The sequence below is a fragment of the Ischnura elegans genome, chromosome 12 (genome assembly GCF_921293095.1).
Source record: "Ischnura elegans chromosome 12, ioIscEleg1.1, whole genome shotgun sequence".
NCBI lineage: Eukaryota > Metazoa > Arthropoda > Insecta > Odonata > Coenagrionidae > Ischnura > Ischnura elegans.
Window position 1 is genome coordinate 16418495 of NC_060257.1, and position 144179 is coordinate 16562673.

General features: G+C 38.4%; 5 protein-coding genes across 6 annotated transcripts in view; 3 read left to right on the forward strand and 2 right to left on the reverse strand.

Annotated features, from left to right (window-relative positions):
- Positions 1 to 2046: 2046 nt before the first annotated feature.
- LOC124169158 (integrin alpha-9-like) lies at positions 2047 to 62248 on the reverse strand. The gene is made up of 24 exons (XM_046547666.1): positions 61653 to 62248; positions 34828 to 34958; positions 32724 to 32833; positions 31856 to 31985; positions 31274 to 31380; positions 30535 to 30583; positions 29838 to 29987; positions 28546 to 28634; positions 26292 to 26525; positions 25368 to 25482; positions 24361 to 24546; positions 23742 to 23915; positions 21396 to 21538; positions 21166 to 21289; positions 19537 to 19681; positions 18974 to 19202; positions 16901 to 17064; positions 15606 to 15690; positions 9252 to 9365; positions 7329 to 7674; positions 6535 to 6631; positions 4099 to 4231; positions 3001 to 3060; positions 2047 to 2297 (listed from the first exon to the last, which is right to left on the reverse strand). Exons 1-24 carry the CDS (start codon positions 61856 to 61858, stop codon positions 2265 to 2267), a joined length of 3354 nt encoding a protein of 1117 aa, XP_046403622.1. The 5' UTR covers positions 61859 to 62248; the 3' UTR covers positions 2047 to 2264.
- A 5082-nt stretch (positions 62249 to 67330) lies between these two features.
- LOC124169556 lies at positions 67331 to 69775 on the forward strand. The gene has a single exon (XM_046548196.1). The coding sequence runs from the start codon at positions 67331 to 67333 to the stop codon at positions 69773 to 69775; it is 2445 nt and encodes an 814-aa protein (XP_046404152.1).
- A 46846-nt stretch (positions 69776 to 116621) lies between these two features.
- On the reverse strand, positions 116622 to 118341 carry LOC124169231. The gene is made up of 4 exons (XM_046547773.1): positions 117945 to 118341; positions 117653 to 117859; positions 117400 to 117574; positions 116622 to 117265 (listed from the first exon to the last, which is right to left on the reverse strand). Exons 1-4 carry the CDS (start codon positions 117957 to 117959, stop codon positions 116787 to 116789), a joined length of 876 nt encoding a protein of 291 aa, XP_046403729.1. The 5' UTR covers positions 117960 to 118341; the 3' UTR covers positions 116622 to 116786.
- Positions 118342 to 121769: 3428 nt separating this feature from the next.
- On the forward strand, positions 121770 to 125342 carry LOC124169249 (ATP-dependent DNA helicase PIF1-like). 2 transcript variants are annotated; one of them, XR_006867064.1, is made up of 3 exons: positions 121770 to 123494; positions 124287 to 124449; positions 125055 to 125342. XR_006867064.1 is itself a non-coding variant. In XM_046547806.1 (3 exons), the coding sequence occupies exons 1-3, from the start codon at positions 123357 to 123359 to the stop codon at positions 125182 to 125184; spliced, it is 414 nt and encodes a 137-aa protein (XP_046403762.1). In that variant the 5' UTR covers positions 121770 to 123356; the 3' UTR covers positions 125185 to 125342. The 2 variants fall into 2 exon arrangements, 1 of the variants encoding a protein (XP_046403762.1); XM_046547806.1 differs by having other exon boundaries at positions 121770 to 123477.
- Positions 125343 to 139131: 13789 nt separating this feature from the next.
- LOC124168823 (ATP-dependent DNA helicase PIF1-like) overlaps positions 139132 to 144179 on the forward strand; it is a 20046-nt gene continuing 14998 nt past the window's right edge. Inside the window, exons 1-3 of the mRNA XM_046547150.1 lie at positions 139132 to 139337; positions 140147 to 140309; positions 140915 to 141054. Of these exons, the coding sequence (XP_046403106.1) occupies positions 139217 to 139337; positions 140147 to 140309; positions 140915 to 141054 (424 nt within the window). The 5' untranslated portion in view covers positions 139132 to 139216. The remainder of the gene's footprint in view (positions 139338 to 140146; positions 140310 to 140914; positions 141055 to 144179) is intronic.

A 144179-nucleotide genomic window follows, 5' to 3' on the forward strand; every position in this document is an offset into this window, starting at 1 on the left:
TTTTTTTCAATTTGGTCAATGGCTTATGCCATTTGCACCATGGGGACAATACCTTTACCTTTTATTTGACGGATGGAGTTGTGTTGGGGACTCTCTGAAAAATGTCTGCCACTGATGCGATATGAACCCAGACCAACTGGGAGGAAAGCCAAAACTCTAGCCAACAAACCAATTTTGATGAATTATTATTATTATTATTATTACAGTATTCTACCGATTAAGATAGGTTTCCATGGAGTGTGCAAGAAGTGATCTGGAAGCCTCCATTTCCTTCCAGCACTGCCTTCTTTAATTCATTGTAAGGCCTAATCCCTTTCAATCTATCTAAAAATCCTATTCTTTTCCGTTCCCTCCCTCGTTTCCCTAACATTCTACCCTCTAACACCTTTTTCAACATCCCCTCCCCGCTAAGCACCAACTCCATCCATACCTTCTGTCTCCTCCGTATCTCATCTAAAAGCTGCCTCTCCTCGCCAACCTTATCCAGCACTTCGTCGTTCCTTTTCCTCTCCGTCCATTTCACCCTCTCCATTCTTCTCCATACCCACATCTCGAATGCCTCCAATCTTCTCTCGTCTTCTTTCCTCAGTGTCCACGTTTCCGCACCGTAGAGAGCTACACTCCAAATCAAATTCTTCACTAACCTTTTCTTTAAACTCTTACATAACGATCCTCTTAGAAGCTCCTTCCTGTTCATGAGCGCCTCAGATGATTTGATAAATAGTACCCTTAATAAAAATGTAACACCGATGTAGGAGTAAGCATATTGTATTGTGGTACAAACATGGTTATTAATTTTCACATGTATTCATTAAGGATTTGGATTATTCTAGCCCTTTTGAGACGGTGGAGTTCTCGCCTTAGCATGACTGCTGTACTGAGATCCAAGAGATTCTTCCGTCCCCTCCGTATGGAGCATTTTTCAAGACATTCATCAAGAAGGGCCTCACGGATAATCACGCACTCTTAGCACCAACCTATCTCGACCCTTCCTAGCAGGGACTCTGCATTATCTCGCACTCCGAGGGTAGTTGGGCTCAAGGGCATACCCAGGATTATAACTAGGGGGGGGGGGGTGGCATGCCATCATCTAGGGGTGGGGGCCAAACCAAGTTGTGACATTAGTTTATGAGATTATTTCCTTGAAAAAATGGTTTTATTTTAGCTACATATCTTATACTAATACATACGAATCATTTTTTGCTGGTTTAAAGAAAATTTGTTGAATGCTTTTGTTTCAATTCAGTACTGATTTTGCTTAAAGACTTTTGTTATTTTTGCTTCTAGGGGAGCAGCTGCCCCCCCCCCCCTGCCCCTTGCTGGGTACGCCCATGGTTGGGCTCCCTCCTTTCAAAGTTTATAACCCTACCATTGGCATTGGTTCGCGGTCAATCATGCTTCGTTTATATGAATTAGCTACGTGGATAATTGTTGCTTGAATGTAAATTGCAGACTTCGAATTGAATTCCTCGTTTGATTCTGAGAATTTTCAAATTTTGAATGAAGCTCTACCATCAATATTAATGAATTTAATGAGGGTAAAGCCCGAGACCCGCAGTGTTGGGTCCCAAAACAAAGACATTGCACACTCGTGACCGTCAAAAAAGGGGGGAGAGCACAGATTCGTATGTTTTCCGCATTCGTTCAGCAGCGTGGGATAGTCTCCGATGAAAATTTGTGGCTTTCATCTCCCAGGTCAAGAAATGCCCAGATGAATATTTTTGTCTTTAGTAGGGAAAAAAAGGTTATGGGGCCGATGAACCATGATGCACGCTTATATTCCTTTGACTTCCCTCCTACTTTTGGCAGGAAACAGGTACATACTTACATACATACATCACAATTAACTTAAGCCACAAAAAGTGGATAGATTTAACTTAAATTTAGTCATGGGAAGGGGATGACTCATAGCAACCACCAAATGAGCCAAGCCCTATATGATGAAATTGTACTAAGGCTACATTTATACATACTTTCTACAGGGCTATACAGCCACTATATCCCTTCCCATAACTACAGAGAAAAGGAGAGTCATCACAAACCTGGTTTAATATTTCATTCTTCTTTATTATAAATATATAAAACTCACAACATAGGCCTGATATAAATATTATATCAAGACTATCAATATAGCTTTAGTATCTGATTAAGTTCAATTTCCTGCATTAGGCTGAGGTGACTAGAAAGCAGAAAATGCTAAGTGTCTTTGGCACTGAGATCTTCATGGCACGGCACTCAATGAAATGGTAATTTTCAGGATGTCATTACCCCAGGTCATTGCTGAAATTATCCTCCAACTGTGAATGAAGAAGAAAAAAAGAGATGTTAGTCAAACCTAAATATGTATTCATGCAAAGGAAAAATGGATTTATCAGAAAATCCCTATCCAAGAAGTTGAATATTTTAGCTATACTCCAAGTATACATTATGTTAGCCTTTCTTCACACAAAAACACATGATTAAAGATTAAATAGAGTCATATTAACCACTATTCAACTTGAAAACAACAAGCTCTGCACACAATCATATTTAAAAACCAGAAAATCTATATGTAATAGTGCAACAACGCGTTGGGGCTGTAACTGTACAAGAAACACCCACTAAATTTTAAAAAATTCCTGTAAGTACAGACAAGGGATTCGAAGAGAAATTCAAGGTATTTCATTCCTCCATACTATATTTCTCTGTATACGAAATTTTACCTGATGATAACTAGTGAACTAGCAGCTAGATTTATCCAATTTTTTTTAACCCTACCCCATATTTTATCAATGTGTAATTTGATTAATTTCTGGTGCATCTCATTTTTTCAATCACAAAAATTTTCGAAAGGCTAAATGTAACAAGAAAAGACTAAAGAAACGCACACTTGCTTTTCCAACTTTTTAATTCACGAATAACTAATAATAAAAAAATAAACAACCAATTAACAAATAAATTATCATCATTATTCTTAATGGAGAAATTCCTTGCAAAGCAGCAAAAAAGAAGTTAACTCACCTCAGCTTTCTCCTTAAGTGCTTCCAGTTCCTCCTTTGTTCCACGCTTAAAGAAACCCATCTGAAATATAAGTAAGAACGTCAATATTAAAGACTGCATGAATTAGCTCCTACAAAATTACCGTATATGTCTGAATATAGTCCCCCCTTTTTTTCCAAAAATGCCTGTGGTAAAAGTAAAGGGGGGGACTATATTCAAACGCATTTTTTTAACTTTTCCTGAAACTGAAGCCTCAAAATTAGGGGGGATCTCTCTATATTCGGAGAAATACGGTAAAACCAGGTAGTAATGCCAGTACAGTTTGCATTATCCCATCACAATATGTCCCTGATGAAAATAAGTGGATTCAAAGAGGTTTCTTTAATTTTCTATTTAGAGGTCAAATGTGTGAGTAGTGATTCTCTCAAAAACCTTTATGGAAAACAAACAGTAGTACAAATGGGATTTCTAAAGGATTTTCTGAGGATTTTAAGTGGTTTTTGGAGCCACAGAGAAATCATAAAGAATCCTTTTGAAATGCTCCAATCGGCTTAATGATTATCAGGATTTCTCTAATGCTACAAAAAGGCTTTCAACATGATTTATCAAGATAACATGGACATAACAGTCGACTTGCAGATGATTTGAATTCGGATTTGCATGTATACCTCATTCAGGTTTCTAACAAATTGCTACAGGTTTTCTGTTGTGCCTTAAGAAAAGGTATTGCATGGAATTTAAAAAAATATTATGCTAAGGGCTTTTAAAAAGTTTGGAGGATTTTTTACACAGTTGATTCAGAAAGGATTTCAAAGAGGATCTCTGAAACCTCTAAAGAAATTTGTTATGGCAATGCCAGAGGTTTTCAAAGTAAGCATTGCAACAGAGTTTTCCAATGTTACACAAATTCTAAGTTAATACAGCCTTCACTAAATTTTTACATGGCCTTTGATGAAAAATCCTCTTGCAATACTCTTGAAAAACACATAAAATTCTCTCATTGGCTCGCAATATTTGTTGGGGGGCCATGAGTCCCAAGTGACAATGAAGATTAATAAAATGTCTGCATTCACTATTGGTCCAAGGGGGTTCTATAAAAGAAAAAATGGTGTATTGTACCTTCATCAGTCCCATAACAATGAGGAAGAGGAGCAGAATGCCACCTGCGATGGCCACAGCTATGATCCAGGAATCCACCGTCCCTTCTCTGAGTTTCCCAAAGAATAGAGTGTGGACATCAACAAAGTCTGGCCTGAGAAGAGAAAGAAACATTATAGAACACAAATAGTTACAGCTGCTAATTATATATGTATTATGACGGCACCCATTAAATAACAGCCAAAAGGTTTATTTCGTTGTGTGTTACATTTTCTTTATATTACTTATTATTGTATGCATTGTATTTGTGTAACTTTTTTTTTAGTGAACAAGTGAATGGTGAATGTAATTGGAAGTTGGTTCGCCTAGTTCCCACTACGTCGTCATTGTTCGTGCCGAGTGCAGACGACGTTAGTGTGGGGAATGTTGGGTAGGTGAAGTGAATAAAAAGGGAAGCAGAGAGAGAGAGATAAGGCAGATAGTGAACGCACCACGACGGAGTTAGCATGCCGAGAGGAGGAAAAGTGGGGGATGGCCTTTTTGGACTATGCTACGCAAGTTCCTTGGCATTGAGGGATCGACATCCTGGAAGAAGTACCTGCCACAATCCAGCAGACGCAATCCACCGTCTTTTTGTCAGAGTATCTTTTACAACTGATCCTCGCCGGAAAGGAAGTGTAAGCTAACCACGCCCCGATTCCCTATTTACCCTAGTGGAGCTTGTTAAAGCTTAATAAGTGTGCTCAAATGCGTGCTTCGTGCTCTCATACATGTAAGAAGAAGAAGGACCTTTTTAGTTAATTTCTCACTCTGCACTATCTACCTAAATTGCCTTGACGATTAAGTCACTTTCTTTTAAAGGCATTGTAAAAGAGTGTTGATATCTCACTGTACATTATCGACCTAAATTACCTTGACGATAAAGTCATTTTCTTTTAAAGGCATTGTTAAAGGGTGCTAAATCTCATTATTCATGATTATTGTAGTTTGTTGTATTATTCAAAGGGTATTTTGTGTTTTGAGGGTTATTTCTTGTTATCATGTTTTGATTTATTAAAAGTCATGTATGTTAAAAGGAAATAGCCCAGGCATCCTGTTATTTAAGGGGGGATTTGTCACCTCATTCGGCAATTCCTCTACAACCCCTCAATTTTATCATTTTATTCAAATCAAACGTCGCTGGTCGCTTGAAATCCAAGTTCCCTACATCTGGATCAGAGGAAAGGAGTGGTGGATGAAGGCTGTGACTCCTCCGACCCAGGAAAAATAATTACGTGTGTGTCGCCCCACTGGCTAACCTCACTCGTCCAAATATCCTCGTAGAGTTTGGAGGGGGGGTTGGGCAAAAGCTTATCCAGGAATTGGGACCGGCACAATATACCAACCACCCTTTTCTGCATTCAATGCCAATGAAAGTCTGAAATTAAATGGCAAGACATGGCTGCTAAACATCTGCAGCATTACTTTGTGGACCCATGATGTAGGAAGTGATAATCATCCTGATACATTCCAGGTTGAAACCTTATTTCTGGCCATAGTTTTGATACTGTTTTGGCACCTTGATAATGGCATAAAGACATGGTTACACAGCATATTGACCCGTAGCAGTTAGGCCTGTATTCTTAGTCGACCCTAAATATCCATCGCTACATAACAAGAGGCCCCTTTTGAGTTTCTCAGTCGACCCTACATAAGTGGTGGGGGTAATTCCATTGTCAAGTTCTCTGAGATGACGGATGATGTAGATGATGGTGCAGTGCCAATTTTCCACTCTGGTTGCATAATGGGACCTAACTATGAGACTAAGAAAAGATGTCTGATAATTTTCGGGTGTATTGTTGGGGCAATGGCTCAAGGTAAATAAACAGTCGGTGTCGTCCGCCAGATCGTGTCGGTACACAGTGTCGAGACCACGGAGGGAAGTAAGGTATCAGTCTGGAATGCTCCAAATGAATTTTCTTTTGGAATGTATGCATGAGAAAATGCTACTTCTTCATTAAGAAATTATAGTTATGCAATTAACATTACTGCAAGTTTATAACTCATTTAGAACATTATCATACACAAAATGTAAATATGTTCCATGCTTAAAAAAGCTCAAATTCAACATCATTACATATAAAGATGAAAATAATTTTGACAGTTCATTTCAAATCTCAAAAAAAAGAAAATCACTACATATTTCACGCAAGAAATTCATGCATAAACCTATTATAGCTTTTCATAAACAGAGGTTACAGTGAAATCATATGCTATATAGCATAATCTGGAAACCTAGATTTATGGATATTGATTCTAAAAATGGGATTTCATCATTTTCCTTTCTATAAATTAATTTTACAATCTAAGAAATCATACTTTAAGACACACTGCTATGACCTAAAAAAGCTATTTTCCTAATTGGGGAAAAAGAAATACTTAAGCCATTCATTACAATATGCACATAAGACAACTCACTTGTGAACACGGGGCTGTATGGAGTGCTTCATACCAAGAATCTCGACTTTCCCAGAGGAGGCAAATAGAATTACATCTTTGTCCTCAAAAACATGATCTGAAATTGAGAAAAAAATCATTGTATACCTATCAAATGGTAATTCACATAAAGATATGTAGAGATAGCTAGACTAAAAGATGAAGATCAACTACAGTAATTCAAAATAATACATGAATGAGTATAAAAACATGTAGATCGGTTTCACAAAACTGCATAATTACAAGCAGGCTAGGTAATTTGGATGTAGCAGATTAGGATAGTACCAGGTTTTTCAAGGAGTTATGTCTTTAAAAACTATGATGAAAAGTGGTTTAATATTACCACTCTGTAATACTCAGTTGTAAGTACAATTTACTTTGTTACTATCATTGTAAGTTGTTAGTGGAACTTATATACAAATACACCAAAAATATATTCCCCAAACAGTACATATTCTAATGCAGGGGCTTAGAATGTACATTGAACAACATCTAATAGGCTGGATTTTGAATCCTGAATATACAAAAAAATATCAGTATCTTGAGGTATCTTTAAAAAGAAATTGGAATCCTAGGGATAGAAACAATTAATTTACAAGAATGGTTAGTAGATAGATTACCAAATTTTATCTAAAAAAAAACAGAATCCAACGAACAAGTATTTTTAAGGCCAAATTTTATAATACTCTCAGGTATTATCTCAATCTTCACCACAGCTATAGGCCATCTCTATAAATGTAAAACAGTAATCAAGATGGTTGGGGTTCACGACTCACCTAAGTTACTAGCAATCACTTTCATTGGAAATACGATGACTCCTCCAGTTTGAGACACTTTCAGTGGGCCAGCATAGCAAGTGATCACCATGCAGCCCTCCTCAGAGTTGGAACAGTTCACGAATAACGTTTTGTTGCTTGGAAAATACGCTGGTGAATATACGTAACCCTGGTCAGTGCTTCTCTTCTCTCTCAAAGGCTGGTCATTGCTTACATTCTGCGATGATTCTGGGAAGGTTGTGGAGAGTGGAACTCCTGTAGGTTGCGTGCCAGTCGCTTTGATTGATTCGCTGTAAAACTCTCCTCCTTCAGCACTGCATGAGAAGGAATGGAGATTCAAGCTTGTCTGGAAGGAAACAAGAAAATATTGAAACAAGGGTAACTTCAGAAAAAGAATAAGACAGAGGTTCTAATCCATCATGAACACAATTCTGAGACCCAAGCAGATCCCAGATAAACGATAGAATTTAACGTATACCCGTAGATATATTGCATTCAAATTGTGGTGATGCAGAAGATTGATGTGGTGGCAATCATATGGATCGACCAAGTGAGCAATGAGGAAGTCCTAAGGTGGGTAGGATAGGAGAGGGGGCTTATGAAAACTTTATGAGGATGATGGAACCACACTGTATCAGCCAGAACCTGGATTTTGAGGCATAATGGCCTGATGAAGACAATCATCAAATGATAGGGAAACGGCAAAAACCGAACCAATCTTAGGATTAAAAATATTATGGAGGCTTCTGTGGTGTTTGCATTGATGGGAGTGTATGAATTAATATGTTCCTGTGGTCAGTAATACATCGGTCAAACATCTAGATCCCTAAAATGCAGAATAGATGAACATTGTAAGCCTGCTTAAAAGAAAAATTTTTGCCTTTCTGCAGTTGTGGAGCACACATGGCCGGAACCTGGGCACGTCATACTATTCCACGAATCAAAAATCATCGCCAAGGAAAACAAATATTTTTCCCAGCTGAAAAGGGAGGCTATAGAAATTGAGAATCACGAGAAGAACTTCAATAGGGAGGACGGCTATCTTTTATCTTCATCATTCAAACGGCTCTTTCAACAATGGAATTCAAACGAATCAAATCAGCGTGTGCCCAGCTATCCTTATAAATAAAGAATTGCAGCTCTGCAGATCATTTGGACCCAAAGATGGGAGCTGGAATGAGTTGACGCAAAATTAACCCGGAAACCATTCATCAATCTTAGGATTGCTGACCAGTGATGATGATGATGATAGCAGTACATATGATAACAAGAAGTTGATATTAATAATAAAGTTTGAAACACTCCATAATTCATTGATTGAAAACAGTACTGTAATACAGAAAATCAAGTGTACAAAAAAGGATATTTTCACCATACATAATGCCTTCATGTCACCAAGTCAACTGAAAGTTATTGATATCAAGAAAGATGGCAATTTTCAGCAATGGATGAAATAAAAGAAATTTTGGGAATGGAGAAGATGAATAATTTGAAAATGATGCTGAAGTTAGTGATGAAAGATAATAAATAGGTATTGTATTCTCACAATTTTGTCCCCCTCTGAATTTGGTCTCCTCTCCTAATTTTGGGGCTTCAGTTTCAGGAAAAAATTTGAAAAGTGTAATTGAATATAGTCCCCCCTTTACTTTTACCATGAACATTTTAGGAAAAAAAGTTACTAACACACTAGGGATTGAGCTACCGAGAATCAAAAATGATTAATGACTAATATGTCAAAACTATTTGCCTCAATAAAAAATACTAAAACTGAAAAACTGCTATTTTTTCATAAAGAAGTAACATCAAATTGATGAAAGGTAATAGTATCACAAAATTAAATCCTTATCGTGAATACAGCTTGGGATCCACTCTGAAATTACACTACACCAAATGATGGTTTAAATACAAAAAACTGAGGCCTACCTGTGGCTGGTAGAGTCTTACAAAATGGTGATTATCCTCTCCCGTTTTCAGCACTGCAGGTACTTCAAAAACCATTTTCACTTGATCAATTGAGCTGGGACCATAGTTGAGAACCTGCAATAAATGACAGCAAAAATTATTTTCTAAGTCAGCACTTTATTTTTGGGCTAAGTATCAATTACAGTATGTATTTGAATAATCCCAGCCAGCACAGTTTGTAAGCTACCCAAAAATCTCAAGATAGCATCTTGTGACACAGGATAAAGATCAGCAAACTAGTGTCATAATCTGGGGTGGTGGGGATATTACCAAAGGCACTAGGGATAGCAGTTGTCTGTTACAGCGTGGATAGCTTAGCATTAAGTCATAAAAATTGCTTAAGTTCCAATTTCTCTCCCGATATATACAATTATTACTGTTGTACAACACAAGGGTTGTCATATTTTGTACCCATCATAAGAAGGCTACCCACACAGCACACGGACACCTTTCGGACATCCGGTGATTGTCCGCCAAGTGGCCTATGGACATCCTACGGACAGCCGAATTCATACAAAATGATGTCCGCTGCAAGTCCGCATGTCAGTAAAAAAGGTGGCCTATGGACGACCTGAAATTGTCCGCTCTGGACACCTTGAGGACACGTTTAGGTTAGGATTGCATTTTGTTCGATACAAATAAATAATAGGTCCAGACAAGAATTTAAATAAATAAGGCATCAATTCCATGCACAATATTTATTTGGCTTCTTAAAATAATACAATGCAAGAAACTACATACATACATATTATTAAATTTTCTTCTTCCCCTGCAACCGCTCCTTGGCGTGCCTTAGCCAGTTTTGGATGGCAACCTCCACATCTTTTTCAGCGGTCATGCTCTCCTGCACTGCTCCTGTAATAATGAAGTATATAAACATTTCATTGTAGCAAGAAATTGTATCTTGTACGTAACAAGCAGATTACATAAGACAGGACGCTACAGTCTTATTAGTCACGTGTTTAACATTCTTAAGGTTTCAAAATTAGGAAACCTGTCCATTAAAGGCTGAATACATTTTACAAACTTTTCTTTAACTTTTTCTTGTTCTTAAATAAGAAAAGATTTTGAGTAAAAATATTAATATGTTAGTAATGTATACATTATGATTAAGAACATTTTTCATAGAACAATTGTTGAACTAGATTTTAATCCCAAATATGAGAAGACTGTTTGCCTGTTAGACCCTGGTGCACCATCTAGAAAAAAATTCTTTGATCCATCCTTGCCAGACAGCTAAGTAGAGGTCTCGAAAAAGATATTGGAAAAAGCATTCAAATGGAGGATAATATTTCTGAACAATTGGTCTCTGCTTGAAGATTATGACTACACTAGAGTGAATTGTGTTACATAAGCTGGAGCTAAGGAAGACTAATGCAGAGGAGCTGAATATGATATAGGAGTAAAGGAAACTAGAAAATTTAAAGGAGGAAGTTTAACTGGACTAGATCTCTTGGGATTAGTGTGAAAACAGCCACACTGATTTGGCACACAAACCACTTAGCTGCATTGGCCGAGATGCAACTTAAAAAAATAGAAACTTTGAAAAACTTGCTGTAGTTAAGGCCATTCCATGATTTAGATCTCCGAATTCTTCCAATCTTAATAATTAAAATAGATCTTCTAATGTAGTCTGGTATCGAGGCAAAAGTGAAAACCTAGCTCACTGGCAATATTCACATTTCGACAGAGACATAACAGGTGAATAGCAGCTAAAGCCTGCTGTGAGCTACTGAAATTTCTATAGCTCCTACAACAACACCGACTTCAAAACATCTTAGTTAGCTAGAGCTACTAGAAAATAGTAGCTTCTGTAGTACTGTGCAACTACCATCCCTGTTGAATAAGTTATCCCATTCTTAAGTTCTACAGGTGTTATACATCGAACTTTTATAGAGCATGAGATCCTTTTCAACCATGTTTTTGGTAATTATACCTCCCATATGCAGAACAAAAATTGTTTTCAAATGTTTGAATTACTTGGTAGTGGAATCTGCATCTGAAAATAATACATAACAATACTATTTTCTCTACCTTTAGCATGGAAGGGTGAACCTTGTATTACAAGATGTTCAATAATTATTTAAATTTACTTTATATGAGCTCCCTTAACAGGAGCAACTTGCGAAAAAAGTATCCAGACCAAAATTATTCCTCCTTGCCCAAACCTATATAATAATCAAACGAATACTTACACCTCTCTCTCATGCCTTGCTTTAGCATGTTCCAGCCAACTCTTCACTGTAACTTCCACACTAGAATTGGTGGCTGTATCGTCCTGGTTCAGAGCAACATCTGTAAAGAATGAAGACAAATAAGTATACAGACAATTATAAGAAGAGAGACATACAAACTTATAAATAGAAATAGGAACTAAATAAAATACAGATAAGGTATTTTTATTCAACTCCACTACATGAAAGCTATAGTCAGTAAATGCCTCCAGGTAAATATATCAGGTTCACGATACTCTACACCAAAATGTGTACCGATGGCTGTACGAAAAGATGCACAAGTTCTATTTTCTGGGTATAAGATTTCATGCAGCAGTTTGAGCAAATAAATGAACCATGTAACATAGCCGTAAGGTTTGTTTACACAATATATCACTTATAATTAGACCTTGTTTAGATTCATCCCAAGTTTCTTACAGTCGTCCTATAGTTTCCACTAAATTAAATGCATGGATGACTAATAGCACAGTTACTTAGTTTGTAGTTAAATTAGTTTATAATTTAGTAGGTTAGCAAAGTTGGGCAGAAAAAATATATTAAACGCTATAAAAGTTACGTCGGCATTGTAATTTTTTAATCCCTAAGCCTTATCTTTACTGACATAATAGATCATTTATTTATTTAGGACCTAAAATCTTTAATTATTAACCTAGTTCCATCAAACAGATAAAGAGTATAAAAACTTTTTGTAAAAAGGCTAAACATTGGTGGTTATCCTATCATAACCTTAATCGCCATATCCTATCATAACCCTTCGACCTGAAGACGCTGGCAGGATAGCCAGCGAAACTGTTGTCAACCAACAATCTGACGCGGAAGAAAACCCTGGAGAAATGCAGAGATCAAACCATCGCCGCGGAAACCTACGCTCTAACATCCTATCATAACATTAATGTTCTTTTTCGATGCGTGCGTGAATATACATATCAAAAGAAATCACACGGTGTACTCCGATTTCAAAGAATTAATAATTTACGTGAAACCTATTAATCATATATGCGTGTTGCAAAATCCCCCGGTTACACGTAAGTACAATTCCTAGTTATATTTATTGCCAAGAACCCTACTTGATTTGATTTAGGAACGGAACCAAACGGACCGTTCGGACAACAAATTCAGCCGTAGCCTACGTTATCAAAACAACAGGTTCTATTTTATACGCTAGCACTTACATTATTTCCTATACGTTCTCGCGTACAGAGACTATAGTACAAGAACTTCCACTTTAAATTATATCATGTAAACAAGGAACAAAAGCGAAAATTTCACCATGAACAACGGAAAAAGACGCTACCTTTAGTTGCCAAGTAACGGTTTTACCGAGACGGTCATGTTGTTCCAAGCAGAGCCATATTTTTCCTCGAGATGTTACAGGCTGAGTTATAAGAAATATAAGGAGCATGCGGAAACACTATACTGCCGACAGTGAACGCCAAGAAAAAATTATTTGGATGTCACATCAAACTTACTTGGAATACATGTAGCTGCATCTTTGTAACCGCCAAACCACCATGCTGTCTCCGGTGTTCCATTCCGGTTCCTCTGTTGGAAAGGAGGAACGGAGGAATGTGGAGAACCATGGGAAAATCTGTATCGCGGAGTAGCGGTAGATTCAAAATTCGTTCGCCACCAAAAAATCTAGAATTTCAATATAAAGTAAAGGTACGGCAGTACTTACCTTCTATTGCCTATCCTTAAATTGGACAATTACAATGTCTAATCTGGGAATGAGGCCATCGATGCCGTGATAATTTTAGGAGAATTCTTAGCATTAAAAATTAAAATGAATTTAAAGCATTATGTTTCATTAAAATACTTTCCAATCAATCGCCTCTGAGATTTTTTAATCCCTAGAGAGTAAATATTAATTAATCAATAAGTTGAAAGAGTTCATTTAACCTGCAGGAATGGAATGTCCCCGAGACGGCTACGCGACGTCGGCAGGACATTGGTACATAATATAAAATTTCAGTAAAAATCGATAAATTCCATTATTCCTGTTGTTAATTTTTGTAAAAGTTGCTAAATTTAAGTAATTTTTATAATCATGAAAGAGTACGGGTTTATTGTTCATCCAACGCTTCTCAACCGTACAACATGCGGAAATTTTTAATTTTTTGAAAATTGCTAAAATTGTTGCTAAATTTGTTAAAACTTTAAAAATTGTTATAAATAATGTAGAGAGTCATAAGTTCGTTCAATTGTTGTTGTTTAACCCGTAAGGCATGTAGAAATTTTTAACGCTCGTAAATGTTACTTAAATTGTTGCTAACTTTGTTTAAACTTAATTAATTGTTATAAACAATGTAAAACTTAAAAATAGCGTACATTTGTTGTTCTTAAACTATAGAAGCGGTAAAAATGTCAAATTTTTTTTTTCGTTAAATAGTTTATAATTTCCTCCCAGAGTCGACCACACTCCAACAAGAGGATTACACTTGGTTACCTAAAATAATCCTCAAAATAACTCTTCCTCCACGAAAAATTTCCTCTTCCTCGATCGGGAGGAAGTATTCTGGCTTCAGAAACGAGAGAGAGTTTTTTTTCTTTCTCCCTTCTCCTATACTCCCTACTCGGAGGAGGATCTCGAGACTTTCTCTCGGAGTTCTTCCTTGAGGAGGTGAGTGTTTTAAGGGGAAACCAAAACTCCGAAACCCTGCATAATGGGACACTAGCTGGACGTCCGCTGGACATCCAAGATAGGACAGTGTGCGGACGGATGGCCAGGACAGCCGGCGGATGTCCTCTGGCTGTCCTGAAAATCCGCGGACACTGAGAGGACGCGACGGACGCGCAGCGGACGTCCTCTGGCAACGATGTGCTGTGTGGGTATATTTTCTGTATGCACTTGATAATGGTAAAACAGCCGAAACTGGTCGGAATTAAAAAAAAATATATTGTGGAAGTATCAAAGTGTCTCTTATTAATAATACAAGGAAGGCTGATCTAAACAAGCAAATTATGTGAGAGAGAGCAAAGTAAATGTTGATTACGAGCAAGTACCTATTACAACAAAAGTAACGATTCCTCTTTCACCGCAAGGAGTAAATAATAAATTAACATCATATTACCTTAAAACCTTTCGAGATGGTGGAGTTCTCTCCTTAGCATGACTGCAGTAAAGAGACTTTTCCGTCCCCTGCGTATGGAGCATTTTTCAGGACATTCGTCAAGAAGGGTCTCACGGATAATCATGCACTCTCAGCACCAACCTTTTTCGACCCCTCCTAGCGAAGACTCTGCATTATCTCGGACTCCGAGGGTAGTTGGGCTCCCTACTTTCGGGGTTTATAACCCTACCAGCGGCATTGGCTCATGGTCAATCATGCCTTGTTTATATTAATTAGCTATATGGATAATTGTTGCTTGAACGTAAATTGCAGACTTCAAATTGAATTCCTCCTTTTATTCTGAAAATTGTCAAATTTTGAACAAAGTTCTACCATCAATATTAATGCATTTAATGCAGCAATAATTTCCATGTTGATGTTTATACTGAAATCGAGATAATATGTTAATATTTATCATAGAATTTCGTTTTAAAATTGTAAATGCTGCTCTAAAGACAAAGAATTCAATTCTTAGTTTATATTTTTTGAGAAAGTAACAAATATTTATTTTGCAAAATGACTGGATGCACAATTGCATGACCATTGCAGTCCCTTACCGCTAAGAGGGGTAATATAAGACGAGGGGTACCTGCTCCCGGATTTCGAGGGTAAAGCCTAAGCCCCACAGTGTTGTGTCCCAAAACAAAGACATCGCACCATCATAAAAGGGGGGAGAGCTAGGAAATGTATATATTCGGCATTCGTTCACCTATGTAGGAAAATCTCCGACAAAAATATAATGCTTATTTTCATCTTTAGTAGGGAAAAGGTTAAAGTAATCCTTAAAAGTAAAAATTATTCCAAAAGTATTTGTTACCAGTAATCCAATTACTTTTACTTGATTACTTACTAACACTGTCCACAAAAGACCAATATCCTAAGCTATCCCCACAAGATCCCCACTGATCCCAAAATCCCATATTCTTTGCACTGGCTGGAACTGATATCTTTAAAAAATATTATGTACTTACCTCATAAACATGAGAAAATGAGAATGTTTTATCCATCTCTTTATCATCCTCTCGGTTGAAATAAAAGTGACTTTGGCTGGATTTTCTAAAAGAAAAACAAATTCATTGAAAAATAAATAAAAATGCCTGAAACATTAAGGTATAGGCAAAGTACTAAGAGGTATGGCAAGAATAATTCTGAGTCACACTTGGGTAATATTGCGGTGCTTGGCATTTGTAACTCTTGTGTGCCCCAATGGTGACTGATTGTCAGAAGCACAGCAGTACCAAAAGTGTAATGTTCATGAGGTTAAACTAATTACGTAGATTAAGTCTGCGGTAAAGTTATGGTAATATGTATTGATGTAAACAGAGGCAATGACTATTAAGTACATAAAGGGTAAGCTGTAATCATTTTGAAACAGGTAACATAAGGATAACATGTGGTATACATACATATTTCAATTCTACCACAAGTACAACAGTGAAATTTACATTAATCCATTTAAATTTAAAGCCAGTAATTCACCTGCCTGTATCAATGTGCCATAAGCTAGTTGCGTTATCGTTACAGATGCATTTATAAAACTGTTTTAAGTATATAAAGTAAATATGTGTTATAAAAAAATTATTCCATCTCAAATAAAGACACAAATCTTTTAATGAAATTTCATGAAATAAAATAATACATACATAATTGAAAATTTTAAGGAAACTATAGTTCAGGGTTAAGGTCTAGAAATTCCGTGAAAATCAGATGCAAATGGGTTCATTGCCTTGGTAAAATATTCTCATTGACTGGGAATGGATCGCCACCTTGATTCCTTACACCCAGTGAACCTCGGGAAACAGCCATGAAAATCAAGGAACCTGGATTGAGTGGTAGTCTGCACAGTGATCTAGAAAGCTAAAGGCCTGTGGTTTGATTCCTGGTCAATGGGAATTATTTCTCATGGCAATACAATTATAGGAAAAGCATCACCTTTGTAACAAAATGGACCATTTTGCACATCACTCTATAATGTTACCCTATTTTTGCCCCACCATGCCAATTAAGTATTTAAACTTTTCTCGGGATTCCGCGAGGGTAAGATTTTTCTACTTTTTTACCCAAGTGAAAGAAAAGTTTAAATATTCTGTTCGCCAGGAAAGTGTAAATTCTTACATGTATATTAAGTTATTACACTTTTTTTTGCCAGAGAATGTTACTCATACACTAGCAATTATATAACAATTTCATGCATCGGCATTGCGAGGTACATTAATTATGCTTTTGGTCATGAGAAACTGACCCAGTTAAAACATACATAACTTACCCAGTGATGGTGATGTCAGCGACAGTTTCTAATGGCACATCAAGGATAACCTCATTGTTTTCTGTGTTGACCTCTTCTCCAATATTTGTTGCTCTAATTTTGAAGACTAGATTCTCATGCCCAATGGGTATTTGCCTTGTATCAAACTCAAAGAGAAACTGTTTCTGAAAATACAAAGAACATAATGATTTAGAAGAAATGTATTTCTTCAAGTCAGATGAATAACAATGATTTGCAGTTCTCTACTTGACTACAAATTTCTCTAATTTAAATATATACATATATTTTATCAGGTCCCAGCCTCATTTGATTCGTCTATCTATTTATTTTATAATGCTGCAGATTTTTGCAATTGTTTAAGTCACCAATACAGATTGGAGGAGGAATGTTGGTGATTGAGAATTAATAAAGAGAATAATTGAGAAATAAATTAGTCAATTTTGGCCTTATAAGTTACTTTCTCTCCATCATAGGCGGGATAGTACATATGTAGTTGCAAATACATAATAAATTCAGACAATGCATCCAAAAATAGTTTTGAGGAGAGACCAAATCAAGAGGAGGTTGGTTTACTTCATCAAAATTAAGAGCACTTCTTGAAAACAGAATTTGATTAATATAGCATACTACCGATTATCCAAATGGGCTAATGATGGGGAGAGGCAGCACGAATAATTGGAAAACACGAATAATCAAAACTTTCACCTAAATTTCATTTAATTTTCATAATTCTTATAAATCAAACGTTTAAATACTATTTATTTTTGCAGATTGTCCGTTATTTTAGATTGCTTTCATTACGAGCTTTCTTCCCCAACCATGATCTTTTTAGCCACAAAAACGTTATTGTGCTCGCATTCCTACTGCTGGCTCCGTGTCATACCTGGTTTTACCGTAAACCACTCGTGGCTGCAAGATCATGGATTCAGAAAAGTGGCATGCATGAATGCTTCAAAGCCACTGTGCGACCTTGGAAACTACACTGTCAGGCACCACGCCGCGTAGTCGCGTCTCGCCCAAGTTATCGGATATTACTGCTGAGGGATGCGGATCCGTGATCACTAAGTGCAATTGTGCACCGGGATGCTAGGAAAACAGGAACACGGAATTCCTGTGAAGGCAACAGGCGCGCAATAAAGCCATCGCACAGCAGTATCTTAATAGGAAATCAGGACTTATGGAAAATTGTCTACGCAGATGAGTGCCTGATTATGACTCATGCTATCTCTACTTCCACTTCCCTCGCTGCCTTCACTTCTACTATTCCCTTTCTCTCCAGTTTGACGTTGACCGTCGCAGCGTAAACATGCCCAAGTGCGACGAAATCTCCGGTTCACTTAGGGCTGTATTCAATTGTATGCAAGGCCACGGCAATAATTGCGAATTTGCAATATGAAATATGCAATTATAGATCATTAATAAAATTTTTCCTCATGTACAATTGGTTAAAGATTGAAGAATTTTTAAAAATTAAAATTTATTAAAATTAAAATTTTTAAATAGTTTTTTCTTGCCGCTGAACGTCGTCAGCACTGCTAGAGCAGACATCCCAGTCGATTTGAAGCATTCCTTATCAGCAAGTAAATAAAATAATCCCACCTTACGAAGGGAATTCTAATTCTGGGCATGCGAACATGCCATCGCTCAGCAGTGGATATGAATTCTAATGGACATAATAATTGTATATCATTGTATTGTATAGCATTGCATTAAAATGCAAATATCCTGGTGCTTTTGCACCCAATTTTATTTTTTATAGAAATCGTGGAAAATGTCAAAGGAGCGTGAACTCACGCACGGATAATCCACAAACCGGATAAACCACAGCTGGTTAATTGGTAGTCTGCGGTAACAGCGATTGAGACTGCTTTCCCCACCTAGAGGCCTATCTTTAATTTAAATAAAAAAAGAGGTGCCTAAGAACAGTTAACTTTTAAATAATTAAAAAAACAACTACATACGTAGTTTAGTTCCTAGAAGATGGTGGCAGGCTTAGCCACTGAAACAATGGCATTAGTAAGCCCAATGACATGAAAACTGATTCAGGTTCGACAGAAACTCTTAGCAACTCACCTCAACACCACGACGCAGAGGATTACCGGTGTCACAAGTCAACCCTCTCTCGCCACTTGATTCATTAAGCTGTGACTGACTAATCTCCTCACAAGTGTTCGGGACTCTGATGAGAGACAACAGCTTCGAGAAGGTGATGTCTGTCCGGCTGAAAAATGCTGGGTCTCCAAGATTCTTCACCGTCACATTCATTTGCAGAGATGGAGATGAACCAATAATGTATGGGGTCCTAGAGGGAGAAAAGTCAATAACAAATGTAATGGATGGAAAGTAGGGATGTATCGTTTGATTCTTTGGTTCCCTCCTCCTATATTCCTTTGGTTTTGTCCTCCTTATATAACCAGCATCTTCGAACTGAAGACACTGGCAGCAGTGCCAGTAAAACTGTTGTCATCAGAAACAACTGATGCAGTAGCACCAAAAGAATGGAGAATTTGGAACCTCGACACCGCCAAAACATATGCAGTCATATAGGTTACACTAATAAACAGATAATCCGCAACCCAGATAATCCGTGCACAGACAATCAGGAGTTATCTGTACGAACAGATGAATGTACTCACTCGATATCCATGAGGTAGCCTTCCACTTTCAAATCAGTCCGGCAGATGTTGTCCTCCCCACAGCCAGTGGCATAAGGGACCCTAAGGTCAGCTTGGGAGTTCCGAGTTGGATCGACCACTGGGCAAGTACTGCAAAAACCTTTCCCTAAGGAAACAAATATCAATTAATGTCATTTCATTTCCAATTATAATATATATCAGGCGTGCCGGCTAGGAGGATACTATAGCGGCTTAACACATTCAATGCAGGCCCGATTATCATGAACGTCGTCAGAATCTGCCGTTAAAATAAGAAAGAAAAAAGGAGAGAGGCTTTCGTGCCATAACTTCCGTTCAAATATGTACAGCTATTTTCAAACGGCGCTCACGGGTCGAAAGAGGGAAGCTTGCTGAAGGCCGTACACATGATTGGAAGACTCGGAAGTGGATATTAGTCATGTACAGAGGTGGAGAAAGGCAGTCCGATCGGCAGAGCATGTCAATTGACGTGCTCCGTATTTCGGCTTGGACAGGACCACGTCAATTGAATGTGTTAAGCACCACCTAAAATTATTCTTACTTAACCAAAAATATATCGTGGTACCAAGCAAACACAACTTAAACAAGCATATATTCCTTAAGGCTGGATGGGGATACTTGGTGGAACTTGGTGAAAGGAAACATAATAAAAAATTAACATAATAAAAACTGTTTGAAATGGCATGGTGTAATGTCGAAACCTGGGTCTGTTAAGTAAACTTCTGTGGAACATACAACAGTGTATCTTGTATTATGTTTTCAAGTGTATATTCATCAATCGCTTGAAAACTAGTTTTGTCCTGTTATTCATACTCAAACAAATTTGCGTGAATCTCTCAATAAAGTGGTCCACCCATCAATGGAAATTTGATAACTGCATTTCAAGAGAGTAGTGGCCTTCTGCTTAACTAAAACCCCAATCCCCCAAAGCAATTATTACCTGGAAACATGCTAAGAGGAGGTAAAAATTTGGACAAATTATAATTGCAGTAATTTCACCTCCATGAAAGTCGGAGAGAAATTTATCTCAAATATTTACCTTGAGATTTAACTTAAATATCTTACTTATGGCAGATGAATAGTATGAGCAATGTATTTAGTATATTCACAAATATGTACACTTTAGGAGAGTTCAACGACCAAGAAAGTCTTTGAATCACGAAAAAGTCCTGCTGTTAATGCAAGCAGTTATGCATACATAAAAACCAGCAGATGAGGAATTGATTTAAAGATTGGTTAAATCCTATGAAATCCATGGATTCAACATTCCATCACATCTATGCATTAGAGATTAAAATATCAGTGGTGTCAGTTCCTAATTATGATAATTATAATATGTGCCAAAGGTACTGATAAAGGAAATTTTCAATTATGAGAATAATTAGGAATTGATAAGGATTTTTCAAATTTAAAATATAGGATTGAATTTCAATTCAATTACAAAACCTAAAACTCAGGATTCGGGCACTAATCAAATTATCAGTTTGACCAATTACCAGAAATAAACATTCCTAAGAAAATAGTGAGATAATGTTTCTTTCATACGACAACAAGATTCAAAATTAATACTCTATATATGTATAATTTAAAGAAAAGAATTGCTTCACCTACCATTCAAATCCCTCTTCTGCAAATTCCTGTGATTGCTTGGGATATTTTCATTCTCAATCTTAGAATTTTTTATCTCTGTGTTCATTGTAATTTGAATTGGCTTCGATAAATCATGCACTGCATTCTGAAATTCATAGAAACACATGTTAAGTAACATAGATACAATAGATATACAGATGTCATCATTGGAAAAATTTCTCGGTACCTTGAATAAGCATTCAGATACTTACAACTACTGCAATTTCATATTCATCACACAGCTCAACATAATGTTTGAGTTTACGCTCAACAACTAAAGTTGCATTTCGGCCAGAGGGTCCAACTATGCTTGCTCTTCTAAAGACTGGATCTGCCTTCAATGTGATCATTACATCTACAAAAAAACAGAAGTTAATGAAAAGATAGGTACATGGAGTGCATTGGATTCCTAAAAAACCTATGTATGTATATTAAAAATTTTCATTCAAAATGTTCGTATTAGAATAACCGAATGGTGAAAAGTTTGGGTAAAACAGTAATAATAATAATTTTAGTAGCCCCATTTGTATGAATATCATTTTACGTGAACAGCCCTAATTGTAGTTTACTCCCCTGAGAAATTAGGCTGACACTGCTGTAAGCATCATGAGTGGTGACTTCTCTGTAACCATTTAAATCTGCAATGGGTGAAAACACATCTGGTGACCGACTGCATAATCCTTCATTGTGATATTAGCCAGGGTGATTATAGGTTTTAGAGAAACTTGTTATCTGCCTGCTTCAGAAATTATGCATTGCAGCAGTTGCACAGATACAGGAAGACATTGATTGGAATGCCTTTCAAACAAGAAAATGTCAATACTCAAGCCAACTACATAGAAGAGGACCCAGCTCGATATATGTTGCCACTTCAGGCACATTTGAATCTGTTCATAAAGATGTCCACACTCGGCAATGAGAGCAGAATGATTAATTTATTATCAATGTCTTCATTTTAGTACAGGCAATAGGGTAGTTTCCTTCATCAAAGAAAACGAAAGGCATTGATTGTGATTCGTTACCCACCATTATTGTATTCATAATACACAAATTATTTGGTTTTTGAAATACCGGTTTAGACAAATGGCTAGGGTCAGATTTTATCCTCATTTGAAAAAGGCCAGATTGGCGCCCATGCGATTCCACTCCACGTGACATCACAGGGACCTAGTTTCTGCACGAGAGAATAGGAGTTATACATCGTCTGAGGTTACCAATGCATGCATGAGGCGCAGAGCTCAGGGAAACATGTCTTAATAATCACCTATTAAAACTGGCTAAGGTCGGAAAGTTTTCTTCGTTTGATAAGGTGTTAATAAACCTTTTTTAAGCCAAGCGCTACCAGACAGCAAGGTACTCAGCTACCCTCTAGCACCCTGCGTCCTATCAGCGCTCAGAGCCTCGATCAAGGTCACCTCACAAGGTGGAAGGGGAACCAGAAATACGTCACACGGAGAGATTTCCTTACCCGTCACACAAATTTTCACTTTTCATTTAATCGCGAAAAATAGATATCTTCATTTAAAAATCTAAAAGCGTGAAATACGTACTGCAGGAGTAATAATCTTTCGATTTAGGCAATAAAAAAATAATAGGAAACCACCCTATTGTGATAATAGCATTGAAAATTTAAGAATTCCATGCATTATATAATCAAGAATACAATAAATATCAGCAGAGAACTGTATTTAAAGCTTACTTCGCCTAGTAAATCAGATTGCTTGACCGTCAGCATCAAGAATGGAGACTTTTAAAAACCTGCCATTTCAATGTGTGGACAACACATATCGAATCCAACTGCAGAATCCTCTACATATCAATTGTAATGCAGTACTATCCTGATTATCCGGGCTAACAATGGGGAGAGATGGCACAAATAATCGGAAAATACTGACAACCCAAACTTTCACTTTAACGTCTTGTAATGTTCATAATTTACGTAAAGCAAACAATATATTACTATTCATGCCGTTGTTCTGTAATTTTAGAGTGCTTCCCGGATTCATTGAGAGCTTTCTTTGCCAGTTCACGATCTTTTTAGCGGTGATAACATCATTGAACTTGTATAATTAATGCTCCATTGTATAATTAATGCTCCATTTTGTGTGATCACAGGTACAGAAAAGTGGTTTGCACAAATGCTTCAAAACCATTGCTCGATGTCAGACACTACACAGTCAGGCACCACGCCAGGTAGTCCCGTCTCGCACAAGTTGCCCGGGTTGCAACTGCTGCGGGATGTGTATCCGTGATCACGGAGCACGGTCGTGCACTGCGAGGCTTGGAAAACAAGGACATGGTGCTCCTGTGAATGCAGCTAGCTTCCGTTTTACGAAGGGGATTCTAACAGAAATAATAACCCTGATGTATTCTAGCATTAATGCAGTAATTGCAGTGATTTTGCGTCCGATTTTATTTTTTTTATGAAGATCGCGGAAAATATTGAGCAAGAGTGAAAATCATGCACGGATAATCCACAACACGGATATACCGCAGCCGGATGATCAGGAGTCTGCTGTATTTATGATTATTCCTAGCTTTCAGAAAAGCAATATTACCTGTGAAAGCTGGAGCATATTTTCCACTGTAGAGCACACATGCTTTCACCATGAATCCAGTTGCATTTATATTAACGCTGGAGACACTGGCTGCCAACGTGTTGTGAAACGCAATGACGGGGTGAGATCTTAGAAGTACAACATTCCCAGATGAAAAGGCCCCGACTGCAATATCTGGAAATTCAACAAAGGAAATTCAATTAGCGTTAACACTCAGATAAAAATACAAATCATTCTGAGATCAATTCCCATAGGTGGATCTAGGGGGGGCACGGGGGCACATGCCCCCCCAGACCCTTAAAAAATATGCAAGATTTTTAATATGAACATTATCATTGCGTTCATTTTGTATTACGAGGTATTCTTGTGCCCCCCCTCCAGAACAAAATCCTGGATACAGCCTTGCTTGTGCCCCCCCCAGAAAGAAAACCTGGATCCGCCCCTGTCAATTCCACCTCAATTCAACCAATATTTGTTGAAATAATAACCAGTATTTAATTATATAATTTACATCTTGTTAACAATAATTGCATTAGTAACCTTAAAAATTCCACAATGTATGTTGATTTTCAACCCCAGACTAAAGTTTTCCTCCACAAATGTTAACAACATGTCTCACCATTATATTGGTTGGCATCAATATCTGATCCTTTAGTTATGCTCATGCCAAAGCCTTTCAGGGAACTGCCAATATCTTGGGCAGTTATTCTCTGGGAAAATTTAGCATTTAATCCATTTTCTCTTCCATGGTAAATGTACACAGCACCAGAACCAGAATTTTCAAAAGGTGCTCCCACAGCAACATCTGAAAGGAACAGACATGTATGTAGTTAGAACACATATGACTGGTGACAGGATGCCACTTAAGCACTACTAGGAGTAAATTCTGCTTCAACATATCCTTTGTCGAATGAATACATTCAGATGTTAATTACTCAAGATAGATGTCCAGAGAGACACAATATTTGAACAATTTGATGGCGGCAAAATAAATCAGGGTTAAGCTTTTTTTTCAATTTAATTGAATATTTTTGATAAACAGAAATATTGATTATATGCACAAATAAATTTCACACTATTACACATGCTTCCTCACATTTGAATCATATTGGTACATTCCTACATTACTGTAGAGCCATTATTGATTAACACCAATAATCAAGTTATCTTGATTTCTGGTTCACTTGATGTTGAAGGACAATGATTTCATATTACAATTTACCAATAACCTACAATGTAAAAGGCATATAGCAGTCATATCCTAGTTAAAAAAAGGGTATTGCATTTCCTACAGTACTTGTAGTAATGAGGTAATTAATTCAGCAATGACTGCTATATTTCTCCTGTAGGAATTCATAAATCGTCTCATGATATCATTATCCTTGATCATCAAGTAAACATGGAAACATATTAACTTGATTCATTACATTGTAGCTAAATTATAAATTGCTGATTTGTTTACTTTAAGACTTCAAGAAAAATTATGCACAAAAATAATTTCCTCTAAAACCAGTTGGAACTTTGATTAAGGAAAACGGTTTCAGTTTAAGAGAAACTACAATTGAGAGAAATGAAAAAAGTTTCATGCGAGCATTTTACTTTTATTTTAGGGATTATTTCATTTACCTGGATGTCCATCACCATTCAAGTCTCCAATATTCGAGATAGCTGTTCCAAATCTCGCTCCATGAATGTGAGAGCCCATTATTTTCACATTATCACCGATTTCAGACATGATTCCCTATAGGAAATATAAAATAAGATATGTAAAAAGGAAAAAAAATATATGATTAATAAATACTTAATCACTCTTACGCAATGACTTCAAACATTAATACAAACCTTAAAAATGAATGGATAATAAAGCTAATAGAAGTAATATGTGGCCTTTATAAATTCAATTGCCTGGGATGAAATAAATATACATATGGATACTGTTAAAATGCTTTATCCAGTTCTATTTTATTTGCAGCTTTTTTAAATACATGTTTAAAAAGCTAATGTTTTGAATATAACTTTACCTGATCAAACACTATGGTATATGATTTTAACATACCACCAAACACTATGGTATATGATGATGACATACCACCATATACCTACATACAGTATGCCTTAACCCTTTTACTGCCAGTCTATTTCAGGTGCGGGGTATGAAGACTGCCAAGACTATTTTCCGGAATTAGCAACATTTCACATTTAAAAATTTTTCAGCTACTTAATTTTATTTAATACGTCTAGATTTTTTACCAATTCTTAGGATATACATAATTATATCTTATAACCATTGATAGATTATGGGGGTTTACATAAATTACAGCCGTTGAAAAGGCCACAATCACAAAAAAAAGTGAAAAAATTCAGCCCCTGGCAGTTTTCGCTCAACCAGCGAGGGCCGATATATCGGCCCGGTGGCAGTAAAAGGGTTAAAATTGTTTAAGACGATGCAACTAAATGACGACAATCTTCATCATCCGTTCAGAGCACGATAAATAAAAGAATCTTCACAATTTACTTTTCTTGGGCTGGCAGGCACCATGCATGACTCACCTGTCCCTCATTCATGAATACATAAACTCTGCCCTCATCTCCGCTCAGCTGCAGATTGCTCGTCAACTTGAGGGAGTAGAGGGGAGCCCCAACAATCAAGTCATCCAATCCATCCGAGTTGAGGTCCACCACACACAGAGATGAGCCAAAGTACTCGCCAAACTGATAGCCCTCCAGTTCCATCTTGATCAGAAACGGCTGTTCCTCAGCCGGGGGAAACTCGTAGATGAAAACCTATGGAGATACACAGGAAGAAAATCAGTCTTTCTTCTCTTCTGCAATCATTTGCATTTCATGATAACAGGGAAAGAGAAATCACCAGCAGAGAAATCACAGGTGGAGGCATTTAAAATGCACTGCTTAAGAAGAACGATGAAATGAATAGTAAAAAACTTTGTGATGCCACACTATAATATTTACTGCACCTTGACTACTGTCGGCATCAAAATGATGTGCCGCTGTACTTTGATAATTTATATCTGGACTTCAGTGCATGCCATAATAATAAATAATATGTCATTATAAAGTAAATTTTACAGTCAATTCTGATTAATTTTTTGTTTTATGAAAATTTTTAATTTTAGACACGCCAGTGCAATAATTAACTCCGCGCACCATAAAATTAGCCATTTTGTCAACTTTATGAACTTTGTAACTAAACCTAGGAAAAAATACTACGTCTACAAAACATTCATCTTCCACAATACGTTGCAAACATTGATGTAGATTAATAAAATGGCTTTGCATATTTTGTTGTAAAATAACGAAAATGTGTAAACAATATCTAATCCTACAGTTTACCCCGAAAGAAAAAACAAAATTAATGGAAAAACTTCTTAATTTATTTGCAATTTTTCTATGACCTGAAAATAAATGATTTATGTGTAGCATACATTATATATGGGCATTAAAAAAATACCCCAACGCAAAGAATGAATGCTGCGTTGCCACGTGTTGCGCACAAAACTTTGCTTCCCGGTAACCAGCACTGGCCTGGGACAGTCCCGTTGGGCAACATGGCATTAATAATTATATTTACATACACAAATATCAATATTTTTATAGATTATGGGTCATAGAAAAATAAAAAATTAATACATTAATGATGTAGCAAGCATCATCATCCAGAGGTGAGGCAGTAAACCAGTCAGGGTTCATATTGACAGAGAATCAGCCGGGATTGACATGAATTGCCATGAGAAAAAATACCCATGGACCGGGAATCTAACCGTTTGGCTTTTGGCTTACGGGGCCACAAGGCAGACCACTATGCTATCAAGAGTCATGATTTTCTTCTGCAATTTTACTAAGAAGCCAAAAGACTATTGTTCGAGATAAGGGAATTTTTTTCTTATGGCAATTCATACAATTTTTTACAGTAGTTCACGTGGCAGGATTGAAATATGTATTACACGTTACCACCATGCACAGCTTTAGCACAGCTTTGAGGCCCTCTACTAGTTGTGGCTTCATGGACGACCTATCTCCCTTGCATAGTCATGTCGGATGAACCACAAGGGCCCAACATATAGCACCAGGAGCCTCGATACAATAGGGTGGTTTCCTATTATTTTTTTTATTGCCCAAATCGAAAGATTATTACTCCTGGAGTATGCATTTCACGCTTTTAGATTTTTAAAAGACGATATCTATTTTTCAGGATTAAATGAAAAGAGAAAATTTTCAAGATCGTGAAAATGCAACGGCTAAGTATGAATGCCGGTTAAAGCCCGTGTGACATCACTTTGGTTCCAGCTGCCGCCATCTGAGGCCACCTTGGTGCAAGGCTATGAGCATTCATACCATGCAGGCTGCTAGCAGGTGCCAGAGTACTCTGCTAGCAGGTAGCGCTTGGATTAGATAAGGATAATTAATACCCTATCAAACAAAGGAAACTTTCTGACCATCTATGTCCCTGTGACGTCACATGGAGTGGCATCGCATGGGTGCCAATATCTCCGTTTTTAAATGCGGTTAAAATTGACCATTGCCATTCGTCTGAACTGGGATTTCTATAGCCAAATGATTTGCATATTATGAATACAGTAATGGTGGGTAACGAATCGCAATCAATGCCTTACGTTTTCTTTGATGAAGGAAACTACCCTGTTATTGACTACCTGCAGCAATTTCCTAAAATTTTTATTGCTGCTCTTGGACACTTTTCCTCACTGCAGGGATCCCTGAAAATTCCCTGACTCCCTGATTATCCAAAAGAGTAGCCACCTTGTCAGCAGTTCATGAATTCACTCACCTTGCCTAAGAGATGTCCAGCTCTTGGCGCTCCAGCTACATAATGAATCCTGTCCGGGCTGTAAAATCTTCCAGACCCAATGGAGTATCCTGGAAAGAGAAAAATAGAACATACGTATATTTTTTTCAGGCTTCATAATAGAGTACACCACATCCAACCACAATTATGTCTGAAGATAGGACATCCAGAAGTCAATTAAAATTGAATAAAATAAATGTGAGTGAAATCAGCTTTCTGATTGACTTAGGAGAACAGGAGTTAACAGGCCTCTTACCCTATTCCTTTGTGGGTTAATAGCTGTTCTATTTGCTATTGATGACTGTCTGAGTAAATGGAAAACTTGTATGAAAGATGTGGATTATGTATTCCAACTTTGCATGCTATTCAGATTTCCTATTTTTCAATTAGGGATGGACTGATCCAGGATTTTTTTCAGATCCAGATTCGGATAGGATCCTTGATTTTCGGAGCCGGATCTTTCGGATTGGATATGTTAGGATCCAAATGCATTTTCAAATTCCTGATGCTGAGATTCCCTCAATGATTGTTCAATCTCTTGGGAAGAGTCACACTATGTGCCAGTCGTATTTTGCCTTTTTTATTTTCCACGGCTGAAATTATCCTACGTTACCTCTGCGAGAGCTTTCAAACAAAACGGTTCATGAGTAGGACAAGAATCGTATGCGACGGCACATTCGAAGAGAAAATCAGAACTCTTTCCACCCTTATTGGGCGTTGCATTCACTGAAGCTATTATTTAAAATTTCGGATCCAGATCCGATGCCTTCCGCGACTTTGGATCCGATGTATCCGATGAAGGGCAATATCCGTGGATATTTTGATCTGAGGTATCCGATCCAACCATCCCTACTTTCAATATATATTCACTTAAATAAATTAGAATTTCAACTAAATTATTCTGCATTCTTTTTTCAGATTGGTCTGAATTCAGACAGATCTCAGATCGATTGGTAAATGTAAAGATAAACTTTACAATTAGATGGAAGGAACATAAAAAATCAATGATCTATACACAAAGAGACCTTCTGAATTGAGAATGAGATGATGTAGAGGACATTCTCAATTCAGGACTTCACCCTGCTGGCCTAGATGGCAGTGGGGTAGTCCTTGCCTTCAACACAAGAGGTCGTGGGTTTGAGTCCCACTGGGACGACTTGCCCCTATCTAAAAATGTTTGACTGTTAAGTTAAAAAACCCTGATGGCCAATGGTGTTGTTTTTGGTGGTACAGGAATAAATAATAATGAATAATGAAAAATGATTGAATCATACCAAAGAACGCTGATGGATTCAGCTGAGTGTTTCGAAATGGGTTGGGCGTGAGGACTTCGTCGTACATTACACCACGATTATTATTATTCACCAGACTTGATCCTGCATCTCCCAAAATGGAAGAAGAGACACGATACCGTACAACAGACCCTGAAATAGGAAAAAAGAACATAAATAACTTGCCGAACATCAACAACTTTTTCCTTCCAAAATGATTTTTAATCAGCATTTCTCGATCATTTCCCAACACTGCACGAACTATCATAATGCATGGAATATTGCAAACTAAACTGCCTTGAAGAGCACCGACCTCTTCATAGACTATATTCTTAAAAAAACTCAAAATAATAATCAATATGGTAGACAGTAGAGACAAATTGTGACTCTCAGAAAAATGAAAAAGTGAAAATTTCTCAGTCATGGGAATATTGATTTCAACATGGAATTGATAGAATGTGGAATAGAGCCTCTCCCTTAAGCTACTGTAGTAGCTATTGAGTCTACAGCCTATACAGCCTTGGGACCATTCAGATTCTCAGAACTGCATTATATAGACATCATTACCACTTCACTAATATACTAATCAGCTCTTAGATGAGGAGAAAATATCTGATATGAAAATTAATAATTTACTATTCAGGGAAATAGCTGGCATTGGAAAACAATGTTGAATAATAAGGAAATGAATATAATTTACCTTTCCAGTCAAAAACTCCTGGAGCACCAATGATCAATTCTGTTGCATTCTGAAAAAGAGATAAATAGTACATAATCATTGCAACTATCATGAGAATATGAACCTTAGAATCAAAGCTGAGGTGATCAGAGTTTAATTAAAGGTAAGTATATGCAAGATTCCCAAAATGAGAACAAAATTTTAAGTCAGTATAAGTCAGGATGATGCATGAAAATAGCCACGACTCACATCAGAGGACTTCATTCTGAATCATGACATAAACCTGACTACATCTGTGGTCAACTGACTCTCACTGACTTTTTCTGATGATAAAATAACATAAATTGACGAATTTAAGTATACCGGGACTAGCCACGGTGATAACTTTTACGGGAGTCACCCGCAATGCACAATTGTGCGAAAAATCCACAGAGAAAAAATCATTCGCCTTGACCGGGATCCCGGTCAAGGCGAATGATTTTTTCTTTGTGGATTTTTCGCACAACATAAATTGACATTAGCTATCTTAAGAATGTCCACAAAGGTAACATAGTTAAAAATTTGGATTGAAGAGAGCTTATATGGTGAATCACAAGCATTTCTCATTCAAGCAAAATGAATTGGTTCAGAATTTGGTGTCGACGGCTTTCCGGAGCAGATGCGTATTGCGCTTTGTCATGCAATACGTAGTTGCTCTCGAAAGCCATCGACACCAATGAATCTCGCTGCAAAAGCCTACGTTCCACAGTTCACAACTTACAGGAACGAAGTCCACAGACACTCCTGCTCCACCATAAGCATAGTAATAAGCCTGGGTTAAATTCCTGTCAGGATCATAATCAGATGGAACAACGAATCCCTGTTTTCCTGCAATACAAAGAGTCATAAATAAAAAGACAACATATACAAGTTTATAGCATCATACTATTTTTCTGTCGTTCAAAATTATTTGTGATAGCAAGGTCACACACAGATGTAAATATTCAACATGACTTGGCTGATTAGGGAGTGGAATACTTGTAAGAATTAATAACAATGACTATAAATTTAGTGCAACATGGATAAAAAATAACTTTTGAATAAAAATGAAAGGCATGGCAGGATAAGTATAGTGAATCAGCCCCCTTGTGATATTTAGCCAGTATGCATGATAATTTTAGAGTTATGCATTAAAATGTGATTTTATAGCTTTTATAAGTGCTTCCTTCATTTATTACAAACGATCCTTAGATGAAAGATTTCAACAAAGTCATTCTGGCTGAAACCTTTACAAATATGCAATAGTTTCAGTGGAACAAATCTTATTTTCGGGAATCTCATGCATGATAAAATCGATTCTTACTGTTAAGAAGTAGAGGGATCAGCTTCAGAGCTTTCCTATCGAAAAACCTTGGGTCAGAGAGCTGATAACAGACGCCATTCATAAGGTAAAAGTCTCGGTAGTATTTGTTTTTCCACCTAGGCCCGCATACCTGTTGAGAAACAGACGAGAATAAATGAAAATACATATATGTATGTATAATAATGAATTATACACACCCATTTTTATTTGAGAAGGAGACTAAAGCTTAACAATTTTAGTGAAAAATGAATCTAAACATAGCTGAAACCTAGATAATCATGTTGAGTATACTAGCACTATGACTCCTAGTACAGTTTCAAACCATTTTCACTCAACTTCAAGTCATTACAAGTCCTCAGCTGGCCAACAGCATGGAATAATTTTTATTCGCTCTTCATGACATAATTTTGTATGGATGCATGTGATTGTCAAACAAGTTAATTGTAAGAGAGGACTATCTAGTCCTATATTCGCTTGTGAAATAAAGACGACATTATTAATTTTCCCCGACACCTTCAACAAGATTTACTGCCTTTTCCCTGATTGTTCCGACCATAACAATCTTGCCTGAGATAAATTGCCATGAAAATTATTATCAGTGGATTTTTTGTCTCCTTCAATTATTAGTTAGGCCTATCCTCAACTTTAAGACACACAGTAATTGAGGCTCTAGTTAACTTAGAATACCTTTTCCCATAAAGCATAGATTGGCAATTTCTCTCATGCCAATCTCTTGAATGAGAAATCCCCAGTTTTTTCATACAATTTTTTTTCTCTCAAGAAATGAAATCATGTAAACGTTGGTTTAAATTATTGAAATGACACTGCTTTGTGCAAGCAGGGCATTGACATTCATTTGAGGGCTTACCACAATTTTTCCACCATTTTCCTGCACCGCAATGGATGCTCCAATCCAAGCATGATTCTTGTTGTCTGCATAACTCGCGAATCCACCCGGAGATGAATATCTGTCATTGCCTGAAGGAATAATGGGAATAAAGAGCCTGATTAAAATAAAAAGTACTAAATACATCCACATTATTATTATAATTATTGATTCAATGATCCTAAGACGAGATGCGACGAGACGAGACAAGACTAAGATTTGACGACTCCATGCAAATGTATTTTGCCCACGGATAATAGACCTTATTATTATTATTATTATTATAAGAGCATATTAACCCTTTCGTGCCGGACATCGGGTGGAGCCGACGGGCATTTTCAAATGCAGAACACCTGACGGTGGGTATAACTGTCGCGGATTTTTCAACGCAGACGACTGGATGTCGGCTCAGGCCGATGCGAGGGAAGGGAAGTGACCGCTGAGGTAGCAATTGTCCGATGTATTCAGGCCCGGCCTGAGACCCAGATTAGCGAGTCGTTAGGGCCACTCGTTAGGCAGTAAAGCCCGACTCTCCCACTCATTTATAACCATCCTCACCGCAGGAATCCATTGCATAGTAATTACATTTTCAATAGTTTTTTCAGTGATATGTTTTATTGCATACTACTATGTTTTTATACTTTGAAATGAATTCTTTGTTTTGTTCTGTGCCCAAGCAACTTTTAAACAGAGTTATAGCATTAATAATGACGGACTTCCGGACTTATCGTCTTATTACCTTATATTTACTAACTTTGTTGTTATTAACGCTAGAAACCCATTTAAAATTCCACAATGCTTAAAAAAACGTTATTAATTCTTTTACAAGAGTAAATCATTTAAAATAAACTACAACGTTTGGTTGAAAAATACACTGGTAACACAATAAGTGACCGTGGATTCGTGCTATGATAGGGTTAGAGGGTGAAGTCTAGTGGGCGGGATAAGGGACGGACTTGAGATGGGCCCCAAATCTGAGGGACGAAAATACCCAGGCAACTCACCCCCAAAAAAGAGCTCCGTACAGAGAGGTTTAAAATATTCTTATGCTACACGTAGCACGAAAACGTTTTTCTATTGTAGGCGCCGGCAGGAAAGGGTTAAATGGTTCCCTATGAAAGAGGATACACAGATGACAGACTAATAGTTTATACTTGGTGAAATTTTTTGCATTTTGACAGGCTGGTCCTCTACTCTCAATAGTGGAGTCTAACAACAAAAATTGATAAAATAATGATACGAGGAAAAAGAGACTCTACGATTATAAAAGACCTAAAGGCAGTATCTTTAAGCAAGAATGTGAAGGCTAATGAGGAGTCTGATCTTGAGTGTGGCACTTCATGGCATGGAAACTTAGGAATGAGGATTAGAGAAGACTGGAGGCATTCTAGATTTGAGTATGGAGGAGAGTGGAGAATGTGAAGTGGATGAAGAGGTAGGACGAAGTGTAGGACATGGTGGGTGAGGAGAGGCAGCTTCTAAATGAGGTATGAAGAAGACAAAGTATGGATCACGGTATCCAGGCAATCACACCAGAAAAATTCATGCATAATTCACGGTTTTTCAGGGAAATGTTTGCAAAATTCCAGGTTAATCTTACGTGATTACTGCGATGCATTATGAAATTCCAGGTTGGTGAAAAAATTAATGAATAATTCATGCATAATTTCAGATTTTTCCAGTTGCTGGACACCCAGCTGCTATTGTGAATGGAAAAAGGAACACCAAGTTGGGAAAGAGGGATAGGCTGGGATTATCGGGAAAGTGTTACAAGTAAACCTACCAACATAACTGAAGAGGAAGAGGAACAACAAAGTGGTAGACATGGTGGGTGAATAAATGAAACTTCTTCATGGGATATGGAGGAGAGAGGTGATTTGGATGGAGTGAGCACTAAAGTGGGGTACAAGAGATGTTAAGATCCATATTATTAAATGTTAAGTCAGCATGGAAGGGAGAGCAGAAAACAGCATTATAGATAGAATGCGACTAATTATGTAGTTATATTTAGTATTATAATTGGGAGGAAGAAACTAAATGTGGAAGGTAACACAGTTGCAAAATTACTAGAATAATAATGACTCACCTGTATCGTCCAGGATCATGTGTTTGCACTTCCCCTGACCTTCGCCAATTTCACACAGGTATGCCACACCAGGCTCAATAACGTTTGAAGGGTAGATTGTTGAGTTTCCCCTAGGGGCTCCCACTACCAACCTGCGAAGGAATAAGATGAAGGGTTAATATATATCGATTAACACCTAAGTATTAATGCACAATTAGCCTTATACATATTATTCATAAAACAGACATGAAACATGAGTCAACAGATGGCAAGAGTCTGTATGGACAGATATGGTAAGAGTCCACATATAGATATTGGCACATCAGTTCCCATAAGGTCACTTATGTCATGCAAAACTGGGCCTCAACTTGGGTAACGATTCTCACCTAATTAACGCAGCTCACGGCTTGTTGATGTTAGGTGAGTAAATCATGGAGCCGGAACAATTTAGCAAGAATAAATATATGGGTAAGGGCATCTAGGTTCAACTATCAGTTCTACGAGATCTAACACTGTATCAACTCATCTTGACAGATGCAGCCAAAAACAACTCTGCTACCATTGCACCCAGGCAATCACAAGAAAAATGGAACAGGAGAGATTTCTATTTACTGCCAGCATTACTCGTAGCCTTCCAAGACCACTTTATCTTCCGTAAAACAACGCATACGCTTCCTTTGATGCCAGTAAACAGCACTATTGGGGTGGTGTGAACTGTGCGATGAATAGTCAACGACCATCTCCATCAGCGAAAGTAGGTCTTAACCCTCTAATTAAAGAAGACAAATCACCAAGAAAATAGATAAAAATAAGAAAATTGTGCGGGGTAAATAAAACACATTCAATATTTGAACGACAGCGGCAGACCTCAATTTCCCAAGAGGTTAAAAAAAGCGCGAAAATTACTGTGATCGTCGACTCTGTGCCGGGCTTGTCGTTGTCCTTTTCCAAGCAACTCAACCTCCTTCAATTCACGGCCACGGTCTATCATTTCAGAGCGCGTTTCAAATATGTTTCGCGGCAGTACACAAGAGTGATATGCAATTTAAGAACCCTAATTGTTGTTGTGGTTTGATTCCAGATTAAGGAATTTTTTCTCATGGCGCATTCATGTATATTTCACCAACGCTTACACGGCAAGATGTAAATACAGCACAATACTTCCATGCGTGGTTGCTTTAGCGCAGGTTTGAGGCTCTCAAATGGTTGTTGGCTTCATGAAAGTCTTTTCTCACTCATGTTGACATCCTTGATCGGTGGCGCAGCGAGGGGGGGGGGAAGTTTTGGGCGATAAACCCCCCCTCATGGCTCAGAGAAATTTTTAAGTTTAATCCATTTTACTTAATTGGATCATTATTACTCATAGAATAGTGTTAGGATTAATCAAATATCCCTCATGAAACCGTAACACTCACCATTTTGAACCATTATTCTTAAAAATTTTCTGGAGGAGGGCCCCCGCAACTCCTGCTTACCCTGGCGAGTATGCAATACCCCCACACTCCTAAGTATTACTTGCGCCTAAAACCTTCCTAGCCTCAAGTCTTAGCTGTGCCCCTGTCCTTGATGGACTATGAGGACCTAACATTAGTTACATGAGCCTCGGTACAATTGCCATGTAAATATAGGAATCTGGATAGTATAGTGTGGTCTACACTGTGGCCCAGAAATTCAAAGGTCCGTGGTTCTATTCCTGGTCCAGGGGAATTTTTTCTCGTTGCAATTCATCTCTAACTCTATTGTATTATCTGTGATTTCTCCTTCATATAAATACTCTATATATAGTTTTGTGGATGTATCTACATCTACCCACTTCCCCGCAGACCTACCGCCTGAATATGCGTTTGGCGGGAGGTGTCAGGACACCAGCCGTTTACAAATAAAAATAAATGCTCTAACAAAGCTCCGCCAAAATTCTTTTTATGTTCGGGGAAAAACGTATTCTCGCACCCATCCGTTCGGAAAAATATTTCTCTTAATTTATCGCTTCTGTCGGACCTGGAAATAAAGTGTGGCTCTAATATTATGTTCTCCGTGTCGCTCTTAAAGATATCCATTCTCAATTGTTCAAGCAATCTAAGCCTAGCGCGCAGCCTCCCGAGTCTCCAGGGCTCTTATTCGCTTAACATATGGGTGACGTTGCCTGTACTCCCGTAGCAGTTTTTGAAGAATCACGCAGCTTTCCTTTAAATTTATTAAGTTTGCGGATTAAGTCTTTCTGCGACGGATCTCATACGCTCGCTACATATTCAAGGTGTGGCCAGGCGAGTACGAAATAGCAATTCTCTTTTACAATATAATTCTCTTATTTTATCGCTTACGTTAAACACGGAACTATAATTGGGTTCTAATACGGTGTTCTCCGTGTCGTTCTGAAAGATATCTTTTCTAAATTGCTCAAGGATTCTAAGACTAGCCCGCAGCCTACGAATTTCTAGCGGCTCCCAGCCTAATTCGCTTAACATCTGTGTAACGGTTTCTGTGCGCCCTTTGAAATTTTAGACGAATTCCTTAACTTCCTCCGTATATTATTAACTTCATGGATTAATTCTTTCTGCGCCAGATACCTTATGCTAGCTGTATATTCAAGATGCAGTCGGACGAGTACGAAATAGCAATTCTCTTTCACAATACATTTCTTTTAATTTATCGCTTACGTCGGATATGGACATATATTTGGGTTCTAATACGGTGTTCTCCGTGTCGTTCTGAAAGATATCTTTTCTAAAATTCTCAATGATTCTAAGACTAGCCCGCAGCCTACGAATTTCTAGCGGCTCCCAGCCTAATTCGCTTAACATCTGTGTAACGGTTTCTGTGCGCTCATTGCAATTTTAGACGAATTCCTTAACTTACTTTGCATCTTATTGAGTTCATGGATTAAGTATTACCTCTATATTACGAAAAAGTAATACCTCTATATTACTTTTTCGTCTGAGAATCTTCCCGCAACACACTGTCGACGAAAATATCGCTCGGGGCGGGTGATCATTATTATGAGGCGGTATTACTCACATTCAATGAGTCATGGGTTCGGAAAACCTTCCGGTCAAGTTCAAGCCGTTGGTGTCGCTTGCACAACTTCCGTCCATTCCGCAGCGGAGAAAATGAGTCCATATATACATCTGGGCGATCTGGGCACTCCAAGGAGTAGTCGTCTGCTGACTCATTAGAGGGCGCCTCTTCCGTGAAGGAACACTCCTTCCTCGCCCCTCACGCTCCTTGCGCATTATGCGTTTTCGCCGGTGCCGGAAAACCACACGGGGTTTTTTCAACTAGTCCACTGAAGAAGTTTACGAGACCTTACACATTGTACGGTTAACACGGTTACGGGCGTACAGACAGTGTTACCTAGATGTTAAGCGAATTAGGCTAGGAACCGTTGGAGACTCGGAGGTTGCGCGCTAGGCTTAGATTGCTTGAACAATTGAGAATGGATATCGCGACACGGAGGACATAATATTAGAGCCCCATTATATTTCCAGGTCCAACAGAAGCGATAAATTAAGAGAGATATTTTGCCGAACGGATAGATATGGGAATCCGTTTTTTCCCCGAGCCATAAAGGACTTTAACAAACGCTATTCCCAACTTCGTAAGAGCACTTCATTTTTTTAGCTGTAAACGGCTGGTGTCCTAACATTCCTTGCCACACGCCTTTAAGGCGGCTTGCGGGCTATTATGTAGATGTAGATGTAACACACGGGCACGATTTTTAGCCGCATTCATAGAGTTTAGTAGAGTACTTATGGCCGCATTGTTGCCGTCCAGTGCCACTGAGGCCACTCGGCTACCACAAATGCACACTTTCACACTAGACGGTTTCAGTCGTGCGGGAACTGTCTCCAGTACTGTTGATAGTAATCTTTTTGCGCGGTTTATTTTTACACGCTTTTTTCCCGCACGGGCGGAAACGTGTAATGTGCAAGGTGGGTCACTCCCGCTAACTTCAACATTGTGTCCACATTCTCATGAATCGGTGTTATTCCATCCATATTTGGTAGGAAAATCTGCTTTTTAAATACTATGGGGCGTTATATTTGATTTTAAAATGTAGTAAAACTCGCTTATAAAGAAGCTTTCAGCGGACCATCGTGATATTCTTTTATAAACGGGATTTCTTCATACCCATGCTGAACGAAGCTCAGCCGAAAATACCTGGGTGTGTACTGAAAGATTTTGCCACATACATCGCAGGATTTCTGGCAAATATATTGCGTAAATAGTCTTTTTTTAAGCAACAGATCCCTACACTCGATTGTTTCTGGCTTTACTCTGTTAAAATCCATTCTGAACAATAAAAAGTTATGGTACATTTTCACACGATTTATTCAATACGACCGGTTTCGTCGCAGAGGCGACATCATCAGGTACAGAAATCGTTATGTTATCGTAAAATAACTGTTAATATAACGATTTCTGTGCCTGATGATGTCGCCTCTGCGACGAAACCGGTCGTATTGAATTAATCGTGTGAAAAGGTACCATAACTTTTTATTGTTCACAGCAGATCCCTGACAATCACCCATTCTTTCCATCAAGCGGCTGTAAAGGAAAGGATTTTAAGATCAACGGTAGAACTATGTGGTTATGGCCACGTAAGAACAACTGATGATAAGCTTGGTAACGTTTAAGTAGCGAAGAAGGCCGTAAATGATTCATAAAAGAGGAAATAATTCCCCAAATGTCCGAAGAATAGTTCGTAATAGCGGGGATTTCGTAACATCCCCTCGCGAGGCCTCGTTACAGGCGGGAAAATAAACATTGGTGATCATAAGGGGCCGGTACTCACCTCGCTATAGGCGGGATTTCATTACAGCGCGATCATTATAAGCGAGGCGAACTGTATTTATTGCATTGTAAATAATTTTATTTTGTTCTTGGCCTCTTGTTTATTTTTAAATATGATCTCTCAAGGTTTAAATCAATTATTAAAAACATATTTTCCACTTTCAAGGCCTGTTATATTAAAATATAAAAGAGCTTCAATAAAGAAAAAAGTGGAGAAGTATAAAAACTCAATTTTATAAGGAAAGAAATATCCAATAAAACATTATAACAAAATTCTAACATGTGCAAAATATAAACAATGATTAATCACACCTTTTAAGTATAGGTTTAGTTTGTTTAATAGCCGTCATGTGACTATGTTTGTTTGCTAGATAAATTTAAAAAATGTAATAAAAAATCTTAAATAGATTATTTAAGAAAAATATATTATAGTCTATTTAACCAAATTGATAAAACATTTTTTTCCAATTTTTGGCAGTGCAATGGTATGGCGTAGAAAAGGTAGATCACATCATCATACATATAACCTTCGATTAATCTCCGTAATTATACCTTATTTCCCCGTGAACTGGGATCACTTTGTCCGTCAGCGACACGAGCGGCGACTTTTGTAAACCCATTTAAATGCGCGGTGGGTGGCAACACATTCACAAAAAAATAAGAGGCCGAATAGATGATCCTTTTCTTTATACTCGTGATTTCTTTCTTGCATCGTCCATTCAGGCTTCTTAGGTTGCAGAACTCTTTCATCTTTTCTTTTTCCGTTTCCCATAATGTCTACGAAGTTGGGAATATCCCTCCAACGTCTCACCCACAGCCTTAATCTTTTTTCTCTGGAGTCTTATCTTCGCGAGCGGTTCCGGAGAAAGGGAGTTTGAGTGCCTGCCTTCGTTATGTGTCAACTCGAGACGACTGCTTTCAATGTTATATTCCGAGGAAGCGAAAGTGTGTGGCCTCTACATAAGTAGGCTGACTCACTCACAATGCTACCTCAGGCATGTCGTCTTACGACTTCTTCGTCTTCCGGACTCGCGCCCAAAGCCTCGCCTTCCTATAATCATATATATTATTATTGAATTGAAATTATGTATTATTATAGAAGGGTATTTTTCTTTCAATCCGTTCCATGCTCCGTTAACACTGCACGAACAGTGATAAATGAGGTATCATTTTAAACGTCGAATCACCGGCTTCTGACGAAAAATACAACCTCAATCTCAAATTTCACTATTTACCCATTGATTTGACTTAAAAGTTTCGTGTTTTCCATATCGATTACTCGCTCGAGTTTATCGGCTACACGCATTTTTTTATTCTAAACTTAAAAAAATGGTTTAAAAACCCGTTTTCCGTGACTTTCATGCTAGTGTTAAAGAAACTCATTGCCAAAAAGTTAGAGATGACGAAATTGCTACTTCTAATACTGTCTTTAAAGAAGTTGTATAAATTGCGTGCCATTATTCCATAACCAGGGACGCCGACAAAAAAAATATTGGGGGGGGCCAAACCGGGGATCTAGCCCAGGGAAATTTTATTAGTTGTGAGTTTTAAGTTTTTTAATCATTTTAGAAGGGTCATATGATCAACATTAGAACCCTGATAACTTGAATCTCAATTTCTGGACACTCCGGGGAAAATCAACAAGCCTGACACAATTTTTCCTCACACCCATAACGAATTTTTGAGGGGGGTCGGGCCCCCTCAGGCCCCATGGAGTCGGCGCCACTGTCCATAACAGACATCATGATTGCTCCTCCTGGTACCAAACTCCCTTGCCTGTATTATATTCATATGCTACGTATGTTTTTGTTAGAAAACAATTGTAGAGAAAGTACTTCATGCTACACCATCTTAAACTATAATATGTACTTTGCGTAGGCGGTTTCCGGTGATACTTAATGGAATTTGCCGAACATTTTGAATGAATAATTTAAACTTTGATTTTCCACAGATTAAAAAAAAATTAAATCTCGACCATGGTTTCGACGGTTTAACGTCATCTCCTGGTGACGAAGATGACGTTAAATATTCGCAAGTTCAAAATATAAAATACGCAATTTCAGGCCATAATTTTTTTAATATTTTGTTATCATCATCATCAGTGGTCAACTATCCTTCATATTGGTTTGACGCAGCTCTCCACTCAATTCTCCTATCAGCTAACCTTTTCATGACTACGTATATCTTCTCTTTCACATCCATCTTTACCTGTTCCATGTATTTTATTCGAGATCGTTTTTATGTTCTTGCGATCTACTTGTCCCTCGACGATTGTCTTCATCAGGCCATCATGTCTCACGTTATGGCCCGCAAGGTTTATTCATTTTCTTATTAAGGTTTTCATGAGGTTTCTCCTCTCTTCTACTCTTCTTACGACTTCCGTATTACTAACTCGGTCGATCCATTTGATCCTCATCATTCTTCTCTAGAACCGCATTTCGAATACCTCTATCCTTGCTTTATCCGCTGCGGTCATTGCCCATGCCTCATTTCCCTATTGTACCAATTTTAATATACCAATCGCCGTTCGCTCACTCTCTTCAATTTTATATGCTTTTTTATCCTTGAAGCGTTTCACTACAGTTAAATTAATGGTACATATGTAATTAAATGGGAATGTATATGTAATATAATATATAATAATAATATACATAGGTATTCCAACACTGTTTTTTTTTTTTAAGTTTTGAAAAAGGAAGTTACCGCACCCTGAATAATGTCATATTCGGGAATTCTACATCTACATAATACCCCGCAAGCCGCCTAAAAGGCGTGTGGCAGGGAATGTTAGGACACCAGCCGTTTACAGCTAAAAAATGAAGTGCTGTAACGAAGTTGGGAATAGCGTTTATTAAAGTCCTTAATGGTTCGGGGAAAAAACGAATTCCCATATCTATCCGTTCGGCATAACATCTCTCTTAATTTTTCGCTTCTATCGGACCTGGAAATGTAATGTGGCTTCTATAACAGACGATCGAATCAAGAAGCGGCTCAGTGATATGAATGAAAATAAGAGTATATGTGCACTTTCGCGTACTGTCGGAAGAAAATGAACTGTCTTGAGCTGAGAAAATTATTTTTCGAGCATACACTGCGTAACGACGAGGAAATAGTGTCCTTTATACAAACACCCAAACCAACCTAATGAGCAACCCGCTGCAGCGTAATCCCATCCACATATATAAAATTTTCTGTATCCATTCGCTCGGATTTCAAATAATTTATAATGACGAAATATTTTCATTATTCATATCACTTTGCGGTTTCTTGATCCGATCGTGTGTGGTCATCGATTCTGGATGCCAATGTAAACGATGTACCATTCCTACAATGCGATAAGCACTAGATATAAAATAAAATAAATTTAATTGTTGTCGCAGCGTTTTCAGCGCCCACATCTCACTTTCCTTTAATTTTTTAGAAGTGAAATGTTACCCTCTGTGTTCTTTTATTACAAGTCATTATTTACATTTTATTACAATTTTATTTGCTTTTGCAACGAATGTACCTATATATTAGAATTTTTGAGGCAACAAAATTCATAAAAGTGTTATTTGACTATTACCTATGTCTTTTATTAACCAGTGCCGGAATCAGTACCGGGTCGTTCCGTCACCATGACACCAGTGAGTAAAACATCTTTAATTTGGTGAATATCCGAAATAAATTGGCCATTTGAAGAAACTCAACTGTTACTGAATCACGTGATAGAGATTGCATTTAACACGATAACAGAATATTGGTGGGCGTTCGCTTTCATATTATTATATTTTTTTCTAAATTAAACCTTAAGGGATTACCATACATTTTGTATAAGGAATGTAACGTTCTTTATAATTTTTCCACTTCTAACTTAACAAATAATTTTATTACACTGTATAACACGTTTTATAATTTAAAGCTCGGGAGCAAAAAAGAACACATCCACACGCCATGATTATTACAATCCAACTCCAACTCTTTTACACTCCATCCCGAGCCGTACACAAAAATTGCCTCCCTCCACCTCGATTGTTAATTTTATTTATACGTTTAAACAAACAACATGGCGGTTTGTTTACAGGAGTCATTTTTATTTTTTCTGAAAGTATTTATTTATTTGCAAATAGCGAATAAATTCTTTTTTTCACTAGCGAAATTCATCCCTCTTCAGTCGCCTTCTTTACACATAATAATGATATCCCTGGATAAACGCGATTCCCCTGAAAAACTTAGAATATTACAGGGATTTATTTTATCTGCTTGGCGGTGGACACTCTTTCGTAGTGATTTGGTCGTAGGCTTACTCATTTCGCCATTACTTCTTCGCAGAAAATCAAACTGTCCTTAGCTGTGGATGATTTATTTTTCGGGTGTACTCCGCGTACTTATTGGGTGTGCTGCTCGAAGTTTCGTGCCCTTTGCTTGTCACTTGTCACTCGTGAAATTCAAACTGTCCTTGTCTCCAAAATAACCTGATTAAATGTTGGAGCTGTCGTTTGGCGGAGTTCTGTAAATTTTTTTCGGAGATGTCACACACCCTGACTTCTTGATACGGAACCTGATTGGGCCAATTCTGTTTCTTTTACTAGTGACAGTAACATCATGCTTAAAGGAAATAATTATTATTTGGAACCTGGTTCGTATTAAGTTGGGTTGTGTAGGTAGTTCTCCGATAGATTTTGCTGTGGTTTCCTCAGAAAATATTACTTTTACAGTCTCCGATCTAGTCAGTGTCAATAAGCTGTTATCTGACCGTCTGTTGAATTTGGAAGAATGCCTAATATCTCTCTCGGAAGATGGTTTTCCTGCTCCGGTTCCTGTACATTTCAATTTGAATCCGGATGCTCATCTCTTCAGGAAACTCTCTTAATACTATTTATCTCCTCATTTAAATTCATATTACTCAAAAATGTTCTGAATTCTCAAATTTGAATAGCTAAATTAACCTTCATTATTTAATTCTTTCCCGGCGAATTATTTGCGTAAGGTCTCCTCGGGATTGACGCTGGGTTTAATTCAGTGTATACCACCAACGTTTTAATGGATGATGTACGTGCAATTCGCGAACTTTGTAACCCTTATTTAATTCGCGAACCTTAATCCGCGAACTGAATAAAATACAAAGGAAGGCTAAGCGTTTCGTCAAAAACTGCTACGGGCGTACAGACAGTGTTACCCAGATGTTAAGCGAATTAGGCTTGGGAGCCGCTGGCGACTCGGAGGCTACGCGATAGGCTTAGATTGCTTGAACAATTGAGAATGGATATCTTTAAGAGCGACAAAGGGAACATAATATTAGAGCCACATTATATCTCCAGGTCCGATAGAATCGAAAAATTAAGAGAGATGTTTTGCCGGACGAATAGATATGGGAATTCGTTTTTCCCCCGAACCATTAAGGACTTTAATAAACGCTAGTCCCAACTTCGTTAGAGCACTTCAATTTTTTAGCTGTAAACGGCTGGTGTCCTAACATTCCCTGCCACACGCCTTTTAGGCGGCTTGCGGGGTATTATGTAGATGTAGAATTCCCGGATATGACATTATTCAGGATGCGGTGACTTCCTTTTTCAAAACTTAAAAAAAACAGTGTATGAATCAGAAAGGCTTCAATTGTTTTTTAATAATCATCATCACCAGTCAATAATCCTAAGATAGGTTTGACGCAGATCTAGACTAATATATCTACATAGTACATACCAATTCCGTTCCAACATTTCTATTATAACTATCTGTCTATCACTCGTCAGTAGTACCGGTAGCACATAAGGTAGCTAGTCGCACATTTGACTGAATTCGACGAGATAAGTTTGGTCGTCTTCTACTTGGAATTGTAAAGAATCAAAGAAAATAAATTTCTGGCCCACACAACGGTAAATAGTGTCGCTACGTAAAACTACATAAACAAATGGCTGTCGTGATACAAAAAAATAATGGTTGGTAACGAAAGTATCCTAGAATGAGTGAATAAATTTTTCGCTAAATAAGTTTGTGAAGAAACTTAGTAAGAGATGTCAATCTGCACAAACTTTACTAACGGTCGTCAAGGGGACAGTAAGTCGAAAACGCTAAAATGTCAGCATTTTTTGAATGTTTTTTTTCAAAATTCACCGTAAATCACGTGGAAAACAAAGATCGATTGCAAGACTAAGAATGTGTATTCATTTTTCTTTACAATGGTATATGCTCCAACTATAATTGACCGTTATCACTGTCATAAATATGTAAAAGAAAAAAGGTCTGCAGCCATGAAGTTTACGTGTATTTCTTATTGAAATCATTCAGGATCCATTCCAGGGCCTCATGGACCCTGAGGAATATAATTCTGATCTTTTAAAACCTTCCTTTGACTTCCACAAATATTTTAAAACCATAATTAGCCAAATCGGCCCAGCCGTTCTCGAGTATTAACGAGACTAACGAACTGCAATTTATTTTTATATACAAAGATCATCTATTTTTTTAAATTATAAGTTTAAGGGTTTCTTGCGTCTTTTAATAAACTGAATCGATAAAAAAAATTGGACGAAATTTGAGAAAAATGCCGCGCCTAAATTGTGCGAGCAATAGGGTAGTTTCCTTCATCAATAAAAAACGAAAGGCATTGATTGCTATTCGTTACCCACCACTAGAGTATTCATAATATACAAATTATTTGGCTTCAGAAATACCGGTATAGACGAATGTTAATGGTCAATTTTATACTCATTTGAAAAAGGCCAAATTAGCGCCCTTGCGATGCCACTCCACGTGACGTCACAGGGACCTAGTTTCTATACGAGTAGATAGGAGTTTTACATAGTCTGAGATTACCAATACATGCATGAGGCTCAGAGCTCAGGGAAACATGTCTTAATAAACACCTATTAAAACTGGCTATGGTCGGAACGTTTTCTTCGTTTGATAAGGTATTAATAATCCTTTTTTAAGCCAAGCGCGACCTGCTAGCAGGGTACTCTGCTAGCTGCTAGCATCCTGCGTCGTATCAGCGCTCAAAGCCTCGCCCCAATGTCACCGCACTTGCGGCAGCGGGAACCAGAATGACGTCACTCGGAGTTTTCCTATCATTCATACTTACAATTAGCCGTCGATTTTTCTTGCGCTTGAAAATTTTCACTTTTCATTTAATCGCGAAAAATAGATATCGTCATTTAAAAATCTAAAAGAGTGAAATACGTACTCCAGGAGTAATAATCTTTCGATTTAGGCAATTAAAAAAATAATAGGAAACCACCCTATTCAGAGGAAGTAATTATGAAATGGTTGATCTGAGGAAGTTTGAGTAACATAATATTCGCTAATTTTATGCCGACAGAAACTTGGCTGGCATTTCAAAATGTTTACTTCCGGTCATATTTATCACGTTTTCGTGTCCCGCCTTTTATAAACGAATCGAAACGTTTCTGTTATCCTTTTCATAGTGATGTAAGACTTTCGTAGCTACGGGATGTACCTTCTATTGACAAAGAGCCAAACGATTCGCGAAACGCAGCAAGATAAAATGTTAGGCGCGCCGACAAAAATATTTCGAGGGAATGTGTATTTACTGTCTTGGGGCAGGGTATGTTTTAGTAAATAGAGGGAGATACCGGATATCTTGGGCAAATTTTGAACAGTTTTGACATAAATATTACGAAAGAGTCTTCCAAATGTTGGAGTGGGGAAGTTATCGTAGATTTGGCATTTCGGGAAGGTAAAAGGGATAGTTTCGCATTTGTTTTTGTGGAAGTTCATTGCGTAACGTCCGTGTTCAAACAATATGTTGCCATTGCCGGATAACAGTTTAAAAAAAGAGACCCATATTTTCCCAATTAACGGCCCATCGACGGTCTTAACCCTTTCTTAGGTGAGTTTATGACGTCATGAGCTCATGGCCAGCTTGTCGCCGCTCATCAGCCAATCATATAGGACCTTTGCATTGTTTCGCGAGGTGCATTGACGTTTACACGCTTTTGAGCGTTTTTCCGCTTCGATGAAAGGTTCATCCCGTAATGAGCATCTACTGACGTCATAAACTCATGAAAAGTATGCATGAACTTATACATTTTCTTAATTTTAATTTATGGGTGAAAGGATGAATGAGGAAGATTTTCGAAAATGGAACTCTCCTCCAGTTCAACTTAGAAACGCTATAAACAAAGAAATTAAGCATAACGTGAACGGGATGCTGAAAAAACTCAACAGCGACGTATTGAAACATATCCTCTTGTTTATATTCATTTATGGCTTAATAATTTTTTTCTTGGTATGCATACGAATTAATTGTCAATTTCGTTTAGGTTGCTGATTAATTACAGTGTGACCTTTATTTTTTAAATATTATTGTTTTTTGACATTATTGTTGAAATGAATTGTATCCATAATATCGGCGGTTCGCACAAGGTGCATTTTTGAATTTTTATCATTTTTTATATTAATTTTTAATTATTTTTTTCCTGTTATATATGTTTTAAAAGGCTAATTGAGCTCAAGTACTGATGAATCATACTGCGGCCATTATTTTCTGTGTGTGTAATGTGGAATGGTTTGTGTTACATCACAGTGTGATCGTACTCTTTCTTTGACAGTGACGTTGTATTGAATTGCCTTCATACTGGCTGAGGGTGCATTTTGTGCTCTTCCAAAACATTTGAGGGCGGCCTTATGCAGTCACGAATGGCTTCGTCTAGACGACCCATGTGGTGCATATGCATGACAACATGTCATATAAATTTTGTGATTGGACATATCCTGCAGATTAGGCACATCTGTTGATACTCTCTCAGGAAAAAATATATGCAATGCGACCATGAATTCCAAGTTCCACGTTTCCTACTTCTCTGTGTTGGGGAGACCGGGGCAAGTTGGCCCGATTTTTTAAAAATTTATATATATTATTCATTCATATATATTTAAATTTATGAAATTATTGCTAAATTATAGAACAGTCTTTCTGAATCTGGATGGCAATAGTTAAACTTGAATGTATGAGTTATAAATTTAAAAAAAATAAATAAACACTGGGCATATACCAGGTGGGCCAATCTGCCCCTGCATCGGGGTAAGTTGGCCCAGCGGCTGGGAAACTATCCTTCCCGAGCAACGCCGGGTGGCCCGCTAGTTGATAATAAATGAAATTAATGAATGTTTTGAAAACCCCCTTATCGAGCAGTTTTCGGGGATATGATGAAAAATGTAAAAAGAAACCAGTGGGTTAAGCCTAAATCTCACTATCATTTTTAACGTTCAAGTTCAGGGATGGCGACAATGATAGCTTAAATGATGGATATCAAACGCCATCATTTCCAGGGATGGCAAAAATGTTGCACTTTGCAAATGTTGCAATCATAGTTGCCATCGGCGTAACTTTTTCCATCGCTGATATCGTTCGGTTAATACAGCTGCAGCCAATTAGCGAACGAGACAAAACGCATACCGTTGCGATGATTGAGCTTTACGATGATGAATATAAACATATGAAAAAGTATTTATTCGATATAAAATGTAGCACTTGCATTTTATTTTTGTTTTTTTTTATCTTAGATTTTCTACATGGAATGTTACTTATGTGTACACCCCATGTGGAATCCTTAAATTCTCGTTTTTTGTTTCTTGTAGACTCATTGAATATTTATTTTGAATGATTATAGAATACATTGCTTGTTAGAAATGTTATGCAGTCATGCCAAAAAGATACTCTTTTTTTAAAAAATGGTGCTAAACGTGTAAGCGCATAGATAAATAAACGTCCAGGACGCTTCAAATGACCGTGTTGTATGGGAATTGACGAATAAATTCAACCGATTCAGGCGTGATATAGTGGAAGTTCGACATGTTGAACATCAGGTCTTGTACCAGATGATGGCTCTATGAGCCGAAACGCGTCGTATGCATTAAATGACTGTGGAAAAGGGCAACTGCTTTTTTATTTCAACATGGAAAATGACGGTACAAACAAACATTTTTCCTTGTCTTTGAAAAGCAAAGATGAAGTGATCAGTGGAGTCGTGGGTGAAAAATTATTGCATGATTCAGGCTAAAGATGGCATTGTTTATCTTTTGGACAGCACCAAGCAAAGCAAAAGTGTTTGCACGCCTCGTTAGCTCCGACCGCCTAAATTACACGTTGCATAGCAGATTGAGGGATCGTCTACGAGTCTTTTAGCTCGTATTCCCGCACCCTGTCGTTCGACAGATTCGCTGGAAGCGCAGACTTAACGTGAAACGCGTGCCGCGAGTCATCCTTATCAGACCAACCGGACATCCGCTTTCGTCACATCGCTTTACCGACAAATAGCTCGAATTAACTGAAACTTATCAAAGTGCTCACATAAGCGCCACTCGAATACGCCCACCTAGGACTTAAAGCAACTCATGGATAGACACGGACGGATAGGATGACGAAGGAAGAGCTATATCTGGTGTTTCAGGAGGAATCAACAATACATACTTCAGGAGGTGGTAGGGAAGTCAGTAGCGCAATATCTCCGTATTTTGTCGTATAAACATGGGGTCGCAACTGACGGCAACGCAATTGTCAAAACAATTAATCTCAAAATGGGTGAGAATGCGCAATCGTATTGTTGATACTAGCTCAAAGCTCTCGCTTAATAAAGCTCGAGTATTAATTCTTTCTGAGAATTATAATCGCAGATTTTCGTCCAATTTTAATTATTTCATGCCATTAAAATTCCAGAGCGTTGAATAAAATGTCGAAGAGGCAGTACACCCAAGAAAAACCGTTTCCACGGAAACTGCTAAGTGCATCCAAAATAATGTTTGTGTTGCCATAGCTCTCAGTAACTAAGGAGAGGCGATCCCATGTTTATGGACGAAAAATGCTTAAAATTGTCTCCCCTATCACCTCCTGAAGTATTGCATATTCATCCTGAAACACCCTGCATAGAAGAATTAAGGCCACTATGGATAACTATACGCTAAAAGAAGAACACGATGGATTGGTCATGTAGTAATTGGGCGCAGCAGCCAGGAGAGAAATAAAACGAAAGGGTGAATTGTTGAGAAAGGCAGCAACAGGGGAAAGGAAGGTACACGACCATAGGACTTATGTGAAGTGGGATGGGGGAAGAGGAGCTTCGGGGAGTCAAAAGAGTACCAAAGAATGATGAAGGTAAAATGGATCGACCGTGTAAGTAATGAAGAAGTGCTAAGGAGAGTGAAAGGAAAGAGATGTCTTCTAATAGACTTAAGGAGAAGACGGGACAACTTAGTTGGCCACATTTTGAGGCACGATGGCTTGATAAAAACTATCGTAGAAGGACAGGTGGAAGGGAAGAAGGGTGAGCGATGTCCACGAATGAGTTACACAGGACAGGTAGTGAAGGATGTAAGAGAGAGGAAATACTTCGCTATAAAAAGACTAGCGGATTTATTATAGTATTCTACCGATTAAGGTAGGTTTCCATGGAGTACTTAAGAAGTGATCTGGGAGCCTCCCTTTCCTTCCAGCACTGCCTTCTTCAATTCACTGTAAGGCCTACTCTCTTTCAATCTATCTAAATATCCTATTCTTCTCCTTCCCCTCCCTCGTTTCCCTAACATTCTACCCTCTAATACCATTTTCAACATCCCCTCACCGCCAAGCACTAACTCCATCCATACCTTCTGTCTCCTCCGTATCTCATTTAAAAGCTGCTTCTCCTCGCCAACCATATCCAGCACTTCGTCGTTCCTTTTCCTCTCCGTCCATTTCACCCTCTCCATTCTTCTCCATACCCACATCTCGAATGCCTCCAATCGTCTTCTTTCCTCAGTGTCCACGTTTCCGCACCGTAGAGAGCTACACTCCAAATCAAACTCTTCACTAACCTTTTCTTTAAACTCTTACATAACGATCCTCTCAGAAGCTCCTTCCTGACTAGCGGACAGGAGAGAGGAATGGAGAGCTGCGTCAAACCAATCCTCGGATTGCTGACTTATGATGATGATATGGAAATTTACTAGGTGATGTAATTATGGCCGCTCCTAGCCGTAACCTTGGTTCTCAAAAAATCATTCCATTCAGGCGCATCTAGAACTTTTAGTACAGAAAATCGTATGTGTAACTTTTGAGCCTTTATAACCGAATTTGAAATTTCGTCCATTGTTGACTGGTAATCCGACATGCGATTTTATGGACGAAATTTCTGATACAATGATACGGGTCAAATTTTGCACATACGATTTTCTGGTCTTGAAAGTCAAGATACGCCTGTATGGAATGATTATTTTTGAGATACTATAATACTTTGCGGCAAAGAGCGGTCGATAAGTGCACAGGGACGACGACTTACAAAAGAAATTGGGGGGGCCAAACCGGAGATCTTACCCCGGGAAATTTTATAAGTAGTGAGTTATGAGTTTTTTAAAGTATTTTAGAAGAGTCATATGATCGATATTAGAACCCTGATAACTTGAATCTCGATATCTGGACACTTCGTGGGAAATTGACAAGCCTGACACATTTTTTCCTCACACCCATAACGAATTTTTGAGGGGGCTCGGGCCCCTCAGGCCCCATGGAGTCGGCGCCACTGTAAGTGCAGTCAATAACAGAGCTTACTATTTTATGCAGAAATTGTAGTTTCGTCATTCTTTCACATAAATATTTCAAATTGAAGATAGGAAGAAAGAAGAAATTCTGACGGAATGACGCATGCATATGAGTTAGCAGGATTCAGAGGGCAAAACTGTAGCGATGGGCGTGGACTTCGTTTCCGGTAAGACGCCGTCGAATCTTCCGGCAGAAAGGAAGGAGGCGACTCCGATGCTCCCTTCCGGGAAGTGACGAGTCACGAGAAGATGGAAAAAATAAGACGATCACGAGGCGAAGGAAAGGATGCAGTGCGCCACCCCTATCTCTTCACCCTCTCCAACTCCACCCCCACCAACCCCATCTTCCCCGACTCCTAGTGGCTGATGACAGAACAAAAGCAATGGCATCATAATGCGCTCCTGGTGACTGCACTTGTTATCTTAAGCCTGAATCTCACGATCAAGGGGACCGTATAGAGGAGACCCAGTTCCCATAATATATAAGGCTGATTTCTGTTGCCAGTTCGGTCGCATTTTAATCAAAAATGTTCGCGGCGCGGTGATGAGTACAAGTTACTACTTTCTTTAGCATCAAAAATTTGCGTAACATTTTTCACCTTGAAGGTGTTACGCTGTAACGAAACCATGGACGAACGAATAAAATTACCATGTGAAAGAAGGACATTTTTTATTCCTTCAACTCCTACGATTAAGGATTTTCATCATGTCACGCCCGCTACTGTTACATAAAAAATATGTTTCTTCTTCTCCTCAATATTTGAGAGATGGGCGAGAAAAACCATGGTGACGGTGTCCATTATTAGAGAAAATTTGTGCCCAAAAAGGTGTCTGTTAGCGAGAGTGACCGTATGTTATAGGTTCGATTCTTACACAAATGCATATCCTTATCGACAGGTTATTAACCCGATCGTGGTCAATACACACTCAATATAAAGGAAATATTCGCCTGTCGTCAGAAACTGCTACGGGCGTACAGACGGCGCTGGCTGGGAGCCGCTGGAGACTCGGAGGCAGCACGCTAGGCTTAGATTGCTTGAGCAATTGAGAATGGATATATAATAGAGCGACGCGGAGAACATAGTATTAGAACCCCATTGTATTTCCAGATCCGACAGAAGCGATAAATTAAGGGAGATTCTGCCGAACGTGTAGGCAAGTATGGGTATTCTTTTTTCCTCAGAACCATAAAAGGCTTTAATTAATGCTAATCGTATTTTTTTTGATAATTTGCTTTTAAATAGTCGGCAGGTGTCCTAACACCCCCTGCTACACGCCTTTTTAGGCGGCTTTGGGTGTATTAAGTAGATGTATGACCCGTGTGAAGAGGCTAAGGGCTGTATTCATAGTCGTTTCCATGGAAGACTTCTCGACAGCGGTATTTATAAACCTCTTTTGTAAGCCTTCCGACTAGACAACTTGTGGGTTATATACGTGGCAACGTCGCTTACGAAAGGATAGAATGTTTATCTACTTGCCTTTGTTTCAAGCTTAATAGCTGGAAATGTCCACACGAATATTGTTTATTGTAGGGAACAGAATATAAAAGTTCGTGCGATGTAGGTGAAAATGGTTCGAGAAGACGGAAAAAATTGCAGAAAATAATAGGAAAGAAGTAGTATTACGAAAAGAAAAAAACGAAATTATTAAATCCTATCATCGTTTTGAGAAACGTATCCAAGTAAATCATCAAATTTTCTGATAACTTCATGCTTTACTTTGTGAAACCTCTCCGTATTGGAAATAAAGAAATAAAAACTTTGTAAGGTTCAGTGTTACTTTAAAAAAATAAATAAAAATGTATAAATGTAAGATGGTGTATAAATATAAGATGCATGTAAGATCAGTCACCTGACGATGTAAACAAGTTACGAAACCCAGGTCGTGCCCATAATTAAATAACAGCGAACCTTACGAAGTTTTTATTTCTTTATTTCAAATCCAAGTTTCTTTTCAAGAAGAAAATAGATGCCCGAAAAGGAGAAATTGAAATTAAGTCAAGAGAAATTCGATTAATACGGGTGAATAGATAAGCCGCGAATGTATACATATCTGTTGGTAAAACAGCGCGAAAATATTTTTTGCTATTGTGTGTTCGCCAATTTCGAATTTGATGGACAACCAAAAACGAATCGAATACGTATCGAGCCGAATGGAATGTTTAATGTTTGTGAAACGAGTTTTGAAAGGTATTGGGTTTCCGTCAGCGTGCTGGATGTGATCTCTGTCGCCTCGATTCCGGATACATTATGCGAGGCGCCTTCGGTTTCACATGCCGACCTAAACTGTGCCAAGGCGCGCCTTCCCATTCATGAGCAGCGCGCTGGATTTCCAGAGCCAAGTTCGATTTTCACGGGGAGAGAGAGAGAGTGTGTTTGTGTGGAACAGGGACTTCCCTGATGTGAGTGGAATAACCGCTCTCTCTCTCTCCTTGATTTCAATTCGTTCTTCACTGAAGAGCGCGATGGCAAAAGTGTCTGGAATTGGCAACGGGTCCTTCACCAATTTCTTTTGTTGTTGTTTGTGATTGTAATATCGCACTTTATGGATTCTTGGCCTAATGCGGTAATAGTTTTAAAAAATGACGAATATACAGGGTGGAGAAAAATTGTGTCTCAAAATTTTAACCCTGGATAGCTGATGCCAGTAGGGATGAAAATTAACAATGATGTTTATGTCGAGAACGCGCCATTTTTAAACTACAGAAACATTGAGCCAATCGCTCCGATTGGTTGCGAGTTTGCCTTGTTGCCGAATGCTACGGACAACTCATAACTTCGAAGAGGCCGCTTTTAATTTTCTCCATTAGTTTAACAGTGTTTTTTCAGTTTGAATTAATAATAATAATAATAATAATAATTTGTCTTTATTATACAAGCGAATTTAGGACAGAGTTGTCCTCTCTTACAATTAACTTGTTAGACATTCACAAACATCCATGCCCTGGATGGTTGTCAAGCCACCCAGGCGGGATTCGAACCCGCGACCTCTAGGTTGACAGTCGGGGACTTTTACCCCGGTGCCACCGAGGCCGGCCTTGAATTATAGAGTAATTAAAAAATAAACAAAAATGACCAATCCGGCAAGCTTGGTGAAAACAGTACAATTTCAAATGTCTTTAATTTGAACAATCATAAGACTAGAACCTCGGAATTTACTTTATTTTTAAGGGTTATTCTATCATTATTACTGATTAACAAGAAGAAATTTGAATAGGAGGTATAATATACATTTTACACTTGTCTAAGAATCATAGATTATTGTCTGCCTTGGCAATATGTTTAACAGTACAAGATATTTTTAATGCCTCCAATATTGTTGTACTTCTATTAAATATGAATAAGCAGTATAAAAGTGAAATATTTGCATGAATAAGAGGTAATGTACAATTACTAGAGGACGAGATGCATCATGTGTTAAGAATAATATTACGTTCCAATAAAAGAAAATAACGAACTCAATTTACTTCGACCATTAGGGACCAAAATTAACGATGGTATTTAGGTCGAAATTGCGCCATTTTTAAACTACAGAAACGTTGAGCCAAGCGCTCCGATTGGCCGCGAGTTTTCCCTGTTGCTCTGGACAACTCGTGACTTGGAATGCTATGTCTGCCGGAGATTAAGGCGGTAACTTCCGAGATAACTCATTTAATGGCTGAATGGGAAATATCTTATTTCGTCATAAAGATCTTTCCCTTAAATTTATCGATATCTTTTAACACATTTCAACTACAGGTTTGACGAGCGATTTTGTGTTTGCTGTGACGAATTCCCCTCGATTTGCAAATCACTCCTTTCTGCCTCCCGTCGCGCGTTGAAGTTTCCTCTATGATTCACAATATGACCAATTCCCTTTCATAATACCTATCGAATATATTCCCCTCAAGTGGTTTATGTGTTTGAGCTGGTGGCTGCTTCCGTGAACCATAATTTTAAAAGTATGTCTCCATAAATATCTTCTCTTCCTTCCGATTGATTGTTTTCCTTGGCAAAATATTTATTCATACTCTCAATGCACAAAATCTCAGTTAAAACAATGAATGAATGTTTATTAATACTCTTGGGTAGCCTATCAGAGCAAATAAAATAAATTACACATCATATTCTCCTCAGAAAAAATTAAATATGATTTTAATAATTAATATAACTCAGGTTGGGTTGGGTAAGACAGTATAAAATGCACCATGATAAGGTCTAATATGAATATTAATTTGCAGTGGCTCTACCGCTTTCCTCAGAGTTAAGAACAAGAGTTACTCTCGATGCTAACCCGAAAATTTCATTTTATGCGTCTTTTTTATTGTATCTTTTATACTGCGTCTTACCCAACCTGGGTAAATATTATATTTGTGGTAAACACCTCATCGAAGAATATCAAAAAGTATTTTAACAAAATCTCATAATTAGTTTAAAAAAAAGATTTCAACGAATTCATAACAAACACTCAAAAGAATAGAATATTTTGACTACAGAACTACAAAAAAATAAATATGATTAGTACAAAAATGTTTTAAGGTTTAAAAAAATCTTTACGAACACTCATAAGAATATTGTTTTGACAACACAAAAAAAGCTATACAAACTTAAATGCGGGTCTTCAAATGATAGTATACTCTCTCTTTAAAGAGTCGATGGGATTGTGATGAGTTGATATTTATCGGTATGGTATTCCAGAATCTAAAAACAGCAAGTTGAAACGTGTTGAAATATATACTGGTGTGGGCATGAGGAATTTAAAGTGGGTCAGGATTCCTTCGGGTGGATATCGTAGTAACTCCTTTGCGGGGGATGAATAGTTCGCAGAGGCATGTGAGAAATAAAATTGAATGCAATTCAGGAAGCAGCGAATAATATTAAGAAATAGAATTTCATATGTTGATTTAACTGGGTTTTTTTCAAGTTTGTGCTCAAAATTTGGTCACGTATTCTGTATGCTACAAATATTAAAAACCACAGGTGACTTTATTCTTTTGTTTGTTTTTTAAATATTGCTAGAAGGAGTCTATCACCTGGTGTTAACATGACAATTAAAATCAGTGAATGAGAAGCCTACCAAACTATAGCCAAATTAAAGGAACAGAAAATTCACCGGTGGGTCACATAATATACACAAATTCGAACCTGGAAATAGCCGTGAATTTCGTGATGAAACCTTAAAAATCTCTTAAACTTGATTTTAGAACTACGATTGAAAGAGCAAAAGAAAAATTGAAACGTCCATCATATTTGAAGGTCAGTCATGCGCAGACACTGTCCACGCATTTATCACCACATGTATATTCAAAGCGCAATTGTTGGTCCGTGTGCCGTGATGACACATTGACCTCAAGCCTGTACCAAAGCCAGAAGACTGGTAACCAAAGTGTTCACTAACCCTGGCGAAAATTCAGACACTTCTTAATTTCCCTGGCACCCTGGTCCCTCCATTTTCCCGTTCACAAACTTAAGACGTCAAGAGAGGTAGCACTTTCATTGCTGCGTTTGCATTCACTGCGTTTGTTAAGTTTTTAGTTAACCTGCAGCCGATGATCGTTACGCGATCAATATTTATGCCTAAAATGGTTTTTCTATAGACCGTGAATTTGACAACATCTACACCGTGAAAACCTGGAAAAAACCGTGAATTTTATATTTCAGTTTGGGTGGGAACCATGTTTAAGGATACTTCTCTTTTCTCTTACTCATTTCAAGTCTTCCTCATCGCTCACTCTAATCAACCTATTGTTGTTTTATTAATCGATGTGCGTGTAAACACCAAGTAGGTGTATTGATTCTAACTGTCCTTGCCTTCTCCGATTCATCCATAAATTTAACCGAGCCGCTTCCGAGGCTGCGGTGACTGAGGGAATGTCGAAGGCCACCAAGATAGGCCACGGCTGTGTTGATCAGCGTGGAAGAGGGAAAGTTACGTCGTACGATTATTTTTTTCGTTTCAAAAACGTTTTCAACTCAAGTTATATTGTGAGTATGTAATTCTCATGAGCTATGTGAGAAAGTTAGTTATCCATGAGTGAATTACTGTGAATTCACAATCGAATGCAATTGTTAAGAAAACAAATCACTCAATTTAACGAAATAATTGTATTTTTTTATGTATGTTAGCACCAGTCATGTTCTAAACAGTGTATGATGGTAGCCCCAAAACTATTCCACAGAAGGGTACCTATACATTTCATAATTATTACAGGTTTTTTTTCGATGTAATGTATTTGAATATGAGGGGAGTAAAATTATATTATTTTATTATATTATCTAGAAAATTGAGAAGAAATCGGATGTTTATGCTACTCTCCATCGGAATGGATCGGGACAAAAACATTTCAATGGTACGAAAATTCCAAGAAGAAAAAAAATCATTCACATTGACCGGGATTTAATTGCAATACTAGCATTTTAAGCATAGTATAGAAATAATTAAAGAGTTGTATTTTAGTACAAATTATGACTTTTTAATCACAGTACACTTTGAAAAACACGAATTTCAAGTGTGGAAGATACAATGTAATTAGTAACTTCAGGTATTTCGAAATTATCTTTTTGAAGATAAAATGAAATGTTTCATGATCATCATAATTAGTTTACAATCCTAAGATTGGTTTGACGCAGTTCTCCATTCCTCTATCCTGACCGCTAGCCTTTTCATAGCAAGGTATTTTTTCTCTTTTAAACCCCATATAAAATGCCTATGTAACTCATTCGGGGCCGTCCCTTGCCTTTCTTCCCTTCCACCTGCACTTCTGCTATTGTTTTCATCGGGTCTTCACGTTTCATAATGTGGCCAACTAAGTTGTTCCATCTCCCTCTTAGGATTTTCAGAAGACTTATCTTTTCACCCAGTCTTCTTAAAATTTCCTCATTTCTAACTCGGTCGATCTGTTTTATCTTCCTCATCCTTCGGTGGCACCGCACATTTTGAACGATTTCACTATTTACTTATCTGCTGCTATCAGCGTCCAAGTCTTGATCCCATGTGTATCATCTGATGAATGTCTTTACTTTTTGCATTGTTTTCTCAGCTGTAACTATATTCTTCTATGCGTAGATTCTCTCTTCGCTTGGGCTATTCAACCTGCTCTTTCTTTCTTCGACCATCACTTCGGCTTCTTAGGTGATTAAGATGTATAAAAGGCTGGATGCCCAAGAAAGCCGTTTTCATGGTAACTGCAAAGTGCATTCAAAAAGTGTTTGCGTTGCTATAGCTCAGTAACTAAGGAGTTGCGACCACACGTTTATAGGACGAAAAATGGTTTAAATAGTCTCCCCTACTATTTCCTGAAGTATTGCAGATTCCCTCTGAAATATCCTGTAATTGAATAGCTCCATCGCAATATTCCTGTTTCTCATTTGTTTTTTTAGCCCGTCAGGTTCTTTGACTCCTCCCCACCAATACTGCTAATCCGACGTAAGAAGAGGTTGTTCATAATTATAGACGCTAAACCTGTTTCAGCGATTTCGCAGTCTCAGCCCATTAGCAGCCTTTCTAAGGAGGCTTTCTTTATTCCATCGCCCAAGGGCCCACGGTGAGGCAATAGAGGTCCTCTTATGTGAGAAGGAAAATACCTGACTTATGCCTCTCCTTCCTTCGTTGTGGACTACGCCTCAAAATGGGTATAACCTTTCACCATCGACTCTTTCGCAGACAAATAACAAAGAATCAGTGACACCAGTGCTTGAAATACTGGTAAACAGAAGCCTATCATCGAATACATTTCTCCATATACCAGTTGTTTTGCTTGGCTAGTTAGGATGGGGATCTTTTGGGCCGTTTTACACGGGGCACGGAATTGCGCAGGTTAGAACTGCATTAATTTCCAAAATGGCGCGGAATTGCGCGAATGCATGAACGAAATTAGAACAGGGGCTATTTTGCCATTTCACGTCCACGCATTCTCGCATGCGTTCTAGCAATTCATCGCTTTACACGACGCAATTTTGACCTCGCCTTCGTACACACGTCAGACTGTGCAAGTATCTACTCCGTGTAAAACGGCCTTTACAGGAGCAAGTGGGAATCCTCTTGCATACTGCATGTTGGTGATTGATAACTCCCCGCCAAACACCCTAGAGGAGGCTCACAGGGAATTATCTAGATGTAGATATCGATGGCTAAGTTCTTATCAGCAACACGTATCTCAAAAATAGCAAATTTTCAGGAACGCAACAAAAAACGATTTATTGTTTTAATTGTATAAAATTTTAATTGAAATTAAAAACCAAAAATACATAAAACTGAAAAAGAAGCATACATTTGCAAACTAAGAGTTGTTTTTTTTTTTTGCTTGAATTCTATTTTTTATTAACAGTATTAGTAGTATTAACTCAGACCGGCCGAATTTTGGGATACGTGTTGTTAGAACTTATTGTTAACCATCGATATGTCTTTTGCCGCTACTGAAAGTAGATACTTAAGCCACCCCAAGGATTTCGAACTTCCTCTAAATTTGTCACGATAAAAAGTGCTGCGTGTCACGTTATGTTACGCGAGTAAGGTTGTGATTCTTTACAGAAGCGTCGCGCAAAGTATAGGCTGACTTTATTAAGCAAATTTCGGAGAAGATTTTTTTCTCCGAGGGCGTGAAAAATACCCTTCGTTTACCGTGGTGCAATGGTGGAGGTGAATGCAGGAAGAAACATAAAGGAAATAAACTGCTAAACATAGGGGCTTTAAAGTGTCATTCTTTTTTTTTAACTCGTACGTAAGGATAGCAACGCTCTTTCGAATATTTAAATTAACGGCGTCACTACATAGGATGACTCAAAGCATGTTTTTATTTATTCAAACGCAGTGAGGGAAACCAGACATATTTGTTATGCCCTTCGGCAGTTATACGTATAAAGGCATGTTTATCTACATATCTTGCATTTTTTTCTTATCGGATAACCATACTTGGGTTAGAGTTTGGCGTATGCATTTATTTATTTGCTCTTTCCGTTACAGTTCTGATAACTGACTGTAAATATTTCGTTTTACATATATTATATTGCTATTAATGAAATATTCTGTAGTCGGAAACATTTTTCACTATCAATATACTCACAGGGGAAGAGATATCGTAGTTGAAAACAAATTTATATAACAAGAAGTGCCTTTCTTTAATACACCATCAAAAGTCATTAATCCTTAGATTGGTTTTATGCAGATATATACTCCAATCTCGAATCGGCTCATCTTTTAACACCTAATGACCGCTGAACTAATTATTCCAATCTTTCGAGAGTAAAAAGGCTCCATTAAATTAATGAGAAATTGCTTATGAAGACCAACAAATAATAATAATTGATGACAAAAAAAAAATAAAATGATTTTGAAAATCTGCACAAATTTATTTTAAAGTTTTCGAAATATTGTACACATTTTTAACCATCTTGCGCTAATTTTATGCTTCCTAAACTGTTTCTGCGGTTCATCTCCCGGTTTGTGCATTTATTTAGAATCGCCCATCTGAACTTATTTTGACAACGTACCCGGGGAATGTAGCGGCGGTACTTTAATTACAGTTAATTGTTTTAAAATAATAATAAATATGAAATTGTACTGACCATCCCCCTCCGCGCTGCAGTGTTCCTGGTTTCTTCATGAGGGCGACAGAATATCCGAAGTAGCTGCCGGCCTGCCCGAACGGATCGGAGAAGACGGTGGCGTGTTCAACATCCAGGTTGAAGGGTGAAGCGATGGGAATATTGAAGAGAAATACTGTGGCGAATAATATCAACCACTCCCGGGTCCGTAACGGTGGAATCTCCATTGGATGATAACTAATTTCACACACAAGTACACCGATAACTAAAACCAAGCACCGGTTAACTTATTCGAGTGCGGAGTAGACACCAAAGTGACGGAATCAACCTGTCAACAATCGGAAATACGTCACAATCGAGACGCAAAAATGCGTAACCGACGAAACAATGCGGCACTGATCTATAACTTATCTCGATGCAATTTTCAAGTTTCGCGGTGATGAAAAAAACAATGACATACGTCAGCACCAACAACAATCAAGCCACAACAATGAGTAACCGACGAAATAATGGAGCACAAACTGTTACGTTTATCGCTTCGTTCTTTTAGTGGGTTTGGCGCCGGAGGAAAATAACTCGGTCGCCTCAAGTTGGTGACAGCCTCTTTGGGTGAAAGCTCTTTTCAGCTCTTTTGGTTATGTTCGCAGGAGAAGACTGTGCCGGCGAGTTCTCCGAGTTCCCCGTACCCCCGTACCCCCCGTACTCTCTTCCCCTCCCCCAACGCTCACTTCCCCTCCGGACTGACCAATCAGCTGCGGAGTCGGTGGGCATGACGTCAGTGTTTGCGGAGGGTAGACCCCGCGCGCTTCAACTCTTCCTCGAAAGCGAAGTATTCCTCGGAGAGGGAAGCTGAGTCCAACACGTCACCTCCGTTTGGGAGAGTTCTCTCCCTTTTCTCGGTATTAGATGGAGGGCATTCCGATTATTTGAGTCGTGTGATTTGGTTCATGCCAATGAATCGTTCTTTTAAATCGTTCATGATGAGAATCAAATGAACAGTAGCGATCAAAATAAACACTGCAAACAAAACGATTACAAATTATCTCCCATTTTTCGTTATTATTGGGCCTTCGAAGACTTGAGTTATGTGATTTGGTTCTTGGCAATAAATCGTTCTTTTAAATTTTTCCTAATGATCCATGAGAATCGAATGAAAAGTAGCACTGCGAATGAACACGGCATGAATTGTGTAAAAATTCCACGGAGAAAAATATCACTCGCCTAGACCGGGATTCGAACCCGGATTTGCTGTCGAGTGATTTAGTCAGTTAACCTACCGAGGCGTCATCAACTAAAGCACTTGACCGAAAATCGAGGGATCCGGGTTCGAATCCCGGTCAAGGCGAATGATTTTTTTTCACTGTGTAATTTTAGTATAATTTGTGCATTGCGAGTGACTCCCGCATAGTTATCACCGTGCCTAGTCCCTGTATACTTAAATTTGGAATGCTGCATGACTGCAAACCAAACAATAATAAGATTCAAAATAATAGGACGAGCGTTAAATTCATCGAAGGTTGCGCTTCTTATAGGTTATGTCAATGGTGATTCAGCAGAATTTCAGAAATAATACAGATTATAATTTCAAAAAGATAAATGTAAAATTGTTACCAGTGCAATTCCTTATATATGTAATGTTTCGTCTTAATTACTTATGCCAAATGTTGCCTAAAATACGAGGGTCGTTCAATAAGTCCTTAGAATTTCCGATAAATTGCTCTCTTAGTATCAAAAAATTAATGTTTACTAGAAATTGGCAATCGTGACTCTTCAGCTGTTAAATTTTCAGCTGTATCCATCCCATAGTTTCATTTTTTTACCGATTGTAGAGAACAATTTTCATTTGTTTATAAAAATGGATAAAGTGAGCTTCGTGCGGTGATCAAACACTAGTTTTTGTAAGGGTTAATGCTGAAGAAAATCAAAGCTGAGTTGTATAAAGTTTATGGCACATCTGCTTATGCGTTGGCCACCACTTACAATTGGGCTAATGAATTTAAATTATGCCGTACTTCAAAAAAAAAAAATGAACTTTGTTCCGGATGCCCTGAGGAAGTGTCTACCGCCGGAATAATTGACATAATTCACGATATGGTGGTAAGTGATAGGTAAGGCCACATGCATATCGCAATGCACAATTCCTTTAATTTTGCACGAAAATTTCGTTGTGAAATAAATCTCGGCAGGATCGCTGCCGCGTTTGCTCACTGTGGAGAATAAACGCAATCGTGTGGTAAACTCAGGAGGCTTGTTTGGCGCTTTCTCCAACAATCCTGAGGATTTTCCACGTCTAAACATAACTTTTGATGAAATATGGATTCATCACTAGACTACAGAGACAAAAAACGGGTAAAAGAATGGAATTTTGAAGATGAACGGGCTATAAAGCAGGCGAAGATGGTGGAATGAGCCGGTCAGGTCATGGCAACGACATTTTGGCATGCATGCGGAATAATATACTTCAATTACTTAGAAAAGAGATTAGCGATAAAACAAGAGTATAATGCATCGTTATTGGCGCGGTTGATGACAGAAATCAAGAAAAGCGTCCTTATTTGAAACAGAAAATGTTTTTCCTTCAGCAAGACAACGTGCGGTTGCACGCCTGTTCAGTTTCAATAGCCAAAAATTACGGAATTAATGTTTCAATCATTACAAAATAGGGTAGTTTCCTTCATCAAAGAAAACTATAGGCATTGATTGCGATTCGTTACCCACCATTAGTGTATTCATAATACACAAATTATTTGGTTTTTGAAATACCGGTTTAGACGAATGGCAAGGGTCAAATTTTATCCTCATTTGGAAAAGGCCAGATTGGCGCCCATGCGATTCCACTCCGCGTGACGTCACAGGGACCTAGTTTCTACACGAGAGGATAGGAGTTATACATCGTCTGAGGTTACCAATGCATGCATGAGGCACAGAGCTCAGGGAAACATGTCTTAATAATCACCTATTAAAACTGGCTAAGTTCGGAAAGTTTTCTTCGTTTGATAAGGTATTAATAAACCTTTTGTAAGCCAAACGCTACCATTCAGCAAGGTACTCAGCTATCCGCTAGCATCATGCGTCCTATCAGCGCTCAGAGCCTCGATCAAGGTCACTTCACAAGGAGAGAGGGGGAACCAGAAATGCGTCGCACGGACTTTCCTACTTACGCGTCGCGTTTTTGCGCGCTTGAAAATTTTCACTTTTCATTTAATCGCGAAAAATAGATATCGTCATTTAAAAATCTAAAAGCGCGAAATACGTACTCCAGGAGTAATAATCTTCCGATTTAGGCAATAAAAAAGTAATAGGAAACCACCCTATTCACTCTATTCATGAGATTTGGCCTCCAGTGACTTATTCTTGTTTCAAAACTTGAATAAATGGCTCCACGGTCAAATGTTTACGACAAAGGAGGAGATCATCACCAAAACTAATGCCTATTTTGAGGATGTCCCAAATTTCTACTTTTATGACGGCTTAAAATACTTGATAAAAAATGCCAACAAAAGTTTATCGCACTGAAAACATATTATAATGAAAACATATTATAATGAAAAGCATAATAAATTGACCCATTATAATTTGTTTTTATACCTTTTTCTAAAGACCCACGTATTATTTTTAAACGCTTCTTTGTGTTACAGCAGCCTTGAAATCTGCAAACATCATTAATGTATTCGTTATTATTTTTTATATTTTATGTTTAATCAGCGTCTTGGAGGTTTGGTCTCGATAAATTTTAAATTCAATTTTTTTCAACGTTTCGGTAATTTAATGCACCTTCATCAGGGCTTCTAATGAAACTGAGCACACATTTTGTTTTACATAAACACTATAAAAGATTATTGGGATGTTATTTACATAATTAAAATTAAATATAGAAAATAATTAAGGTCTTTTATCTCAGGGCTAGTTGAAAATAAGATACTATAATTTTTACGCCAGTGTTATTATTATTGTTGTTAAATATCAATACGTTTGAACGAGAATCCTTAGTGTGGCATATTGGAATGGGACAACTTCTTTCCCGTAATATTCTATTTCGCTTCAAGCGACGATCGACTCGAACCATATATGGGTAAACTCTTCTCGGGATTCCCTACGGGTTAAACTATTCATATTAGCCCACGTTTCAAGCTCCAACTGGGGCTCATCCCCAGGGCTTATCCTCGTTCAGCAGCCCTGAAGAAGATCCCCGAGTCGCAGCTTGAAACGTTTGATAATATGAATAATTTAACCCGGTGGAAATCCCGAGAAGAGTTTACCGACATTATTCGCCGCTTGAATGATATTTCATGAACCATGATATAATCGCCACGAAACACACGAACGGCACCAACCTCACGAAATATTTCTCTCCCAATTTTGGTATTCATCATCATCTTGTGGTGTTCCTCTCGTCGGCAGGTCCCCCGCGCCAATGCTGTCTCCATTCCCTCCCTTCTCCGGCCATCTCCTTGAAGTCTCTGCATCTTCCAATTTTTACGTTGTCGATAAACTTCAGCCTCCTCTTTCCCCTTCTTCTGATCCCCTCCACCATTCCCTCCAAAGCTACTTTCAAAATTCCATTCCCTCTCATCAAATGTCCCAGCCAGTTACCCTTCCTTTGATTTATTTTGTCCATCAACGTTCTTTTCTCATCTATCCTATTTACACATGCTCATTCCTAACTCGATCCGTCCACCGTATTCCCTCCATCTTCCTCCAAACCCACATCTCAAACGCCCCAATCCTGTCCCTGTCTCTCTTCCCCATCGTCCAAGTCTCACATCAATACATAAACACACTCCACACATAGCGTTTCACCAATCTCTTCCTCGATTTTAATATTTTTATTTTTTATTTTATTTCTTCAATTTTTATATTGTTATTTTAATATTTATTTTTTTATATAATTTTAAATTTTTATTCCTTTTATATTTTTTTAATAATTATTTTTTAATTTTTTAATTTTTTTTTTATTTTGGTGTTAGTGGGGGGCATTTAAATATTTCAGTAATGTCAGTGGCGTAACTATGGGGGTGATGAGGGGATAGATCCCCCCCCCCCAAAGCCTCAGAGAAAAAAAATCAAAGATATTGTCTAGGCATGACATGTAATAACTGCATCTGCTTAAAGTTAAATCTTTATTGCCAATATTATGTAAAAATGTATTTCCAGGCATGTAATTTTTCAAACATTTACCGTTTACCCCTACCCCCATCGCCACCCCTGACCATCTCATCCCCCCAAAGCATATTCCTAGTTACGCCACTGAGTAATGTGATTTGGTTCATGCCCATGAATCGTTCTTTAAATCGTTCATAATGAAAGGAATCGAATGAACAATAGCGATCAAAATTAACACTGCATGACTGCAAAAGCAAACGACGAAAATAACGATCGTAAATTCGTGGTGATCCACGAAAAAGGAATACCGTGATTCAATGCATATGGTCAATGGCAATGAACCGGTCGAAGTGAGCCATGCACTCATGAACGACTCAGCTCCACTCGCTATCGCTGATGACGCGCTCTCGCGGAGGAGGAAGTTCCGATGCGTGTTCACGCTCGGCATTGCAATGAATAGTTTTTTTTTAATCAGCGAGAGGGGAGGAAGATGAGGGAGGGGAAGTACCGACGCTTGGCGGCGGAGGTTTTATGTCTGTACATAACCCATCCCCAGTACGCCGTGCGGACAGTCACAGCATTGAGCTGAGAGTGCGATGAACGAATTGAGCATCGAAACCTCGCCAGAAATGGACCAGTTGACTAGGCGGAAAACGCGTGACTTCTCTGATACCATGCACCAGGAAAGCACGAGATCGTACATCACACAACTCTACGAGGAGGAAATTTATCGCGGAATCCGTCAACTCGAAGATCTGCGAAAGGAGAGGGCGAGACTACGAAGTTCTCTTGCCTTTCTGCTGCGATTGCGTGACGAGAAGACCATCCCCGCCTTTGCCAGAGTCAGATCTTCGATCAAGTCACCGGCTGCGAAGGGGATATTTAAGCGGACGAGCTTGGCTCTGGTTCGCGAATGGATCCACGACAAGCGGCGGCTCCTGGACTTCAACGCCAGGGCATCCATGAAGCTCCACCTTCAACTTGCGAGCACACTTTCGCCTATCGAATGGGAGTACGTGGACCGTGCAACGACTGCTTCAGGGGAGCCCTTCTTTGTCAAGGAAACGGAGCGACTGAAGAAGAAGTACAGCTGGCGGCCGAGCTTGAAGAAGAAGAAGAATACAGTGCCTCCCCTGGACGCCAAAAGGCTTGTTATCAACATATCCGATCAGAGTCTTGATGTACCTACTTTGTCAGTCCTGTCTAAAGGGCTGAGCTTCGCTCCATCCCCCAAAGCGATTCCATACATTGACTTTATTGTAGGAATAGAGCCGGTCATTGCAGAACTGCCTGATTATTTAGCAGAGGAAGCGAGAGCAGAGGTTGTGGTTGCATTGAAAAGGGCCCAGCCACCCCAGCCGAACATCTCCAAGGAAGAACAAGTAGCCCTAAACACATTGCGGAGAAACGAGGCTGTGACGGTTTTGCCGGCTGACAAGGGAAACGCCATCGTTTTGATGAACACGAAGGACTACCGGAAGAAAGTCAATGATATCCTCCGCGGCGGAGCCTATAAAAAGTTGCCCAAAGATCCCACTGACTCCGTTGCCAGGAAGACCATTAAATTGATTAAGTTTTCCGGTGTCCCAGAGGGAATGATTAGTAGTCTGAGGCCTCGAGCACCTGCACCACCAAGACTTTATGGGCTTCCTAAGATCCGCGAGGAGGGTGTAACTCTGACACCGATCATGAGCTCTATCGGAAGTCCAACGTATAATCTGGAGGAATATCTCGCTGGACTTCTGTCCGTGCACATTGACCGCTGCGAACGTCACGTCAAGAATTCCTCAGAGTTCGTGAAAAACCTATCCAAAATGCACCTGGAAGATGCCGACGTCATGGTCAGACTCGACGTAGTATCCCTGTTCTCACAGTTACCACGTGATGACACTTTAAAGTTGTTGGAATCCAGATTCGACTTGGAAAAGGTGGAACTCTTTCGCCACGTCTTTCGTTCGACGTATTTCAAGTACGACGGCGAATTCTACGAGATGACCGACGGATTGCCGATAGGATCACCTCTGTCCCCCGCAGTTGCCAACTTTTTCATGGAAGATTTTGAGCAGAAAGCACTCGCTTCAGCTCGTCTGAAGCCGAAATGCTTTTTACGGTCCATGAACCACACTTTTATAGTGTGGCCGCATGGAGATAAGCTTCTTGAGAAATTTTTGAAAAGCATGAACCGTCAGCATCCCAAAATCGAGTTCACGATGGAGAAGGAAAAGGATGACAAAATTCCGTTCCTTGACGTTCTCATCCATCGTAGAGGAGATGGGACAATTGGACACAGCGTATATCGGGATCCCAACCACACCGACCTGGACCTGAGTGGAAACAGCCATCATCACCCCAGTCAAAAAACAGCGATCATGTCCGAACTCATTCTTAGGGCCCAGTCTATTGCTGACAAGGAAAGTCTCCCGCAAGAGCTGACTTACCTGGAAAAGACGTTTCGTCAAAATGGATTTCGTGAGGAAGACATCAGTTCGACCCTTATGGAGACCCTCCAGAGTCCCAAGATGACCATGGATGGACAAAAACCTTTGGCTCGAGCTGACATACCATTCGTCTCCACAGTGTCCGGAAAAATCTCAAGGATTTTGAAAAAGTTTGACATAGAGACTCATTTTCTTTCTGTGTCTACTTTGAAGGACCAACTGGTCACAGCCAAGGACCCATGTGGCCTCTACACTCCCGGAGTTTATCAGATACCCTGCGAATGCGGCGTAGTCTACATTGGGGAGACGTGGAGGACTGTTTCGACCAGGGTCAAGGAACATCAGGGGTACGTCAGGTCCGGTAAAAAAAAAGAACATGCCATCGCCGAGCACATCATCCTCCACGATCACGCACTCCAGTGGGATAAGATGAAGGTACTCCACCGCGAGGGAAGAGACCGCGAGAGGAAAATAAAAGAATCCATCGAAATACTGCTTGCACAGAATAAGTTCAACCGCATAAAAGGAGAGAAACTTAATGACACGTGGAAACCTCTGCTGAAAAGAATTCAGGATGAGAGAGAAAGACAGGAAACTACTTGATGATCGGAACCTACTTGATGCAATAAACGTCGTGTGAACAACTCGTGTCTAGGCTCAGGGTCAAAATTAGACATTCTGCAGTGTCTAGCATTAAGAGCTCGGCAAAGTGCTGCCCAAATTCGCTGATATTCACTTTACTGGCGGTGGAACCAAAGGTATATACTCTAGCCTCGAGATAAAAGTGTGTGTCTTATCTCGACCGCTCCAGCGCCTCTTGCCGAGTATGGACGGATTCGGGTGACTCGGGGTTCTGAGGAGAGTTAGAAAGCGTTTAGCGAACGCTAGCAGATGCCAGTTCCCATGGGACTAGCATATATTCAGCCCTAAAGACGATAGACGACTCGACCATCGAAACGTCGGCAGTAATGCACCAATACTGACCTGGTGAAAACCCGTAATGTCTTCCCTAATAATCTACACCGGGAGAGTGACAATTATATGTGGATACAATTATGTATGTATCCATACACCTGATCGGGGAGGTTCTAGCGGTAGTGGAGTACCGGAGATGGTGTGCGAGGATAGAAAATTCCTGTGGTAGATATAGAGGAGGCAGTGTGCTTGGATTGAGCGAGTACTAGAGATTATTCTGTAATTCCGAATGTAAACAACCATAGTCGGAAAGCGATTGGATTTTCAAATGAACCATTCAGTGCTCTTGGCAACCTCTATAACTCAGTGAAAATGAACCGTTCTCGTATAAGTGAACCCTTCTAAGTGAACCGTTACTCGCTCGCCAGAGGCGATCGTACATTGAACCTCCAAACAATGATCGAACTTAGCTAAACTTGTGACGTCATTCGAATTTGAGCCCAATTACGAAGATACGGAATGGGCCCTTTGATCGGGGAGGCATGGTTGTGAACTGTCTTAAGTGGGAAGAATGTTAAGTATACGAGGAATAGGGAGGGAAAAGAATGGGATTTATAGATAGAATGAGTGTGAATAGGTCTTTGAGGTGCGAGTGTCATGCTAAATCTTATCGCGAAATTGCCCTGGAGATGATGGACGATCCGACCATCGAAACGTCGGCAGTTATTTATCAGTGTTGCTACAATCGAAAACCCAAATGGATCCTCTAAAATTTACGTACTCAAATCCTTATGAAAACGTTTTAGACCGTTGAACGTGTGTGTATTTTAAGGAGAAAAAATTTGGTGCTCTTCTCGAACTTGTTTAGTGTGTTTTGAGATGGCTGATTGATTTTGTGAGTGGAAAATGTTCCCGTTATACGTGGAGTGAAAAAGACTTCATAATTACTACGCCAGGGATGATAAAAAATAGAGGCATCGAAGTCAACAATGAAGTTGGTGGAAGACTGGTTTACTGTTTTGAAACGTTAGATTAGCATAGTTATTTGTAATTTTTTACCACCATGTTTATTTCATATGGACTACATCAATTCGGTGCGAGAAAAAAAAACTTGTTTTTGTGATGTCATTTATGAAGTAATTTCGATTCAAACGACAAATATATAGGCTGAGTTGTATTTTATTCTAGACCTCAGTGAAATTATGATGTATTTAGCGACTTACTTATCACCTTCTGTACATAAAGGCGTCTCCGTTACTTTGTTGAACAAGTTTGACTGTATGGATTTCAAAAAAATAGGTATTGCAGTTATGAATCTTGCAGCCCGCGGGATTTAACACCCTATGCGATTCTAGATTCAGTTTTCTATTAATTGTGTGACTTGAATAAAATTAATTAATATTAATTACTAAAACGTTTTCGTTTTCTTTTTTTCCTCCTAGTCAACCCTTGTTTGCCTCTGAAGCTATAATGTATATACTGCGCCCTTGCGGTATTGTTTTTTGTCTGCTATGTGAGTGTTGCTATTTAAGTGCTGAGGTTTTGTTTCCAAGCAAGCCAACCTTCTTTTTTATACCTTTTTTACGATTTTATTTAAACAATTTTTTGTCTACAATTTGAGTGTTGCTTTTTAAGCGCTGAGGTTTTGTTTCCAATCAAGCCGAAATTCTTTTTTTATACCTCTGTTTCTGTACGATTTTATTGATACAAAGAGCTGGTAGTTATTTAGTCTATTTGACGTTCACATTTTCTTAAATTAAAATCACTGTCATAAGTCAGAAAACTGACGCAGTTCTCCACTTCGCTATCATGTCTGCTTGCCTTTAATTTCATTTTTGCGTATTACTTATTTTTTAAACCCAAATTAGTATAAGTTTTTTTTAATAATTGTTTAATGCCGAGCTGCGTAAAATCAAATTTTTCTAAATTTGGCACTTCACTTAATCTTACCGCATCGGTTTTTGTTATTTATTTATTCATATCCTCAATGCAAGAAGAAAAAACTGGTGCTTTCTCGGTGAATAGACTGAGGAAGGCTTTCTCGGGTGTCCAGCCGGGTAAGAATGTTAATATTCTCTCACGCCTCGAGGTCCTACGCGTTCCTCATCTCTTGAAACATTATATCTTGTATGATGTTGGGCACGATATGGTGGAAGTTCTTAATATTATTAAAATAAGGCATTGCAATTATTCCACTGAGTTTTAGTACGACGCTACGCGTTTAGTCGTTACAAGCAACACTTGATAATGTTGTTTGTAACGACGAAACGCGTAGTGTCATAATAAAACTCAGTGGATATATTGCAATGTCTTATTTAAATCTATCTTAAAATATTATTTACGTCGATTCTCTCATGACTAGGCACGTTTCGGACCTGGAAACGTTGAAGACTATGAACATTTTTACCCGGCTGGAAGCCCGAGAAAGCATATTTCAGCCCTGTTAGGCATGTTCACACGACGCAATTACCCATTCGGATAGATGCTTAAACGCATTCACCAGCAAAATTGCACCGTGTGAACACCCAAAATGGCGCAAACACAACAATGGTTGAGTAGGAAATATTCCATGTTCAATTGTCGTGAATAATCCGAGCTTAAGTCCTACCGCGTGATATTCGCTCGGGTGAATGAACTTCTTCTTCGACGCGTCAAGCTCACGCTGCTAACTCATGTTATATCGCGCCTGCCGCATTCGGCATTCGTCACTCTCCACCACTGTAATTTACTTTTAATGCGGATTAAATCGTTTCAGGCTTAACTTGGTGTAAATGCGATACAACCTTAAGAAATACTACAAATGGTAATTTTCCTTCTTTAACCGTTGACAGTCTTAAATTTCCCATTTGGGAACGGATTGATAAAAAAATCATGAAAATTTTATGTCGTATCTTTGATTACATTTATAACTTTTGTTACGTTAATAAAGCGTGGAAGTATTTTTTGAAAAAAGTGAATCGCATGTTTTGTGTATACTTCGGTCGTTAATTATATCTTTTCAAAACTGGTTATTTTCATCACCCCTGAAGTGAGTAGGTGTTTTTTTTTCGATATTTTCCCCTACGTTCGCTCTCCAGAAACAAATGCTCATTTATTCGAAATATCAATATATATATATTACATTGTAAAATTATTTTTTTAGTCAAGTGTATATTTTTTTCAATCAACAGCAAAATCTAGTGTCGTGTTCTCATTCGGGAACAAGCTTGAAAACGCATTGAAAAAATTTTGTTCGGGTTTTCTTTCGTAATATCTGTTAATTAGTTTTAAAATAAATGGGACATGCAAATAATAAGAATCAGTTAGTAAGTTAGTTCGGTCTTTCAAGAGTTAAATGCAAAACTCAACTACAGTCCATGGTTTCTATATTTTATGCGATTTTCAAGGTCTACTTCCGTTAATATTGTTTTTTGTCCAATATTTTAAAGTTGCTATGTTGTGCTGAGGTAGTGCATTCAAATAAGACAACCCTAATTTTTTTATGCCTTTATTTTTTACGATTATATTGATGCAAATATCAGGTGGTAATCGAGTTTATTTCTCACGCGTTTAAGTACGATAACTGGTAATTACTTTACTGACTCTTTACTCCGCTATCCTGTAACAGTCACCTAGTAAATGGCATAGCATGTCGAAACCATGGCCGGTAATTTGTACCTAGTAGTCGGAAGTAACATTTGTAAATTTTATCATGGATAATTTAAATGCGTTACTGAACATTGTACGTATTTCTTAGTTTATATTGTGAACTACCTACATTAAAAATTTGCACACTAAGGAATTACTTATTACACCTTGTTTAAGGTCTAATTATTAAGGTAAGGAACTGTACCCTCTGTAAATAACGAAAGGTTAATTTTCTGTGAGAAAAATTTCGGTTCGAACCTGTTCGAATTAAAGGTGTTCAGAATTAGCAGGGCTTCACTGCTTGGGCGTACCCAGCCCGGCGGAAGACAGGAGGGGGTAGCTGCTTCCCACACCCCCTTGAAGCAAAAATGGCAACATTATTTACGGTAAATCAGGACTGAGTTGGAACGAAAGTTTTGAACAAATTTTCGTTGAACCTGCAAAATCTGATATTATAACAACACATGTAACAAAAAATCATTTTTTTTCAAACACATACTTTTGAAAACTAATAAAGCGGTGTTATATTTTGCAAATATGTTGGTTTCATCCACCTTTCCGTGCTAAAATGTTATATCTTGAATACTAATGGCTTCCTCCCCCCCCCTCCCCCCGTTTTGATCTTTGGTTCGCCCGTGCTCCACTGAATGTAGAAATACGCGTTGGCAGCTGGGTAGCAAGGAGGTTGTGAATATCTGGAGGGGGCACCACTGGTTTCGAGCGTGGCGCGAAGTGTGGCCGGAATAGGGGTGCTTGGGTAGGACAAGCCACGCCCACTTTGACCAAAACATTGACAATCCTATAAGGGTCAATGCTTACTATTTGGTGAAATATTTGGTCGTAACTCTTTAATACATTAAAATAACCTATGGAACGCACAATATAAGCTTTTTTTCTCACTTCATGGGTAGGCTTCGTGAAGTTATGACTCAAACATCTTTTCCCTGAGACAGATTATTTTCAATCACCACGGTTAACGTTCTTCAACCAGCTCAGCTGAAAATAAAATTTACGAGAGTAAAACCTGAATCGCACGATCATTTTATCCGTCGTTTCCATGTGATCACTATCGCGATCACTAGAGTGATCACTCGCAAATGATCGTCGCCGGCAATTGTTGATGAGGATTCCCATCACTATTTTTCATCACTCGTCCAGTCGCTTTTTCCGTCGCTAAAACCGTCACTAAAACCCCATTTCAGCCTATCGGAACGCATGCCCGTATGGAGCGAATGCAGCGCAACGTTTGACAGTCGTAGGAACGACATAGATAAACAAACACGCTATTTATTTTCGTGATGCGGGCCCTATGACAACGAGCTGTGATATCGGAAGTGATGCGAAAGGCGACGGCGGGAGGGACCGCGTGATTCAGAAAAATGATCACTAGAGCGACGAAAGAAAATAATCGTGTGATTCAAGCTTAAGTTAGTCTTTCACCTGCACTTATTACCGGTATTTAATTTTATTATAGCCAACGGAAATCTTACAATGGCAGTAATAAAGTTTATTTTCAAGGATATTCCCACTGGTAAAGTGGCTAACAGACACAGTGATTATACATTAAGGGCCCCCGCGCACTGGCAACTTTTACAAAGCAACTATTGAGGAAGTCCCTATGGAACACACGGCAGTTGCGGCAACTAAAAAGTTGCCCGTGCGCGGGGCCACAGTCAATTTCGTGTGTTTCATTTGAACATCCACAAAGCAACTAAATAGTTGCCAGTGCCAGTTGCCAGTGCGCGGGGACCCTATTAGAAGTGGTGGGAAATATCCAATAACAATCACGGGCGGAATACCAGTTATTGTAGTAGCATTTTTCACTCATTGTAGTGCATTTTCAGAACACAACTTATTGTTAGCCACCTCCAATTATCAGTCGGAGGCTGAGTCCAAAAGTTGTCAAACCAAGATGGCGGAACTGTAATTTTTTAACCACTATAACCACTTAGCCCCCCCCCCTTGTCCATATCCTGGATCCGCCTCCGTCTCTAAAGCCTGATTCACACGATCATTTTTTTTCGTCGCTTAAGTGATCACTATCCCGATCACTTTTCCCGTCGCGAAAAGCGATCGCTCTAGTGATCATTTTTCTGAATAACACGGTCTCTCCCGCCGTCGCCTTTCGCATCATTTCCGATATCACAGCTCGTTGCCATAGGACCCGCATCACGATAATGGCTGCTATTATGGATGGAATAGCATTATGCTATTCTTCGATATTGCAACCGATGTTGCTATAATATAGCGTATTGCAACGCCTATGCTATTTGGTATTACGAACGGTTGCAATTCGTGTTTTTACTACACCGGAAGACGTAATTCTCAGAATAGCATAGGCCCGTTGCTATTTACTATTATGAACGGCGAATTGCAACCGATAGGGTTGCAATAATAATACGCGGTCTTCGAGGCCGAGCAATTCGGTATTGCAACCCAGAAAACGTGCGCATTGCGATGTCGCATTGTTTTTCTGAGGTTAAAGTAACCTAATCAAGCATTGAAAAATGGAATAGCCAAAAATAAAATGATATCAGCTTTATTTTAATTAAATAATAGTAGCATAAGTGATGAATATTTAACTAGATTTAAAGATTTGGTTTGGAATTAACATTCGAGCTTAATATATGAAGCACAAGCTTGCTTCATCGACAGTACGAAAACTATAACAATTAATGCAAAGAATTACTACCATTAGCCCAAATTTTACGTGTTTTATTCATATTTACAATTCATAATTTTATTTCATCACTTGACTTGCTACTAAAAATATCCTCAATGTAGGCTATTAGGTCGATTCTTGAAAAATTTCAAGCTTGTGTTAACACACTAACTCGCCAAATATATTAATAGTTATAGCTTTCAATGAAAACCATATATTACCATAGTAATACCATATACTTTGATCAGCCGTTCATTTCCTCAATTGGACAGTATATACAAATACATGCAATGAGTCGAAATTGTTTTCCCCACTATTCGCTACCTTCTACAATTAAAACTAAAAATTTACTAAATTATAAACACGGGCAGTCGACTTGAATTACTTGCTTGAAAAAAAAGGATTTCTCCGAACACCAATAAAGTTTCCGAACAAATATGATTCACCACAAACGTTTAATGGAATATCCATGCACTACATCATTAATGCAATATATATCATGTGGAATTGAATACAAATTGTTTCCTCTATAGACAAGTAAGTTATTCACACAATTAAGTTTCAGTTTATCGGCACAGTTCAGGGTCTATCAAAAATTTCAGTGAGCAAATTAAAATCAGCTGATACGAAAACAATGATAACTGACACAACAGCACTTTCCACACGATTCACTATTGCTAGATTCACTTTTTCACAGCTGTTCCATCCATCCTCAAATTCACCATCACCTCCCTTTACTTTTTCCAAATATGCAGCTGAAATATCGATACTATTCCATCATAATACATGAAAGCACAGCTGTGACGTTGCCACCTACTTCATTTCCTAAACAGAGAATGAATACTGAAAAGTTACTGAAATTAGGGAGTCATATAATATATAGATAACATTAGAAACGAAAGCTTCTAGTTCATACAGTAAAACGATATCGTCACGATCAAAGCAATAAAAGTTGGTACATATTTATTTTGACATGCAACGAACAGACAGACTTCGAAGCCTAAGACAATTACGAAGAAAATCAAACATATTTAGCTTTCAATGATTATTTCGCATAACATATATCTCACGGTAAAGGACCGATCGGATATAGGTAAATGATTCAATATTTATGCCCGATAAATCATCATTATAACAGTAAAATTATGACCTAACCCACCTGTCTGAAGCCATTGTGATATTATCAAAACAACAACAATCAGCTGATTTCCTAAACGAGATTTTCAAAGCGTATTATATAAATCCACGGTTTAATATAATTTTTAAATGCAAATGAAGCAATTATTTGTAATAGGGTAGTTTCCTTCATCAAAGAAAACGAAAGGCATTGATTGCGATTCGTTACCCACCATTAGTGTATTCATAATACACAAATTATTTGGTTTTTTAAATACCGGTTTAGACGAATGGCAAGGGTCAAATTTTATCCTCATTTGAAAAAGGCCAGATTGGCGCCCATGCGATTCCACTCCGCATGACGTCACAGGGACCTAGTTTCTACACGAGAGGATAGGAGTTATGCATCGTCTGAGGTTACCAATGCAAGCATGAGGCACAGAGCTCAGGGAAACATGTCTTAATAATCACCTATTAAAACTGGCTAATGTCGGAAAGTTTTCTTCGTTTGATAAGGTATTAATAAACCTTTTTTAAGCCAAGCGCTACCGTTCAGCAAGGTACTCAGCTATCCGCTAGCATCCTGCGACGTATCAGAGCTAAGCCTCGCCTCAAGGTCATCTCACCGGGCGGGAGGGGGAACCAGAAATACGACGTACGGAGATATTTCCCGACATTCATACTTAAGCGTCGCGTTTTCGCGCGCTTGAAAATTTTCACTTTTCATTTAATCGCGAAAAATAGATGTTGTCATTTAAAAATCTAAAAGCGCGAAATACGTACTCCAGGAGTAATAATCTTTCGATTAAGGCAATAAAAAAATAATAGGAAACCACCCTATTGCAAGTGAATATTCCATAAAATACAGAAAAATATATAAAATATCTTCTCCCTCATTGGTTACGCAAACTGTTCCGAAAGTTTTTCATACCGGAAGAGGCGGAGCTTCCAAATAGCTCGCGCAAGAAATAGCATGCTGCTATTCCGAACAAAATTATTACTACGCTTCATTCATAATACGGGGTCGTTGCAATAATGACCCGCAGAATAGCATATGCTATTTTTTGCAACGCTTATCCATAATAGCAGCCAATATATGGCGTGTTTGTTTATCTATGTCGTTCCCATAATTGTCAAACGCTGCGCTGTAATCACACCAAACGGTCATGCGTTCTGATAGGCTGATATGGGGTTTTAGTGACGGTTTTAGCGACGGAAAAAGCGACCGGACGAGTGATGAAAAATAGCGATAGGAATCCTAATCGCGAAAAACAATTGCCGGCGACGATCATTTTGTGAGTGATCACTCCAGTGATCGCGATAGTGATCACTTTCGCGACGAAAAAAATGATCGTGTGATTCAGGCTTAAGCTTGTGTCTTGGGACGCGCGCCGCCCGGGCATGCGCAGAGCGACGTATCTAGTGAGTTGACATCGCTGCGCCGACCGACGGGTGTATAATCTGGCGTCTACTTGGTGTTGCAGAATACCTTGTTTTGGTGACCAGTTGACTTATTGTATGTAAATTGCTTTATCGAATGAGTGATTGTTATGTTTTTTATTCAAGCTTTATTAGGAAAACTAGGTATTGTTTGTCGAAAAAAAACGGAACATATGTCATCACAAATTTAATACCTAGATTGCCTTAAAAACTCACTGAAATACACCAAATATTAAAAAATGTTGACCACCCCCCCTGGTGGAGTGTGCCCCCTCCCCCCTTGCATTTAACTCACGAGTCGCCACTGAGCTGATCAGACCTCCAGAAATTAATCCAATCTTTCACCTTTGCCCGCACATTTTATGTTCAAGTCAATTTCTCATTTTCCGATACTGCAGCCATCTCCTCTGGTGTTCCCCAAGGAGCAATTCTCTCCCCAACCCTTTTCAACATATTCATAAATGACCTTCCCACCATTCCTGGCACTTCTTCCTTTCTGTACGCTGATGACACCACCTTCACTGCCCAGGGTTCAAACCCTCGATCGACGGCTGAACTCCTCCAAAGGCACATTGATGGATACGAAGAATGGGCCAATTCCTGGAAACTAACAGCAAACCCGCGAAAATGTGTCCACGTCGCATTTTCTCGCCGCCCAAAGGCAGGGATTGGAGAACCATTATTCTACGGCAACACTGAAATTCCTCGAGCTGTAAAAACCACATTCCTTGGAGTAATTCTTGATCAGAGAATGCGCTGGAAGCAACATATCACCTACTCTACCGGTAAAGCAATGGCTGCCGCAACTTCATTTGGACCCCTGCTCCATCGCAACTCAAAACTTTCTCTGAAGACTAAACTACTTATTTACCACTCCATGGTAAAGCCATTACTCACATACGCCTCGCCAGTGTGGCTCATGGCGGCGAAAACCCACCTGAAGAAAGTGCAAACAACAGAAAATAAGATTGTTAGGAAGATTGCAGGGGCGCCATGGTTCCTGCGCAACAAGGATATCCGGAAAGATTTAAAAATTACCCCTATATTAACAGACCTCAAATCAAATTTGGTAACTTTCGAAAAAGCACTGGCATTGACGGAAAATAATCTACTTAAACATCTTTGGGATTATATTCCTACCCCTACTGAAACGCATAGACCCCCTAAAATTGCTCTCCTCCCCAACCATTTCCCTTCCCCATAAATTTTTACCAATTGCCACACTGTGACTACCTTGAGTAATTTTACCTGCAACGACGATAAAAGAAACACACCATAGACAGCCAAATTGGCTGGGAGTGGTGACTACCATAAAATGAAATTTCGGCGTGGCGTGGCTAGCTGATCAGCAAGGAGGTTGTAAATATCATAATATTTACAATTTCCTTGCTGACAATGAGCAGCGAGACTCGGGGAGAAGTCACTTGTCGGCGAGGTCTCTTTTCCTCCCCCTTCCCCTCACCATCCTCCCCGCCCCTCCGTCTGCATTCCCCTCCCAACCGACCAATGAGTGGCGTCGGCGAGCGTGACGTCAAACTTTGCGAAGGGGAGTTCGCGTTCGCTTCCACTGAACCTCGAAAGCAGACATTTATTTCTTCGGAGAGAGTTGGAAGCTGTGAGCTGCGTCGCGTGAATTCGGAACGGATCTCCTTATCTCTTTCTTGGAATTGACGTTGACTCATAGTCGCGAGAGGAACTCCCCCGACTGTCTGTCGAACGCGGAGAAATCGGCTTGCTCTAGTCGGGAAAGCAGTTGTGGAATCCGTATAGTGAAGGCACTGTTCCGATCAAATTATTATAAAACTTGTGTGACAACGAAAATTCTGGAAAACCCAAGGATACAACTCGTTAATGTGTAATGAAAGCAGTTGCATAGCCAGGTATTTCGTTCGGGGGGGGTCCAAAACCAGGAGGGGGAATTTTTGAAAAACGGGGTACTAAGTAGAGGGTTTAATAATAATTTTAAGACTTTTCATAATCGAAAAAACTCCATTTGCTAAAGAAATATTTTGTAAATTTGAAATTTTTCAATATTTTATTTTCTTTTATGAAGGAAAAATAATTATATTTTTATATTTAGGGGGGAGGGTCAGGACCTCCCGGACCCACCCCCCCTTGGCTACGCCACTGAATGAAAGAAAAAAACTGTAAGGTTCACTTATATTTATTATTGTACAAAATGTAAAATAAGTGAAGCTTATTTATTTTATTTTTTCATTTTTCATAACGGAAAGCTTTCACAAGATTAAGCCTGAAATCGTCAGTTATATCCTAAATGTGTTCAAAACCCTGTCTTTATCCACAACCCCAGCGTAATATGTTTTGCCACGATTGCCATTGTTTATAAAAAGTGAACGTAAAACACCCAGGAGACCGCCATCTTGACGGAAACTGGCTAAACAACATCAACAGGGAATTAAACGTATTGGTCTTGGCCCTATTTATGGCCGTGAACGATATTTTGGACCATTCTGAGATGAATTTGTTAAAGGAAGGTCATTTAGCCATTTCTCAATCTTTAAAATATAGGAAATGTCATATAATCGAATTTATTTAGTACAGACTACGTAATTTGTGTGTAATGAAATAATCATTCGCCAGGAAGGGTTTCCTTTGCGTAAGTTTTTCTTACGGAATAACCCATTTGTCCGGGTAGTAAAAGTTGCTCAGTTTTCAGGACTGCGTTTTACCATATTTTTTTAAAGTAGCGATTTGACATCATTATCATAAGTCAACAATCCCAAGATTGATATGACGCAGCTCTTTATGTTGCTCTCTTATCTGCTAGCCTTATCATAGTGACGTATTTCATATTTTTCACTGTCTTTACGACCTGAACAATTAAAAGGTTTTGGTACTTTTTCACACAATTTATTTAGGACGACCGGTTTCGTCAGAGAGGCGACATCTTCAGGTACAGAAATCGTTATTTTTATATTTATTTGAAAAATAGTTATTAGTTAATAATTTTTTTTTAGTTTTTTTAATAACTATAAAAATACCGAACATCTTCAGGTACAGAAATGGGTATTTTTATAGTTATTAAAAAAAACTAAAAAAATAATTATTAACTAATAACTATTTTTCAAATAACTATAAAAATACCGATTTCTGTACCTGAAGATGTCGCCTCTGCGACGAAACCGGTCGTCTTAAATAAATTGTGTGAAAAAGTACCAAACCCTTTAACAGGGTGGTTTCCTTCATCAAAGAAAACGAAAGGCATTGATTGCGATTCGTTACCCACCATTAGTGTATTCATAATATACAAATTATTTTGTTTTAGAAATACCGGGTTAGACGAATGGCAATGATCCATTTTTATCCTCATTTGAAAAGGGCCAGATTGGCGCCCATGCGATGCCACTCCACGTGACGTCACAGGGACCTAGTTTCTATACGAGAAGATAGGAGTTATACATCGTCTGAGGTTACCAATGCATGCATGAGGCGCAGAGCTCAGGGAAACATGTCTTAATAATCACTTATTAAAACTGGCTAAGGTCGGAAAGTTTTCTTCGTTTGATAAGGTATTAATAATCCTTATTTAAGCCAAGCGCTACCAGCCAGCAGGGTACTAGGCTACCCGCTAGCAGCCTGCGTCGTATCAGCGCTAAGCCTCGCCTCAAGGTCACCTCGCAGGGCGGCAACGGGAATCAGAAATACGTCACGCGGAGAGATTTCCCGGCATTCATACTTACGCGTCGCGTTTTCGCGCGCTTGAAAATTTTCACTTTTCATTTAATCGCGAAAAATAGATATCGTCATTTAAAAATCTAAAAGCGTGAAATACGTACTCCAGGAGTAATAATCTTTCGGTTTAGGCAATAAAAAAATAATAGGAAACCACCCTATTGTTCACAATGGATTTTCACGAAGTTAAGCCTGAAAAAATCAAGTTTACAACCTTTCCTGCCAAATTTTTACGTTCCACGATTGTTTTCATCAAGCCATCATGCCTTATAATGTGGCAAACTAACAATAAGTTGTCACGTTTTCTTCTTAAGGTTTTTAGAAGACTTCTCTTTCCACCCACTCTTCTTAACTCTTTCTCATTACCTACTCGGTCGATCCATTTTATCTTCATCATACTTCGCTAGCATCGCATTTCGAATGCTGCCACAATCAACTTCTCCGCACCTGTCAACGTCCAAAACTCTCTCTACCATAGAGATACGTTCTCCATATGTATATGTCTCCATTTTCTATTCTCCTTCAGGGTTCCCACTCACCCGCGAAAACCTTAAAACCGTGAATAAGCCGTGAATTTCGTCTACCGTGAAAAAAACCTGGAAATAGCCGTGAATTTCGCCACAAAACCTTAGAAATCTCTCAAACTTGATTGTAGAACTACGATGGACGGAATTAAAGAAAAATCGATATTTCGATCATGTTTCGAGGTGAATTCACGTGCAGATACTATCCACGCATTTACCTGCTCACGTGTATTCGAAAGCGCAACTGTTAATTGGTCCGTGTGCCATGACAGCACATTGACCTTAATCCTGCGATTGGAAGACATTAAACCTGGCAAAATATCAGGCACTTCTTCACTTCCCTGCCACCCTGCTCTCTCCACTTTCCCACTCACACCCTTTAGCCGGATATGAATTTTGCTAACGATACGTGACGTCATAAGAGATAGCACTGTCATTGCTGCGTTTGCATTCAAGGCATCTGTTGTGTTTGTTACATTTGTAGTTAACGTACGGCCGATGATAGTCACGTGATCAATATTTCAGCCTAGAATGCCTAATCTGAAAACCGTGAATTTGATGACATTTAGACCGTGAAAACCTGGAAAAAACCGTGAATTTTATAGTGTCGTTAAAGTGGGAACCCTGTCCTCGATTTGACATAAATGAATTATAGGTAATCATCTCTCTCCGATGGAAGTCGCTACGTTTTCGATACAATTATTTGGGGAATTCCACTGAAAATGGATGATTATGCGATTAAAAAATATCCTTCGTGCTGAAAATTAAAGTGAAAGCAGTTCTTCTCTAACCTCCGTGTTATTCTTAAAATTCCACTTTGAAAATCATATAGTAATCTTGCGTTCCAAACGACCCATCGCCATGTCGGCTGAGCGTGACGTCAGAGTTCAGTAAACAATACGTTTACGTGGTGCCAGAGGACTATTTGTCCCGGTTTTGGAAAAACCCATGTATCACAGTACAATTAATTTTTTTCATAGCATTATATATGTTAATCTCACCATCATTCATGTGAAATATTTATCCTGAATAATTGACAGGTTTAAAGAATGCCTGCATACTGGAAAATGCAGCACAGTTTTGACAAATTGCGCTTATTACTTTTTCATCCTCCTCATCTACGGCGATTTCCACAGTATAAGATTATTGTTCTCACTTTCTGTTCTAGTGTCATCTCATCCCCAAAAGTGCAAATGCTCAAACTGATTAACACTTGAACCTAAAAAAAATGATGAAACACTGTACCTTCCACTTTACCTTCCATCACCTCTTTCAGACCTTATGAATGGTAAGTACATCGCCGTCAAATATGATCCGTTGTATCTCTCCAAAACTTTAACTTCACATATTCCAGTATTTCACTACGAGCACATTAAAAGCAATGAGTAAATGACAGTAGTTAAATGAAATACAAACCAAGCTTTAGATTAATAGCGAACGAGATTGTTGATTTAATTTATTTACATTTCAATTTCGCGGCTTCTCAACTCCGCGCCGAGAAATCTTCATTATTGGAGAAGAAATTAGCGACCATGAATTAATGTACCTTCAGAATGTTCCCAGAATGCGTCTTTACGAAGTCGGTGTCAACCATTGCGCAATACAAGTACCGTAAAAACTTCAAAACTATTCACATCTGTTTTTCACACACCCTTCACGTTATGAATCAGCATAGTCGTAGATGTTTGTTGTCGTCGTCACTGTTTTGTTATTTCCATGCGGCAAATTTGTTTACTCGCATTCTGATGTCACAGGGCGTTTTTTAGCTCTTTAGCAACAAGAATATTGAGAATTATGAAGTCATATTTTGCATATGTTAATCACTCTAACTTACTTATCTAGACATGTTGAAAAAATTACCTTTTTAATTTTATGAGAGCACACCAATGGGGTACTCTCATAAAATTAAATATAAATGTAATGATTATATGTAAATAAATGTAAAAACTAGTGCAAATCACAGGGAAACGCGCCCTCAGTTAGGTTGATAGGGAGATAATGGGGGATACGTTACAATAGGTAATAAAGTCAACGTATTACCATAGAGTACTCTGTGGTAATACTAATGCTGAAACGTGTAATAGCCCAACTTAAAAACCTCAAACTGCTCTCCAGTGTATGGGCTCCTTTGATTGTTGCGTCGGCTTGAGGTCAGTTACCCTTTCAAGGCCTTCATCGGACCTTGGGGAACTTGTTTACTTTCCCGTGGCCAATTTATTGGCGCCGAGTCTTAGCTGGTGTCTTGTGGGACCATACGTGTTTGAGGAGGTTGGTGATAAACGATGTAAAGTAACTTTAAAAAGTTTTAGGTGCCACATCTATTTCTCTAGGGAGTTTATTTATCCCTATTCCTTTCGTTGTCACTGGTTACGCACCGCAAACACCGCGGAACTTGGATAATTCGAACATCAAGGACCGTTTTGCAAACTTCATGAACTTTGTAACTCAACCCAGGGAAAACTACTACGTCTACAATATTCATCTTTCGCAATAAGTTGTAAACATTAATGTAAATTAATAAAATGGCTTTTGCGTAATTTTGAAACGCATATTTTGTTGTAAAATTTTGAGGTTTTTAAGTTGGGCTATTACGCGTTTCAGCATAGTATTACCACAGAGTACTCTATGGTAATACGTTGGCTTTAGCTCTATATATACAAGCTGGTTTTAAAAGTGTCGAAGACACTTTTAAAACCAGCTTATAGAGCCGGCATTGTAGAATTTGGATATGGAAATTTTAAACGCCGATCAAATATTCGTAATAGGTCATTATGAGAACATATCTGTTGTCTATAAATTCCATGTAATGGACAGGTAGTAAGGTTTCTTTTCTATAACTTTCTTAAGTTTTCTTTTTTAATTTGCGATATTGATCTAGACTTCTATTGAAAGGAAAGGAATTTCTTTGGGAGAAATTGCGATAGTTTCAGCATAGAATCGGAAATTTGGAAATTCTTTACCATTAGTGGCGGTTATTGCAGAAGTCAGGACGAAGAACTGAGTCGCAAATGGAAAAACAATTAAAATTCGTGCCAGCCCTCGACGGCCTGCTCAACATCGCCCATGTCGATGGTTTACAGAAGATACCTCTTAAATAAGACAGTGTTCCTTCACAGTAAGCGAGAAGAGGGCAGACCAGGATGAATACTTCGATTGTTTAACTCATTAAAACACATAGAAAAGAAGGCTATCCTGTGACTCTAATTAGCTGACAAGCTGTGAATTACGACTGCGGCGATCTAAATGCGACGATATTAAAGATAATAATTTGTTTTTATTTAAACCTGACGTAAACCAATCAATAATTCGCAATACTTCACAGTTTCTGTTAAAATGTAATTATAATATGCAAATGTAGACCTAAATAGCTGTTAGTAACTCTTAGTGTTATGAATTTTGAAAATTTATCCTAAATATAGTTCAGTATCTTCAAAGGACAGCAATGGCGAATGTAATGTGTCCATATGTTTTCGAGGAAAAGCAGAGAACATTGCCACCAGTTCTTCCTAGTGTCTAACAGTAAAGCGGGCTCGAAGGGACCTTCACTTCACCTTCACAAGATCACTTCGAGATTTATCGCAGTTATAAATGCCAAGTGAGGGACAGGGAAGCTGTTCATATTTTGGTAGCTGAAGTATTTCATCAAAATATTGACGAATTTATCATAGATCGCTCATCTATATGTCACGGCCGCAAGCGCTTACGACAGGAGTACGCAGCAAACCTAAGCAGAGCATTTGTATTGAAAGATCTGGATGCAGTTACCATATACTCGGACGGTATATTTCTTCCAGCATTGATGGGCAAAGAACTGGTGAATAGGCTTCCTGTCATAGCCACCAGTCCGAGAGTTAAGCATTTACTTGGGGTTACAATTTTATAATTAGGCAGTTGGAAATATCAAGCCGTTGCCGTCTATCAGATGCTGAAGGAGTGGAACCTACATAAAATGTCCAAGTATTCTACTACGATGGTACTGCGACCAACATTGGGAGACTCAGTTGCGCATGCGTCTTATTAGAGCAGCTTCTCAAAAAAGGATAATTTTCTTCTACCATGCCGGCACTACGTATACAAGCTGGTTTTAAAAAGTGTCTTCGACGCGAAGATCGGGAAGTCTTCGGACACTAATGTTTCTCTGTTTTAAATACATATTTCAAAACCTATGGAGAATAAATCACTAAGACCAATTAATACCCCGTTTTGGCAATAAACAGTGATAAATATAGCATTAAAGGCTATATTGACGAATATTAAAGTTTATTTAAAGAATTCTATGGTTTTACGATGAGTGAGAATGATCAACAAATGTTGAGTGTATGCAACCCGCGTGCCACCAAAAGTGTCTGCCTGGGGTGGGGCGCGCTCACTCTTGGGGCCGTATCTCGGGAACCACTGGTCACAATTGGAAAATATTTTAGAAGAATCATTCCAACCGTCCATTGTATCGTTAGTTACCTTAGAAAATCAGTTGAAAAAAACCAACGCCTACTTATCGCCATTCATATCCGAAAAACAGCCGAAAATACTAAAATTTCAAAACTTTGAGTGCGATGCGGCACGTTTTCCCGTGATCCAATTGCAATAATATTTTACAGGATATGTTTTTACACCAATTGGCATAAAATGAGGGGGTGTCCCGAAAGAAATTCGAAAAATCGAAAAATAAGGACCACCCTACTGCACATATATTCCGTAATCTTGGAATTTTTGTTTTGTCATCTTGAAGAACATATCTACATTGCCCACGATGAAAACTTACACTGACGGAAGATGTTGGAAATTTTTTTACTCTTACTAATTAGCGTTTTAATTACCGACGAATTTACCAAAGTGGCGCATTACCTACTGCGTATCGTGCATGCGTTGACGTGGTGTCCTTTGTGAAGACGTTTAATAATAGCGGTGACAATGGAGGTGCGATAGGCATTCTGACCGGCGACTGGTTGAGTTCCAACTATTACTCGGTGATGAGGTTGCATCGTTGCATGAAATCCGTGTCATATTTTTCCATTGTCTTAACGATTGTGCTAACTGATGCTAAAGGGTGCGCAAGGAATACCGGGATACATTTGCGAACTGGTCATTGTTTTAGAACCGTGAGCGCGTGCTTGTAGGACCAGATGTCATTATATTTTTCTCATCGACGAATGCACTCTCCACCCATAGAAATTCTTTAATTTCCTCTATCCGTCCGTCTCTGGTCAGACGGTTACCTGGGCAACCGAAATTTTCAACCACAATAGTTTAACTTTTTTATTGTTTAATGCGTGACATGACCTAACCTCTCCAGTTTCATGCTGAAATTAGGTGCCTTTTTTTAAAGGTCGCTAGGGTAAAATACATCTAGATAAACCCATGCTTCCATAGGATTGTGGAAGGGGCTGTTAATATTAGGTATTTATAGGAAGAGAAAATTTCCCCTTTCGAGTTATTTGACCAATGATTTCCACCCGGAATTCATTTAAGACTTTTTAAGCTTTGTGTGAGAAAATATTCCTATGCTTATTCGATCGTCAAAAATGTTCACTAGTTTTACGGTTTCTATTTCTATTGGAACTATAGCCTGAAATATAGTAAGACTATCCTCAGAGTACAGTGTTCTCCATACCAATCGGAGACATACGAGGAATATACTTCACTGTTTAACGTCAATTTATAATTTTTGTATAGTAGGGACGTGGATATTTTATATTTTTGCTAAGAAGTGTTTTAGATTGTATGGGATCCGACGAAGATAAATTTAATCTGATAACTGTGTAAATACAGGGGAAAGCCGTGCGACTTGCAGAAAATAACTTCTACGGGGGGAAACAGGGAGCGTTACGCATAAAACTTAGTCTGGGAGCTGCCGGAGACTCGGAGGCTAAGCCCGGTGACCGCGAGAATCGGGAATTAAGCTTGAATATTTTGCTCCAACCTGCAATTTCAAAATCTTTTACATATTTCAAATTCATTTTACACAAGGTTTTTCCATTTCGAAACCCATTTTCTGGGTATTGAACTGGCAAAAGTCAGGGTGTTCGGTGACCAGGGAAACCGGGAGAATCCGGAATTAATACTGAAGTTTTAGTCCTGAGAACTATACGTGAATTTTCGCTCCGACCTGGATATTTCAAAATCTTTTACGTATTTCAAATTCATTTCACACAAGGTTTTTCCATTTCAATGCCCATTTTCTCCATCATCTTCGAGGTATAAGAGGTGTGGTTTTTGGAACCGATTCATGCCTTGAAGACGCTGAAGTAACATCGAAATCTAGGTCGGAATAAAAGTTAATTACTTACCTTGGAAAAGCATAAGTGTATCTTTCAATATGGAAAAATTACACTCCATCAATATTAGTTCTTCTGATTTTATTCGGAATGCATACTCATGATGATATGTTACCTACCAACTTCGTTATTTTGAAAACCGATTAAAATGTCCCCAAATTGGCATAATAAATCAAGCTTCAATGGTACGGACTGGTTCCTCATCTATATGAAGTCCACTTGCTCGTAACTAACATGAATGCACATGTTCCGTTTTCTTCTTTTGTTTAATAGATATAATATTGTGTCTCCAGTTACGTGTTGATGGAATATTTTTCTATTACCGTTAATAATTGCGCCTTGTTATGTCGAATTGTTTGGAGCAGTACGTGCCTGCAATGCAGACGGTGGAATTTGAAGGTTGAGTACGGAGACGTCACGTATGCCCTACGTACGTGAGCGAATGTGGAGTCACGATTGAACCAGAAAGTGAGGAAATCACTTCCTCCAGGTACGATGCGTGCGTGACATTCTTGCGATTCTTGAAGAAGGTGCGTAACACACAAACGCAACAATATATCTGTCGCAGACGGGATGATTGATGGCATAATTGCCTCTGCGAGAGTAATCTTATGCAATTAGGGAAGGAATTATATCATCCCTTTTACGGTTTTGATCCTGAAATTGATTAATTCGCGCTAAAAAAAAGTTTTCTGTGCTCCACAGTCGGTTTCCTTTGGGTTCTTACGAGAAGTAACAATGGAAAATAAAAAATGAGTAACTATTGATATTGATATCTCAGATCACTTATTTTCAGCTTTTAATCAGTATTTATTTTAAAAAATTAAGCATTTTTCTTATCAAGCAACATTTTGATTTTAGTTGAAAGGATTCATGCCATAATTTCATCTTTATTCTTCTGCTGTATTTTACTTTAGAAGAACTCCAACTTTATTTTAATGATTAATAACTACATCTAACAGAAATTCCTCAGACTGTGGGAAATTTTTATTGACAATATCATCAGCATTTCAGAAAACTATAATTGCAGTGATCAAAAAGGAATCCGCAAGTGTAATACGTGTACCGATTGTGTTAAGGTTGTTAAATTCACTACTTCGAATTATGTTGCATTTATCGTTGCAAATTTTTTAGAAAGTCTGGATGATGATTTCGATAAAAATCTAAAGGGTTGAAAAGGATAATAATATTTCAAAATCAAAAAATAACTTGGACAAACCTCGTAAACGAAATTAATAGAAATTATAGCTGGTAATATTCAGCAAAGTGGAGAAAGATCACGTTAGATGGCAAGCTTTTTCCCTTGTCATTTAATCTGCGAATCATCTAGAATTCGGTGGATATATCATTTAAAACTCTCTGACATAAAAATGAAAGACCTCATGTGGCAATGTCCTTTTTGGGTTTTGGTCCTAAGATTGATTAATTTACGTTTTTACGACGGTATTCTTGTGCTCTGATCTCAATTTTCATATTTTATGCAAGGAAATCAAAAATTCCCAATAGAAAATAAGCCAATATTGTTGTTGATGACCTAGATTATGCTAACGTGACCACGTATAGCCTTTTGGTTCGCGCTGGTGCATCGGAATTTTGTCGAAACGCAACTTCAACATAGACCCCTGAATGGTTTCAAGCCATAAATATTTTTAATCGGTTGCTGCTCATGCTACTACTGATTTTATTTTTATGACACCACTTATTTTATCAATTTTATTCGTTTCAATGTGCGCTATACCCTCGGTGAAGGCCAACGAGTCATTTAAAGTATGTAAGAGGGAGATCGGAAGATTGTATATTTTTTCATCATGCTTTTCTCTCATGCGATGCACTTTTCCTCATTGATTCCGCGAACTGCCGTTTGTACCCATCGTGCTTTCCCCTTCCGATGAAAATGGCGCTGCTCTTCCCCTCCTTTCTCGGTAGCTTCCTTCATCGTGAAGGTCAGATCTCTGTGCGAATCGGTATGCTGTGTTATCCATTTATTATGCCTATGTGCTAGAATTCTGAAATGAAATATAATGCCGTAAAGTTTGATATTCAAATACTGTTCATGTTTAATGAATGCTGATATTTAATGCTGGCTTGGTTACACGGTACATGAGAATGTACAAGAAAATGTGAGAATGTCTGAATCTCAGAATGAACGCGAAAATGCACCGTGTAACCACGCAAAATGTAAGAATGTATGAATTTCTGAACGCCTGCTCTAATTTCATTCAGACAATCATACAATTTGAACTCAGAGTCACCTGGTGGCAACCTACGAAAACGACACATTCATTTCATCTGGCTTTTATAGGCGACTTCTTTGTTTACGTACGGCCCCGATAGTTTTTTGGATTTGATATGATCTTGCTTGACTTGGATATCTCACTGATTGGATATGGGTAGCGAAAGAATGGAACACAACAAAAGGGGATGGGTAAAAGGAAGGATCAGATGGAAAGGCCATTTATGTATGAACCGCGAAAATTGTCCAAGAATGAGATCCAAATGATCGTTAAAAGGTCATAAAAAGCATGTGATAGGCAAAGAAATAAGTTTCAAGTACTATTTACGCTGTATTTACTCGAGTTCCTGTTTTTGAATCAAGACCGACTGCAAAACGAGCCGAAATTTTAGGTGTTGCGTTGACATGCAGCGAACACTATGGGCATCGCAGCAATAAATATTGAATTTACCTTGCCAAAAGCCTCATATTTCTAGTATATTCCGGTAGCGTGCGCCGATTCACAGGAGAAGGATGGAGGGAAATCACGACACACTCGCTTTCAAGACTAAAATTCAACTGCCTTTTTTATGTCCTGTTTTTTATATCACAAGGCTTAAGGGCACGAGAAAATTTTTAAATGTGCTTTTATTATGGAACACTACTATCCAACAAAATTTGAACGATATCGGCGAAAGACACTTAGTGAATATTCCTTGTTAGGGGCTCCTTTCGACGAGAGGCCGGCCGCCCCTTACATTCCTTATTTTTCTCCGTGGTTCAATCGTAATCAGTATTTATTCTCGTAAACAGCCACTTTCCTTATAATTTGAACCTACAATGGGTAGAATGATAGGTACATTTATAGAGTTGTTTACAAAGTGAAATAAGTAACTTGATAAAATCCTGCGGTAACCATGATTTAAGAGTGTACTTACGTTGAGGATATCCCGTTGACAATATAGATAATGTATTTGACTCCATTCTGTGAATCATTAACCACTTATTCCTCTTATTTTTGTCCTTTCGAACACGAGCAAAAAACTTCTCCGGCGAGTAAATAGAGGTACTAGACGACGGAGCACTTTATATGGTTTTATGGGATACACGATTTATATGGTTTTCACACGTTTTTCTATTGAAGGTCCATGCTGCAATACACTTACTGCAGTAAGCAAATGATGTAGGTGTGTAACGCAGATCACAGTCTGCAATCAACGTATTTGAATTTAATCTTTCCAAAGCTCCCCAAACAATCGCCTTTATTTATTTCAACAACGCCTTGGCAACCCAAAATATTCATAATCCGAAGTTTGGTGTTAAAACAGCAATTATATTCGCCAAATATGCTTTTGAGGCCCCACATATACAGTTTTTCTATCCACTTCCTAGGCCTGTCATCAGTGGATACCGTGCCGTCATGTAACGTGCGCACGCTCCGTCACGTGTTTTCAAACAGTCGATGAATATTATTTTTAGTGACTCATATCTCAGCTATAAAACATTATTCATCCGCGAAATTTTCGGCAAGTACATTTGAGGTAAGTATCTTATTGTTCTAGTACTTTTAAAACAGTTTGCATGTTCCCCATTGGTTTATATTTGAAGTTGAAATAATTTGTTGCGCATTTAAAATGTACGAAAAAATGTCCGAAAAAATGTACCGTGTAACCACCTACTCGTGGATCTTGTCCATGAGAATGTACAAGAATCTGTTCAGAAAACCATTCAGAAAAATGTACAGAATCTTGTACATTCTAATGTACCGTGTAACCAGGCCTTTAGGGAGTTGTTGATGGAAGGACATTGTTGAGGAGAGAAAAGATAGGGAAAGTTGATCGAAGTAGGGAGGTAAAGAAGAATACTGTATCTTGTACTGTAGGATTTAAAAACAAAACACAACTATGACGTTATAATTCGTAAACTGTAGTCCATACGTGACAGTTTATGTCCTCGCGCGACACAATAAAACCGTTTTTGAGAAACAAAAATTAAACATAAATTGTTACACAATGATCTTGCACATGACAGTTCATTCGCGATTCATGCACATGATCATTCAGTGAGAATTGTAACGTGTTCTATTTTGCTCGCATGATCCTGTGAATGATGATATGTGTTCCTTCAGCATGATCATTCGTATGATCATTCGCATGATTATTCACCGTGTATAGCGGCCTTCAACTCGCCCATTCACAGTGGAAAAATCAATGCCGTGGTCATATCTTTGGCTATAACAATGATGTGCCAATATTTGTAAGAAGAATTCACGCAACACATATAAACGCGAGTGTAAACAGGATATCCTTCCGGAATTTCGCAATCGTGCCGGGAACGAGAGCGATAATGATTACTTTCGCCAAATGTGCACCGCTGCTCGGATGAAAAAAATAGCAGGGATGATGTCTGCGGGTTTTCCATGAAGAGTGCGTTCTTGGTCTACTAAGACTCCATCATTTCCTGCGATAAAAGTTTTGGGGCTAAAAATGGGTGCTGCGGAATGAGTTAATCATCTGTTTATCTGCGTGTTTACGAGACGAAGTTGAATGCTCTTTGAGTCCACCGCGAAACAGTATTGGGTGGAACGGCTTATTACTTGAAATAAAATGTAGGAGTATATGTTCTTACGCCAACTAAAATTAGGAATTAAAGTCTCTGAAACCGGTTTTTTCTGTTGACTAGGCAATAGGGCGGATCGCAAAAATCGATTTTTTTCAAATCCATCTGGCCCAATGAAAAAAAGTTGTGGGACCGATCAAAAATAAGGCCTGAAAATTTTGAGACCTGTACGTGAACCCCTGACCCTCGCTCAAATGCAATTTAGGGGGGGAGGGTCAAAATTCGAAAAAGATAATATTTAATGGTCATTCCCTATAGATTTTGCCGAGTTACTGTCCTTCTAGGGCGAAAATATCGTGAATTTTGACGTATCTGCCACCGTTTAGCCACAAAATGCCTACTTTGAGTCCGCGTCCGCGAAGAAAATATTCCAACGCCCACGCAGCGTCGCGGATACCAGAGCCGCAGGCCGATCCCTTCCCCTCCACGCTCGCTTCTCCCCCTCCCACGCCTCTAATACAGCAAAATTCATCCCGCGCATGCTGCTAGGAGGTCGTTTATCTTTGATAACATAAATCAGAAGATGGTAGAAGGTAAAAGACGATGCGTAGTGAGATGACTTGTCCCTTATTTGGCGCCTCGTCGGCGTTAAACAAATCGATGTTACCAACTTTTAGAGAAGTGATGAAATATTTTTAGATCTGCGCACGCAGGAAAGGAGACTACGGTCATTTTAAATTATGAGATATTTTTGCGTGTAAGTGCATGGAGGAGCATAAAGTTCCCCCGATGAAGAAGTATTTTGAGAGACAATCTGACGAAAAGAAAGATGATGGCTGCTGGATTGAACCCTAAATAAACTCGACAACTGAGGAAAAAAGGGAATCGTAGGACAGCGTCGAGCCATCATCGTCAATTCTTGTACGGGAAGATAGTATCAAAAATTTTCTTCTTCAATTCATCCGAAGAAAATTAAACTGGCGAGAAATTAGCCGATTTGTATCTCTACTTTCATCATGAAATAAACATTAAGGACTATAACCTCAAATTGGAACTTCTTCGGGGAAAATGCGTCTGCCAACTATGATAGAGGTATATGCAAGAACCAAGCAACAGCAATGATCGTTCCCGCAACTTTAGCTGACGCAAAAGTCATAACTTCGTAAGATACATCAAAGCTAGTGTACCAGAATCACTTACGTAGACAGAAAAATATGCTAATTACTGTGGATAAGAAAAGAGAGGTGTCATCAAAGGGCCTTATTTCATTGGAATGAAAGACTATACTCTTGTCTGATGAAAAAAGGGAAGAGGACTTATCAATACAAGTTTAGAGGGGAATGTGTGGTGTTAGTTGAAGAAACAGGGTCCCACTTTTGGAGGTTTGCCTCCCCCATCGGAGGATTAGCAAAAGTTATAAAATCTGCGATTATCGATTCCTTTCCGAGTGAAAATTAGATGCACAGTATTAAAAAGGATTTGAATGCGATGGTACCAAGCGAATACCGCCCAAAAAGGAGGCATCATCCCTTTGCTAAAAGCGTAATTCCAACATCCCTTGCAGTGTGGGTAGACTCTTCTCGGGATTCCCACCGGGTTAATTTTTCCATAATGGCCAACATTTCAAGCTCCGACTGGGGGCTCATCCTAAGGGATAAATTTTGTTGAACCCCGGAAAGAGTTTACCCACATCATTCGCCGGGAAGCATCAAATCGTATTTCATCCCTTACAGTGGTCTGTTTGCAAATTGCACTATGTTGACTTGGATTTGCGACATAAACATTGGGAGGGTAATCTAGAGACCCAATTTGCGTTTCCTGCAAGGATGCGTTTGGCGACGAATCCGAGATTTTTTAAAATGCTGGATTTTAATATCGACTTAAAGGACTACCCGCTGATGATATATTGGAGAGAGACTCCGGTTCCTTCGGCTATATCTGAGCTTAGCGCTGTGGAATTTAAAAATCTATTGATGAAAGTTCAAATTTGAATTTCAATATTCCTTATATTATACATACGGATGAGAGATTCGCGAAAGAATTTACCAAAACTTGGTTGGCAGCAGCAAAAGACGAGGAATTACACTAACATAAGAAATACAGTCTGGAAAGCAGGTAATTGAGTAATTCCTTCGTGATTGTTCCTCACTGGACGATGCTGATACATCAAATATTAGTAAACACTAACGAAGAAAGACGCACTTGGTGTGAATTTTGGTAAATCTGGGGCGTTCGAGAGGGGAGCGGGGAGGGTACGCCGGCGGCCTTCACCCTTATTCATCCATTTAGTCACAGCTGTCGGACAATACCGGAATAGAAGTGCATAACCTAAGTTCCCAAACCTTCATAGCCACTGGAGAGGCGTCTTCATAGACCGTAGTCTCCTTTCCTGCGTGCGCAGATCTAAAAATATTTCATCACTTCTCTAAAAGTTGGTAACATCGATTTGTTTAACGCCGACGAGGCGCCAAATAAGGGACAAGTCGTCTCACTACGCATCGTCTTTTACCTTCTACCATCTTCTGATTTATATTATCAAAGATAAACGACCTCCTAGCAGCATGCGCGGGATGAATTTTGCTGTATTAGAGGCGTGGGAGGGGGAGAAGCGAGCGTGGAGGGGAAGGGATCGGCCTGCGGCTCTGGTATCCGCGACGCTGCGTGGGCGTTGGAATATTTTCTTCGCGGACGCGGACTCAAAGTAGGCATTTTGTGGCTAAACGGTGGCAGATACGTCAAAATTCACGATATTTTCGCCCTAGAAGGGCAGTAACTCGGCAAAATCTATAGGGAATGACCATTAAATATTATCTTTTTCGAATTTTGACCCTCCCCCCCTAAATTGCATCTGAGCGAGGGTCAGGGGTTCACGTACAGGTCTCAAATTTTTCAGGCCTTATTTTTGATCGGTCCCACAACTTTTTTTCATTGGGCCAGATGGATTTGAAAAAAATCGATTTTTGCGATCCGCCCTACTAGGCAACCATCATCGGGGAGGAGGTCCGAAGACGGGTTTGTTTTTACTATCGAAGAATAATAATCGTTAAGGCCGCTAAACACGGTGAATGATCATGCTGAATGATCATGCGAATGCGATAATTCCGTGCATAGCGGAAAAATTCGCGAATGCACTGTCATGCGCATGATCATTCAGTGAGAATTGGAACATGTTCTATTGATCTCGCATGATCCTGTGAATGATCACGTGACCATGCAGCATGATCATTCACCGTGTATAGCGGCCTTCAAGCTTTAAATATTGAAATGGAATAGAAAACGGTATAACTTATACTTATTTCACAGATTTTCTTTATTTTGACTTTGAGAGATTTTTAACTGAGTTTAAATGTCTGTACAATACGCAATGGAGTATTTTACGCTATTTTTTTAAACTTAACATTGATAAAAACTAGCGTTTGAAAAATGTGTCCAATTATCTATGCCATGGATTCACGGAAGTGTCGTGAAGCACTATTCGAAGGAATGTCAAAAATACACTCTAGAAGCCGAAAATCACGCTAATTAAGTGGCTAACCAGGCCTTGCATTCCGAACCTCCGAAAGGCTTAACTTTTTTGAGTGAGGATGACGTTTTTTTCGCAATTTTTTTTAGCTGCTAATAATTATAGGTCTTTTAGGCCATTTAACATAAATACAACGCGCCAAATCAAAGAATAACTATGCAATGTAGATTGCTTATTTGCACATTTCACGGAAATATTTCACGTTCACACACTTTAACCCTACATAAACTGCGTTTTTTTTTAACTGGTATCTTTGTGAAATATAAAATAGAGCTTGATGAGGATTATTTCTTCTCCACGATTGGTTCGAAGTTATCGTAGACTCCTAATCACTAGAAGTTAGGTTATCTCCTACATATATGACTTCATCCGCACTATATACGAGATACATGGTGTTAATTTGGCGTTCTACGCCACAAATTTAATACCGTGCATTTGCAGATAGTTCTAGTACTCTTGGCTCCGTGCATCTATGTAAGTTTTTTAGGTTCAATGAGAGGATTTCGATGTCTGCGTCTTCCTAATTTTGCGTTGGATGACATCTTTATCAGTAAGTAAACGTATTTCATTGCCTATACGAGAGCAGCGACCATTTGAAAAATTTATATTGCATAAAAAAATTACCAATCTAAATTGCATAATTTTTCATTGATTAGGCACATATTATTTGTATTTTATCGCCTATAAGACCTATAAATATCAGTTGCTAAAAAAATTTGCTAATTAAAGCGTCTTCCTCACTCGAAAAAGTTAATCCATACGGAGGTTTGGAAGGCTTTGCGTGGTTAGCCACTTATTTCTCGTGATTTTCGGTTTCTAGAGTGGATTTTTGAAATCTCTTCAGTTTGTATTTGTGGTAAGCGAGAATTTTTTATTCTAGAATTAAAAATTTCTTTGAAGAAATGCCTTTGACAAAGTCTTGGTGGCAGGGACGCCGACTTACAAAAAATATTTTGGGGGGCCCAAACCGGGGATCTTTCCGCGAGAAATTTTATAATTAGTGAGTTTTAAGTTTTTTAAGCATTTTAGAAGTCATATGATCAACATTAGACCCTGTTAACTAGAATATCGAGATCTGGACACTTCGGGGAAAATCGACAAGCCTGGCACATTTTTTTCTCACACCCATAACGATTTTTTGAGGGGGCTCGGGCCCCCTCTGGCCCCATGGAGTCGGCGCCACTGCTTCGTGGGGTTGGGGTAAAGTCTTCTCCTGCGAAAGCGGAGGTTGCGGATTCGAGTCCCGTCCAGGTTGATTGTTTATTTAGCGTTTGCGCTATTTTTTTAGATTCTCCCGTTATGCAAAGGCCTTAAATGCGCTTTTTTTCGGGGCGGTGAAGGATAATAAGATGTGTTCTACCGATTTAGGTGTTCGATGTATAAATTTAGTTTTTCCGGGCGTGTAGTTTGAAGGAATAATTCTCGGGATTTCCACGAGGTGTGGTTTTCGGTGCATGTTCCCAACGTTAAAAAGGCTCAGTCTGCCGTCGTCTTCAGGGATAAACTGTGAAGCCAAATTATCGCCGGTATTTAGTTTATTTATTTATGCCTTTGTGTGCCCTGGTTGGTTCTTTAAAGATTGTTGTTTTCGTATATCATTATTGGCTATGATATTCCACGTATTGCTTTGTTTGAAGCCTTTGTTTCTATTGATGTTATTTTCTTCTATGTTAATTTCAACTGCCCCTTTTAAACTGCGAATCCAATTCGTGTCGTAAGTTTGAAATTTTATTTTATTTTTGAAATATATTCTATGGCCGAGGTTCAAGAAATTCTCTGTTAACGATGATATAATGGAATTTCGACGCATTGAAATAAAAGTTCGTTTCACTTATCCACAATTATTTGATGAGTACCACGCACTGGCTAAAATTACGCCGTACCAGATGATGACTCCATGAGCGGCGTATTTGTACCAGATGATGGCTCTTCGAGCCGAAACGCGTCGAACGCCCTAATTCATTGCGGAAAAGTACAACCACATTTTATTTCAATATAAATTATTATAATTATTATTAAAGTAATGTTACAAGTCGACGATTCTGTCGGGTGGTAACATAGATAAAATTAAATTAAAAAAACACATAAACAAGTTATACAATATATACGTTAACCTAAACATAGTGAAGCATACAAAATGAAAAGACCCTTACAATTCAACCATATTTAACTTTCTCATAAAGAACCTAATATTTCGCGGGAAGGGTTCCAAAACTAGCTTAGGAAGACTGTTCAAATCTCATATCCCCCGGTGCAGGAAAGAATGTTTCACCGAATTTGATAGCTGCTTCAGAGGGTCTATTTTGTTTTTGTGATCTTTCATTGATTAATAGTGACGCTCTTTAACTCTATTTTTAATATATATCCATGCAGAATTCATCGTTGTACTTTTATAATCTCTGTTACACTGGCCTTCCTTTTGAAATTCCCAGTCACGAATCTGGCGGCTTAACTTTGAAATTTCGATAGTTGCTTTATATATAGTCCCTCGTAAGGATCTCCATATTCTAAAATAGGCCTTACAAATGCTTTGCAGGCAAAGCCTTTGTACTGGTGCAGGGATGACGACTTACAAAAAATATTGGGGGGCCGAAACCGGGGATATTGCCTCGGGAAATTTTATAAGTAGTGAGTTTTTAGTTTTTTGAGCGTTTTAGAAGAGTCATATGATCAACATTAGAACCCTGATAACTCGAATATCGATATCTGGATACTCCGGGGAAAATCGACAAGCCTGGCACATTTTTTCCTCAAACCAGTGACGAATTTTTGAGGGTGCTCGGGCCCCCTCAAAAATTCGTCACGGGTGTCGGCGCCACTGTACTGGTTCAGCTTTTTGCAATGGTTCTCATCAATAAGCGAAATACTTAAAAAGCTCTCGTTGTCGTTCTTTCAAAGTGCGGTCCCCATTTTGAATCGTTACTCAATATCACTCCGAAATAGGCATTCGCAGCTATTACCTTCCCTAAGAATTTTTCCCATAATGCAGTAATCGGTTAATACGATGTCTCTACCTATCTTGAATCTAATTAAGTCTGTTTTATTCGCATTAATTATCACACCATTATTCCGTTCCATTAAATTAGATGTATAAATAAAAATAAAGAGATTAGAAGTGACATTATAATACCAGGGATGTTCATCTTCTCTTTATCATATGCTGACAATAAATTTCACTGCATAACAACTCAAATTATCACATGAGGTTTCCTCTTGTTTGATGAGGGAGTGATTTACTCGTGTGAGGAACCCGTGACTCATGCCTTAGCAAAATATTATTGAGAAACTAGTCGTAGCTTTTCCTCCGTTGGTGAGGAAAAACGCATTTAAGCAGTGGTTAAATCATTCGGCTATTTCTGAGTCATCCAGCCATCATCGTACTCCTTATATAGTGCTAGCTATTGAAAACACCGCCGGAAGTGGCGAAAAATGGTCGCAAAGGAATTTTGTGGAAAATCCACAAATTCTTGAGAAAATTTTGGTTTCTCCTAATCAAAGTTTTTTTCTTTTGGGCTTCTTAGTAAAGGAGAAAAACAGTAGCAATAGCTTCACTTATGGGATTAATGTTTAGAAATGAAAATTGATAAAAATTTAGCAAAACTTTTATAGAAGTTGGCATGGAAATTTAATGGAATCAAATTAATTGCAGAGAATTGGGAATTTACTGTCCGAAGAAGACGAAATTGTGAGATTGAAAAGAATATTTTTCTTAAAATTATAAAATAATTTTTGTGGACAAAAGAGTGAACTCTGCTTTACGTAGCACTGCTTGTGAAAATTTGGCACAAAACTGTTATCAACCAATATCCTATTGTTTTTTCCTTATTGTTAATATAGTGCATCTTATCCTTGTGATCGTTACTAGCATAATAAATAGGCTCTCTCAAAATATCTTCAACATCAAAAAGCATCATATTTTACATTCCAGCAAAAGATTTAATCTAAATTTTTCCCATCGATCGATTAGACTTTCCCATCTAAATCCGAAAATACATAATTTTAATGTAACGAGCGTGTTGCACCCGCTCCCAGCGGGCTTACCCCGCTCTTATCAATGCAGGTCCACAGGGGGATAGTCGCGTTTCTAATTTTAAAATGTAGAAATAAAAGGCAGGGTCTAACGTACAAATTTAATTGGAATGTTCATGTACAAATTGAGGTCAGAGGATCTCTTTAAACACAGCATTGGAAGTAATTACACGATCCTCTGTTAAACGCACATGATGACTCATACTTACGTATCAACAGGAGACTTGAATGTGGAATCAGCCGCATTTTGATAAAATTTATTTAAAGAGTGCGAGATATTGTTGCAAATTAACAAATGTATCAGTTTGTGCGCCGTTAACGTCAGGAATATTTACCGGTTTATGTTTTGTTTTTTTTTGTTATTTAAAAACCAATTTTAGGAAACAATAGCAATATCTAGGAAGTATGATATGCCGTCGCATGTTCTCTGATAAATTCTGTGCATTTTGGTACCTCATTTTTAGAGTTTGGTTGCGTATAAGTTGAGAAAAAGGTATCTATACAGTAGAAATGATATAGAAGATATATATTACATATGAGCATTAAAAAATACGCTGGAGCAAACGAATGCTGCGTTACCACGTCTTGCGCGCGAATCTTACTTCCTAAATATTGCTATTGTTTCCTAAAATTGGTTTAAAAAAATAAATAAATAATCGATTCCGGCAATGCGATGACTATTAACAAGGCTCAGGGTCAGACTTTGCAAAGAGCTGGCTTATTCCTGCCTGACCCTGTATTCTTTCATGGCCAACTTTATGTAGCATTCTCTAAGGTAAGATCTTTTCAAAATATTTTTGTAAATATTAAGGAAAACGCTAAACAAATATTAACAGAGGATAGTGTAATTACTTCCAATGTTTTGTTTAAAGAGGTCCTCTGACCTCAATTTGTACATGAACATTCCAACTAAATTTGTACATAAGACCCTGCCTTTTTTTTCTACATTTTAAATTAGAAACGCGCCTATCCCTCTGTGAAACTGCATGGAAAAGAGCTGAGGAAGCCCGCTGGGAGCAGGCGCATCACGCTCGTATTCTAAAATAGGTATTCTTACGAATGTTTTGTAGGCGAAACCTTTGCACTGCTGCAGCTTTTCTCAATGGTTCTCATGAATAAGCGTAATACTTAAAAAGCTTTCGTTGTCGTTCTTTCAAAGTGCGGTCCCCATTTTGAATCGTTACTCAATATCACTCCGAAATAGGCATTCGCAGCTATTACCTTCCCTAAGAATTTTTCCCATAATGCAGTAATCGGTTAATACGACATTTCTACCTTTCCTGAATCTAATTAAGTTTGTTTTATTCGCATTAATTACCGCACCATTATTCTGTTCCATTAAATTAGACGTATAAATAAAAATAAAGAGAAAGGAAGTGACATTATAATTCAGGGGATGTTCATCTTCTCTTTATCGTATGCTGAAAATCAATTTCACTCCATAACAACTCAAATTATCACATGAGGTTTCCTCTTGTTTGATGAGGGGGTGATTTACTCGTGTGAGGAACTCGTGACTCATGCCTTAGAAAAATGTTATTGCGAAACTAGTCATAGCTTTTCCTCCGTTGGCGAGGAAAAACGCATTTATGCAGTGGGTAAATCATTATTGCCGTTAATAACAATAAAGCAGTACTAACAGGAAGTTGGGATCCAGGCCACCCACATCCAGTGATGGAAAGTGAAACGAAACGAATATGTTTCGTTTCTACCCGGAGGAAAACGAAAATACGAGGCTTAGGTTTAGTTTCGTTCCCGCACGAAATTAAAATCACGAAGGAGTTTAGTCTCGACCCGGAACGAAACTTTACTCCCAGGAACAAAACTAAATTAATCGAAACTCCGCTGCTCATAGCTAAGTTTCGATCCCAGAAGTTGAGTGGAGGGGGGTGAGAGGGAATAGTTTCGACCCATTACATTTGACATACGTGTAGAGAGGTTAAAACGTTGAGTCTAAAAATCGAATGGCCAGTTGGCGTACACCGTTTCATGTTAGTGGTAAAAACATGGTCCTTACATAATCTGCGTTTCTTTTCGTCCCAGAGTTTTACTTACAATTAGTTTCGACCCGAAGTAGTTTTGACTCCAATTTCGTTTCGTTTTCGTCAGTGTAGCTCCCCAGGTTTAAATCATTTCATTTCGTTTCTGCATTTCGTTCCCGGGGAACGATACTGTTGGAATTTTACTGATTTTTGACTTTCGTTTAGTTTCTACTGCCATCCCTGCCCACATCTCAAATCCGGCCCTGCCCTTAGCGAAAAAACTGTTGAAATTTCAACAGTTAAATGGGACCACTGTAGAATCCAACAGTAACTTCTGAATTCATCAATAACTGTTGGATTTATCTGTTACTGTTAGACTTATCCGTTACTGTTAACAGTCATTGCTAGACATTCAATAGTTTCCGGCTCAACTTTGTGGAAATTAATACACGAAAATGGAAAGGAAACTTCGCTGCTTTCCACAGATTTATTTCGTCCGTACGACATGTTTCGATCATAGAGGTCATTATCAAGTACTAAAATTTCGAATTTTAAGCAAACATAGAGTATATATGTTTCAAAGAGTATATATGTTTGCTTAAAATTCGAAATTTTTGTACTGTCAAGTACAAAAATTTCGAATTTTAAGCAAACATGTCGTACGGACGAAATAAATCTGTGGAAAGCAGCGAAGTCTCCTTTTCATTTTCGTGTTTTAGTCATTGTTAGTTTTAACAGTTACTGTTATTTTTAAAAGTTACTTTTATTTTTAACAGTTACTGTTATTTTTAACCCTTACTGTTAGTTTTAACAGTTACTTTTAGTTTTAATAGTTACTTTTAGTTTTAACAGTTACTTTTAGTTTTAACAATTACTCTTAGTTTTCTCCTACGGTTTTTTCTCCTTTGGGTTTTTCTCCTACGGTAGTCCATTGGATAACACCATACTTAACAGGCCGGCATCAGTGAGTGATTACAAATGATTTCTGCTCAAGGTGGATCGAAACCGCAAGAGGTGCGCCCCAATATTATTATTATTATTATTAGTTTTAACAGTTACTTTTAGTTTTAACAGTGGCCCCATTTTACTGTTGAATTCAACAGTGATACCAATTAACTGACGAAATTTTAACAGTTTTTTCGCTAAGGGTGGGTATGAAACTCTTCGGTTTTTTTATCACGTCCACTCCGCCACGCGAAGCGGCAGCACTGGTGTATACATATCTTTTACTGACCTTGCATCAGTGGCGGCTTGCCCATAAGGACTCTCGGACGCCGCCCCTCCCAAATATTTGAAAAAGTAAAAAAAGCAAATATCTATTAACTTATAATTATACATCTAATTAATCAAAGTGTTTTTTCAGTCGCATACATCGAAAGTGTTGGAAAAACACGAAAAGAAATAGCGCGAGAAGTTCGTATTTGTAGCTGTGGGGCGCTGGCCAGAACGTCCCAATCCATCCCCATGCAGTTATATGGAGAGTGGTAGTGGTGGGGGCCGCTGGTGCTATGACGCGTCTAACGTTGTGTCTTATGGAAGTCTTGGGACGTCGTCCGAAAATGCGCAGAGCGACGTGTGAGTTGATATCGCTGCGCAGGCCGGCGGGCGTATAATCTGACGTCTACTTGGTAGAGGTGGGATTTTCGGTTCATTTCCGTGATTCGATTCATTCGGTTCTATTCATGTGAATGAACTGTTCTTTCATGTCGTTCATAAAGAATCACATGAACCGAATGAACAACGTGAACTAAATGAACTCTGCGAACCGAATGAACAACGTGAACAAAATGAACTCTGCGAACTAAATGAACAACGTGAACTAAATGAACTCTGCGAACCGAATGAACAACGTGAACTAAATGAATTCTGCGAACTAAATGAACAACGTGAACTAAAGGAACTCTGCGAGCTAAACGAACAATGTGAATCAAATGATTGCAATGAAGCGAAATAATCCAGAGTTAACCGAAAACATTGAAGGCTGTACGCATGAACTTACATAATTATGTATGTAATTATTAGTAAGAATATCTTCATGAATATATGCATATAAAAATTCAAGGTAATAATCGAGAAATACGACTAAACATGTTTCCTTCGTATTCGGTGATTCATTATTAAATTAGATTCTATTAATTGGCGTTACACCATAAAGAAATTTTCCCTAAAACAGACAGACTTATCGGGAGCAAAGTGGTCATGAAATTATTCCGGGTAACTCACGCAACACCTCTGACAGCGGTGTTAGCAATATTGTTAGGCATCATGGCGCACGAGACCCCTACAACATACGGGTAAAACGGCATAACATTTGTCATATTCATGATTAATACATTACACATATAATTATACATATATTATACATTACACATATATTACATATAATGTATTCTCCATGGTCATATTAACTCTAGGAAAAGTATGATTTTATGAAAATTCAGCGACGAACCTTAAGCTGCTCAAAGAAAGAATTAAAGCCCGAGCCACCTGACATTATGCGTCAGTCTCTCAGAGGGCTTTTAACCTTTTAGCGTCAAAAGAGAATGATCATGATGCTACCGCAATGAAATCAATTATGCTACAAAAAAATAGTTAATGAAACCATAGTGACATAGAAAATAAAATAAATGTTTCACGAAGTAATTCAAGAAGAGGCAATTAAGATTTAACCTCTCAAGCGAGTATATATACGTCCTAGATATTCCGTTCTTCTAAAAAACATTTAATAAGGAATATTGCTATTCTTGTCTCATTGAATTTAAGTAATTCCTATTTTTCAGTATATTCCTATTGATATGTTTTCTTATGTATCAACTGTCGGAGGATGAAGAACGTTAAGTTCCATAGGTTCCATGTAATAAGCGAGTAATCCATGGAATATTCACTCTCAGCCAGTGCAGGTGGATTCAAGATTGTGACAAGAAGGGGACTAGGTACCTGAGGTAACCTAGGTAACGTGGGGGGATTGGGAGTAAACCTTCCCCGACAACTGAACAAAATTATTATTTTCTTTAACTCTAAATATAATGGTGTATTAAAAAACTCAAGATATAATGGTAATATTTAGAGGCTCTCTGGATCCGCCACTGCTCTTAAATGACTAGAAAGGCCTACTATCATCCGCGGCTCGCGAAGTAATTCAAGACCTTTATACTTCTACTACTCCGACGATTGTTCAAATGATTCTTCGATTCTTACATGATTCTTCAATTCTTATGATTCTTCGGTTCTTAAACGAATCTGCGATTCTTAAATGATTCTTCGATTCTAAATGATTCTTCGATTCTAAATGATTCTTCGATTCTAAATGATTCTTCGATTCTAAATGATTCTTTGATTCTTCATGAACCACACGATTCTTTATGAACCCTTTGAACGAGGAGCGTATTTCGATTCATTCGGTTCATGCCAATGAACCGTTCAAAATGAACGATTCATTCATGAACGACACAGCTCTACTACTTGGTGCTGCCACAGAAAAGGGACGTACGGAATCAGAATGGTCACTGTACTGGGTGTAGTTATACGATTTTAATTTTTAATTACTGGTAGGTATTGCTACAGAAAATAAAGTATCCCATTATGCTTGCGTTTTTTGGTGCTTGAATTCCGGAACACATAAAATCCAACCAGTTAAAGGCCGTATTGATGTAGGAAAACTATTCTCGAGTATTTGCCACAGTTCTATTACGATTACGAATTTCAAGAACCTGGGGGAAACTAATATTATAATGTTTAGGCCTGAACAATGTATTCATATCTTCCCGATGTTTAGAAACGCGGTACCTATTTTTCAGATAAATTTATCAAAAGACCTGCAGTATTAGGAAAAATCAGTTAACATTCCCCACTGATTTATAATTTAAGAAATAGGTGCGTGCGTGATAGGGTGAAGGATTAAACATGATTTAGCCAGTAAAACGTGACTTTAAATGGAGTCATTCAATGAATGCCAAGAAGTTCCGCGTAAAATGCACCTTTTGTGTGTAGGTTCATCATTTTTCTAGCGGTCCTTGTTCTATTAGTTCATGTTCACCTAATTCCTCAGCGGCAGAGCGGTAGCTGTCTGACGGAAAATGTCCACTTGGGTCTGATTTAAGTGGCTTCGAAGAGTTCCTATCAGTGCGGAGATCCTTACAGCTCCTATCTGTGGCTCAGAGTCGTCTTCTTTTACGATCTAGAATTTATATTCTATTATATCATGGCAATGATTTCGAAGACATGGTTATTCCAAGTGCGACCCGTTGGCGTTTCGTGTGTTTACCACATATGAATCTTAGACTCAAGGAGATGGTCCGTGACGTCTTTTGTTTGCTTGAATGCTGACCTTAAATTCGTCCCTCAGTTGAATCAGCATTAGTGGACCACGACTTCTATCTCCCTTGAGTCTTCTAGTAACGGCAAGACTCTCGGAAAGAACGGAGTGAAATGAACTTTCAGACATCATTTTTGAGGAATTAACTGTGCTTAATTGCCGATTAAGAAGTTTCTTAGTGCTGTGTGTACATTCAAGAAGACAATTTTGAATTAATCAACAGTGCTCGTTTTTGTTTTAGGGAAATATAGGGAAAAATTGTCCCCAAATCTGTGTCCAGGCACCTTGTTCTTTTTGGTCGTATTTTTCGTGGGCCCATTCTGTGTCGTCCCTTGGTTATTAAGTCCCTTGTTTATTTATAGACTAGTTCCCTTGCCATGTGTTCAATCGGAAAGAAATTGTTGTCCGGCGCTGATTTCAACGAACGTGTAATTGATCACTTCGCTGGACAAAAGGAAAGAAGACTTCTGCAATATAACTAAAGACATGTGAGTATTTCAGATTTTGTTAAAAATGTGTGAGAAATGTTTAATTATTGATTTTAAATCATACTGTATTCAAGTAGCAACGCGAACACCGCAATCAAAGTTTACATCTGCAATAGCAAAGCGCGCGCATTCTAGTAGTGTTTGTTACCTAGTGGAAGTCAGTGACACTCCCCTCCCTCCTCAGGTGTTACAAATGTCATTGCTACCTAAATCTTTGCAAATGTTGAATAGATTTGACAAATAACGCATTATGTTTGCAAAACGAACAACATAAAGTGTATTGCGGGCATATCCGCACGAATAATGTAGGCGCTAAAACCTAAAGTTACGTATTTTCGTTTGTATTTGCAAAGTATCGCAGCAAATATATTTTTATTCTTCAAGATCATTGATCAGTATAATCGAGAGTCCGGACTAAGCCGATCCGTATGACCGAGAGTCTACTGCATTTAGTATTTATTAATCAAACTTTATTAGGAAAACTAGGTATTTTTGTTGACAAAAACGGAACATATGGCATCACAAAATTTTATTCCTAGATTGCCGTAAAAACTTAATAAAATACACGAAATATTAAAAAAATTATGACCCCCCCCCCTCCCCCGGTAGAGTGCGCCCCCCCCAGCATTTGACTCACGAGCCGCCACTGCCTTGCATATGGGTAATATGTGTGACGTGTCCGTTCGTCTTGAGTGCTGAATGGACTGATTCACTTGGGTGCCTCGCGGTGAATATTATTTACCCTTCCGGTCACTGTTTTCCTCGGAATTCACGGCCAAACCTATAACAGCGTGCTAATTGGCCGAACAATCTTATGAATCACTGAACTGCTCAACTAAAAATGGACGCATGCGGCTACCTCCCGCTAGACTAGTCTTTTCTGGAGACCCAATACTCGCTTAAATCTTAATATATCAAATTGAAAGTTGCAGAGTAAATAGAATGGATCATAAATGGAGGAAGCAAATGATTCAATATCATCACAGGAAAAAAGTATGCAAATTTATAATGCATTGATAATTTTTTGCTATATTGGATTTTTATTGCATATTTTTTTGCCAAGCTGTAAATTTTTTTTATTATTTTTTTCTTTTTTTATTAAATGATAAATTCGATTTTACAAATTTTGATGATTCATTGTTATATTTTCCTTTACATTTTATCTTTTTATTATTTAGAAAACTGAAATTCTCAGATTTTATAAAGATTTGGTCGTGGTCAACATTTACCTCATTTAAAAATTTGAAAATTACACATCGGTATTTCGTCAGATAGGTAGAAAGGAATATCGGAGGAAGGCCAAAGATTAAATAAACTCGATTGTTTCAGGCTTAACTATGTGAAAATTCAATGTAAGCAATTAATAGGGTATGGTAATTTTTCACACAATTCATTTAAGACGACCGGTTTCATCGCTGAGGCGACATCTTCAGGTACAGAAATCGTTATTTTTATAGTTATTTTGTTGTGTATTTGGTTGCTATTACCATTCTTACTCTGAGGCTATTACGCGTTGGTAACCCAACGCAACCATCCCCTACCAAAGCGTAATAGCAACCAAATAAACAACAAAATAACTATAAAATGACATTTCTGTACCTCAATATGTCGCCTCTGCGACGACACCGATCGTCTTAAATAAATTTTGTGAAAAAGAACCATGCCTTTTTAATTGCACACAGATTACATGCTCAGAGCAACTTTTCAGTGCATTGTTAGTTGACACTAGAACATACAATTGAGTGACAAATCTATCATTGTTTATCGGTGAAAATTTCGGGTCATTGGGCTCTTCGAAGAATGTTTCTCGCATCGCTAAATGTACTCTATAACTAGATGGAATTCTCTTCGTTACAGCTCTGGAATCCTAGCCGAACCAAAGGCAGATCTTGTAGCCAATCAATTCACGAATATCACGCAAAAGCGATTTCGTGCCCACCTGATTTTCTTGTAAATATTTTTTTTTAATATTTGTGCTGCGCGATACATGTAAAACTGCTACGGCACACAGAAAGCTTTACTCAGACGTTCAACGAATAAGACTGGGATCAGCTAAAGACACGGAGGCTGTGCGCTAGGATTAGATTGCTTATCTTTCAGAGAGAAATGGAGAACATCGTATTAGATTACCGTCATATATCCAGGTCTGACAGAAACGGTAAATTAAGAGAGATATTTTTCAGAAAGGATTGGTGTTGGAATTCGTTTTTCCCCCGAACCATTAAGGACTTTAATTAATGCCAGGCGGAAACTAAAGCATTCCTTTCTCTTTTCCTTTTTGTCAATCGTTGGTGCCCGAACATTCCCGCCAGACGCCTATTGAGGCAGCTTGAGGGGTAGTATCAGGGGTGGTTAGGGGCCCGTGATGCGACCCTCCCAACAGGGAGATTCTGGGGTCCTCCCCGGAAAATGTTATGAAATCGAATACCCAGAAATGGATGGAAATGGAATGGAAAGTTGAAAGATCGAAGTCGCTGATCGAAACGTCGGGAGACATAGATGACATCAACCGGTGGAAAACCCGAGAAACTTTTCAGCAAGGCCCTCGGCGATTGCCCTTCGGCCGACCTTGCCAGACTGTCTCTGGTTAGTATGTAGATGTATATGAAAATATAAGAAATGAATGCAGGAAAGGCGACTTTTTGTTGGACGGAGCGTAATAGTGATTATTCATTGTTTACTCATGCGTCGTCGCCGTCAACCCATTCCTGCACTCTCGTGACAACTCCAAGCCCTTCCGATTAGATCACCAATGAGCCAATAGATCACGAATCATCGCCGAGAATTAGCTGCCCCTTTCACGCCACGTGACGAGCGAATGACAGAATGTCGGCTGAAAGGATATGGTCCCGAGGAAATGCGTCTGCATGCGAGAGGTGTGGACGTGAGTTGTAGGTGACCATTAGATAACTTTCATTTCTAGGCTGAAATTAAGTGAAAACTCTCACTTACAGACATGGTCCTATGATTAAGCAATCAGCTCAATCAACCGGTTGTTATTTTAATTTAAAAATTGGAAAAATAAAAAAACCATCACATGAAGGATTTACTTTTAAAAAACTATATAAAATAAAACAAAACTAAATAAAAATTTATAAAAACCAGAAATGAGGCATTTGCCCACCAAAATAATTTTAAAAATTAAAAAAAAAAAAAATAAGAAAATCCTTTCATAACAAAAAAATATATGTTGATATCAATAATAAAAATAGATTACTGCAGTGGACCGATATTTGGTCACCTGCCGGCGCCTTGTATAGCCGATTAGATTTGAGTTTTTTTTTAGAAATGGAATATTTAAGGGAATAATTTCAATCATCGTGTATTTAGTTTTATTCTCCCTAAACTTAAGAGTGCAATGCACACGCTCACTAGCAGACTTTCTTTCATTTTCACCTTCACTTACACTGGTCCCTTACACGCTTGAGATATCACGACCCCTATGTCGAGAATTATTTCTCCATTGCGAAAAAAAATGTGTCCGTAAGGGTTAGGCTGTGTTATGTGGTGCCATACCGAAGGTAGTCCCGAGTTGGATGTGGTACCCCCTCCGAAGGGTCTATATCTACAAAATACCCTGCGGGCCACGTCTAGGGTGTTTGGCAGGGGGTGACCAATCACCAACATGCAGCATGCACACCGCACGGTCATAGAAATACATATTACGCATACTAGCAAAATATGCATGCATATTAATGCAAATACAAGACTTGCCAATGGTTAATAATTCCCATAGCAAATCTATGAATTGTCTGAACTAGGGGAAAATAAATACATGCAATGAGTCGTCCAAGCGAGTGACGCCATAAATCCTATTACATATTTGAGACACCGTTACTATCCTAAATAGTACGAGGGAAAAATGGCATTTTAACCCCTTCCAATTCGATTTACTTTCCGAATATCGTGCTCCTATTCTCAAGTTATTTTTTCTGTGGTTCTCTTTTAAATGGTAGGAAATTAAATGATATTTTGTAATTTGTAATGAGCGTAGAACCGTGAAATAAAATGTGATCTTTAAACATGGAGAACACAGCTATCGCTACTCGAATAAAATCATTTTAATCCTGCCAATGCACCATGTTTCATGAATACTTATGCATGAAATATATGTTTTAACATTTTTAAGCTTTCTAAATAATTATATTGTTCTTCTAAATAGTGCTGAAATTAAGAAAATCCGATGACGAGATACACTCGTCATTGAGCGGTTTGGCGTCGAAAGTTCATGACGAGCTAGACTCGTCATTAGAGCGCAAGGGGTTAAGCCTGTCTGTTTTGCAGACTATTTATTTTATTTTCTTCTCATGATCACGTCTACCGTAGTACTAGTAGTACTAGAAGGATAGGGTCAGGGTAGTTTCAGTAGTACAGGGTAGTTTCCTTCATCAAAGAAAACGAAATGAATTGATTGCTATTCGTTACCCACCATTAGGGTTTTCATAATATACAAATTATTTGGTTTTAGAAATACCGGTTTAAACGAATGGCAATGGTCAATTTTAACCTCATTTAAAAAAGGCCAGATTGGCGCCCATGCGATTCCACTCCACGTGACGTCACAGGGACCTAGTTTCTACACGAGAGGATAGGTATTTTACATCGTCTGAGTTTACCAATGCATGCATGAGTCCCAGAGCTCAGGGAAACATTTAAAATTGTCTAAGGTCGGAAAGTTTCCTTCGTTTGATAAGGTAGTAATAATCCATATTTAAGCCAAGCGCTACCTGCCAGCAGGGTACTCAGCTAACTGCTAGTAGCCTGCGTCGTATCAGCGCTCAAGCCTCGCCCCAAGGTCGCCTCGCAGGACGGCGGCGGGAACCAGAAATACGTCACACGGACTTTTCCCCATCATTTCTACTTAGCCGTCGCGTTTTCGCGCGCTTGAAAATTTTCATTTTTCGTTTAATCGCGAAAAATAGATATCGTCATTAAAAAATCGAAAAGCGTGAAATAAGTACTCCAGGAGTAATAATCTTTCGATTTAGGCAATAAAAAATAATAGGAAACCACCCTATTGTACGATCAAGTACGTCTTTAAACCGCGTTTCTGTCGATAAAAATCAACACTTTTGTTAACTTTGCTAAAAAAGTGGCTACTGACCGCCGTAGGTTAAAATTAGAGTCAGAGAGTATAGTTTTAGGAAAGGAGACGCCACTCGGGGGGTCGAGGAGCGAAGCCAGCGAGAGAGACCGACTCCAGGATAAGGTTCATCTACATCTACGTACTACCCCGCAAGCCACCTAAAAGGCGTGTGGCAGGAGGTGTTAGGACACCAGCCGTTTACACATAAAAGGAAATGCTCTAACGAAATTACGACTAGCATTTATTAAACTCCTTTATTGTTCGGGGAACAAAAGGAATTCCCATATCTATCCGTTCCGCAAAACATATCTCTTAATTTATCGCTTCTGTCGGACCTGGAAATATAGTGCGGCTCCAATATTATGTTCTCCGTGTCACTCTTAAATATATCCATTCTCAAATGTTCAAGCAATCTAAGCCTAGCGCGCAGCCTCCGAGTCTCCAGCGGCTCCCAGCCTAATTCGCTTAACATCTGGATAACGCTGTCTCTACGCCCGTAGCAGTTTTTGACGAACCGCGCAGCCTTCCTTTGTATTTTGTTCAGTTCGCGAATTAAGTCTTTCTGCACCAGATCCCATACGCTCGCTGCATATTCAAGGTGCGGTCGGACGAGTGCGGATTTTCGACCCTTAGGAACTCGGAACTCCTGAGACATGGCCCCAGAAACAGATGAAATAGAACCTTTTACTTCAAATGTCACTATAATATTACCCGCCCGGCAGGAACCCCGGGGAAGACAAAGCACTCCACGGTGCATTTCATACGCACCACCCCTTAGAGTATATAGTTCAAGTAGTCCTTTAATAACTCTATGTACCACCCCCAGCCAACCCGTATCCTGTAAACCTCGACGCCTGGCCTCGGATAAACTCGAAGCAGCCAAGAGCGAATTCGAGTTAATGGTGCGGATAGGTACCGCCCGCCGTTCGGACAGCAGCTGGTCGTCGGCCCTCCACCTCGTACCGAAAAAAAGTAACGAGTGGCGCCCCTGCGGTGACTACCGTGCCTTGAACGCGCGCACAGTACCAGATTGCTACCCCGTCCCCCGCTTAGAGGACTTTTCCTCTTCCCTGAGTGGTACCCGAGTTTTTTCCACAATAGACTTAGTAAGGGCATATAATCAAATTCAAAAACATCCCCAAAACCGCCATTACCACACCTTTTGGACTTTTTGAATTTCCATTCATGTCGTATGGACTCCGCAATGCGGCGCAGACTTTTCAGTGATTCATTGACGAGGTGCTCAGAGGCCTCGATTTCACTTACGCCTACCTGGACGATATTTTGGTCGCCTCTAAAGACGAGGATGAGCACGAGCACCACCTAAGCGAACTTTTCCTTGGGCTTAGTGATTACGGTGTTGTTATTAATCCTTCTAAGTGTGTTTTCGGTGTATCTCAAGTGACACTTTTAGGTTATAGTGTCAGTGTTGACGGCACAAAGCCATTAAAAGATAAGGTTGGTGACATCTATGAATTTCCGGAGCCTGTTACAATTAAGCAATTATGCCAATTTTTTGGTATGGTAAACTTTTACAGACGTTTTCTACCCAACACGGCGTCATTACAGGCGCCACTCAATGATTTATTGCGTGGTGGAGTGCGAGGAAATGACGAGATTACATGGACGCCTGAATTGCGCCTCTCGTTCCAAAAGTGCAAAGACGCCCTCTCCAACTTTGCCCTCCTCTCCCACCCTGTTCCCTCCCTCCCCCTAGGCCTTTTTACCGACGCACAGTGGTCCGAAATCGGAAAAAGCCGGACAAAAGTTCAAAATGGCTTTTTTTGACATAGGAACCTGAAACTTGGCACAAATACTCACAAATGATGGTTGATTATGGATTAGTATGCCATTTTTCATAATTTTGATCCGTTGTTGAGATACAGCAGCTCAAACATGACCAATTTTCAAAAACTCGCGCGAACTCGCTTTTCTCCGAAAATCTTTGAACTCAAGCAGGTGGTGTTGAAGTTGTACGATTTTTATGGAATAAAAAACACAATATTCCTTTGAGAAGATGCTTTGGCCATATTGTTCATGATTTTTGAAGATTTTGGTTCACATTTACATAGTTTTACAACACTAAATGGCGTACCCATTTTTCGCGTGAAATTTCAAATAAAGTATACATTATCTTTCGTTTACGAAATATGGTAATCGGGAAATTTACATCACAGTGTGAAGTAGACATTTATTAAGAATACTGCGAAGAAATCTTGGAAAAAAGTTTGCGGCCACGGAAATGAGAGCGATTTTTCGATCGCGCATCAAGTCTGAGCTACGCCACGCGGGACTCTGAGGCTTGGTAACTGCGGGCAATTTATCAAGTTTTTTTTCAGAATTGCTTCTTAAAAATCGCCATTTGAAGCATGGCACATAGTCAGTATTGACCTTAAACACTATTACCAAGATAATGGATCGATCGATTAACCGTGTAACGCATTACTCTAGTGAAGATGGTAAGGATTAGATTTTTGTCCGTACCATTCTACGTTCACGAAGTATGCTTCGGATATTGAAGTATTGTTAAGAGATTCAGTTGGCATGCGAAATAAAGAGAGAAGTAAACAGCTTCTGGGAAAGGCAACGACCTATATTCTTTGTCCTTACCAGTAGCTACCCTCCCTTTTCAACCCTCGCCGAGGAGGGTCGCGCGGATAGTGGCGTTTTATGACCACGTAAGGCCTTTAAAGGCAGAGGTATGTAAAGGGTCCTTCTACACGGGTTTTTACTTTTTGATGTCACCATACACTAGGAGAATGTTTGAAGGAGAAAGAAAAGATAATGTTTTATCCTTGAAATCATAATTAAGTAATATATTAAAATGGTAAATAAAGAGTTTAATTGATTTTGTCAAATTTCACTTTTCATCCATCGTTATACAGCATACAAGAAACACGTTTGATAAATGCAAAAATCATTATGAAATCAAACACTTGCGTTTTTAAAGTTTGGAACCTGTTTTTTAAATTCGTAGTGGAATATTTCAATAAAAAAACAAAGTAGCATTAATGGATTGCCAATCATTAGATCTAAATCTTACGAATCAATTTAATGCGGAGTTATAAACAGGAATATAAAGAGGATACATACTTCGGGATTCACCTTTTACTTCGCTTTTTTTATGAGATTTTACATTGTCTTTTTTCATTAACGGTAATTCAACTTTCAATCCCCGAATGAACTGTCGGCACTGATGTCCGAGCCCTCTTCTTCAACATCATCCAAAATCAGCAGATCTCTTAAATCTTTTGGCATTTCCTTTGGTCTTCTCAGAGTTGATGTCAGTGTAGAGGAAAGAAATGGATCAGACGTTAACAGCAGTCTTTTGAATAGGTCCTCGTTTGTGGCCTTTCTGGAGTGCTTCCTACTGAATCTCATGCGGAATGTACGTGTGTCCTTATTCCGAGCTTCCAGTGCCTCTTCTGATACTTGCCCTAAGGGAAGAATCGCTTCTTTTGCAATTTCGCTTCCATGCAGCAGTACCTTATGCACCGTGGTTGGCATATAATACCACGGATAAAGTTTAATATATAGCTCTGCAGTTCTCTGGCAGTAGTCCGAGAAAGCTATATAATTTAGTGTTACGCCACTTGATACTGCCCTCAGAATGATGGAAAATGTTTTTATTAGATCAACATTGATACCTGTAATTAAAACAAGATACAGCATACTGAATTTACTGCTAATGGTACATTTTACTTTCCTATTTTTATATGCAAATATATGCGTGAAGCTATTACATATGTTTTCCTAATGCAGAGCACGTTTACTCAATTACCTGTCAAATCAGCGGCCAATTCTGGGGAATCGAAGAAGCGCCTGGCCGAATTACCGTCATTTGTGTTACCAGATCCAGGTCTGGGAACATCAACGATTAACCCCATCCTTTCCTTGAAAGCCTTCTGAATTCTTATTTTCCTCTGCGTTAGTAGCGTTTTGAGATTACCTCGAGCCTGTAAAGAATTTTTCTCGTAATTTAAAGGCATTTTCACCGTTGAACTAGATTCAAGCTTGTTTGTATTATTTCTTACCTGCCACTTTCTGAACTCCAGCCTGTACGGTATGTGTAGCAAACATTCAAAAAACCGGATATAGCAATGCAAGGTTGACAATCCAAAGGAATATTTTGTCACATCTACAGGTCGATTCCTTAATGCCATCAAATTATTCATCTCCGCAGCTGTTGCTCCGCAGATGTAGCACCTCATATTCGGGTTGCCAGTAAATGCATTGCATACCTAAAATAATCGTCATTCATTAATTTTAATCTATAAACTTTAAAATATTCCAGACTATCACGATATAAGCATGAATTTTTCTTACCTTTCCATTTATCATTGTAAGCAACAAGCTGAAGTTGACTGAGTAATTTCTAATGCTCCAATTTTTCAGGCCGTCAATCTGCCTTTGTATATATTTGCTTTCCTCAACAGCAACTTCCTAAGTTTCCTTCAACCACCGTAGGCGGATAGGCCGGCAAAATGAATTTACTATAACCTAACACACAAACAGACTTCCGAGTCACTTTTTTGCTTTTCAGTACTATTGCCTTTTCGTAGGATCCCCAATTATAAAAAAAATACCACACGCCGGAAGCACACACGATGAGAATTTCAATACACTGCCTGAAAATACACCACATAGCTTGAATGACTCTAGTGGACTGAAGCTCGTGGTTTAGAAGGTCCCTCAAGAGACGAGAAAATATTTCGAAGGGGTTCTGGTATACGCTGACTGTTTATATGGAATCCTATATTCGTTGATTGCTGTCCAGAAAAAATAAAAAATAAATGCAGAGCGAAGCACATGGCCCCTTCGCTTAGGACGCTAAGGACTAAAGAGGCGGACCAAACACACTTGGGGCTCGAACTGACGACAAACAAGGAGGAGACAGAGAGAAGGCATTGAGCTAGAAAGATACAGTATCTCAAGCTAAAGTAGCTGACCTAGCTAAAGATAGAAACTGATGACCAAGTAGCATATGCTCTAATGGCTGAAGATTATGTTAGTGATGCACCAGCCACATTTGAAGAAACGGAGCAGAGGAGTGATGCACCACTGTGGAAGGAAGCCATCAAGGAGGAATTATCATCGTTGGAAGAAAATAAAACTTGGAAACTATGTGAACTGCCTGAAGGAAGGAAAGCTATTGATGCAAAATGGATATTCAAAGTGAAGAAAGATGAAAATGGAAACACTTCAAGATACAAAGCAAGATTAGTCATCAGGGGATGCGCTTAAAGAAGAGGACTTGATTATGAAGAAACATATGCCCCTGTTGCTCGAATGTCTACAGTTCGTATATTATTGTCTGTCATTAACCATAAATCATTAGTTTCAGGTCAAATGGATGTAAAGAATGCATTCCTGCAAGGTAATTTAAATGATGAAATATTCATGCTACCACCCCCAGGAGTTAATGTTAAAGGAAACTTGGTTTGCAAGCTCCAGAAACCATTGTATGGACTAAAGCAAGCCCCCAAGGAATGGAATAGTTGTTTCGATAAGTATGTGCAAAGCCTTGGTTTTGTTCAGTCAAAGCATGATAGGTGTCTGTATGTGTACATTAAGGAAGCTATTGTGATTTATATTCTACTTTATGTTGATGATTTGCTTATTGCCTGTAGTAGTGATGTAGAATTGAGTTATGTGAAAAGAAAATTAATGGAAAAATTTAAGATGACTGATCTTGGAAATTTAAAGTTCTACTTAGGAATCAAGATTGACATGGATAGAGCTGGTATGTATTTATCTCAAAAGAAGTACATGGAAGATATGTTGAGTAGATTTAATATGTCTGATTGCAAACCTACCAAATCTCCAATTGAAGAAAAATTTTGTGGTACTGATTTTGATAATGAGCCTATTATAACTGATAAACCAGTGAAGGAACTTATTGGATGTTTAATGTATTTGATGTCTATTTCTAGACCAGATTTATCTTTAAGTGTAAATTTATTTAGCAGATATCAGAGAAGGTCCACTGAAGGACTATGGAAAGGGCTTAAAAGAGTGCTTAGATACATTAAAGGTACACTTGATTACGTATTATTTTTTCCTAAGAAGGATTCACTTGAATCCGTTGTGTGTTTTGCCGATGCAGATTGGGCTGGAGACTCACAAGACAGAAAGTCCACATCTGGTTTTGTCGTGGAAGTCTTTGGTGGCACTGTATCATGGAGTACAAGAAAGCAGTCGAATGTATCACTATCCACAACGGAAGCAGAGCTTGTGGCTTTGTGTGAGGGTGCATGCGAAGCCAAATGGACAATTGGAATTTTAGAAGACTTGGGTATAGATGTAAAGAAACCAGTAATCTTGTTTGAGGACAATCAGTCCTGTATTCATTTATTGTTTAGCCATAAGTATCGTAGAATGAAACATGTTGAGGTGAAATATTATTTTCTGAGTGATCTTATACAGAAAAACATTTTTAATGTAAAATATGTGCCATCAAGCAATCAAAAGGCTGATATGTTAACTAAGCCACTTGGCACCACACGTTTCTGTATTTTAAGGGAAAAAGTAAATGTGATACAAGAATTGTCAAATTGAGGGGGGGTGTTAATATGGCAATTTGCAATATGATGTGGAAGCAACATGCCAGGTTGCATAGGTTGCCATGATATGTTTTTATTTATGTTTTATTAAATAGTTTGTTTATGGTTGATTGTTGTTAGGAAAAAGATTAGTTTGTGGTGAATATGAAAAGGTGTATGGTGTGCTGTGCTTATATACTAATTAAACTGTTCACAATCTGAACCAAAGGACTCTTTAAGAATATATATTTCATCAGTTATAACTACCGTTGTGTGCACAGAGAATCATTTAAGCCTTTTCTGGCGACATCGTTATCGGACGACGGTAATCTTCACTTGAAATACAGTTGTTTGTCTGTGTACCTATGAAATTATCTTTATTTTAAGGTGTTTATCCAGTATTGCCTGGCTGAGGATGTGGTCATTCGCGGAAACCTACCGCTGTGACTACAATTTTTATTCATTCAAGCATGGGCTGTTTTGACTTCACTCATCATATAACATTGGTATGAAAGACAGAATGGATGTCATTGGGTTGCATATGTTCTAAATGTGGTTGTGGGAATAGTTTACTGTGTCGACAGAGAATGGTATCCTAGGTATTAAAGGGTTTGCAAATTAAGTGATTCTGGTTGGAGGAAGGAAGTAGAATGGTGTGACAAGTTGCTGCAAAGTAGATATCATCCTTGTTGGTATACATTCATTTTCTAAGGAAAAATATTAAAAAATTTTATCTATGTCATGCGCCTTTCCAAACTTAATCAGAAAAAATTTTGTATTCTCTGATTTATATTTGTTGTAAATATCTCTGAATCAAGTGGACCTCTCACTATCTCTCTCCCTCCCTCTCTCATAGACCTCCCAGTCAACACAACAATTATGGCCACAGTGTGGCCGAACTGTGGTTTACCTGTGGCAACTATGGCTATGGCTAGCCACAGCTTGCCATACTATGGCCAGACTGTGGTTGCCATATCGCAAGCCATAGTGTGGCTTGCCAAAATCATATGCAACTATGGCCACACTTTGGAAAGCCACAGCTGCCACAGATGATAAAGTTTGTTTACGGTTGCTATAGATGCAGACTTGTTGATGAGTTATCAAAATGAGAGTTGGTTGATTTCATTGATACAAAGAAAGTGTGTTAAAGAAAGAATAATATGTATTAAAGGCTTCCACATTATTTAAGGATTTAATCTATTTCGGCGTCTTTCCGTGAGTACTGTGATGTTGAAATGTGGGGAAGATTAGATAGACTACCGTAAATGTTGTAATGACTAAATATGTGATTTTACCTGTTACAGATTGGTCCATAAGCCTAGCTAAAATAACTTGAGGTGGATGTGTAACATGTTACTGTCTCAAATCCAAGGCAATATTGTAATACTAGCTAATCTGCAATGTTGTTATGTTTTTTTAGTGGCTAACCTAGGCGATCATTAATGGTTATATTATGTTATTTATGGTGAATTTACTGCAATAATAAAGTACTTACAAACATCATTTACTAAGTAGGAACTTTTATTTGCATTTACCTTTCTGATACTCTATATCGCAAAGTGCTACTTGGGGTATGGGGTGCCAACCAGAGGGCATTTTAACGTATTTATTATTTAAATTGATGGTAAATTAAAATTTTTGGTTCACATCTAATTTTCCAAAAAATCATTATTTTTGCATTGATGGGCATAGCTAGGATTGAAGGAGGCATAATAATACTAAGGTAAAACCACCAGTAGTTGACACCTTAAGGATTTATATGTCTGTTTGTTAACATTACTTAAACCGAATTCACTGTAGGGGAAACTTAAAGTTACTGATAGCTGTACAAAGTATTCCTCTATCGTACTGTCACAAGAATAACATTAATAAAATGAATGTGAATTATTATTATTATTTTTTTTTGTTAACGGGCACAGGTATAGTAGTTGACACCAAGCGAAAACAAGAATATTTAGTAGTTGACACATTTTATTTTCAGTAGTTGACACACTTTATAAAACTCTTTATTTCAATACTCTTTATTTATTGACACTCTTTAGTAGTTTACATATGTTTTAAATGAGAAAAGGTTTAATAAATGAATTTTTGCCTACTTTGTATGAATACAGGAATGAAATGAATGATAAAAGTTGTAGAAAAATACAAAAATTGAATGTTAACGTATTACATAACTTAGGCTCATTCTCTAGTTAATTAAGTTTAAAAAAATGAATATAAATTGTGCTAAGCTATCAGAATGCAAGAAGTTAATCCCATAAAAATTCAAGTTCCGGGACTGAGTAAACATTTCTCGTGGTACTCATTTTTAAAGGCTCGTCAATGTGGTATAATACAGTTTCCCATTCGTAGTCCAATTTATCCTCTTTTTCTGGCCATTTCCAGAGTCTCCCAGATTTTTTCATAGCTGTAATAGTAGCAGCTGTTTCACAAACATCAGTTATAACCCCCGGAAATAACTCTTCTTCATAAGAAAAAACTACATACTCCCCTACTTTCCTCTCTACTGGTTTCTTTAGGTTTTTCTCATGTATGTTTTCCTCATCGCTCTCATCTTTAAAATCACTGTCACTGTCTGATGGCACCTCTTCTATGCCAGAGTTAGAGCTGTCTTTGTAATGAAGCACCCGCTTTGCAGTCCTTTTCTTATGCTGCCGAACTTTATCTTGTTTCGCTCTTTCTTTTTCATCTTTTTTCCTTTGTCTCTCGGCAGCACGTTCCAGTTTTCTTTTTTCTAATTCTTCCTTTTTTGCCAACTTCTTTCTAAAATAATCTTGACACAGCTGTCCTGAGACAATGGCAGGCATTTTCTCCTTCATTGATCGTTTTTGTTTTGGTTCATTCTTGTCTTTCTGGAAAAAAAGTGTCTTTTGAATGGGCTGGGGATTTCTGCAGATACTTTAGAAGTTCCAGCTTGACAAAGATCAGTATGATTAATACTATCTCTAGCAGGCTTATCGATACAAGTAAGGTTGTTCGTTCCAGATGGCATATTGTAATCATCAGTGGTATGATAAGTGGACTCATCGATAGCACTAGGAGTGAGTGTATACAACGATTGCAAGTTCTCCTGAGGAAAGTTTGAAGAAGAAATTTCTATGGACATTTTATTATTTTGGAAATTTTCCCTATTGAACTGTAGGTGGCCCCATCAGATGGCTTCCTGAGGTTCATCTGTCTGGACAAGCAAATCAGGATGTTCAAGGATCAGTGTCTCCAGGCACGCTCCTCCTTCCTGCAAGAGTTCCTTTTGGAGATTAAGCAGGCCACGGAAAAACAGCTGCTTGACGCTGGATTTGAGCAAAATCCTCAACAAAGTGAGTTCTTCATTAAGGTAACTGCATGAGGAAAATGATATTCTTAACCCTTCTTTGGGCACATAAAATCTTGTTATGCGGTTGGGTGTGTGGGCCACACTGATGGCCCAAATTCAATTTATTTTAATTTCCTTAAGTGTTCAACATTTCGTAAAAAAGTTTTTTCGTAATAATGAATTTAGACTTTGTTTATTGACCTTCAGATCTAAAAAATCTACAATACTGTTGAATGAACTGCAAAACTGACTTGAGCACCCTTTAAAACCTATGTTTAGACACGTTGGTTGTCACGATGGTCCCACATTTACCTCTATGACCTTTGACCTCAGTATTAGCCTTGGAGGTCAAATAGTGGATAAGACGAGTATTTGGACACTACCAATGACTTGGGCACCCTTTAAAACCCATGAACCACCACCTTTGTTGACTGATCACCCGCTGATTGGGTCGACCTGGGTAGCAAAATTCTTCTCTATCACTGGAGCACCAAAAAAGACCTACACATCTGAGAAATTTGTACTTTTACTTTTTTGGGACGGTTAAGCACTACACATCCTAATGTATTCTAAATGGACTAATGGGGAGCCCTTGTGTGCCTTGAGAGCAAGTTACAAAAACATTCTCTGGGAAAATATGCATGTATGCGCCAAATTTCCCAATGATCGGTGCAGTGGATTTTGGGGTCTATCAATCTTGGACTAACAATTATAAGAACTTCCTCTTTTATATATTAATGTTTTAGTTTTTGTTGCATTTAAGGGTTACTATCAATTGTTGTTAATTTTAAGAAGGAAATGTTGTTATTCTAGGTAGTGCACAGGTAGATAGTGGAGGTTATGATGGCCCAGCAACTTTCTGCTTTCAATCTAGCGCTTGGGAAAGATGTGGCCTTGAGAGCTATGAGCTGCAAGAAGTACATCGGCAAAGGGATCCTGAGTCTGTTTCAATACTTCAGAGCATAAGAATTGGTCGGTAAGTATTCCTAGAGAAAATAGTCCATTCTATATTTTATTTGGAAATAAATAACATTAGGTTGGTATCAGTGTAGGTGGAATACAATATCCCTTTAAAATTTGTTTTCAAACCTTGATAGTGAGGGAAACTTGGTATTTCAGTGACAGTCTTTGTAATTATTCCATAGTTTTTCATCTTGATATTTGTATGCAGTCATGCTTTTTTTCTTGAGGCTCTAAAGTAATGAGTTACATATTTAGATACACATGTATGGTTTTGAGCATCATATAATTATGTAATTTGGTAGAATATACCCAAATAAGTCGTATGTATTTGCAATGAAAAGATTTTTCTCTTGGTTGATAGCTTTTCATATATCCATAGTACTCTTTTTACTCAATGGCTCTAAAGGTTTGATCTCTGTGATATTTATTACAAAGCTCTCAGAATTATAAAGGCTTCATAATTGTGGTCAGGACATAATTCATTATTATGAGAAGGCATGTATACTATAAAAGTTATCCTGATTTACGCATCCTGAAAGCCATCATTTTTTCAATGAAAATTCATCCACTGCATCAGCTAACTCAGTGTGACAACACCTTTTCTTTTGCCTCTCTTAGGGTCAAAGAAGAGATTTCAGAGAAACTTACTTCAACGATATCTAACCAGGTTGAGGAAGGAGGTATATCCTGGCTACTCGTCTGTGCAGTCATACCAAAGATGCAGATCAAATCAACCAGTCACGTTTAATGGAGTTACCAGGTAAAGTCTTCATGGAATAATCGATGGAACTCAAACTTAATGCTCTCCTTTCTTTGAATAACTCATTGAAACTAGTCGCAGTCAAGTTGTAATACTATTCGATCTTTATGAAATAAACTTACACCATGTTAACTTGCCAATCGGGATTTCAGAAGTCTGGTTCTTTTGTGTATAGTTATTTGAGGACAGGCAACCCTCGATTATCAATTTCCTAATCATCTGTTTTGTGGGTTATCCAGGCTATTTTCTCCTCCTTGCTCATAGAATTTCAGAGACTATTCTATAGGCAAAATTGATGGAGTTCTTTAAAAGTCCAATGTATCTCAATATAATGCATCGATTAAAATATGTAATTGTGAAAATGTAGATACAGCAGAATCCCGATTATGCGGCTGCGACTTATCCGTGCTGCACATTATCCATGCACGATTTTCACTCTCTTTCAATGTTTTCCGCGATCTATATAAAAAATAAAATTGGATGCAAAATCACTTGAATTACTGCATTTTAATGCTAAGCTACACCAGACTTATTATTTCCATCAGTGTCTTCTTTGTAAAACGTAATTATTTCATTTACTTGCCAGCAAGGAATGTTTCAAGTTTACTTGAACGTCTACTCAAGGAATGAAAATGACAATAAGCGGCAGGGAAAAAACTCTTGATTAATTTAAAAGATTCTTCAACAGTTAACCAATCCTAAGTCAACAAAAATGTTATCCATGGTCTTTAAAAGAATGCTGCAATGCAAATGCGCAATTATTGCTGTGGTCTCACACGTTGATTAATGCAGCCCAAGAGTACCAGACATTTTGTTGCACTCAGGCATGTTAATGCCGTGACTAATGAAGGTCTAACTGAAGAGGAAGGGATTTGTGGAAGTAAAGGCAGCGGGGGAAGTGAAAGGAGAGAGATTGGATGAGTCATAACCAGGCAATCGCCAGTGTGGATACTCTAGAACCGCTGCTGCATGATGACACTAGCTGCATTCTCGAGAGCTCCATCTTCCTGTTTTCCAAGCCTCCCAGTGCATGACCGCACTCCGGGTTCATGTATCCACGTCCCGCTGTTGCTACCGAGGTAACTTGTGCGAGACACGACTATGTCGCATTTTGCCCGACAGTTTACAGTGCAACCTCGATAAAACGACACCCCACGGTGCACCAATAAACACTCGCTATAGCAAATTGTCGCTTTACCGGAGGTGGAGCAAATAATAGCCAATATACCTGTTGCAAACAGTTATACAGGAACAGGAGTGGTGCAGCGACAGATTAATTTCTATCCGATAAACGTAAGCATAAATCCAGGCGAAAGGTGATGTTTTTTTGCATCACTAAATTTCCTTGCTCAAACAACGACTAACTATTCAAACAATTTATAAGCGCCGCACTGAATAAATATCATGCAAAGCATTGTTTTGTAAATCATTATGCCACGACCGACCGACGAAGCCATTTTTCTATGCACTTAATTAGTGCATTTACGTAATCATTCTATTATTTTGGTATTTTCCACTGAAAATTCAAAAATTAACTAATAAAACTGTATCGCGGTTATTTAATGCCTCAAATGTTTCCATTGGTGTATTTTTATTGTTCCTATACATTAAGCGGCAGTGAAGTGACATAATGTATTGCATTTGTTTCTGCAGTCGAAAACGGTGGAAGGTTGTATAACATTCCTGCCTTAGAAGACTTTTTCTATCAGATAATGTAATATCTTCATCATCTACAGTAAAAAGTATGCTAAGCTTGAAAAATGATGCGATTAAAATTGCCGTTGTTAAAAAAAGTTCCTTTTTGAGTGTTTCGCTCGCGACGTATTTGAAATAATACACCGAGTTTACCACGGCACTGCAAAGGAGAGTCAGTTATTCTGTGAGTTCTTCCAGCGGCCACCAGTGGATGTTCGGCTACCCACATGACGGAACAGAGCACCAGTACGACTCCAACCACTGACACGAATAGTTCACCCTAGTGAATCCCCAACGGAGAATAAATACATCCATCCGGACAATTCACGCTCAGTATCATTGCATCATACATCCTACATCATTGCTAAGGTGCACTACATACCTTTAGAGGCATCATTGCAAGAAATACCTAGTACTGCAAGGATTTTGTCGGGGAGTAGGATGTAAAAAAGTTCCGTTTCTTCTATGTTATATCATGCGGCGAATACTTCTTAAGATACTTATGATCGGAGTCCTTTCTTCCACGACTTCAGGTTTACACCGCAGGCATCATCAGCATTGATGAGGGGAGATAACGCTTTGGTGCTTTGCATCAGTATAATCTACTCTCCGCACTCTTGAAATTCTCGATTCGCAATCTATCCCTGAAATACTCCGCTTTAGGCTTAGGCGTAGCCCCTTTCTCAGAAGTTCCTGCAGACTGGAGTGGGCAAAACCACCCGAAAAAAGCTCCTTATAACTCTACATAGTCTGCATTACGTGGGCGCTTTTGTTTTTTTTTAATTGTGAAGAGCGAATAGGAAGATAAATTAATTTCGACACTCTCATATTACTCCTTTATTTTTATTTTCTCGCTTAGACGTGTTTGGTGTTTTTTTGGCCATGGTGTCTGCCGTCAAATGCTTTCTATTCCTGCAACTCATGGACGTGCGGGTATGCTGATGACAGCTTTCTGCCGTCCGAGGAACAAAAGAAGATCAAGCATTCGCGAATGCTAATGCCACAATATTTTCACCAAAATTAACTATGTACTTATTTATTGAACGACAGTTTACCGCATAAATTTGAGACTGAGCACTCCATTAACTTAATTTCTAACAAATCGCTAGCAATTACAGAGATTAAGGAGTCTTGATGTAAGTTTTTCCGGCGGTGAAACCCTCGCTATGGTGAGAGCCAACACCAAAAGGGCCTCGTGAAAAAGAATTTTTTAACATGCTTATTATAGGGTCAATTGACGGTGCATCAGCTATCTCTCGTAATAGCGGGGGTTTCGCTATAGCCCGTACTCGCTTTAATGAGGTTCCACTGTAGCTTCCGACATCGCACTGTGGTTTTGAAGCATTGATGCAAACCACTTTTCTGTATCCATGATCACACAGCCAAGGATACGTGATTTCGTGATTTTCAAAACCAGGTCTATCCGGAGCAGAAGGAATATAAGTACAATCACATTATTGCTGCTAAAAAGATCGTGGTATGGCAAAGAGACCTCTCAATGAATCCAGGCAGTGGTGCAGCGGTGGGGGATTTTTGGGGAATAAAACCCCCTCAGAGCTCAGAGAAATTTGTTGAATGTATTTTACTTAATTGGATTAATATTGCTTATAGAATAGTATGAGGATTAATAAAATATCCCTCAGAAGGCCGTAAAACTCAACATTTTGAACCATTTATGTATCTTAATTTTTTTCTGGTGGAGGGACCCCACATCTCCCCTTACCCTGGCGGGTATACCACACCCCCAGGCACCCCAGCATTAGCTGCGCCTGAAACCCCCCCCTAGCCTTAATTCCTAATTGCGCCCCTGAATCCAGGCTCTTTAAAATAACAGAAAACATTGATGAAGTATTAAACTCATGCCGGGATTATCCGCAACACAGATAAACTGCAGCCGGGAAATCAGGAGTCTGCTGTATTTCAATTTTTCAAATCGATTTTTGACGATGTAGCTTTCCCTTTCATTTTCCTCGCTTATTGTGGACACAACCCAGTGCAGCCATTGCATGCTTTTTAATCTTCCTTATATCCTCCAATGATATGTCTAAACCCTAGACTTTTTGTTAAAATTTGAGTTTTACAAAGTTGCAATATCTTGTAAACCTGTATGTGTTACAAAACGTTTTGGGGTTTTTGTTTCTCAATGAAATGAAGACTATATGCCAACCTCGGGTCGAAATTCGTGACTCAGGCAAGGGGTAAGCACCTGGTTAAACTTTGGGTAGAATAACCCATGTATCATATCAATGAATGTAAAATGTTACATTGTTGGTTAGCGTGACAATTTAAGTGCAATATGAAGAAACTTTGGCCACTCAATTGGGGAAACAAATAAAAGCTCAGCTGCTTACACTGCCATTGTTGGCCATTGCATTTAAAAATTTAATTGTTCACTTGCACAATGGTTGTCATTTCCATGTTAATTCGACAAGAAAAACTAGTTTAAAAACTAACCATTACATTATATTCATTCATTTTTATCAGATTTCTCTCCTCTTATCCTTCAGCATAAGATCTTAGGCAAAATTAATGAAAGAGTAATCATGCCATGATAACACTACTTGGGTGATTCAGCCTGTTCTTTTCATTCCCTGGAAACTAAGTACCATATTTATTAGAATATAGTTCCCCCTTTTTTTCCAAAAATGCCCATAGTAAAAGTTAAGGGGGACTATATTTAAATGCATTTTTAATATTTTTCCCGTAACTGAAGCCTCAAAATTAGGGGGTGGGACTATATTCGGAGAAATATGGTATCAACTCATGTCTAATGCGATCCTATGAATTCAGTCATATTTTAATCAATGGTGGCAGTTAGAAATTAATACTTAAACGGCAGAACGGAGAAACCCATTACATGATCTCCAGAACCATTGCAGTGGTAAATGGCACAAATGTAGATTCAGAGGTAATACTGCCAAAGGAAAGAAGCAAGCCTTTATTTCCCTCCCACGCTGCAATTCCCAAGGATGATGAAGACAAGGCATGAGACAAGCCAAGAATTAAGTTCTCTCCAAGAGCAATGTTTCCTTGGGTTGATGAAACCACAATCACTACCCTGCCATCAAACTTGCCACCTAGGAATTAACTGTGGAAAAGAGTACTATAAGAGCTATTAAAATTTTAAGGCGATAGGAGAGTTAGAATGGTGAATCAGCCTCGGTAAAATAATTCAATGAATCTCACCTCAAATGTAGGCCTTGGTAAGTTGATGAACCATGCAAAATATTTAACAAATATATTCAAATGTTGTTCCTAATTTGTTTGAGTTAATCCCGCCCTATAGAATGATTTTTGTATGTCTTTTGTTTGTTTCATTGAATTGTGGGTAAAAAGAATGTGAATAAGTGAATATAAAATGTTAACTCGTTGGACTAACTGCTAGAGTTCTATTTCTGAAGTGAACCGAAATTTAAAACGTAAAAGTAATGCTAGAGAGGATTCTAGCGTCGTATTTTAACAGGTCATGGGCCAGACACGCTAGTTTGATTCAGTTAGTTCAGAAGTTGGATGCAGTTGCAAGTGAAGTATCCAAGAAATAATTCGTGAAAGACCGACCACATGGGGATGCCGATTTTAGATGGACTTATTGTTCAGATTAAGTCCAGCTTTTGCTACTAAGTTCCCTTTTTCTATGTGCTTTGAGTGAACTGGAGAATTTGACGTATCTTGGGAAGAGGTATTTCTTAGCGGAAATATAATTGCGTCGAGAATGGAGTCAGCACAGGCAGGCCTGGGGGCGGGAACGATGCCTTCAATTAAGAAGCTGATTGGCAGAAGCAACTACAGCAACTGGAAATTTGGCATGGAGATGTTTCTCACAGCGGAGGAACTATGGCCCATTGTACAAGGTAAAGAAGCAGACCCACGCAAGGACGCGAAAGCCAGATCCAAGATATGCCTGATGGTTGATGAATCCTTATACCCTATGGTTAGAGGTGGTCGTTCGGCAAAAGAAGTATGGGAAAAACTCCAGAATACTTATGAGGACAAAGGACTCTCCAGAAGATTAAGTTTGTTGCGAAAACTTTTTAGAATCAAGTTAAGTGATTACAGTGCTATGGAGGAATACTTAAATGATGTGTTGTCGTTAACGCAAAAGTTAGACGCCATTGGTGCCGGAATAGACGACGAATTCATCGGAGTAATAATGCTGAATGGTCTAAATGATGAGTACGACCCAATGATTATGGCCATGGAAAACTCTGGAGTAAAGATAAGCAGTGATTATGTGCGGTCACTACTGATTCAGCAGGACGCCAAACTGAAAGGGTCCGAGGATGCGGCGAAGGAAACTGCGTTTATGTCAAGACCCAAGGTGAAAAGATTCCCTCCCAAACGCTTAGTATGTTATAATTGCAACAAGGAAGGACACAAGGCATTCCAGTGCCCTAATAAAGATACGAGAGTTAGTAGGAATGCGAATAGAGCATGGGAAAAGCAAGGAAAAATAGAGCACAAGGCAAAGAAGGCATCAGTTCTTTATGCTGCGTTAGCTACCTCCACAACAAGTCCTAGTGATTGGATTATTGATTCCGGTTCCACATCTCACATGACGATGAGGAAGGATTGGATGGAGAAAGAACAGCCAAGTATTCTGGAAGTGACTGTAGCTAGCAAAAACAAAATTTACACCGAGAGCACAGGGACTGTTCCAGTGAGGGTGAATCGTGCCGAAACTGCTGAAATTAAAGATGTTCTTTATGCTCCTGACTTGAGTACAAACCTGCTGTCTGTGAGTAGGATGGTAGAAAAGGGACTAATCGTTACTTTTGACTCTGATGGATGCAAAGTGTATGACAAAGACAATTGTATTATTGAAGGTGATGTTCAATTCACAGGAAGTAATGTGGGCGGCATTTACAAGTTGGACATACTTCCTGAAGTAAAGGTAAATACCGCCTCTGCCTCATCTGGAAACCAAAGACTGTGGCATAGAAGATTGGGACACATGTGCCGAAAGTCCATGGAGCTTTTAGCCAAAGGCCTTGCTATTGGAATGAAATTCATAGGAAGAGATGACGAGCCTTGTATTTCATGCATAAAAGGAAAGCATTCGCGAGCGTCGTTCCACGAGAGTAAGACCAGGACGTCCCAAAAGCTACAGCTGGTCCATTCTGATGTTTGTGGGCCCATGAGTGAAAAAAGTTGGGGTGGAGCAAAATACATGTTAACTTTTACTGATGACTTCACAAGAAAGACATTTGTTTACTTTTTAAAGCATAAAAATGAGGTTACTGCCAAGTTTAAAGAGTTCAAAGCCCTAGCGGAAAAGCAGAGTGGAGAAAAACTGAAAGCATTACGAACCGATAATGGTAGGGAATATGTGAATAGAGAAATGGAGACTTTTTTGAAGGACTGTGGCATAGTTCATCAAAGGACTGTTCCCTACACTCCACAGCAGAATGGCACAGCTGAAAGAGTGAATAGAACTATAGTTGAGAAAGCACGATGCATGCTTCAGGATGCACACTTGGGCAAGAAGTTCTGGGCTGAAGCAGTGAATACAGCTGTATATTTGAAAAATCGCTCACCTACTAAAGCAGTCAAAAACATGACCCCAGAAGAAGCCAGGAGTGGAAAGAAGGCTGACTTGTCTCATTTAAGGATTTTTGGATGCAAAAGCTTTGTTCATGTCCCTGATGAGAAGAGAACTAAGTGGGATGCAAAAAGCAAGGAATTCATCTTCACAGGCTATTGTGAAACCACGAAGAATTACAGACTTTTAGATCGTCAAAATCCAAAGAATATGATAATTGCTAGAAATGTTGTCTTTCTGGAAGAAATGGCTCCTCAAGTACAAGATGAAGATATCATCAGCAGGGATTCAGAAGTTCCTATCCATAGTTTGTTAGATAATGATGTGCTTTGCGATAGGGTCAACCCAGAGGAGGCATTAGAAGGACCTGAAGAGGAAAGAGTAAATGTTCAAGGACATGAGGTGGAGCGCAGGTATCCTGTCAGAGATAGAAAGCCTCGTGATTTCCCTGATTTTGTTACCTATAAAGCATCCTTAGAGTATTTAAATGAAGAGCCAGAAACCAGGGAGGAGGCACTTTCTAGAGGCGATGGGAAGCTGTGGGAAAGAGCGATGAGAGACGAGATTTTGTCATTGAAAGATAATGATGTTTGGACTCTAGTCCCAAGACCTCCTGGCAAAAATGTGGTGCGATCAAGGTGGGATTTTAAACTAAAAAGGGGCTCTGATGGGGAAATTGACCGATATAAGGCTCGACTGGTGGCTAAAGGTTATACCCAGCGTTTTGGTCAGGACTATTTTGAAACATTCTCTCCAGTGGTTCGAGCAGAGAGCTTGAGAATGATGTTATCCTTGTCAAACCAGTTGGACCTGGACATAGAACACCTTGATGTCTGTACTGCCTTCCTTAATGGTGACTTGAATGAGGAGGTATTTATGGAACAGCCTGAAGGTTTTGTAGATGAAGTTGATGTTGATAAGGTATGTATGCTGAAAAAGGCCATCTATGGATTGAAACAGGCCTCGAGGGCCTGGAATATTAAGCTTGACAGTGTTCTGATTTCTTTGGGGTATGTAAGGTCAAAGTGTGATCCATGCGTATGTATTAAATCTTAGGGAACTGATGTCCTAACTGTAGTGGGCATTCATGTGGATGATATTTTTGTCATGTCTAATTGTGATGATGATAAGTGTTTGCTGAAGAAGAGCTTGAAGGACCATTTTGATTGTAGAGACCTTGGCCCTTTGAAATATTTTCTGGGTGTGAGTGTTTTTCGTGATAGAAAGAATAAAAAATTTTTTCTCTCCCAAAAGGCCTATCTGACAAAGGTTCTCTCGAAGTTCGGAATGCTGGAGTGCAACCCGGTAAAAACTCCTTTTGAGAGTGGGCTGTATTTGCAGAGAAATGAGGGTGAGATGCCAAATGTGCCATACCAGAACTTGATTGGGTCCTTGATGTACCTAAGTCCGTGGTCCAGACCTGACATGACACAGGCAGTAAACTATCTCAGCCAGTTCAATAGTTGCTTTGGTGATGAACATTGGGCGTGTGCTAAGAGAGTGCTGAGATACCTCAAAGGGACTCTTGACCACTGTCTTGTGTATTGTAAAAATGATGAGGGACTGTGCGGATACTCAGATGCAGACTGGGGTAGCGACTCAGTGGACAGAAAGTCGTACTCTGGGTATGTTTTCACTTTTGGTGGGGGGGTCATCTCCTGGATGTCAAAGAAGCAGAGTTTAGTGGCTCAGTCCTCTACAGAGGCCGAGTATGTTTCTCTGGCAAAGGCTGGGAACGAAGCTATCTATTTGAGAAACTTTTTAGAAGAACTTATTGGTGAAGTTTCTCCTGTGACATTGTTTTGTGACAACAAGGCAGCTATTTTTCTGTCAAATAATGCTGCATTTCAAAAGCGAACGAAGCACATTGATATTGTGTACCACCATGTGCGGAATCTTGTGGACACGGGGCAAATTTCGGTGCAACATATGCCGTCAGAGGATATGGTTGCTGACATATTCACAAAATCTTTGCCCTATCCTAGATTTAGAAAGTTTGTTGAATTGCTTGGTGTTATTCAAGTGCGGGATTAAAGGGGGTGTGTTGTTCCTAATTTGTTTGAGTTAATCCCGCCCTATAGAATGATTTTTGTATGTCTTTTGTTTGTTTCATTGAATTGTGGGTAAAAAGAATGTGAATAAGTGAATATAAAATGTTAACTCGTTGGACTAACTGCTAGAGTTTTATTTCTGAAGTGAACCGAAATTTAAAACGTAAAAGTAATGCTAGAGAGGATTCTAGCGTCGTATTTTAACACAAACCGACATGAAGGCGTTCACCAAAAATGTTAACCCAAACGATGGATTTTTCTGTTTTCATATTATTAGATAATTTGAGATGATGAAAGCCGGACACAGTTAAATTCCGGTTCATTGCACCACTCACGATTGTAAGAGAAAAACGCATATTTTCATTCACGGCGGTTCATCCACACTATAATAACATATACAAGTTTCTGACGAGACTCGATGAATTTCTCATCATTGCTTTCCATGCAACTTATTAAGTGAGTATCGTTGGTCTTGCGAAATGATACATAAGCTCAAATTAATTTGAAAGCAAGAATACCTTAAAATGTATGTGCTTTTCCCCGTAATGTACGGTACTACGCCAAAAATACAATGACTCAGGAAGTTTCATCGAAAATACCCGATTATATAACTTAGGGCGTAAATAATTCACACAGCTTTTCAACTCTAAGTTACGAATGAATAGTTAAATAAGTATTTTTAACTGAGTACTGAGTTTCAGACGCATAACACACCAAAGGGCAAGCTAAGAAAGAATATTCGATACTATAAACTTGGCTGCAAAATTATAATTCCCAGTACCTCCTTCAAACACACGTTTACTGAACGAAATAATACAAGAAACAACTAAAATAAAAGAATTTTCCGTCGAATTGCCGCTACAATATTTTAAATCACCACTTTTAGTATTGGAGACATTCATCAACATCCCCAAGCCACATCTAGCTAGAAATTTCGGTGACAGTATACTTTTATCGAATAGGCGTTTTTCACAAAAAATACCTCACAAACACATGGTTCTTAAGCCCAGCGAATGAAATTCAAGAAAAAAAGGAAAATTCACTATCCTCAGAAACTTCAATTTTCAACAACTAACACCACATAAAACCCTAAAAATTCGTGAAACTTAACGTACTTCACTCGTACAACGCCGGGGGTGGCGTGAGGGGACATAATAGCGGGCATTTCAAACCTCATATGTTTTCAGTTTACAATGTTGCCAAAGGGGCGCTGTCCCCTAACGACGGATTGCTCGGTTTTCATGTGGTCGGTTCGGGTAGGGGATGGGTTGGGTTAGATGGCAGCACTGGTACGGTTGGGTTGGGTTAGATGGCAGCACTGTTCGGTTGGGTTGGGTTAGATGGCAGCACTGGCACGGTTGGGTTGGGTTAGATGGCAGCACTGGTACGGTTGGGTTGGGTTAGATGGCAGCACTGGCACGGTTGGGTTGGGTTAGATGGCAGCACTGGTACGGTTGGGTTGGGTTAGATGGCAGCACTGGTACGATTAAGTTCAGATTTTGCCCGTCGGATGGCAGTACATGCGTGCAATAACTCCGCAGCTCTCTATGTGTTCTGTGCATCTCTTGCGCACCCACTCGCTGTGGTCCGGCATATGAATGGCAACCATATGATAATGATGATCTATTTTATTTGATGTTTGTATTATATTCACACAGTGAGTAGGATTTTAGATACTTTTTTTTTGAATGACTCTCCTTTTGAAGGAATTCATTGTCATCACAACTCCTCGGACTGAACCATTCAAATATTTTTTATCCAGTATTTCTCCTATAATTTCCTTCTGTGAACTTGTATTTTATAAATGCTGAGAGTTTCGGTGAACCTTATATGGCAGAGTTAACAATCTAATACCACATAAGAGATATTATTCTGAATATATAGTGAATTCTTCTTGGAATAGTTTTCTGCCAGCCTCTCGAAAACCTCAACGAATAGCAACTCTTCGTAGGCTTACAGGTGACCTAATTAGGGTTAAAACCAAACACGATTGGCATTTGTGTTTCATGGATAATATAATTACGTGAAAAGAAAGAGATTTTTTGATACACTTTTTCAATTTAAAGAAACAGTTTCTGTTAGTAGCATTTAATTTAAATGTTTGAAAAGCCCACCTGTTGGGTTGGGTTTTAATGAAGGGAATTAATGCTGAGTGCCTGTTTTATAATGTCGTCGAAGCCTTTCGAAAACAATTTTCAGTGCCATAGCATCCTGCGCAATATGTATGCCTATCCTTTACACTACAAAATTGTCGACCATGGTCACACCTATACTTTCCCGTTTACACCGCAATGGTATGATCATAATTTCCCGTTTACACACCGCGAATACCGGCCGTACCATTGTTTCATAAAACGTCATGCAAAACTCGCAAATCGTCTTTCAGCTGATATTTTTCGTCTCTATCTATCGCTCCACTGTACTTTGAGGAAGCGATAAATATAATTGATGAATTAATGTAACATAGAAAAAATCTGTTGCATCGATTTAAGGAAGTATTTAGCAGGTGATGGTAGGAGATATTGAAATTTTATTACAAATCTTTTGCTTGTCAGATGATTGCGGATTCGATGTTTGTAACATATCCACACAGTGACCAGGATTTTTTATAACTTTCTTTGAATGACCTTCCTTTTGAAGGAATTCATTGTCATGAAAATTCCTCGGACTAAATCATCCAAACACTATTTCAACCAGTTTTATTTCCTTCGTAGTTTAAATAGCAAATATTGCATGATCCGTAACCTTTTGCACATTCACTCGTCTTGTGGCCTAGTGTTTATGACCTGCAATATTAATTTATTGACAGTTTCCTATAATTTCATTCTGTGAACATGTATCTTATAAATGGTAAGACTTTCAGTGAACCTTAAATGGCAGACTTAACAATCCAATACCACATAAGTGATATTTTTTAAAGATATAGTCAATGTATTCCTCTTCGAATAGTTTCCTACCAGCCTCTTGAAAATCTCAACGAATATCAACTTCTTTGCAGGCGTAAGTGAGACCTTATTAGGGTTAAAAACCAATCACGACCGGAAATATAGTTATGTGAAAAGAAAGAGATTTAGTGATACACTGTTTCAGTTTTAAAAAAGCCGTTCCTGTGAGTAGTATTCAATTTTAATGTTTGAAAACCAAACCTGTAGACAGGTTCAAAATGGTTAAATTAGCTATGAACTTAAAATTCGATAAAGAATATCAGTTAATTGATCTAGGAGATCATTGCACGAAAGGTTTCAAGCATGCATTTAACGTTGATATAGCCACATTTTTTCAGTGGTAATTAGCAATAAGCAGGAGAAATTACTTGTGAACAATCCTTTTTACTCTCTTGATGAATTTTTTGATTGCACTGCATTGTAACATGTAACATTTTATCTCTGTTCTTTGTACTCTAATCAATATTGCACATAGTCAAGTAATGTACATGTATCTTTGTTTATTTTGTATTTGACGTTGTCTATTACTGAAAAGTTAAACGACAATAAAATCTTTTTATTATTTATTATTATTAATATTCAGTATCGCAAGATCAACTTGGCCACAAATAATCCTTTCAATTTATATTAAGACGTGGAGATTTCGATACTTGTACATACCTTGTTTATTAATCCAAGCTTATCCTAGTATATTTAGTACATGTACTCTTTCAGCGCGTGAATCCAGTTAAAAGTTTCAACATTCTCTTGATGATTCCTAGATTCGTTAAAGCTTCACTGACAGTTCCTTATAGTTTTAGTTTTACCTCATAATTCAGGAATGCAAAGTATAACTTTTATAGGCATAACTTTTTCAGTGGTAATTAGCAATAAGCAGGAGAAGAGTTATACAACAATGAGGCGGTTCATTACAATTTACTAATTAAAGGGGATAGGAAAAATATATGTATAGGAATTAATAATGTAGATGATGAATAGGGTACGTATCCTTGCAAGATCGTCTGTCGTGTAGGTAAGGGTTTTAAATTGGGGAGGGATAGAAGGTATAAAGTGTTGTAATCAGACAGTGAGATTCCTAATTTATTAATTATTCGATTTGAGAAATTTATTTTTGACAGGTTCAAGCTGGATTCTCTGTATTATGATACGGTGACCAGTTAAGAACTGAGTATATTCCAATTTGCAACGTACCAAAGCATGAATATTGTTAAATTTTTCTCAGATTCTCATCATGAATTCTACATTCTTTTAGCTTCCTTGATTTAGTTATGCAGTCAACAGGATCCGTGGGCTAGTTCTTAGGCATAATTATTGTTGAATGAATTTTTGTTATTGTGGTTCATAGTTTACCTTATTACTTCACAGTATGAATGTTGTGTACGCTCAAGAATTTTGTGTTTGTATGTATCTGTAGTTCTCGCCTCCACAAGTATGATAATCTTGCTGCAGAATTGACTCTGTTTCCTCAAAATTTGAGATATTGTCAGTGTGGAGCCCGGCTCTTTAAGGAAGTTTTTGTTGTAATTCAACCCTACCAAGCCGTACTTTGACTGAAATGAATACCATGGTATACAATAAAATTATGCTGATAATGTGTGTTAAAGATTCTCAATAGTCAATGATTTACATGACTTGGCATCGGTATACAACGATTGCAAGTTCTCCTGAGGAAAGTTTGAAGAAGAAATTTCTATGGACATTTTATTATTTTGGAAATTTTCCCTATTGAACTGTAGGTGGCCTCATCAGATGGCTTCCTGAGGTTCATCTGTCTGGACAAGCAAATCAGGATGTTCAAGGATCAGTGTCTCCAGGCACGCTCCTCCTTCCTGCAAGAGTTCCTTTTGGAGATTAAGCAGGCCACGGAAAAACAGCTGCTTGACGCTGGATTTGAGCAAAATCCTCAACAAAGTGAGTTCTTCATTAAGGTAACTGCATGAGGAAAATGATATTCTTAACCCTTCTTTGGGCACATAAAATCTTGTTATGCGGTTGGGTGTGTGGGCCACACTGATGGCCCAAATTCAATTTATTTTAATTTCCTTAAGTGTTCAACATTTCGTAAAAAAGTTTTTTCGTAATAATGAATTTAGACTTTGTTTATTGACCTTCAGATCTAAAAAATCTACAATACTGTTGAATGAACTGCAAAACTGACTTGAGCACCCTTTAAAACCTATGTTTAGACACGTTGGTTGTCACGATGGTCCCACATTTACCTCTATGACCTTTGACCTCAGTATTAGCCTTGGAGGTCAAATAGTGGATAAGACGAGTATTTGGACACTACCAATGACTTGGGCACCCTTTAAAACCCATGAACCACCACCTTTGTTGACTGATCACCCGCTGATTGGGTCGACCTGGGTAGCAAAATTCTTCTCTATCACTGGAGCACCAAAAAAGACCTACACATCTGAGAAATTTGTACTTTTACTTTTTAGGGACGGTTAAGCACTACACATCCTAATGTATTCTAAATGGACTAATGGGGAGCCCTTGTGTGCCTTGAGAGCAAGTTACAAAAACATTCTCTGGGAAAATATGCATGTATGCGCCAAATTTCCCAATGATCGGTGCAGTGGATTTTGGGGTCTATCAATCTTGGACTAACAATTATAAGAACTTCCTCTTTTATATATTGATGTTTTAGTTTTTGTTGCATTTAAGGGTTACTATCAATTGTTGTTAATTTTAAGAAGGAAATGTTGTTATTCTAGGTAGTGCACAGGTAGATAGTGGAGGTTATGATGGCCCAGCAACTTTCTGCTTTCAATCTAGCGCTTGGGAAAGATGTGGCCTTGAGAGCTATGAGCTGCAAGAAGTACATCGGCAAAGGGATCCTGAGTCTGTTTCAATACTTCAGAGCATAAGAATTGGTCGGTAAGTATTCCTAGAGAAAATAGTCCATTCTATATTTTATTTGGAAATAAATAACATTAGGTTGGTATCAGTGTAGGTGGAATACAATATCCCTTTAAAATTTGTTTTCAAACCTTGATAGTGAGGGAAACTTGGTATTTCAGTGACAGTCTTTGTAATTATTCCATAGTTTTTCATCTTGATATTTGTATGCAGTCATGCTTTTTTTCTTGAGGCTCTAAAGTAATGAGTTACATATTTAGATACACATGTATGGTTTTGAGCATCATATAATTATGTAATTTGGTAGAATATACCCAAATAAGTCGTATGTATTTGCAATGAAAAGATTTTTCTCTTGGTTGATAGCTTTTCATATATCCATAGTACTCTTTTTACTCAATGGCTCTAAAGGTTTGATCTCTGTGATATTTATTACAAAGCTCTCAGAATTATAAAGGCTTCATAATTGTGGTCAGGACATAATTCATTATTATGAGAAGGCATGTATACTATAAAAGTTATCCTGATTTACGCATCCTGAAAGCCATCATTTTTTCAATGAAAATTCATCCACTGCATCAGCTAACTCAGTGTGACAACACCTTTTCTTTTGCCTCTCTTAGGGTCAAAGAAGAGATTTCAGAGAAACTTACTTCAACGATATCTAACCAGGTTGAGGAAGGAGGTATCCTGGCTACTCGTCTGTGCAGTCATACCAAAGATGCAGATCAAATCAACCAGTCACGTTTAATGGAGTTACCAGGTAAAGTCTTCATGGAATAATCGATGGAACTCAAACTTAATGCTCTCCTTTCTTTGAATAACTCATTGAAACTAGTCGCAGTCAAGTTGTAATACTATTCGATCTTTATGAAATAAACTTACACCATGTTAACTTGCCAATCGGGATTTCAGAAGTCTGGTTCTTTTGTGTATAGTTATTTGAGGACAGGCAACCCTCGATTATCAATTTCCTAATCATCTGTTTTGTGGGTTATCCAGGCTATTTTCTCCTCCTTGCTCATAGAATTTCAGAGACTATTCTATAGGCAAAATTGATGGAGTTCTTTAAAAGTCCAATGTATCTCAATATAATGCATCGATTAAAATATGTAATTGTGAAAATGTAGATACAGCAGAATCCCGATTATGCGGCTGCGACTTATCCGTGCTGCACATTATCCATGCACGATTTTCACTCTCTTTCAATGTTTTCCGCGATCTATATAAAAAATAAAATTGGATGCAAAATCACTTGAATTACTGCATTTTAATGCTAAGCTACACCAGACTTATTATTTCCATCAGTGTCTTCTTTGTAAAACGTAATTATTTCATTTACTTGCCAGCAAGGAATGTTTCAAGTTTACTTGAACGTCTACTCAAGGAATGAAAATGACAATAAGCGGCAGGGAAAAAACTCTTGATTAATTTAAAAGATTCTTCAACAGTTAACCAATCCTAAGTCAACAAAAATGTTATCCATGGTCTTTAAAAGAATGCTGCAATGCAAATGCGCAATTATTGCTGTGGTCTCACATGTTGATTAATGCAGCCCAAGAGTACCAGACATTTTGTTGCACTCAGGCATGTTAATGCCGTGACTAATGAAGGTCTAACTGAAGAGGAAGGGATTTGTGGAAGTAAAGGCAGCGGGGGAAGTGAAAGGAGAGAGATTGGATGAGTCATAACCAGGCAATCGCCAGTGTGGATACTCTAGAACCGCTGCTGCATGATGACACTAGCTGCATTCTCGAGAGCTCCATCTTCCTGTTTTCCAAGCCTCCCAGTGCATGACCGCACTCCGGGTTCATGTATCCACGTCCCGCTGTTGCTACCGAGGTAACTTGTGCGAGACACGACTATGTCGCATTTTGCCCGACAGTTTACAGTGCAACCTCGATAAAACGACACCCCACGGTGCACCAATAAACACTCGCTATAGCAAATTGTCGCTTTACCGGAGGTGGAGCAAATAATAGCCAATATACCTGTTGCAAACAGTTATACAGGAACAGGAGTGGTGCAGCGACAGATTAATTTCTATCCGATAAACGTAAGCATAAATCCAGGCGAAAGGTGATGTTTTTTTGCATCACTAAATTTCCTTGCTCAAACAACGACTAACTATTCAAACAATTTATAAGCGCCGCACTGAATAAATATCATGCAAAGCATTGTTTTGTAAATCATTATGCCACGACCGACCGACGAAGCCATTTTTCTATGCACTTAATTAGTGCATTTACGTAATCATTCTATTATTTTGGTATTTTCCACTGAAAATTCAAAAATTAACTAATAAAACTGTATCGCGGTTATTTAATGCCTCAAATGTTTCCATTGGTGTATTTTTATTGTTCCTATCACGGTCTTAGAATATGAGAAGGTCTGGACACTCTCCGTTCAGGCATGGTCATTTAATGAAGCCGTTTCCCGTTGAGGCCGGTAGGGGCGCCACCTATCCTGAAGGGCAAGTTTAATACGTATCTGTATACAATACTTCAGTAATTATGAACTAATTTATGGCAAAAATGAATATAAACACATCGACAGTGGTTACTAGTTAACAAGTTCATATGCACTTAACATCTTATAGCGAAAAATACGTAGAAATCGTTCTCATACGTGAGTATTAATAAAATGGAAGGCGTTGGATTTCAGCTTCGTCTGCTTCCATACCTTTGTAAAATCAGTTACAGCCATAACGAAAGATTGTCAGCAGTTAAAACCTTATGTAGTGAGGAAAGGTATTTTTAAGGAAATAATTATTTATAGCTATCTTGTGGTAAACGTTAATATAAGTTGTCATAGAAGCTACGTACGCACCATTGCCTCTGAGCTCATCGGCATGTTTCCACGGCCTTATAAGAATGTAGATGTTATTCCTTGCTTTCAAACAGTAATAACTAATATAATATCAGAAACGCAAACGGCTTCTTACCAAGGCCGAAGTGAAATACTTCTTATGAAGTGACGTGTGTTAATGTTTTTAATCTCCTGAGTCTCGATCAAGTGATAATAATATAATGGCAGGGCAGAGCAAACCTAAAAATATGATTCTATCCTAGGGACGTTTTGCGGGTAAAGAATAGGCATATTTAATCGTTGAACAGGGTGAATAATTTCCGGAAGTACCATTATTACCGTTAAAGGCAATTTTATTATGATGCTTGCCTACTCACCAAAGGAATAATTTGAGATTTAAGGAAGTAAAATACCATATGAAAGATAAGAACGAAAGGGATTTTGCAAATAATTTCCGAATAAACTTCCACGAAAACAGTGCAATGGATATAATCCGAGGGATTTGCGGATGTCTGATCACTTTCAGGTGCTGGCAAATCTGAAATATTATCCCCCGCCCAAAAATAAGATGATTAGTACGACAAAACCACAGGCTAATACTGCTAATACGCGGTAAATGTACTTTTCATGAGAGTTGCACGCACCATCGATAACAGCTGCATTAAAAGAAATCATCGAAAGAGGTATTAAGAATGAAAACGATTCACATTTTTCCAACTTATATAATGTACACACACATCAAATCTACATTTCCAGAATGATTACACAATGCTATTGAAACTGAGATTATTTATACAATCAATGCAAGGTAATGTCATGAAAAATAAATTTTGAGTACTCACAATTTAACATTTCTATTAATTCTTTCTATTACTAATTTCTATTTCTAATTACTAATCATTCTAAGTGATTCAATTTAGTCGGAGAGAATGATGAATAGTTGATGAAAGCCGTCGCACATCTTGCATTTTCTCAGTGTTACTTCATTCCTCCACTGTGAATGACATTGACCACTGGAACAGCAGAACCTGTAATTTAAAATATGTATAAATTTTGGAGCTTTAGCACACCAAGAAAAGG

Coding starts and splice junctions, on each gene's coding strand:
- LOC124169158 (XM_046547666.1), bottom strand. CDS start 61,858: ATGGAGATTCCACCGTTACGGACCCGGGAGTGGTTGATATTATTCGCC. Junction 31,381..31,855: donor GATCCCTCTACTTCTTAACA/GTAAGAATCGAT, acceptor TTTGTATTGCAG/GAAAACAGGGATTCGTTGTT. Junction 6,632..7,328: donor AGTGATTGCTAGTAACTTAG/GTGAGTCGTGAA, acceptor TCTCAATTTCAG/ATCATGTTTTTGAGGACAAA.
- LOC124169556 (XM_046548196.1), top strand. CDS start 67,331: ATGAACGAATTGAGCATCGAAACCTCGCCAGAAATGGACCAGTTGACT.
- LOC124169231 (XM_046547773.1), bottom strand. Junction 117,575..117,652: donor TGGAGTTCAGAAAGTGGCAG/GTAAGAAATAAT, acceptor AATTCTTTACAG/GCTCGAGGTAATCTCAAAAC. Junction 117,266..117,399: donor ATTGGCCGCTGATTTGACAG/GTAATTGAGTAA, acceptor TTTTAATTACAG/GTATCAATGTTGATCTAATA.
- LOC124169249 (XM_046547806.1), top strand. CDS start 123,357: ATGTTCAAGGATCAGTGTCTCCAGGCACGCTCCTCCTTCCTGCAAGAG. Junction 123,478..124,286: donor TGAGCAAAATCCTCAACAAA/GTGAGTTCTTCA, acceptor TTGTTATTCTAG/GTAGTGCACAGGTAGATAGT. Junction 124,450..125,054: donor CAGAGCATAAGAATTGGTCG/GTAAGTATTCCT, acceptor TGCCTCTCTTAG/GGTCAAAGAAGAGATTTCAG.